We start from the raw sequence: 144,179 nt of genomic DNA, 5'->3' as shown, positions 1-144,179 counted from the left end.
TCAATTCCACTTTCCCCAGGTCTATAGGAAAGTCTATTGATTCTTTGCCTAAGGTGTTTTTTGCAATGCCCAGGAATCAACCCCAGCATGCACAGGGACCCAGCAGAACTTAACTTCTCCTCCCACCTTCTCAATCCTAAATAAAACAAGCAACATTTAATAAATCAGGTCTGACCAAGCTCTTGATTTCCCTACTTGTAACGCTTTTAAAGCAGCTGCTGAGTCAGAACAGATGAAGACCTTGTCTGGTTTCACATCTTCTACCCACAACAGAGCCCAGAGAATCACCAATAATTCTGTTGAAAAAACAGAGCTCCCATCCGTGATAAGCAGACCAGAGCGAAGATCCAGCTGCCATGTACACGCCACACCTGCTCTCCTACTGTCCTCTAGATCCAGCTGCACCACGTACACGCCACACCCTGCTCTCCTACTGTCCTCTAGATCCAGCTGCCATGTACACGCCACACCCTGCTCTCCTACTGTCCTCTAGATCCAGCTGCACCACGTACACGCCACACCCTGCTCTCCTACTGTCCTCTAGATCCAGCTGCACCACGTACACGCCACACCCTGCTCTCCTACTGTCCTCTAGATCCAGCTGCACCACGTACACACCACACCCTGCTCTCCTACTGTCCTCTATATAGCATTCATTATTAGGGATGCACAGAATGGGAAATTCTTGGCCGAAACCGATACCGAAAATAGGAAACGGCTGGCCGAAAACCGAATGCCGAAAGGCAGAAAATGATTAATATAAATATATATATAATATACTTCTTCTTTTTTCAGCTACCTGATTATGGCAAAAGACATGATTATGGCTAAACTTAACTTAAATAATATTAATAATCACTATTATGGGCCCATAAAACATTTATTCAGGTGGTAAGAGCAGGCAACTGCACCTCCTCATCCATTACGCTCAACATAGGGGCCCCCCAGGGCTGTGTTCTGAGCCCCCTCCTCTACTCCCTGTACACACATGACTGCGTAGCACAGCGGAACAACAACACCATCATCAAATTTGCTGATGACACAGTAGTGGTGGGCCTGATCTCTGCCAACGACGAAAGGGCCTACCTGGAAGAGGTAGAGAACCTGTCACAGTGGTGTCAGGAGAACTGCCTCTCCCTGAACGTCAGCAAAACAAAAGAGATGATTGTGGACTTCAGGAGGTCGGGGGTCAAGGACTACAGCCCCCTCAGCATCGACGGGGCACCGGTTGAGAGAGTGAACAGTTTCAAGTACCTCGGAGCCCACATAACCGAGGATTTGACATGGACCACACACATTGACAGTGTTGTGAAGAAGGCACGACAACGCCTCTACTTCCTCAGGCGCCTAAGGAAGTTCCAAGTCAGTCAGAAGATCCTTAGGAACTTCTACTCATGTACAATAGAGAGCATCCTGACTGGCAACATCACCTCCTGGTTTGGGAATAGCACTGCACAAGACCGTAGCAGACTACAAAGAGTGACACGTTCAGCCGAACGCACAATTGGAGGGGGGCTTCCCACCCTCCAGAACATTTACAACAAGCGGTGCAAGGGGAAGGCTAAGAGAATTATTAAGGACTCAAGCCACCCGAACAACTGCCTCTTTGAACTGCTGCGGTCAGGCAAGCAATACCGGAGTCTTAAGGCGAGCACAGAAAGACTCAGAAGAAGCTTCTATCCCCAGGCCATCAGGCTGCTAAACGAACAATAAACACTATGCAACAACCATCAAATGCACACAGCACACACACCCACACGCACACACTCACTTAAACAAACAACACACTGCAGCACCCACTCTCCACACTTTAGATCACACAAACACACTTTATATTTATTGATAAAGGATTTGCACTACAACTCGTACACCTACTGTAAATTGTACCTAAATTGCACCTCATCCTATTTCTGCCTTGCACTATATAGTATTGTATATTAGTACACTACACAGTATTGTATATTATATGGTAACTCAGTTACGTCTACTCTGCATCGAACATTGTACATATGTCTATACTGAACACTGTGACCTCATTTTTTTACTTCTAATTTACATGCTATACTATGTTATTTTATTTCATACTTATCTTGTCTTGCACAGTCTCTGGAGCGTAACAGTAAGAAGCATTTTGTATAGTATTCTGTACTTCTGTATGACAACTATTAAAGAAACTTGAACTTTTGAATGCATACATTAATTCCAGACTGACTGCTGAAAGATTGTACAATTTAAACATTTACTCTTTGCATACAACAAAATGTGCATTAAAGTCAAGTGCATTTTATTTTCTCTGTAGGATAACTACAACAAAGTGCATTCAGAAGGACTGTTGTATTTACTACATCTCCCGTGACTCTTAGCGGGGGATGACGTAGCTTACGAGAGACGGGCCAAAGAGGAATAGACGCGTTATTTTTTTTTCTAGACGCATTTCTGGCAGACGCTCTCTGATTGGCCACTGACTGACGCTCTCTGATTGGCCACTGACATGTTTGCCCAATCGCGTGACGAGCTGTGTCTTTGCCCATTTCCGCGTCGAACAGCCTGCAAACTACCTGGCGTTCTATCGCCCTGCTCTAAGACAAACTCTAACCTTAACCAACTTCGAAAGAGTGCCTAAACTTAACCAGTGTAGAAACAGGCGTCGGCCAATCAGAGAGCGTCTTGCCAGAAATGCGGCTAGGAAAAAAAATAACACGGAAAGTATTCACGCTTCCGGGATTCAGATCTCTCCTCACACGATTGGCCAAACATTGGCCAATCAGAGAGCGTCAGTCAGTGGCCAATCAGAGAGCGTCTGCCAGAAATGCGGCTAGGAAACAAAATAACGCATACTTTCCCCAAGGTGGTTGTCCTTCCACGTTAGGTTTGCGCGGCCTGATTGGCCACTGACGCTTCTCTCAGCGCCCAATCGCGTTGCGCCTAGCTTTCAGTTCCACAGCCCAAGCGCTACCGGAGTCTCATGGCCAGTACAGAGAGACTCAAAAGGAGCTTCTATCCCCAGGCCATCAGGATGCTCAATGAATCTGTGCAACACTAACCCATCCATCTACATTCATTGCACACACATCCACATGCACACACTCACTTTAAACAAACTAACAAACACTCACCTTTAACATTCACTTTAGACACTTTAAACACTTTTTAACACTACACCATATTCTTTTATCTATTTATTACAAAAATATTTGCACTACATCCCTACCTATTTTTTTCTTTTTGCATTTTTGCATTTTGTACTTCATAGCTTGCATGTTGTACTACTTATAGGTTGTACTTTAATTTGTATATTGTATACTTTGTATAGTGTTTGGACTTTATCCTTTTTACTTTTTTACTATATGAAGCACATTCTCAGGGGCCTGATTGATTGATTGATTGATTGATTGATTGATTGATTGATTGATTGATTGATTGATTGATTGATTGATTGATTGATTGATTGATTGATAACTTTATTAACAGATTGCAGAATGGGTACAATACAGTACGGCTCAATACAGAAAAAATATTTGGGTGGGTAGGAGGGCTCATACAGAACCAGGCATTTCACTGTAATAATGTACTTTATATGTGACAAATAAAACAAAACTTGAACATGAACAAAGGTTTGCGGTGAACACAAATCTAACGTTTGAAATAGTTTGCAAACGTTTGCCTTGGTCGTTAAACGTCTACGCACCTCGGAATGGTTGTTAACGTTAAACAAATAAAACTTCAAATTCACATTCAAGGGACTCAAACACTCTGATTGTCATCCAATACGGTAGGTGGCGCTCTCACGTAAAAACGATGGCCTCCGGGGTGCGTGTATGCTTTTACCAACGCAGTTGTGTTTCCGGGTTCCCGTTTTGCGCTCTGATTGGCCACTGACCTACATGCGTACACCCCCCTCGCTATCGCATTTGGGGCATGAGATATGAAGACAGATTTAACTGGGTATAGGAAGGCAGTACCATACGAGCCACAAATTGAACATGCAGTGAGTCTGCGACCACAACCCAATAATAAACACTCGAAACAGCTATTACCAGACAATTACAACAGCAGTGGTGCCTGCTTCAAATGTCACGTATTATAGGCTATAAGCCCGTGTAGATCTATTCGGAATAATAAACATATACACCCTCTAGCAAAACATGACACAATGTGATCCGATCTCCGATAGAGCGGCTGGTCGCAGAGACGCGAGTTGAACGAACACATCAAATTGAACATGCAGTGAGTCTGCGACAACAACCCAATAATAAACACTTGAAACAGCTATTACCAAACAATTACAACCAGTGTTGCGTTGTTATTATGGGCTGAGCCGCCACGCAGGATAATGACGCCGCGCGCGCGCGCGCGCACACGCACGCGCGGCCCCGCGCGCATGCGCATATGTTCCCTCGCGCACAATAATACACTTTGTTTGTATAGCCTTTCATACAGAAACTGCAGCTCAAAGTGCTTCACAACAGAATTAAGACAGGCATAAAATGAGCACATAAAGTGCAGACATATAAAATCAGTTTTTCACATTAGGATCTAACATCCCAACAGGCAACCTTGTTTATGGTTTGATTCAGTTTTAATATAAATAATAAAAATAAAGAGAAGATTAATTAATTATCTACTCAGTCCCGAAGTTTGTGATGTAGATATGGAATGTCCCGGGTTGCTGCTGTTTGCAGAGTGTGTTGTTGTCCGGGGGTGAGTGGTGGTGGGTGGGGGGTTGAATCAAAACAGTTGGACGGCGGTGCACTCTGTGGGCAACTTGGGACGTTCCATATTTACATCACAAAGAGTCCCAGACTGGTTGAAGACACCAGCCTATAGCGGCTATTGTTATGATAATGCGAGGTAGCGCCGGGGCCCGGGACTCGGCAGGTAAACACGAGCCGAGCCGAGCGCAGCGCGTTCTCGCGAGCGCGTGCATGTGCGTGCACGCGCTTCTGCTCAAATCTTTAATACTCAGTGAGGTACCACTGAGTGGTACCCCGTGCCATGAACAACGCATGCCTGATTACAACAGCAGTGGTGCCTGCTTCAAATGTCACGTATTATAGGCTATAAGCCCGTGTAGATCTATTCCTGCTGGCGGGGAGTATAACTGCAACTGCAAGGTTGTTTTGGCTTTTATTCCAAATTTGTAACCGAGGCTACTCATGTCACAGAGCGGAGCGGCACTGCAGATTTACCCTACTCTTGGAATTCATTGCCAGATCGTCATAGGGGAGCTGTCTTGATAATGCAGTGTTATTAACAGGGGTGCAGTGCTGGGCATACGCGGTCAAACGACGTTTGGGCTTCGTCACTGAGGCAGAAGTACGCGCATCCTATTATTATGCAAAGTCTAGGTGATAAGTGCCGGCCGGCCACACAAAAATGTCTCGTCGCGCCGTATACCCCGGCCGCCGGCACTTATCACCTAGACTTTGCATAATAATAGGATACCGACAACCAAATACAAGCCCTGTAGGTGAGGGGTTGCTTGATCTCCCGACTGGAAGGATGAGACAAGTTGTATCATCTGTTCTGTGCGCAACCGAGGGAACATGTATGCGCGTGCGCGTGCACGCGCGTGCGTGCACGTGGCGTTTGCCGTTTGGCCTTGGCCCATATTACGACTGCACCACTGGTTATTAAAAGCGTGTAGCCGACGCATGAACCGGTTGGGATTCGAATAGACGCGGCCTGGAAGCGTCAACGCGGAACTGGAAATCCGTTGGTAAAAAAAATAGACGCAGCGGCTGCGCCCTGGAATAGTTTTGGGACGCTGAATTCGCAGTAAAGGAATATATGAACAAGCCAGCAGAACTATCCGAGCCCCCGGGAGGGTGGTCGAAGACCTTTTGCATGTCGGCGATCATGTATGCAGGGAACGAATTGCAGAGGGAGGGCGCAACAGGTGGGGTAAGCTGGGCTATGATGTGTGCATCAAAACATTACATTGTTTGTCTCGCACGCTCAGAGCGCGGAGTTGGGCAGCGGTCTCCTCTAGTGAACAAGAGTGTTGGTTATGACGTTATTATTATATCACTTATCTCAGCACCCCCTCATAACACGTTTCAGACCCTGTTGAACTATCGCTCTGACTCAATAGTATCCATCTGCAGAACGTCAGCACCAGCACTAGGCCCCACCCACGCTGAATGTGATTTGACCAAAGCAGAGTATACACACAGACAGTGGAGCTGTTTGCAGATAGCGAGCATTTTGACGTGTTGCGTGGTGGCGATGTCTCGCAGACAATACAACTACAAGTATAATTATATAATATATATATTTTATAAAAAAAAAAATTATTATATAATTATTATTATTTTTTTTATCAAAAACGATCGATATCTCAGCACCCCCACTTCCCGCGGACTTCCCGCGTCCCTGAAGATAGGATCACATTGTGTCATGTTTTGCTAGAGGGTGGCGATGTTTATTATTCCGAATAGATCTACACAGGCTTATAGCCTATAATACGTGATATTTGAAGCAGGCACCACTGCTGTCAGGATCCTAGGCCCGGTCCTGGCTGGACTGGGCAGGATGGTAACATTGGGCAGTACTCTCCACCTAACTTTGGGCAATGCCCTCTATCTGACATTGGCCCTCGGCCTGACATTGGCGCCCTACCACCCTCTAGTGGTGACAAACAATCGGTGTGCTCCAGTACACTGGACATCCTGACTACTGTGATAACAATAATTAATAGTATGATTAATGTGGTGTCATGGTGTGTACTGTTGTTGTCTTTCCCTTCCCTGGTGTGATGTCATGCACTGTTTGGGTTGTTAGGAGTTGCTTTTGTGTTTAGTTGTGTTTAGTTGTTCTTTGCTTATTGTCTAGGTGTTGTTTGTGATTCTGTGTTGGCCAGGTGTTCTTAATTGTTAATTAGTCAGGGTATTTAGGTGTCTGTCTGTCTCCCCTTCATTGTGGCGACATTCCTCCTGTCTCCTTCCCCGTTTCCTGTCCACGCCGTATTGTGCTGTCATCCTATAGTAAGTGTTAGTGTTTGTTGTTTTGTTCCTATAGTAAGTGTTACTGTTTGTTGATTTGTTGAGTAGGTGGTTAAGTAGTTTCTGTTGTTCTTGTATTGCACTGGATTCTACAGTAAACTCTCTCTCCAAACTTCAAACCTCGTCTCTGCCTCCTCCATACCTTTCCCTCTCTGCAAAACTGTATTCTACCTACCTCCATCGTAACAGAATGTCGCCACCAGTAATGAATACAGCAAAGAGGGCAAGCGATACCATTCGGGTCGTCCAGAGCCTGATGGCCGGTGACATGGAGCACTACTCACTGGCCAAGTGGGGGTTCCTGCTCCGGAAGATCGACCAGGTCGCCACGGAGATTCCGACACTGCAGCCAGCGATGTGGGAGTTGGCAGAACATGTTGCGGTCCTCATGGATAAGCATAGGTCGGAGGCTAGGGTAGCTAGCCTGCCGACTGTTCTCAGGCTTACGGTCAGCCTAGAGCCCCCCACAGCCGTTGAGGCTGTTCTGACGTCTCCAGTTAGCACAGCTCCGCCTGTTAGCTCCGCCACTATAGATGGCCAGACGTCCCCAGTTGGTACAGCTCCACCCGTTAGCTCCACTCATACAGCTAACCAGACGTTCCCAGCTAACATAGCTCCGCCCGTTAGCTTCGTGCCGATAGCTAACCGGCCGTCCCCAGCTAACACAGAACCGCCCGTTAGCTTCGTGCCAATAGCTAACCGGTCGTCCCCAGTTATCACAGCTCCGCCTGTTAACTCCGCCACCATAGATGGCCAGACGTCTCCAGTTGGTACAGCTCCACCCGTTAGCTCCGCTCATACAGCTAACCAGACGTCCACAGCTAACATAGCTCTGCCCGTTAGCTTCGTGCCAATAGCTAACAGGCCGTCCCCAGCTAACATAGCTCCGCCCGTTAGCTCCGTCCCAATAGCTAACCGGCCGTCCCCAGTTAGCACAGCTCCGCCTGTTAGCCCCGCTACCGTAGCTAACCAGACGCCCACTGTTAACCTAGGTACCAGGTTTAAGGTGAGTCTGGTACCGGAGACGGACCAGATGTCCCCAGCTAGCACAGTCTCCAGTGCTAGAATAGGCGCCAGGTTCAGGGTGAGCCTAGTAACTGAGACGGACCAGATGTCCCAAGATAGTCAGGTCTCTGCAGCTAGCAGGCCTAGGAGGGCTATCAGGACAGGAGCTGCTAGGCTCTCCCCGACTGTTAGCTTAGCCTCAGCAGCTAGCCAGGCATTCCCAGCTAGCACAGTTCCCACAGTGAGTCCAGGGCCCACAGTTAGCCTACCCCCCGAGGCTAGTATGGCTGGCAAGGCCTCCACAGCTGGTCCAGCTTCCACGCCCAGTCCAGCCTCTGCTCTGGGTCCTGGCTCATCATCCCCGGATCCTACACCATGCCTCGCCGCCGAGACCGGTCCAGTCTCCACGCCCTGCCCAGCCTCTCCACCTGGTCCGGCTGCCGTGCCGACTCCCGGCTCCTCGACGGATCCTGGCTCCTCATCCACGGGTCCTACACCACGCCTCGCCGCCGAGACCGGCCCGGTCTCCACATCCTGCCCGGCCTCTACCCCTGGCCCGGCTGCGGTGCCGCCGCCCTGCTCCTCGACGGATCCTGGCTCCCCGTCTGGTCCAACTCTGCGCCGTGATCGGCGTCCTGGTCCTCGCCGGGGTCTTCGCCGTGGGCTTCGCCGTGGTCTTCGCCGGGGCCTGCGTGGGATCCTGCTCCAGGGGTCGTCGCCGCCGCACCTCCGTTCCGGCTCTCCCGAACCGGTCCCTAGTCCGGCGGCTGGAGGGCCCCTCGTCCGGGATCCTGCTCTGGGGTCCAGCTCCCCTTCCCGGGCTCCTACACCTGTTCCCGGGTCCAGCTCCTCTTCCCGGGCTCCTACACCTGTTCCCAGGTCCAGTCTCCCTCCCCGGGCTCCTACACTTGTCCCCACCCCCCCTCGTCGGACCTCGGTTCTCAGGTTCTGTCCCCCTCCCCGGGTCTCGGTGCCCATCCCCACCCCCCCTCGTCGGACCTCTGTTCCCAGGTCCAGTCCTCCTCCCCGGGCCTCTGTTCCCGTCCCCACCCCTCCTCTCCGGGCATCTGCGCCCGTTTTCTACCCCCCTGGCTGCTATGCCCCTCCTGGGTTTTTCGTTCAGCCTCCTGGTCCCTCGTCTTCGGGTCCTCTCCCTGGGTCCTCTCCGGGGTTCCGGCTTCCTCCCTCACCTGCTTATGGACGTTGTTTTCGGGTGTCTGGAAGCCACCCGTTGAGGGGGGGGTACTGTCAGGATCCTAGGCCCGGTCCTGGCTGGACTGGGCAGGATGGTAACATTGGGCAGTACTCTCCACCTAACTTTGGGCAATGCCCTCTATCTGACATTGGCCCTCGGCCTGACATTGGCGCCCTACCACCCTCTAGTGGTGACAAACAATCGGTGCGCTCCAGTACACTGGACATCCTGACTACTGTGATAACAATAATTAATAGTATGATTAATGTGGTGTCATGGTGTGTACTGTTGTTGTCTTTCCCTTCCCTGGTGTGATGTCATGCACTGTTTGGGTTGTTAGGAGTTGCTTTTGTGTTTAGTTGTGTTTAGTTGTTCTTTGCTTATTGTCTAGGTGTTGTTTGTGATTCTGTGTTGGCCAGGTGTTCTTAATTGTTAATTAGTCAGGGTATTTAGGTGTCTGTCTGTCTCCCCTTCATTGTGGCGACATTCCTCCTGTCTCCTTCCCCGTTTCCTGTCCACGCCGTATTGTGCTGTCATCCTATAGTAAGTGTTAGTGTTTGTTGTTTTGTTCCTATAGTAAGTGTTACTGTTTGTTGATTTGTTGAGTAGGTGGTTAAGTAGTTTCTGTTGTTCTTGTATTGCACTGGATTCTACAGTAAACTCTCTCTCCAAACTTCAAACCTCGTCTCTGCCTCCTCCATACCTTTCCCTCTCTGCAAAACTGTATTCTACCTACCTCCATCGTAACACACTGCTGTTGTAATTGTCTGGTAATAGCTGTTTCGAGTGTTTATTATTGGGTTGTTGTCGCAGACTCACTGCATGTTCAATTTGCGGCTCGTATGGTACTGCCTTCCTATACCCAGTTAAATCTGTCTTCATATCTCACGCCCCAAAGGCGATAGCGAAGGGGGCGTACGCGTGTAGGTCAGTGGCCAATCAGAGCTCGAAACGGGAACCCGGAAACACAACTGCGTTGGTAAAAACATACACGCGTGATTACCAAACCAAGCCGCATTTCTCGGAGACGCTCTCTGATTGGCACTGACTGACGCTCTCTGATTGGCCACTGACGCATTTGCCCAATCCGTGACGAGCTGTGTCTTTGCCCATTTCCACGTCAAACAGCCTGCAAACTACCTGATTGATTAATTGATCGATTGAAAACTTTATTAACAGATTGCAGAATGGGTACAACACAGTACAGCTCAATACACACAATTGTTAAGGGGATGCAGACCAGAGAAAGTCTTTCGTCTTGTTTACATCAGGGTCCCCCATTTTCAATTCATCAGGACATATATGACATACATGACATACAGATAGACAGTACTGCTACATCTATCCATTTATGACATACCAGATTTGCAAATACAGTACTGTTTGTGATACAAAAAGAGTCCAGAAAAGGGAGTATATACATTTGACGTGAAAACTGTACATTGGAGGAGGTTGGGTGGGGTTGTGTGGGGGGGGGGGGGGGGGGGGTTGGGTAGGGAGGGGTTGAGGGGGGAAACACTGTACAACTGTACAAGCAAAACTGTACATTGGGATATTGACAACCATACTAGGTAATTTACATTGGAGGGGGTTGGGGGGGGGGAAACACTGTACAAACAAGCAAAACTGTACATTGGAATATTGACAAAACCATACTAGGTACATTTCTGTACATTGGAGGGGGTTGGGTTAGGACATTTACAGGGGCCAGTTTCGAATTGCAGTCTCCCGTAGGTGTTCCTTGAGAGTGGTTTTGAAAGTGGGTAGTGATTCACATTCCTTTACAGCTTTGGGTAGGGCGTTCCACATTGATGTGGCATAATTGCGAAACGTGTTTAGTCCCTTGTTTGAGCCGAATCTGGGTTTAACATGATTTGTGGAGCTCCCTCTGGTGTTGTGATCGTGGTATACACTGACCTTTCGGAAGTATTTTGACATGTACATGGGTACCTTGGTCGTGTAGTGTATCTTGTAGACCAGGCCCATTGCAAGTTGCTGTACTCTGTCATCTACTCTAAGCCATCCTAGGTTGTCAAAGTGGGCAGGGGTGAGGTGGGTTCTAGGAGTAAGGTCAAGCAGTAGTCTGACCAGTTTGTTTTGAGATGTTTGTAATTTTGTTTTTAGCGCCTTTGAGGTGCTTTGGTACCATGAGGTGCAAGCATAGTCCTAGTACCCTTGAATGAGTGCTCCTGCCAGAGTCTTCAGGGTATTCTTGTTTACCAGAGAGGAGATCCGGTACAAGAATCGAGTTCGTTGGTTGACTTTTTTTTATTACATTGGATGCCATTTTGTCACAGGAGAGATTTGCCTCTAGGATGGAACCCAGGTAGGTAATTTCATCTTTCCTTGTGACAATATTGTCACCCACTGTAACTGAGAAGCCGTCGGTCTTGCTGAGTTTGTTATTTGAACCGAAGAGAATGGACTCTGTTTTGCCCATTGTGTAATGATAGTTTGTTATCAGCGAGCCATATGCAGATTTTGCCTAGTTCCGAGCTGAGGGTTTTTTCAACCTGTAACTTGTTCTTGTCGTTCTATCGCCATGCTCTAAGACAAACTCTAACCTTAACCAACTTTGAAAGAGTGCCTAAGCTTAACCGTCGAAAGAACTTGCCGTCACGCTCTAAGACAAACTCTAACCTTAACCAACTTCGAAGAGTGCCTAAGCTTAACCAGTGTAGAAACAGGCATCGGCCAATCAGAGAGCGTCTCCGAGAAATGCGGCTTGGTTTGGTAATCACGCAGCATACACGCCTCCGGGGCGCGTGAATACTTTGGGCAGCCGAAGAGTGCTTCCGCGTTCGAGTTTTGCGCTCTGATTGGCCAGGTCATGTGACATGTGCGCCAATCGTGGGACAGCAAGTTCTGCGCCTATTTCCGGGTCTAACAGCCTGCAAACTACCTGGCGTTCTATCGCCATGCTCTAAGACAAACTCTAACCTTAACCAACTTCGAAAGAGTGCCTAAGCTTAACCGTCGGAATCAGGGCAGGCGTTCTATCGCCATGCTCTAAGACAAACTCTAACCGTAACCGACTTCGAACGAGCGCCTAAGCCTAACCAGTGTAGAAACTTGCGGTCCCACGATTGGGCGTACATGTCACATGACCAGAAATTACCTGGCCAATCAGAGACGCGGAAACACTCTTCGGCTGCCCAAAGTATTCAGGCCTCCGGGGCGCGTCTATGCTTTCTACAACGCAGTTGCGTTTCCGGGTTCCCGTGATTGGCCACTGACGCACACGCGTCGCACACGTACGCCCCCCTCGCTATAGTGACGCCCCTCGCTATGAGTGAACAGCGGAACCACTGCCGTCTTGTTGACAGAGCTCTCATATTTGCGAATGCATAAACTATATCTTAAATTATGGCTATGTGTCTAATATCATTATGGCCGTCGCTCATCAATGACTTGTTTGCAGTCAACATTGTCGAAACGGATTGTTTTTTAATCGGTTCATTTTTACGGATTGTTTTTTATGAATCACAGGACAATAACAGAAATAGTAATAACAATAATGACAGTCCAGTAATTAAATCAGAATGAAAGTAGACTAAATGACACAAAAATTATAAATACAATACATGGGCTCACGCTCGTTCTTCCCCCCCAACCCCATGTCAGAGACGAAGCCTCTCGACGTCTCCATTATCATAAAATAATTTGTGAAACCTGTGGTGCTCAAGTGGAACATCTAATGGGACTCCGTGAGCCTTCAAAGCTGCTCTTATTTGTAAATAGAAGAAAAAAGTGGAACTGGTGAGGTCAAATTTGTTGGATATATCTCGAAGACTGCGGAGACCATAGTCATCGAAGATATCCCCCAATGTGTGTATGCCTTTCAAATGTTAAATGTTAAATGATAAATGATTAAATGATACACACTGAAATCTACGCTCTCTGATCCTGCTTTCCGCAACTCCTATACTTCCTGAGTAACTTGCCCAACACGGCTTAATGGTTGTTGACTGCAAACAAGTCATTGATAAGCAACGGCCATATTAGACACATAGCCATAATTTAAGATATAGTTTATGCATTCACAAATATGAGAGCTCTGTCAACAAGACGGCAGTCGTTCCGCTGTTCACTCATAGCGAGGGGCGTCACTCATAGCGAGGGGGGCGTATGTGTGCGACGCGTGTGCGTCAGTGGCCAATCACGGGAACCCGGAAACCCAACTGCGTTGTAGAAAGCATCGACGCCTCCGGGGCGCGTGAACACTTTGGGCAACGCACATGTACTTCCGCGTTTCTCTGATTGGCCAGCGATCGGCCAGCCCTCTTTCCCCCTTCCCCCTATGCATGCCCATTTTCTTTTTGACGGCACTCAAACGCCAAGCAAGGTTAATCGCGGAAATGTAATGTTATGTTCGGCTCCGTAGAATACATATTTATCAAAACAACATATTTATCAAAACAACTACCAGATTCACTCATAACGTTATTTCGCGTGACAACACAGCCCAGTGACAACACAGCCCAGCTGTCAGAAACTGTACATTGTAACGTTATATAATGTTATTTCGCGTTTTATTCATAACGTTATTTCACGTGACAACACAGCCCAGCTGTCAGAAGCTGTACATTGAGGGGGTTTGAATCACTGTACATTGAGGGGGTGCGAATCACTGTTTACACTCCCCACAACTGTACATTGTAACGTTATATAATGTTATTTCGCGTTTTATTGATAACGTTATTTCGTGTGACAACACAGCCCATGTAGGTGCCTAAATGCCTAGTCTGGTAATTAAGAGTAATTTCAGTTAATAGCAGTTAATAGAAAAGCATTTTTGCCTTGTATTTCATAGGATAAATAGATGGATATTATTATTATAGAAGTTAAAATGTTTTCTTTGTTGTTAGTTTGTTTCTTACAGGATATTTGGCTGATAGGCCGAGGGACTTTTAGTTTGACAGGATAACGGTGATGTCATTGATTACTGTCAGCTGCGGCAAGGTGACAGCTTTTGGTTTAGAAAGAAAACAACACAGATTTTACCGGTGTTCAGGCCAAGTGATGAGAGAGTGGAGCCAGACAGTTTTTAGACCTCTCTCTCTGGATAAACTTTGTTAATCTCGCTGCTCTATATATAATTAGGAAACAAGAACGTGTAAACCCGAGTTGGACATTAAATAGTTGATACTACTTCGTGGTCGGTGTCTTTCTTGTGCGTGGATATGGAACGGGAGGATTCAAAGACTGAGAGCGTCTGAAGCTTACGGCATCAACAAGTTTCGGATACTACAGCCCAGCTGTCAGAAACTTTACATTGAGGGGGTTTGAATCACTGTACATTGAGGGGGTGCAAATCACTGTTTACACTGTCTATATGAATTGAAAATGGGGGACCCTGATGTAAACAAGACAAACGTCTTTCTCAGGTCTGCATCCCCTTAACAATTGTGTATATTGAGCCGTACTGTATTGTACGCATTCTGCAATCTATTAAATAAAGTTTTTCATTCATTCATTCATTCATTCACACTCCCGCCTTACTGTACCATATAGAACCTCATCTCATGCACCGGTTTGAATCAAAGCCCTATCGAACGTACGCAAGCTCTACTGCAGGGGTGGCCAACCAGTCAGAGACTAAGAGCCACAAAAATTACTGTGGTACCACAAAGAGCCACACCATATACCAGCGTTTCTCAACCTTTTTTTTCAGTCACGGCACCCTTCATGTGTTTATAGGTCTCACCCTCTGGCCTCTGAAGTTGCTAATGTCTTTTTTATTTGGGCCTCACAGGGTTAAAAGTACCCTGTGAGACCCACGGTTGCAAAATTACAAAATCACTTTTAGCCATTTAAAAAATTTATGTTTATTTAAAAAATGTTAAAGGGGAACTATTTTACCATTTCTTTCACTATTTGGGCACTTTTACACAATTCCTGTGAGTCTATGGAACACCTAGGTTTTTTTCAAAAAAAATAATGCATTGTTTTGTATTTCTAATCAAGTACTCAAAAACCGCATTTTTCTACCTCAAGATCTTAAGCAGTTTTGAGGCTGGGCTCCAACCACTGTGTGGCCTGGTGCCAACTGCCACATCAACTGCCACATTATTATGCAGCTGAGAAATCTCTGACATCACAGATATGCACATTTTCAGATGACTCAGTTCAGTGAGGGTGAATATTGTGAGAGAAGAATTGGAAGAATGCGCCAATATGAGAATTAGAGACATAGATCCTATTAATATAAGTCCACATAGCTAAGAAACAATGGTAAACACTGAAAAAGGCCATTTATAAGATAGTTCCCCTTTAAGCACATGTATAATCAATTGGTCCTGTTGTTCAGCCTCACAATGCTATATTGATAGTAAATGTGTTTATATGTCCCACCCTCTGAAGTTGTTAATGTCTTTTTAATTTGGGCCTCACAGATATACAGTAAAAGTGTATATTTTCAGCATTACGTTTGTTTACCAATTATTTTAACTGTTATTAGTGAAATATAAGATTATAGAAATCTCAGGGCATTGAGTCGGAAACCGGCGCATATTGACAGGAGGAAGTGGCACATCCAAAAGTGAGTGTAGTCTTTTGAAGGAAGAGACTCAGGGCTTTCAAATTTCGAAAAACTACCCTACCCAGCTCACACCAGCCCCTGTCAATCATCTGACTTCTGGATTAACTTTTTTATTTCTCTTATTTTTTGGGATTATCTCCCACAAACCTGAACGTTATTGCCATAAAACAGAACGCAGTTAGTTTCTCTACCTTTCTGTGAACGTCTTGCAAAAAACGGTGTTGCAATATGATGAAAAATGGTGGAGAAATTTACATTATAAAAAAGATGGCAGAATTCAGTATACTGTATCTACAAAACCTTCTGTTTAATCATCTTCCTTTTATTCATTTGCTTAGATTTTTCAGGTCTGATCAATTTTAGCATGGTGTTATTCACTGTCAAAGATATATATATTTTTTTTAAATAGAATTGATATTCTCCTTTGGTTCATTACAATTTACTCAAGCCTAGTAACATACACACTATTTCTGACACTGATCCATATATGTCCCTAGATTCAGATACCAAGAACATGCAAATGGACCATTTAAAAAAAAATTGTAAATGTTTATTCTACGTCCTTATGGAATGAGTGACAAAAAAAAGGTAAAAAAAAAAAATGTATGAATGAATGAATGAAAACTTTATTTAACAGATTGCAGAATGGGTACAATACAGTACGGCTCAATACATACAATTGTTAAGGGGATGCAGACCTGAGAAAGACGTTTGTCTTGTTTCCATCAGGGTCCCCCATTTTCAATTCATATAGACATATATGACATACATGACATACAGATAGTCAGTACTGCTACATCTATACATTTATGACATACCAGATTTGCAAATACAGTACTGTTTGTGATACAGAAGGAGTCAAGAAAAGGGAGTATATACATTTGACGTAGAAACTGTACATTGGAGGAGGTTGGGTGGGGGGGGTTGGGTACATTGGGATATTGACAACCATACTGGGTAATTTACATTGGAGGTGGTTGGGGGGGGGGGGGGGGCGGGGGCACACTGTATAAACAAGTAACACTGTACATTGAGGGAGGGGGGGGAGGAGACACTGTACAAACAAACACAATTGTACATTGAACTATTGACAAAACCATACTAGGTAAATGACTGTACATTGGAGGGGGTTGGGTTAGGATATTTACAGGGGCCAGTGTTGAATTGCAGTCTCCCGTAGGTGTCCCTTGAGAGAGGTTTTGAAAGTGGGTAGTGATCCACATTCCTTTACAGCTTTGGGTAGGGCGTTCCACATTGATGTGGCATAATTGCGAAACGTGTTTAGTCCCTTATTTGAGCCGAATCTGGGTTTAACATGATTTGTGGAGCTCCCTCTGGTGTTGTGATCGTGGTATTCACTGACCTTTGGGAAGTATTTTGACATGTACATGGGTACCTTGGTCGTGTAGTGTATCTTGTAGACCAGGCCCATTGCAAGTTGTTGTACTCTGTCGTCTACTCTAAGCCATCCTAGGTTGTCAAAGTGGGCAGGGGTGAGGTGGGTTCTAGGAGTAAGGTCAAGCAGTAGTCTGACCAGTTTGTTTTGAGATGTTTGTAATTTTGTTTTTAGCGCCTTTGAGGTGCTTTGGTACCATGAGGTGCAAGCATAGTCGTAGTACCCCTGAATGAGTGCTCCTGCCAGAGTCTTCAGGGTGTTCTTGTTTACCAGAGAGGAGATCCGGTACAAGAATCGAGTTCGTTGGTTGACTTTTTTTATTACATTGGATGCCATTTTGTCACAGGAGAGATTAGCCTCTAGGATGGAACCCAGGTAGGTAATTTCATCTTTCCTTGTGACAATATTGTCACCCACTGTAACTGAGAAGCCGTCGGTCTTGCTGAGTTTGTTATTTGAACCGAAGAGAATGGACTCTGTTTTGCCCATGTGTAATGATAGTTTGTTATCAGCGAGCCATATGCAGATTCTGCCTAGTTCCGAGCTGAGGGTTTTTTCAACCTGTAACTTGTTCTTGTCAGAGACCAGCAGGGCTGAGTCGTCCGCAAACAGGAACAAGTTGCAGTCACAAGCTGACGACATGTCATTTGCATAAATTAGGAACAGTAGCGGTCCTAGTATGCTTCCTTGTGGAACACCACAGCTCACTGTGAGGGGGGGGGATAGGGTACCGTTTACCTCCACCATCTGTTCCCTCCCCTCAAGGTAGGATTGCATCCAGCTCACTGATAGACTATCAAAACCAATTGCTTTTAGCTTGTCAATCAGAATGGAGTGATTGACCGTGTCAAAGGCCTTTTGTAGGTCCAGCATGACCATGCCGCAGTATTTGCCTGCGTCCACCTCTTGTTTGATGTGGTCATTCAAATAGAGAAGGCATGTGTCAGTGGAGTGGGATGTTCTGAAGCCAGATTGGAATTCGTAGATTAGATTTTTTTCCGCTAGGTACTTTTCGACCTGTTCGTAGACTATTTTTTCCATGACTTTCGAGATGGAGGTGAGAATAGAAACAGGGCGGTAGTTGCCTGGGTCTAATTTGCTGCCCTTTTTGTGCAGAGGGGTCACCCTCGCAATTTTGAAGTCCTTGGGGACGTGTCCCTGTTTTATGGAGAGGTTTATTATGTGTGTGATGATTGGTGTGATGGCGGCTGCTGAGTCTCTGAGGAATTTGGAGGGGATGTTGTCATGGCCAGTGGCCTTGTTAGGTTGGAGGGCGCTCAGTTTATTGAGTACCTCATCTGTTGTTACCATTTCCAGCTTGAAGTCGTCCTTGCGGACCCCTAGGTTTTTGTAGTAAGCTACTATGTGTTCTACCCCATAAAACCCTGAGTGGGAGGGTAGTTTGTTTACCAGTGTTGTGGCTATGTTTGTGAAGAAAATGTTTAAGTAATTGGCTACATCCAGCTTGTCTGTGATGAGCGTGTTGTCCGTTTTTATGTTTATGTTTGAGAATCTGGTTTTAAGTTTTTTACTGCATCCTAGTTGATTATTGAGTAATTTCCAAAGTTCACGTGGTTTGTTTTTGTTTTCCTCAGTTTTGTCATTGATGAAATTCTTTTTTGCAGTTTTGATCATGGAGTTTACGTCGTTTCTTAGTCTGTTTCTTTCTAGTTTGAGTTCAGTCACGTGGGCTTGGAGTTCACTGCTCGTGCTTTTAGTAAGCTTTGACTGACTTTTACGAAACTCAGAGCATTTTTTGTCTCTGGTTTTCATAGCGGCCAGTATTTCGGAGTGCATCCACGGCTCAGCGCGATTTTTTACCCTGGTGGTTCTTAGGGGGGCCATGTCGTTTAGTATTGCTGAGAATTTGGTTTTGAAACCAAGCCATGTTTCGTCAACCAGTGTACCATTGAGTTCATCTGACCAGTCCAGACTCTCCAGTTCAAGGTTGAAGGCCTCGCTAGAGTAGGTTTTGAGGTCTCTAGATGTGACTGTTTTGTGGCAGCCAGCCTTTTGTTTTAGTTTTTTTCGGGTACAGAATATCATATAATGATCACTTAACCCACATGCTATATCCCCTTTATTTGAGATCTTGGACTTGTCGGAGGTCAGAATGAGGTCAATGGTAGTCTGAGTTGATTCACATACACGTGTGGGTTGGGTGATTAGCTGGCTGAGGCCATGCAGATCACAAAACCTACTGAAGGCCTTGAAGACGGGTGCATCTTTTCGTTGCATATCCGTGTTCCAGTCTCCAATAAGAATTTTGTCTACATCCTCAACTCCAGCTAAACACCCATCCAGTGTATCATAAAAGCCACTATGATCTGGCGGCCTGTAGACTGTGCCAACCAGTAGGGATTTCGCCCTTTCGAATAGGATTTCCACCCATACAGTTTCAATTGATTTATGATTCAGGTCATTTCTGTTGATGAATTTGGTGTCCTTGTGTATGTACATACAGACACCACCTCCATGTTTGTTCCTATCATTCCTGATTATTGAGTAGTTCTCTATCTCTATCTCTGGATCTTTTACAGAATCGTCGAGCTTAGTTTCTGAGAAGCACAGTATGTTTGCCTTACCATTTATGAATATTTGTTTGATTTCATCCAATTTGTTATTTAAGCTGTTAATGTTAATGTGAAAAATGTTCAGTATGTATGGATGGAAGAGCCGCGGGTTGGCCACCCCTGCTTTGATTGATTGATTGAAAAGTTTATTAACAGATTGCAGAATGGGTACAGTACAGTACAGCTCAATACATACAATTGTTAAGGGGATGCAGACCAGAGAAAGACTTTCGACTTGTTTACATCAGGGTCCCCCATTTTCAATTCATCATAACATATATGACATACATGACATACAGATAGACAGTACTGCTACATCTATACATTTATGACATATCAGATTTGCAAATACAGTACTGTTTGTGATACAAAAGTGTCCAGAAAAGGAGTGTATATACATTTGGCATAGAAACTGTACATTGGAGGAGGTTGGTTGGGTGGGGTGGGGTTGGGTGGGTTGGGTGAGGGCTGTACATTGGAGGTGGGGGGGGGGGGGGGGGGTTGGGAAGGGGACACACACACATTTTACACTGTACATTGGAATATTGACAAAGCCTTACTTGGTCATTTACTGTACAACTAGGTTAGGACATTTGTAGGGGCCAGTTTCGAATTGCAGTCTCACGTAGGTGTTTTTTGAGAGTGTTTTTGAAGGTGGGTAGTGATTCACATTCCTTTACAGCTTTAGGCAGGGCGTTCCACATTGATGTGGCATAATTGCGAAACGTGTTTAGTCCCTTGTTTGATCCGAATCTGGGTTTTACATGATTTGTGGAGCTCCCTCTGGTGTTGTGATCGTGGTATTCACTGACCTTTGGGAAGTATTTTGACATGTACATGGGTACCTTGGTCGCGTAGTGTATCTTGTAGACCAGGCCCATTGCAAGTTGCTGTACTCTGTCATCTACTCTAAGCCATCCTAGGTTGTCAAAGTGGGCAGGGGTGAGGTGGGTTCTAGGAGTCAGGTCAAGTAGTAGTCTGACTAGCTTGTTTTGAGATGTTTGTAATTTGTTTTTTAGTGCCTTTGAGGTGCTTTGGTACCATGAGGTGCAAGCATAGTCGTAGTACCCTTGAATGAGTGCTCCTGCTAGAGTCTTCAGGGTATTCTTGTTTACCAGAGAGGAGATCCGGTACAAGAATCGCGTTCGTTGGTTGACTTTTTTTATTACATTGGATGCCATTTTGTCACAGGAAAGATTAGCCTCTAGGATGGAACCCAGGTAGGTAATTTCATCTTTCCTTGTGATAATATTGTCACCCACTGTAACCGAGAAGCCGTCGGTCTTGCTGAGTTTGTTATTTGAACCGAAGAGAATGGACTCTGTTTTGCCCATGTGTAATGATAGTTTGGACTGGAACACGGATATGCTGCGTAAATCAGCACCCGTCTTCAAGGCCTTCAGTAGATTTTCTGACCTGCACGGTTTCAGCCAGCTAATCACACAACCCACAAGGGTATGCGATTCGACACAAACCACCATTGACCTCATTTTGACCTCTGACAAGTCCATGATCTCCAGTAAAGGGGTGATAGCATGCGGGTTAAGTGATCATTATATGATTTTCTGTACCCGCAAAAAGCTAAAACAGAAGGCCGGCTGTCACAAAACAGTCACATCTAGAGACCTCAAAACTTACTCTAGAGAGGCCTTTAACCTAGAACTGGGGAGCTTGGACTGGTCAGATGAGCTCAGTGGTACACAGGTTGAAGAAACATGGCTTGGATTCAAAACCAAATTCACAGCAATACTCAACAACATGGCACCGATAAGAACCACCAGGGTTAAAAATCGCGCTGAGGCATGGATGCACACTGAAATACTGGCCGCTATGAAAACCAGAGACAAAAAATGCTCTGAACTTCATAAAAGTCAGACAAAGCTTTCCAAAAGCTCAAACAGTGAACTCCAAGCCCACGTGGTTGAACTAAAAATCCAAAGAAACAGACTAAGAAATGACGTAAACACCATGATCAGAACCGCAAAAAGAAATTTCATCAACGACAAAACTGAGGAAAACAAAAACAAACCCCGCGAACTTTGGAAATTACTCAATAATCAACTAGGCTGCAGTAAAAAACTTAAAACCAGATTCTCAAACATAAACATAAAGACGGACAACACGCTCATCACAGACAAGCTGGATGTAGCCAATTACTTAAACATCTTCTTCACAAACATAGCCACAACACTGGTAAACAAACTACCCTCCCACTCAGGGCATTATGGGGTAGAACACATAGTAGCATACTACAAAAACCTAGGGGTCCACAAAGACGACTTCAAACTTGAAATGGTAACAACCGATGAGGTACTCAAAAAATTGAGCGCCCTCCAACCTAACAAGGCCACTGGCCATGACAACATCCCCTCCAAATTCCTCAGAGACGCAGCAGCCGCCATCACCCCAGTCATCACACACATAATAAACCTCTCTATAAAACAGGGGCACGTCCCCAAGGACTTCAAAATTGCGAGAGTGACCCCTCTACACAAAAAGGGCAGCAAATTAGACCCAGGCAACTACCGCCCTGTTTCTATTCTTACCTCCATCTCGAAAGTCATGGAGAAAATAGTCTACGAACAGGTCGAAAAGTACCTGGCGGAAAAAAACCTAATCTACGAATTCCAATCTGGCTTCAGAACGTCCCACTCCACTGACACATGCCTCCTCTATTTGAACGACCACATCAAACAAGAGGTGGACGCTGGCAAATACTGCGGCATGGTCATGCTGGACCTACAAAAGGCCTTCGACACTGTCAATCACTCCATTCTAATGGACAAGCTAAAAGCAATTGGTTTTGATAGCCTATCAGTGAGCTGGATGCAATCCTACCTGGAGGGGAGAGAACAGATGGTAGAGGTAAACGGTACTCTATCCCCCCCCCCTCACAGTGAGCTGTGGTGTTCCACAAGGAAGCATACTAGGACCGCTACTCTTCCTAATTTATGCAAATGACATGTCGTCAGCCTGTGACTGCAACTTGTTCCTGTTTGCGGACGACTCAGCCCTGCTGGTCTCTGACAAGAACAAATTGCAGGTTGAAAAAACCCTCAGCACGGAACTAGGCAAAATCTGCATATGGCTCGCTGATAACAAACTATCATTACACATGGGCAAAACAGAGTCCATTCTCTTCGGTTCAAATAACAAACTCAGCAAGACCGACGGCTTCTCAGTTACAGTGGGTGACAATATTGTCACAAGGAAAGACGAAATTACCTACCTGGGTTCCATCCTAGAGGCAAATCTTTCCTGTGACAAAATGGCATCCAATGTAATAAAAAAAGTCAACCAACGAACTAGATTCTTGTACCGGATCTCCTCTCTGGTAAACAAGAATACCCTGAGGACTCTGGCAGGAGCACTCATTCAAGGGTACTATGACTATGCGTGCACCTCATGGTACCAAAGCACCTCAAAGGCGCTTAAAACAAAATTACAAACATCACAAAACAAACTGGTCAGACTACTACTTGACCTGAACCCCAGAACCCACCTCACCCCTGCCCACTTTGCCAACCTAGGATGGCTTAGAGTAGACGACAGAGTACAGCAACTTGCAATGGGCCTGGTCTACAAGATACACTATACGACCGGGGTGCCCATGTACATGTCAAAATACTTCCCAAAGGTCAGTGAATACCACAACCACTACACCAGAGGAAGCTCAACAAATCATGTTAAACCCAGATTCGGCTCAAACAAGGGACTAAACACGTTTCGCAATTATGCCACAACAATGTGGAACGCCCTACCCAAAGCTGTAAAGGAATGTGAATCCCTGCCCACATTCAAAACCGCCCTTAAAGAGCACCTACGGGAGGCTGCAATTCGAAACTGGCCACCGTAAATGCCCAAAACCCCCACCACCTCCTAATAGACAGTCTCCTCCCCACCGCATGTATATATTCCCTCCCCGCCGTATGTATATTCCCCTCCCACCCACCCACCCCCTCCTAATGTACAGTCCCCTCCCCATCATATGTATATACTCTGTCAGGATCTAGGGGTAACAGTACTGTATATTTGAATACCGCCTATGTCACAAATGTATCAGTACTAAATACCTATATGTCCCTATGCCATAAATGTCATGTATGTTATGTATGTCATAAATGTCTATATGAATTGAAAATGGGGGACCCTGATGGAAACAAGACAAACGTCTTTCTCAGGTCTGCATCCCCTTAACAATTGTATGTATTGAGCCGTACTGTATTGTACCCATTCTGCAATCTGTTAAATAAAGTTTTCATTCATTCATTCATTCATTCATTCATTCATTCATTCATTGTTGTCGGCGAGCCATATGCAGATTTTGCCTAGTTCCGAGCTGAGGGCTTTTTCAACCTGTAACTTGTTCTTGTCAGAGACCAGCAGGGCTGAGTCGTCCGCAAACAGGAACAAGTTGCAGTCACAAGCTGACGACATGTCATTTGCATAAATTAGGAATAGTAGCGGTCCTAGTATGCTTCCTTGTGGAACACCACAGCTCACTGTGAGGGGGGGGGATAGTGTACCGTTTACTTCCACCATCTGTTCCCTCCCCTCCAGGTAGGATTGTATCCAGCTCACTGATAAACTATCAAAACCAATTGCTTTTAGCTTGTCAATCAGAATGGTGTGATTGACAGTGTCGAAGGCCTTTTGTAGGTCCAGCATGACCATGCCGCAGTATTTGCCCGCGTCCACCTCTTGTTTGATGTGGTCGTTCAAGTAGAGAAGGCATGTGTCAGTGGAGTGGGATGTTCTGAAGCCAGATTGGAATTCGTAGATTAGATTTTTTTCCGCGAGGTACTTTTCGATCTGTTCGTATACTATTTTTTCCATGACTTTCGAGATGGATGTAAGGATAGAAACAGGGCGGTAGTTACCCGGGTCTAATTTGCTGCCCTTTTTGTGCAGGGGTGTTACTCTCGCAATTTTGAAGTCCTTGGGGACGTGTCCCTGTTTTATGGAGAGGTTTATTATGTGTGTGATGACTGGGGTGATGGCTGCTGCTGAGTCTCTGAGGAATTTGGAGGGGATGTTGTCATGGCCAGTGGCCTTGTTTGGTTGGAGGGCGCTCAGTTTTTTGAGTACCTCATCTGTAGTTACTATTTCCAGTTTGAAGTCGTCTTTGTGGACGCCTAGGTTCTTGTAGTATGCTACTATGTGTTCTACCCCATACTGCCCTGAGTGGGAGGGTAGTTTGTTTACCAGTGTTGTGGCTATGTTTGTGAAGAAAGTGTTTAAGTAATTGGCTACATCCAGCTTGTCTGTGATGAGCGTGTTGTCCGTCTTTATGTTTATGTTTGAGAACCTGGTTTTGAGTTTTTTACTGCAGCCTAGTTGATTGTTGAGTAATTTCCAAAGTTCACGTGGTTTATTTTTGTTTTCCTCGGTTTTGTCATTGATGAAATTTTTTTTAGCAGTTTTGATCATGGAGTTTACGTCATTTCTTAGTCTGTTTCTTTCTAGTTTGAGTTCAGTCACATGGTCTTGGAGTTCACTGCTCGTGCTTTTGGTAAGCTTTGACTGACTTTTACGAAACTCAGAGCATTTTTTGTCTCTGGCTTTCATAGCGGTCAGTATTTCAGTGTGCATCCATGCTCTACTGTATACGCGTTACTGTCTTTAACTATAAGCGTTTACACTCCCCACTTACTGTAGAACATGGTACATGAGTATATAGTATATAGGGATGTTGCACTTGAGCACCACAGGTTTAAGCAATTATTGTTATTATTATTTACAAGACTGGGCATTTATTTAAAAAAAACATACATACCCTAACCACATAACAGATATTAAAAAGGTAATTAACAGTCATGTTCTGCAACATATATCCATCCACTCTTGAACAATGAAAACTCCTTTTTCTTCTATTTACAAATAAGCGCAGCTCTGAAGGCGCGTCACTTGGAGGCTCTCCACAAAAATGTCTCCGGCGTAGGGACCGAGCGTAGAGCGGCTGGTATTCACGAAGGAGAGCGCTGGCCAATCACAGCAACGCGGAAGTACATGTGCGTTGCCCAAAGTGTTCACGCCTCCGGGGCTGCAGCCACTAGTGATGTGCCAAACGGATCATTTCAGTGAGTGAGCGATTCGATACACGCTCACCGCAATGAACTGATTCACGTAAGCGACTCACGGCTCACGGATCATTGACACTTCCGGACGAAGTTCTGTAAGCCAAAATATGAAGCGTGAGCGCGCGGCGCGAGCGCGAAAAAAATTTGGCCGATGTTATACAATTACATACAATTATACATACAATTGTTAAGGGGATGCAGACCAGAAAAAGACTTTCGTCTTGTTTACATCAGGATCCCCCTGTTTACATCAGTAATCATCGGTAACATTTAGAATTGATTTCAAGGTCCTCCTCCTTATATACAAAGGATAAACATTGCGATCATCTACAATGTTAGATGAAAATCAGGGATGCAGCCTTTGCTAACTATGCACCAAAGTTATGGAACACACTACCTATGGACATTAGGGAAGCTAGATATCTTAATATTTTCAGAAATAAGCTAAAAACGTACCTCTTCACCATAGCCTTCTAATACACCCCGCTGACTGTTGATTGTACTGTAGCACTATTTTACTCTGGCCATTCTATTGCATAATTTTACTATCTATTCTACTATTCTATTATTGCACTGTATTATTGGTGTGCAAACCAGTCAACTTACAAAAAAGAGCCTGTTGGAGGATTATATAATAAAAAATAATAAAAAAATAAAATACAAAAAAAAGGAGTTCTAGGACGAGGGTGATCAATTGCATATTTGCATCATGTAACGTTAGCATAGCCTATTCATAGACTACTGTTGTTTGACAAAAGACACTCATTAGCGCCACTCGACTCCTATACAACCAAATAAGTAGTATGCTATTCATTCAGTTGTCTGTGTCAATGTCTGTCTATTCATTCAGTTTATCATAGAAACGTGTCAGACTCTAGTTGAGCCCCCGATCGACGATATCCGTTGAGTTCATTGTGTGTGTCTGTTGTGCATGCCGGGGGGGGGGGGGGGGGGGGCGCGTGAACCGACTCATTGCCAGACGTGAGCGATTCGACTCACGCTCACGGCGATGACTCGGCTCTTATGAACGAGTCGCTCATGACCGACCCATCACTAGCAGCCACATTCTACGTTCACAGCAGACATCAGTAATATCCTGCTGCTGCTGCTGCTCCTCTGTCCCGATCGTGTCTCTAGTGGGACTGACATCTGAGCCCCGTCCTCCTGCTGATGGAGGCTCGTCAGGTAGTGACTGAAATGTGTTTTCTAGCTGTATGTCTTCAGTGTTTGAGGGGAGTTCTCCTCTTACTGTGTTGTTAGCAGCGTCCACAGCTGCTTCTTATCACTCGTGGTGGTTGATGTTGGCCTAGTTAGCATAGCCAGCCATTAGCTCTCTCTGTCTCTCTCCCTCTCGTTTTTTTCGGTCTTGCTCCACGTTCATTACAATAGTTATTTTCGTTACTGTTATCTGGTATATTTCTGTAGTTTTCCTTCTGTAGCTGGAGCTAGTGTTAGCTTAGCTGGGGCTAGTGTTAGCTTAGCTGGAGCTAGCTAGCGTTACCTTAGTTGGGCTACTGTTAGCTTAGCTTGTTTTAGAGTCGACTAGACTGCCTCTATTGTCTCTAGGGCTGTCTTAAATGCTTCGAATCTTCGAACGTTCGATTCGATGGCACAAGCTTCGAACATTAAAAAAAAATCGAAGTTGTGTGTGTGTGTGTGAACTACCCATCCCAGTTAGGACAGCCGAATCCCGTCCAATCTTTCGCCGTCGACTAAAGACTCACTTAGTCCATTATCTGAAATGATATAAAAATAAAAATCTAACCGTGACTAACCTTACTGTCATGCACTTGTCCTAATAAACTAACCTACACTGTAACACGCAACACTTTGATGAACATTGTTACTCAGCTGATAGAGTTGTACCCTTCTTGCTGTCTTGTCGTACAGAACTTGTAAGTCGCTTTGGATAAAAGCGTCAGCTAAATGACTAAATGTAAGTGTGTGTGTGTGTGTGTAGGTGTGTGTGTGTGTGTGTGTGTGTGTGTGTGCGCGCACCTTGTAGAATTCCACACATAAGAAAGAAAGATACTGGGATGAATAAACAAAATAGGAAATAAAATGTAGAAATGCATGCAATACATAAATAAATATGAATCTCCATATATGAAATATAACATTTAGATAAGGTGCTACTGAGATGTTTTGGTGAGTTCTTTGTTTTTTTGTGGAAGTTGCCCTTCTTAAAAATGCATGAACATTCACTGATAATTGGTCTGTAGTGGAGTCTACAAGGTCTACATTGCCGGACCATGTAGAATCCGGACCTTGTAGACTGACATAATTCTGTGCATAGTTTAGTCTACACAGGCCATATTTCAAATAATCAAAATCTTACTTCATTCATCTTAAACATTCTTGATTTGGGGGATTGGTAGTTCCCATGAAATCTGAAGTTGTTCAACCGACAACAGCGATCCACCTTGAATTAAATCACACAGCCGAGTGAAACCTTGTTGGATGCGTCAGTCACGAAAGGGGCTACTTAATTAATTAATCCAACCCACTTTATTTATAGAGCACATTTAAAAACAACAACGTTTACGAAAGTGCTGTACAAGTCCCACAACATAAGATACATTTTTTTTTTCTTTCTCTCGAAGCTTCGAATTAAAATCGAAGCTCGGCCCCGAAGCTTCGATTGCCAAAAAAAGCTTCGAAGGTCAGCCCTAATTGTCTCCATGGTATTGTCGTCTTTCTCTTAGTTTTGTTCAGGTTATGACTGATATAATAAACACTCTAGACGACCTGCTTTAACTCCAGAGGTTGTTGTGTTTATTTGGCTTCTCGTAGACACACACACAGCGTTGTTTCCGTAGCATACATGGGATTAACTACTTCCGGCCGCGGCGCATGAGCGCCTAATAATATGGTCTGGTCTTAGAGACACACAAACAATTGTACTTCAAGTTCCAGTACATTCAGGGACCGAAACTAAAGCCCGCCGCCCGCCAGGGGCGGTCTGTTTTTACCTTTGGCGCATGACACTTAGAGGGCTGCCCGCCGTGTGGCGTGTAGACGTGGTTCATAAGCAGGCCCCTAAAAATATTTGTATGCGAACGGTAAAAATCAATTACGCGCACGCTGTGCGAATACAGATTATAGCCTCTCTCGTCTTTTTTTTCCTCCGCTGCGAGATCGTTAAAAAACTACAAGTCCCACATTGCACTCAAGCCAACGGTCCAATCACAGTAGAGTGAAGTGACTGGTTTCATGGGAAATAAAGCAAATGACCAATCGGAAGCTCTCATTTTTCTTGTTTACTTCCTGAAACTCCGCGATCAGGGCTCTCGTTTTCCGAGACACCAACTTATTATAGTCTCTTACCAATAGCAATAGATTTTAGAACACCTAGATTTATCGATAGCAATAGTAATATAACGTTAATGCAACAAAACGAATGCCTTGCTTTGTTAATCATAACGTTGATGCAGTAGCGTATGTCGGTGTGTTGGCTGTAACGGACATGACAATAACATAACGTGTACATACACATTAAAATTGCGATAATCTATTCTAACATTTTCAAATCGATGCAGTTGAATTTCCCCCTTAGGATCGATGCATTGTTACACCCCTACACCAAAGTCACTGGCCCACTGTGTATCTGTGTGTATAATAACTTGGCTAGCGTTATCAACAGCAGAGGTGGGCAATGGGTCCAGCTGCAGCTAGAGCTGCCGCGGTATTGATTATTTCCTTACCGCACAAATTTGCAAAATATTTCCTACCGCCGCGGTTTTTACCGCACGCACACAAAAAATTAAAAAGTTTGAATGCATTTTTTTTTTAGTAGTAGTCTACTCTTTATAGCATATAGCCTGCCTCTAGTCTAAATGTCTATCTTTAGAGGATGACTTTGCAGCATGAATATTGTTTGGGATTCGGCAAGCACGCATTCGTTATTAAAAGTGAAACACGGATTCGAAGTCTCCCCTCTGGTCGTGCGCCGTTCACTAGGTGTCGCGGGCAGGAGTGGTAGCGGCGCGCCCGCCGGTTACCCCCCCGACCCTTTCTTCTTATTATTATTATAACGTTACTACTTATGATTACAAAGGCATTCGATTTGTGGCATTAACGTTAGTATAGTTACACGTTCGTATTTACCGGACCATAGCAAGGCAAGCGTTACTAAATTAATATCTAAGTTCCTTTCTTTGCTCAGAGCGTGCCGAGTTGTACCCATTCTGCGGTCTGTTAATAAAGTTTTCAATCAGACAAGTGTATAGAACGAAGGGCTTTTATTATAACATTTCGTTGCAGTAAAATCATTATGCCTCGTTCCCTGAGGAGCGACGGCAATCCACTCCGGTCTCCGGTGGGAGCTAACGTACTATTAGCCGTGTTGTGACTGAGCTCTGATCAATGGCTCATGGCTGAGATTCAGGAAGTAAAAGCACTTCGCGTATCTCTTCTGACCAATCTGTGGTCTGCAGTGTTTCATGTGACTTTTCTGGTACCCAATAGGGTCGCTTGGAATCTCGACAGAGAAGTAGGGTATATCTGCAGAGCCGCAAGCCCAACGAGAGCGTAATAATAATAATAATATAATAAAAAAACAGCGGTGATGCCGGTATTCAGCCCAATGCTGCGGTGGGCATGATGTAACAGTGATACCGCGGTAATACCGATACCGCGGCAGCTCTAGCTGCAGCACCGGAGTGCAAGCGATGTGATGTAATTGGCAGACTCGACTGTCAATCAATGGTCTACCTGACACGCAAACTCAAACAATGTTTCTGTACTGGAGGTGTGATTGATTGATTGATTGAAAACTTTATTAACAGATTGCAGAATGGGTACAATACAGTACAGCTCAATACACACAATTGTTAAGGGGATGCAGACCAGAGAAAGACTTTCGTCTTGTTTACATCAGGGTCCCCCATTTCAATTAATCAGGAAAGTGTACAGTAGGAAAGTGTACAGTATTTCAATAGGCAACCCTGAAAGGATTATTTTTCTAGAAGAGCAACACAGCCAAAACAGACAGTGGAGCTGTTTGCAGATAGCAAGCATTTTGACTTATTGCGTGGTGGCGATGTCTCGCAGATAATACAACTACAAGTATGATTATATAATATATATTTTATTTAAAAAAAAATTGTATATATAAAATATATATTGGCAGGTAAGAAATATGCTTGGCGGGTAGACTCTTCCCATCTACCCGCCACTGGCCGGTGAGTCAAAAAGTTAATTTCGCTCCCTGAGTACATTCATTCACATGACATACAACACTAGTCTTTACAGCGGGACATATCGTCTGTAGATGTCCACACTAGTCTTTACAGGGGGACATATCGTCTGTAGATGTCCACAGTAGTCTTTACAGGAGGACATATCGTCTGTAGATGTCCACAGTAGTCTTTACAGGAGGACATATCGTCTGTAGATGTCCACAGTAGTCTTTACAGCGGGACATATCTGTAGATGTCCACAGTAGTCTTTACAGGAGGACATATTGTCTGTAGATGTCCACAGTAGTCTTTACAGCGGGACATATCGTCTGTAGATGTCCACAGCAGTACATATCCGCGGGGTAATGTCCACTTATGGGGCTAGGTGGCTAAGCTAGTGGGTTAAGTTCCAGAGAGGTGTCTGGGAACTATAATCTACCGTAGTGTGTCTTAAACTTTAAAGAGCAAAGCAGCAGTTGAGCAGCGTTGGTGTAGCATTTATGTAAAAAAAAAAAAGCAGCTGTAGTGAAAATTGTGAAATTAATATTAGATACTGTTTTGATTGATTGAACATTTTATTAACAGATTGCAGAATGGGTACAAATACAGTACAGCTCAATACATACAATTGTTAAGGGGATGCAGACCAGAGAAAGACTTTCGTCTTGTTTACATCAGGGTCCCCCATTTTCTATTCATCATAACATATATGACATACAGATAGACAGTACTGCCACATCTATACATTTATGACATACCAGATTTACAAATACAGTACTGTTTGTGATACAAAAAGAGTTTAAAAAAAAGAGTATATACATTTGACGAAGAAACTGTACATTGGATGAGGTGGGGTGGGGGGTAACTACATAGGAGGTGGTTGGGGGGGGTAACTGTACATTGGATGAGGTGTGGGTGGGGGTTGGGTAGGTGGGGGGGGGGGGGTAACTGTACATTGGATTATCGATGAAACCTTACTTGGTTCCAAGAAGAGGGTCTTGTGTAGAGCTGCCGCGGTATTGATTATTTCCTTACCGCACAAATTTGCAAAATATTTCCTACCGCCGCGGTTATTACCGCATGCAAAAAAAAAAAAAAAAAAAAGTTTGAATGCATTTTTTTTTTTAGTAGTAGTCTACTCTTTATAGCATATAGCCTGCCTCTAGTCTAAATGTCTATTTTTAGAGGATGACTTTGCAGCATGAATATTGTTTGGGATTCGGCAAGCACGCATTAGTTATTGAAAGTGAAACACGGATTCGAAGTTTACCCTCTGGTCGTGCGCCGTTCACTCGGTGTCGCGGGCAGGGGTGGTACTGGTTACCCCTAACCCCCCCGACCCTTTCTTATTATTATTACTATAAAGTTACTACTTTATAATAAAGGCATTCGTTTTGTGGCATTAACATTATATAGTTATACGTTCAATAACATCAGCGTATTTACCGGACAATAGCAAGGCAAGCAATACTCTATTCATATCTCAGTTCCTTTCTTTGCTCAGAGCGTGCTGAGTTGTCCCATTCTGCGGTCTGTTAATAAAGTTTTCAATCAGACAAGTGTATAGAACGAAGGGCTTTTATTATAACATTCGTTGCAGACAGTAAAATCATTGTCTCGTTTAGTACTCCTTAGGAGCGATCGTAGTCCACTCCGGCGGAGAGTTAAAGCTAACGTTATTAGCCGTGTTGTGATGATCTGACATTCAGGAAGTAAAAACCTAATACGCGCTTGCCGATTGGTGGTAACACACTGCATGACGCTACAACGTGTGACGCGTCTCTCTTTTGACCAATCAGTGGTCTGCAATGTTTCACGTGACTTTTCTGGTACCCAATAGGGTCGCTTGGAACCTCAATAGATGAGTAGGGTATATCTGCAGAGCCGCAAGCCCAACGAGAGGAGGATAATTTATTATTATTATTATAAAAAACAGCGGTGACGCGGTATTCAGCCTACTCTGCGGTGGCCGTGATGTAACAGCGATACCGCGGTAATGCGGTAATCGCGGCAGCTCTAGTCTTGTGTATTATTGGGTTAGGACATTTACTGTACATTGGAGGGGGTTGGGTTAGGACATTTACAGGGGCCAGTTTCGAATTGCAATCTGTAGGTGCTCCTTGAGAGTGGTTTTAAAAGTGGGTAGTGATTCACATTCCTTTACAGCTGTGGGTAGGGCGTTCCACATAATTGCGAAACGTGTTTAGTCCCTTGTTTGAGCCGAATCTGGGTTTAACATGATTTGTGGAGCTCCCTCTGGTGTTGTGGTTGTGGTATTCACTGACCTTTGGGAAGTATTTTGACATGTACCTTAGTCTTGTAGTGTATCTTGTAGACCAGGCCCATCGCAAGTTGCTGTACTCTGTCATCAGAATGGAGTGATTGACAGTGTCGAAGGCCTTTTGTAGGTCCAGCATGACCATGCCGCAGTGTAACCGAGAGATTTAGAATGGAATAGAAATACTTTTATTCATCACGATGGAAATTTGGCACTACAAAATTAAATCGCTCACAGTAAACATTTAGGTAAACAAAAACAAGTCATGAATAAAAATAAGCCTACGAATAAAATACGGTCCGGGATATACATTTCCTATGTTACATTTACATTCTAATATAAAATATACAGTAAGTGTAAAATTGTACTATGTTGGTTTAAAAGTAAAAGTCCAGGAAGATAGTACTGTCACCCTGTGCTCAGTGATGCAGTGAGGCTCAGTGATTCATTATAAAGTCTGATGGCTGTTGCCTGTTGGAATGAAGGACTTCCTGTGCCGTTCAGTGCTACATCTTGGTAGTCTTAGTCTAGCACTGAACGTGCTCCTTCTGTCTGCCAAGTCTGTGTATTGGGTATTTGAACCCGTGACTAGGGATGCACCGATATGAGAATTTGCCACAGATACCGATTGTTCAACTAACACAATCGGCCGATACCGATATTTGTGGCAAACATTTTTTTTTAACTTTTTTTTGTAATTTTTTTTTTTTTTTTATGAAACTACTGTATATTTGTGTTACAAATTGTGCTCACCGATATGAACATAGGCCTCTTTACTTACTTAAAAAAAGGAAACATCAAGAAATAGCACTATCTCTCTCCCAGTATGTTCTGCAGGGCTGCAGCTAGGTACTAGTTCTCCCAGTATGGTCTACCGGCTGGGCTGCAGCTGGATACTATTGTCTCAACCAATGAAATTTTGATTCAGTCGATTCTGCCAATTACGTCACACACCGCTTGCACCCGCCTCTGCTGTTACCACCAATCGGCAAGCGCGTATACATTTTTTACTTCCGCTTTTGTCCGCCATGAGAGGTATTCTACAACAACAACAAAGGCGGCGCGGCCGACGTTTAGCTTTTAGCTCCGCAGGATGACTTAAACAAGGCATAATGATTTTACTGCAACGAATGTTATAATAAAACAAAGCCTTTCTATACATGTGTCTGATTGAAAACTTTATTAACAGATTGCAGAATGGGTAAAACTCAGGGCTCTATGAGCAACGGAAGGAACTGAGCTAGTATGAACGCCTAATGCTTGCCAGGTTCGGGTAAATAATATGCTGATGTTATTGAACGTGTGAAATCCGCGTTCACGGAATCGCGGACGGAATCGCGGAATTGGACAATAAAAATGGAATCGAGTGCCCAAACGTGGAATATTGCAGAAGTTGGCCTAATCTGGACTGAAATTCCTTTTTTGGGTGGAACATTATGTGCAAACATACACGCGACCGGGGAGGCGGGGACTCCCGGGGACGCTAGAGCGGGTTACACATGACACACAGCAGTGTCCAAGCGTCTGGCTGCTTTGATGTTAACATCGTCAAGAAGCTAAGAAATTCCGCAATAAGCCCTCAATTCAGAGCAGAACAGTATCCTAATTACTTTTATGCCTGCGGCGATAAGGTGTTTTGCAAATTCTGTCAACGTTCCGTGGACTGGACCCGCAAAAACACGTGCAACACTATTGTGATTAAATAGCTATGTAACGTTAGGACTAGGGCTGAGCTTTTTAATCTGAAGCTTCGAGGACATTTTTTTTTAATTTATTATTATTTTTTTTATCTTATGTTGTGGGACTTGTACAGCACTTTGGTAAACTTTGTTGTTTTTAAATGTGCTCTATAAATAAAGTGGATTGGATTAATTAATTAAGTAGCTCCTTTCGTGACTGTGACGCAGCCAACAAGGTTTCACTCTGCTGCCCTGCCTGGGTGCAGTGGGGCTGCTCTCACAGCCAACGACATGACATTACATAATTATGTTGCAACCTTCGTCTATCAAGCAAACAATTATATAAATATTTATATGTAGTTGATGGAGACAAAGGCAGAATTCGACTTAATTAAGCACGTTTTATTAAGACATATTTTTATATGGGTCGGGACACTTTAAAAAAGCAGCACAATGAACACATCTGTCTGACATAGTCTTAAATAACAAACGGCATTGCTTCGCTTCTTCGTTGACATGTCTGCTCAGGGCTGTACGTTAACTTTTTTTGCACATAGCACTGGTGCTACAGAGGTTGATAGTTTTGTAGCACAGGCCAAAATCTTGTAGCACAAGTATAAAACGTGTTATATTTGTAACAGTCACAAATGTGCCTATTGTATTTGTGTTATTTAGTTGCAGTGCCATGTTTGGCTGTCATTTAGTATATCGCCATGTGTTATTATTACTATGATACTCTCATATGCTATTTTAAATTAATATCATAAACAACATAAGGAATATTAGCATAATTTTGAGTGGACTGAAGGAATGAGTCAGTGTTAATAGTTTTAAATGCAAATAATTTATTGAAACATAGAAGTGGGGTCGGTTGGGACACACACACACACACACAATGGGGGACCCTGATGTAAACAAGACAAACGTCTTTCTCTGGTCTGCATCCCCTTAACAATTGTGTGTATTGAGCCGTACTGTACCCATTCTGCAATCTGTTAAATAAAGTTTTCATTCATTCACACACACTGTTTCAACTCACCACCCCTGCATCATATTGTAGTCTAGTCTGTCTTCAAACTTCCACTCCTCTCGAAACTTGTATTTGAATATCATCATTATCTGTCCATCCTCAGTTTACTATAATATACTCCTGTCCTGAGTCTTGACTAGTGACTTCATCGTCTTTCCAAACGCACGCACGCACACACACACAGGGAAGGGGAGAGAGTGCCCCCCCATTTCCCTTTCCACACTGTCTGCTGGCTCTGCCTGTGATCAGGATTAGCTTGTTAGCTTGCTAACGTTGTAGTGATTGTAATGGTACATAAACGTTAATTTCGGGCGATGTGCGCATAAAGGAATGGCGACGGTGCAAAGCATGTAGATGCATTTGACCCGTTGCGAGAAAGAAAAAACACCACAGACTTATTTCGGGACGTGTAGGCGCACTGCTGTGTTAACGTGCACCAACCGACCAACGCGCTGCTCTGCTTGCAGAAGCAGTGGCACGGATAGGGCGGATACGACTCGTCGAGTTGTCACAAGAGTTTTTTCAAAATAAGAGTATCATATGCACCTGAACGTTGCTAGCTTTCGGAGCCTAGCTGGAGCTGCGCGTGGGCAGAAATGAGACCCGCTACAGGATTTTCAAAATAAGAGTATCTATATGAACCGAATCCCTATCGCACCAGTGCTACTGAAGTAAATCCATCCATCGCACAGACAGCTGTTGCTGTAGCACGTGCGAGATATATGTCGCACTGTACACCCCTGCTGCTGCACATGTCCTTGTTGTTTTCAACACGGATAATCTCCACATGCTTGTTGTAGAGAGGTGGAGTCGAGGCGCAGCTTACTTTCGTTAAATTGGAATGGAGGCGGGAAGGCGCCGCTTACTTTCGTTTCATTGGAATGGAGGCGCAAGATTTGAGGCAAAAAAAATTATTAAAAAAATAAACATTTAAACTTCGGTTTTTTTTATGTTCGAAGCTTGTGCCATCGAACGAAGCTTCGACGTATTTAAGACAGCTCTAGTTAGGACATAGGAGATTATAGCTTCTAGCTAAATCTAGTGCACCCATCCATTTGTTTAACACTTTCAGTGCCCAGCAGGGGGCGCACATTTAGTGCTTGAATGCCCACCATCCACTTCAATGTTAACGTTAATATCGCCTAATCTATGTTATAAATTATGGTTATGTGTCTAATCTGCCCGTCGCTTATCAATGACTAATTTTCCAGTCAACATTGTCGAAGCGGATTGTTTTTTTATCGGTTCATTTCCGTTTTATAGCATTTTGAAAAGCCCTCGTTTTCAAGGGAAAAAAAAATTCTGTGATAAACGCCCTGTACTGGAATATTCTAGAACGTTGTAATTTTTCGGCCTATTTATGAATCGTTTTCAAATAAACGCTAGATTATCGATAGTATATGTGTACGTATGCACGCTGGTGCGTATCGATTCTCTTAGTTCCTGATCGCTCGCACAGTCAAACAGCCATATCACACATAGGGGAAAAGCTTATATCTCCATGAAAACAGGTCTGATTATCCTAAGACTGGTAAAATAGATTCCTTACCTGAGATCAGATGGTATCCAAAAAGATTATTCCAATTCCTGATCGCCATTCCAAAAATCGATCCTTTTATTGATCCAATGCTACGTACTGTAAAGACATATTACACGCTGTTCTGAGGGTCTACAATGAATCTGATCGGCTCCGGTTACATGCGTGAGAAGTAAAATGTGGATTCCGGATTTTCTTTTTTCATCCATTTTCATTGAGTCCATTCCAAAAGGGTGCATTACCATCTGGGAGACGATAGGGGGCGCTTTTTCACATCTGAGCGCCTGGTGGGGCTGGTTTACCAACGGTAGACTCGGTTGATGAAATATGAATTCAGATCGCTAATAAAAAAAATGTCACACTAATTGTCGTGATGGGCATTCAGGGGGCGGACTGTTAACACGTGGCATCCAAAGTGTTAATGCAAACGATTGTCATTACACACTGTCCTTTATAAACTAAATAAACTTAAATAGCTATGTAACGTTACAGTACACCGGACTATAGATGGAAATGATAGCTTCTAGCAAAATCTAGTGCACCCTGCATTTGTTTAATGCAAACGATTGTCATTATACACTGTCCTTTATAAACTAAAGGTGCCTAAATTATGCATTACTATTAGGGCTGACCTTCAAAGCTTTTTTTGGCAATCGAAGCTTCGATTTTTTTTTTTTTTTTTTTATCTTATGTTGTGGGACTTGTACAGCACTTTCATAAACTTTGTTGTTTTTAAATGTGCTCTATAAATAAAGTGGGTTGGATTAATTAATTAAGTAGCCCCTTTCGTGACTGAGCCAACAAGGTTTCACTCGGCTGTGTGATTTAATTCAAGGTGGATCGCTGTTGTCGTTTGAACAACTTCAGATTTCATGGGAACTACCAATCCCCCAAATCAAGAATGTTTAAGATGAATGAAGTAAGATTTTGATTATTTGAAATATGGCCTGTGTAGACTAAACTATGCACAGAATTATGTCAGTCTACAAGGTCCGGATTCTACATGGTCCGGCAATGTAGACCTTGTAGACTCCACTACAGACCAATTATCAGTCAGGGGAGGAAATTAGGACACTTTACTCGCCAAATGCGAGTATTTTTTACGTTTGGCGAGTGATTCATGAAGAGCACTCGCCAGTCTGGCGAGTACTAGTAATTACAAAACAAAACAAAAAAATCATTCTGCAATCTGCTGATTCGCTCACTGGCACAAGCCGAAATCTGACTCCCCCCTTGATTCCTCCCATTTGCGCATCATAATAATCCGACCATAACCAATGAACATTATCGTTGTACAGATGCGCTCTAAGCTCCTCCAATGAACACTCGTTTTCTAGAAGATGTCGCGCATCTAGGGGAAGTGGACAGACCACTGCGCGCAGACCTACAAACTCCTGTCACCGGCTTGACAACGTAGACACACTTAGACAAAAACACATTGTGGATGAAAATAATTGCATGTAGAGTCGTCGCTTTCGGATATCAGTGCGGTCTGACATGGGGACGAACAACAGCACACGACGTTCTCCTTCGAGTCGGATGAGAATGACAAGTGGACGTGAGGCTAACCAGCATTAGCCGGCTAGCTACCTAGCATCAAGCTACCATAACGCGCATTCAACATAGTGGACTATACTGAGCGGCTTTGCTTAAATGCAGCCAAGTGACATTTTATTATTACCGGGTTTCCCCCCATATCACCACTCGCCCATATGCCCTTCACAACGGTGATGTTGTCATACACTTGGCATTCAGAATACACCTGCTGAACCCCTAGCGTTGTCAACTTGTCATGAGATTCGGTTCCAATGTATTGTCATCATACAGCACAAGTACAGTACAACCAGAATACGTTTGGTATCAACCAGTGCAAATGTAACAAGTCAAGTTCAAGTTGTTTTATTTAGCTATTACATTACAGTGAAATGCTTGGTTCTTTCACTGCCCACTGCCCAGTCCAACCTAGACCAGCCCAAACCAGTCCAACGGTCCCAACCCAGCCCAACCCAGTCCAACCCAACCCAGTCCAACCTAGACCAACCCAACCCAGTCCAACCTAGACCAGTCCAACCTAGACCAGCCCAACCCAGTCCAACCTAGACCAGCCCAACCCAGTCCAACCCAACCTAGACCAGCCCAACCCAGCCCAGTCCAGCCCAGCATCTTTCACTGCCTAGTTCAGCCCAACCCAGCCCAGCATCTTTCACTGCCTAGTTCAGCCCAACCCAGCCCAGCATCTTTCACTGCCTAGTTCAGCCCAACCCAGTCCAGCCCAGCATCTTTCACAGCCCAGTTCAGCCCAACCCAGTCCAGCCCAGCATCTTTCACTGCCTAGTTCAGCCCAACCCAGTCCAGCCCAGCATCTTTCACGGCCCAGTTCAGCCCAACCCAGTCCAGAATAGTTCCCTCTTTCATGTTAATATGTGATATCCTAATATTTTGAAGAGTAGAGACAGTGTGATTAATACATGTTGTATGCTAATATTGTGGAGAGTAGAGACACTTATTAATGTTTTATGCTAATAAATATTTTAAAGAGTAGAGACACGGTGTGATTATTATTACTATGATTGAAAATCAATTTAGACGAAGACATACAAAGAAGTAATTATCACAATTAGCGATTTATTTTTGGCTGGTAAAAAAATCAGTTTGGCTGGTAAAAAAAATCATCTACTCGCCAGTTGGCTGGTAAGCCAAAAAGTTAGTTTCCTCCCCTGATTATCAGTGAATGTTCATGCATTTTTAAGAAGGGCAACTTCCACAAAAAAACAAAGAACTCACCAAAACATCTCAGTAGCACCTTATCTAAATTTTATTTTCTATTTTGTTTATTCATCCCAGTATCTTTCTTTCTTATGTGTGGAATTCTACAAGGCATGTAGGTGTATATGTATTTGAGGATGATATCCTTCAAACAGGCAATAGTGATGATATAATTTGGGCAGTGCTGAGCTGGGTTACTTTCCTCCAGTGTATTTGTCCCCCGGCCCCACCCAATGGCTCCATGCGCGCGCACGCACGCACACACACACACACACACACACACACACACACACACACACACACACACACACACACACACACACACACACACACACACACACACACACATTTACATTTAGTCATTTAGCTGACGCTTTTATCCAAAGCGACTTACAAGTTCTGTACGACAAGACAGCAAGAAGGGTACAACTCTATCAGCTGAGTAACAATGTTTATCAAAGTGTTGCGTGTTACAGTGTAGGTTAGTTTATTAGGAAAAGTGCATGACAGTAAGGTTAGTCACGGTTAGATTATTATTATTATTATTTTTTTTAATCATTTCAGATAATGGTTTTTTTTTTTTTACTTCGATTTTTTTTTAATGTTCGAAGCTTGTGCCATCGAACGAAGCTTCGAAGTATTTAAGACAGCCCTAATTACTATATTGCATCACACAGGGTTCGAAATTAACGGGGGCTTGGGGCAAAATGCCCTCGAAAATTGACCAAATGCCCTCGAAAATCAGTTAAGGGGGGCAAAAAAAGCCCCCGACAGTTTACTAATTATATATATAATTATATATATGCTCTACAGTGCGAGCATTTCCCTCGTATTTGCCCCTAATAATATGTGTGTGCAAACCGGAAAAATCATTTACTTGCAGTGTGCGAGACAGACGAGTGATTGTGAAGATTACAAAACAGCTCCGCTGTTAATAGTTCAGATTGAAACTGGACTGAAATTCAGTTTTTGGGTGGAATGTTTGTTCCAAGGAGGAGGGAGGCGGGGCCCGCTGCGTGTTACAGGCACTTGAGAGGATGCGAACACAGACAGAGCACTCTGCTCTCATCAAGCATTACACTGCTATCTTAACGTTAGCAAGCTAAGCATCTGCATAGCGCGACCTGTGTAACGTTAAGTAACTTGTGTTCGGCGGGGAAAGACCGTTCCATTTGTAACACAACTCCAAAGAATAACATCCAAATCCGATCCCGATGCGCATTTCCTTCATTCCATAGCGCTGAGCGCGCAACGTATTTCATTGATCGATCTGGCCAGAGCCTATACTCACAAACGTTGCATATGTGGGGTTTTTCATCAATTTGAAACAAGCCTCTTGACTGTTGGAATTAGGGATGTTAAAAATAAAATATCTAATAATATTATTCAATATTAGACATTCATTGATCCAGAGGCAACCGGTTATTCGTCTGCTATTTGTAGATATATCAAGACAACAACACAACTTGCCTTCAGGGACAATAATATTTAATCTATTTAGATAGAGTATGTATGTATTATTTACAGATAATTGAAGGTACCTCAAAACATGAAACCAAGCCATGATGTCACACAGTACGTAAGAGGACGCGACCCTGGTCAGACGCCTCTGGTTTTAGCTCCGCAACGATGTAGTCACTTTTAGCTATTATGTTTGTTTTTGCTACTTTTTTATTTAAAGCAACACTGGCGGGTACGTCATACGACCGTCAGACACTTATGGACCTGAACCCCGGGCTCAAAGAGGAGTTTGGAGACACTTTTGACCTAGAATGTCCAGCAGAAATCAGACGGGAGAATGGCGGCAAAGAAAAGAACAAAGGCGACGGCAGGAGAAGACACAGAGGGAGACGAGGAGGTATCCGATTGAGACTAAAAAGAGCTGCTTACCGCCCAGCAATTCCATCCATCTTTCTGGCGAATGCCCGTTCGTTGGAGGGTAGGATGGATGATCTGAGAGCGAGGGTCCGGTTCCAACGGGAGATGAGAGACATCAACATTATATGTCTCACAGAGACATGGCTCACGTCGACGACCCCAGACAAAAGCGTCTCTCCCTCGGATGCCTTCACAGTCTTACGTGCAGATCGCAACGCTGGCTCAGGAAAGACCATCGGCGGCGGAGTCTGCCTCATCACGAACAATTCCTGGGTTAATCCCGAGGGGGTGCAGGTCCTCTCAAACTCGTGTTCGCCGGACTTGGAACATCTTTCTATCCTATGTCGTCCGTTTCACCTCCCGAGGGAGTTCACAGCAGTCGTCATGACTGCCGTGTATTAGGGGTGGACGGTATGGTCTAAAATTTATATCACGGTATAATTTGAAGCATAGACGGTAACGGTATATATCACGGTATCATCGTTTTTGATAAATTTTTTATTTTATTTTATATAATTTTTTTTTTTTTTATAAAATATATATATTATATAATTAGACTTGTACTTGTATTATCTGCGAGACATCGCCACCACGCAACAAGCTCCACTGTCTGTGTGTACTCTAGTAGCCTCCAGCTACGGCCAGGATTCTCCAGAGCTGCACCTGGACCTATACTCTAGTAGCCTCGAGCAGAGCTACGGCCAGGATTCTCCGGCGCTGCACCTGGACCCTATTGTATTGGTACTATAACGTTAGCAAGCCCTCAGCTCGAATACGCATCGAATCAGTGTTATAAGACATTGATATCAGGAGCTATCTGTAGCTACTGCTAGCCGGATATATAACGTTAATACAACGCCTCAGTGAATTATTTAGTTCAATGGGACATTTCGTTTTGAACGGTGAACTAATTTGCGTTAACGTGAGCTAACGGCTAACGGAGCTATCATACACGTCTACTCTACTAGACTTGATGGAGCGTTTGTTGATGTCAGGAGCTATCGGTAGCTGGCCGACTAGATACCGTTCGGTTAGACAATGCCTCATCATGTATTAAACTAAAAGTGAATAGTTGACTGGGTCATTTTGTAACGGTAGCTAAGCTAACGTTAGCTCAGGGAGACGTCCCGTCCCACTAGACTACTAGTAGACCCGTGTTTACATGCGTGCGGGAGGGGCTGGCACGCCCACTGCGCGAAGCCTCCTAAATAACTTTTTCTAGTTCGCACATATCTATTATCTATGACTAATTCTATCTATTTTTAGGGGCAAATGCGAGTGAAATAGTCGCGCTGTGGTTACATGACGTCATTGCTATTTTAGAGCTGCACTACCGGTTATACGGTATAGTCAAAATCCATACCGTAGAGCAAATTCATACCGTTTATACCGTATACCGTTTATACCGTCCACCCCTACAGTGTATATTCCCCCACACGCGAATACGGGCAAAGCGCTGGGCGAACTACACGATCATCTCAACAGACACCAGATCAAACACCCAGACGCAGCGATGGTAGTGGCCGGCGATTTCAACCAGGCCAACCTGAAGAAAGTGATGCCGTCCTTTTTTCAGCACATCGCTTGCTCCACCAGAGGGAAGAACACACTCGACCACTGCTATTCCCCGTTCAAAGCGGGTTACAAGGCAGTAGCCGCTCCGCCATTAACGGGGTCCACAAGCTCGAGCGATCATGACTCCATCTTGCTATTTCCGGCATATCAACAGAGATCACGTGCCGCCGTCGTGTCACGTGAGACAAAGAAGTGGACCGACGAATCAGAGGCCACGCTCAAGGACGTGCTTGCAGACACGGATTGGGATATGTTCATAGGAAGCGCCAGTGACTTCAGTGAACTAGCAGACATAGTGGTGTGCTACATAACAACAATAGCTGATGGTATTGTCCTCAGGAAAACGGTGCGGATTTTCCCAAACCAGAAACTGTGGGTGGATAGCACTATTAGAGCAGCTCTGAACTCTCGTACCACCGCCTACAACCTGGGTAGAGAGTCAGGAAACATGGAGGAGTATAAGGCTTCAGTCTATACTCTACGCCAGTGGTGCCCAACCAGTCGATCGCGATCGACAGGTAGATCGCGGGCTGATTTCAAGTAGATCTTGATTAATAAAATTTGATTAAAAAAAAAAAAAAAAAATTTTTTTTTTTTTTTTTTGCTAAATCAACTCTTCCTCTCCTTGTTAACTACAACAAGCAATGCTGTTTGTTATTTAAGATGAGGTCGGACTCGGCACTGACAGATTTGTGTTCATTATGCTGCTTTTATAAAGCCTCAAATGACGGCTTACAATATACAATTTTGGCTGGTAGCTCTCGGGCTAGGTGGTAAATAAAAAAGTAGATCTTGGTTCAAAAAAGGTTGGCCACCCCTGCTCTACGCAAAGCTGTCAAACTTGCTAAGAGGACATATGCTGACAAACTGGAGACACAAATGGCACAAAACGACACAAGAGGATTATGGCAGGGACTGAAGTCAATAACTGACTATAAAGTCAGCGCCCCCTCAATGGGGAGCGACGACGCCTCCCTCGCGGACAAGCTCAACACCTTCTACGCTCGGTTTGGTGTAGACAGTGGCGCTGCTGGCTCTCCGGCTAGTGACGTCACTGGCGCGCCGGCTGTTGTGGAGGGGGGGGGGCAACCGCGAGGGGGGGGACACGCTCTCTCGTTGTCGGAACACAGTGTGAGAAGAGCATTTATGCAGGTGAACACCAGGAAGGCTGCTGGCCCAGATGGCATAACAGGACGTATACTCAAGACCTGTGCCAACCAGCTGGCCCCTGTGTTCACCGCCATATTTAATCAATCACTGGCGGAGTCAGTGGTCCCTGCCTGCTTCAAGAGGTCTACCATCATCCCTGTGCCGAAGAAACCCTCCCCAGCATGTCCAAATGACTACAGACCGGTGGCACTCACCTCTGTGGTCATGAAATGTTTCGAGAGGCTGGTCAAGGACCACATTTGTGCCTCCCTCCCCAGTCATATGGACCCTATGCAATTTGCATACAGGACAAACAGGTCCACCGACGACGCGGTCTCCCAGGTACTGCACAGCACCCTCTCGCACCTTGACCGTCAGAAGGGGGGCTATGTGAGACTGTTGTTCATTGACTACAGCTCAGCGTTCAACACCATAGTCCCCACCAGACTGGTGGACAAGCTGATCGAGCTAGGTCTGAGCTCCGCCCTGAGCGCCTGGGTACTGGACTTTCTGAGCGAAAGACCCCAGGCGGTCAGGGTGGGGGGTCAGTAGGGTTGGGCATCGTTTGGATTTGAACGATTCCGGTTCCAATTCCGATACTCCATATCGATTCCTGTTCTAAACGATTCTCGATTCCGATTCTTTGAGGTGCAGGTCAAAACAGGTCACAGCTTATTTCGAAGGAGATTTTTTATTTATTTTTTATTTCAAAAAGAAAATCATACTATTCACATTTTCAGTTGACTTGATACAGTTTAATTTGGTTGCTGTACTGTAACTAGGGTATTAAAGTAAAAAAAAAAAAGAAGTAAAAAAAAAAAAAAAAAAAAAAATCGAAATTTAGAATCGAAATTCAAATATTTTACTTCCGGTTCCGGAACCGGAAGTTAGGAACCGGTTCCTATTAGAACCGGTTTTCGGTGCCCAACCCTAGGGGTCAGACCTCCAACACCATCACCCTGAGCATCGGGTCCCCACAGGGCTGTGTTCTGAGCCCCCTGCTGTACTCACTCTACACACACGACTGCGTGGCCAAGTTCAGCTCCAACTCCATAGTGAAGTTCGCAGATGACACGGTGGTGGTGGGGCTGATCTCGGACAACGACGAGAAGGCCTACCGGGAGGAGGTTGAGGTACTGGAACGCTGGTGCCAGGACAACAGCCTGCTCCTGAACATTGGCAAAACCAAGGAACTGATCGTGGATTATAGGAGAGGACAGCAGGAGACACACACACCACTGATGATAAACGGGGCTACCGTGGACAGGGTGAGCAGCTTCAATTACCTGGGGGTCCACATCTCAGAGGACCTGACATGGTCAACACACATAGGCACAGTAGTAAAGAAGGCGAAACAGCGTCTCTACCACCTGAGACAGTTAAGGAAGTTCAGAGTATCGGGGAAGATACTCCAGTCCTTCTACTCAGGAGCTGTAGAGAGCATCCTGACCGGAAACATCACTGCCTGGTATGGAAACAGCACGGCACAGGACAAGAAGGCCCTACAGAAAGTGGTGCGCTCAGCCGAGCGTACCACGGGTATTGCACTACCCCCCCTGCAGGTTCTATACAACAAGAGGTGCAAATCCAGAGCCTGCAGGATAATGAAAGACCCTCACCACCCCAATAACAGCCTGTTTCAGCTGCTGAGGTCAGGCAGACGCCTGCAAATCCCAGCTACTAGGACAGAGCGGCTTAGGCTCAGCTTCTTCCCCCAGGCCATCAGAGCCATGAACAATGTACATTGAGTGCTCAGAACATTGAACTGTCCACACACAAGCACACATGAACACACACACGACACGCACACTGTGCACGCTCACACACGAGCAGCCACTTAACACTTTAACATGAGCGGGCACACACTCATGTCGCACACACGCACACTTATGGCCAAAGGAAAGGACACTTTAAATTAGAATAACAGGAACAGTGTATTGCACTACCAAAGCTAACTAGCATGTCACACATGCGCTGTAAATAACTATGTACAGATACCGAGATGTCACTCCATGTTACCTGCTACCTGTTACTGCACAATGTTGTTTCTTCTTTTGATTCTATTATATGTACCACTGTATTGCACATCGTTGCGGGCAAGACCACCCGCATTTCATTGTATACCTGTATGCCGTGACAATTAAAACTCTTGACTTGACTTGACTTGTGTGTGTGTTACTTGAACAATTGTCACTGTGCTCCTAAATTTCTGTGTGCTCCTAAATTTGTATTTAGATTTTATTTATTAACATTTTATTTAGGAGAGCACATGTGCTCCTTGGGAAAAAGGTTAGCGTAGAGCCCTATATATGGAGACATTAACATTACGTTATCAAACATAGGGACGAATACTGTAAAAAAAAGTGTCAACAATGTTTTATAATCTTTATGTTAATTTTCATTATAAAAATGTTGTGCCCCCGAAATAAAAATAAAAAAGCCCCTGAAAATCAATTAAGGGGGGCAAAAAAAGCCATTGAAATTTTTTTTTAATTTCTAACCCTGGCATCACAATATAATATATAGCTAGGCTACTGATATTGTCATTGTGATAATGTCAGTAGTAGCTAGCTGTATCTATTGTTTACACTTGAAATGTGTGTTTTTATTTTGTCACAATATTATTTGAAAAATATTGTGTAAAATTGAACTGTATTTCTGAGTTGCAGCACTTAAAAACATTAAATGGACTGTTATATCTTATTCAATTGTGGACATTTATTCATTCCCACTTATTAGACACTATTTCTGATGGTAAAATGAGCATAAAAAGCTAAATACAGAATTCTGAAATATAAAAACAGAAAAAACTGAATTTGGGAAAAAATTTAAATTGAATTTGGAAAATAATAAAACGGATTTCATATGGCTCTAGATGTTCCGATACCATTTTTTCCTTTCCGATACCTAAGCTAAGCTTTGGGTATCGGCCGATACCGATACTGATCCGATACCAGTGCATACATTTAAAAAGATTTATAATAATTGTTGTGAAGGGCCAGATTAAACCGAATATATATATTTATTTGTATATATATATTTAATTGTATTTGTATATTCTCTAATATTCCCTGATATCCCTTGTATATTCCTTGTACAATATGCATTGAATATCCATTCTAGCCTACTGAACATCCCATAATAGTCTCCATTCTACTATTGGTCGAGACCTTGGTGCCAGGCTGCCATACCCCCCAGACCCAGTTCAAACGTACCGCTCAACATGTACGAACAAGTCCTAGTTCCGCGTAGGAATCTGGCTACCGCACCACTAACGGTACTATTTGTTCATAGTGCGTATATATACTGCGCTACTAAAGTAGGACTTCCTTTTTAGTCCAGTTTCTTACCCTCCAATAGAGTGACAGACGTAAAGCCTCCCCGCGACGCCACGTGTGGGAGTAAGGCCAAGTTCGGCCTACCATCGGTATTGAGACATCGTGTATATTAATATTTGAATAGTCATATTTGGCACTATATCGTCGAGTTGGACGTAGTCTATTAAGCTAATAATAGTCTATTCATATGTAGTGCTTCGTGCGGTGAGAATACTATCGTAGTCAGTACCCCATCGTTTCGGGCAGAGAACTGGCTGCTTATCCAGGGTGGCCGACCCCATGTGAGGCTGCACCCGAGGAGCCCCAGAGCCGACGAGCGAGTGGACCTGCATACCGGATTATTCTACCGACGACAGCCCGCCTTCCCAGGCACGGATTATGCTTTGTGTACAGTGATTATTCCATGGATAAAGACCCCCGACACTGCCGTGTGTTGGAACCCCCCCCCCTGGAGAGGACGCAAGGTGAGGAGGCGCTCTGCAAGACGAGGTCGCTTCACGTCTCTCCTCCGTGGACCGGAGAGAGCCGGCCCACAGAGAGTCCAGCTGCTTTCATCTGTGGTCCAAGGATCGCTGGCGCATTGAACTGCACTACTGTGGGTTCACCCAGGATACCCTTAGCCGGACGAGGCAGCCAGACTCTACCCCCCCCCCCCTCCTACTCCTGTTGTCTTACAAGCGACCGGATTAACCCCCCTAGTGTATCCAGTCTTATAATCATTAAAGTATCATTGCTGTTATTCCTTAACTATTCCAGGTCGTATATTTACCACCTGCGCCATCAGAGATTGGACATTCTCTATTGATATACCGACGAATACTCTTTGCCATAAAAGTGCATACTATTTCAATTCATAAATGTAATTAAGTGATTAAGTGCTTGCTCTACACACCATTGCTGTGTAGGAATAAATACATACTTCGACTTCGTACATTTGTGTTGGATCCGTTTCATCTACGTGACAGTGTTCATCATAATATATTTATGCCGAGTACTGGGTGGCCGAATATTAAGTACAAAGGTAGTGGTAGTAAGTATCATATCTAGTAATACAGTCAGGGAATTGTACCCCTCAGTTACAATAATAATAATATAGCCAAATATAGCCAAAAATTCTAAATAGCTTTTTAGTATATCGCCATGTGTTATTATTACTATATAATACTCTCATATGCTATTTTCAATTAAGGCCTAACAAAATTAATAGTTGGTTTCCGGTTGCCGACCGACCCTGCCGATTTAGGTGCGACCCAATATATTTTATGAGTTTTAAAAAAAATATATATAATTAAAAAAAAAAAAAATTTTTTTTTTTTTTTTTTTTTTTTTTGGAATAAAGTTTCATAGAAATCTTAGTCAAACATTTAGTATTATGGATATTAAACATGCTGGCAGAGTACATGCATCCATGTTGTTGTGAACATTTTAATTAAATAAAGAAATTCCCTATCCATAGTCGCCGTGGGAAAGAATAAAATAAAAAAATAAAATAAAATAAATTCCCTACCTACCCGTGGCCAAACTGACAACCAACAGGAAACCAACAATATATTTTACTTTGCCTAATATCATAAACAACATAATATTAGCATAATTTTGAGTGGACTGAAGGAATGAGTCAGCGTTAATAGTTTTAAATGCAAATAATTTATTGAAACATAGAAGTGGGGTCGGGACACACACACACACACACTGTTTCAACTCACCACCCCCGCATCATATTGTAGTCTGTCTTCAAACTTCCACTCTCGAAACTTTTTTATATTTGAATATCAACATTATCTGTCCATCCTCAGTAATCCTCAGTTTACTATAATATACTCCTGTCCTGAGTCCTGACTAGTGACTTCGTCGTCTTTCCAAACGCACGCACGCAAACACACAGGGAAGGGGAGAGTGCCCCCCCCCCCATTCCCTTTCCCCAGTCCACACTGTGTCTGCTGTTCTCTATGGCTCTGCGCCTCTGCCTCTGATCAGGATTAGCTTGTTGGCTTATGCTAACGTTGTAGTCAGGGGGCGAAACTAAAGAGCGCCACCCGCCATTGGCGCTCAGTTTTTACGTTTGGCGCCTCCCACTGAGAGGTCTGCCCGCCACATGGCGGGCAATCAAATAGTCATGTGAAAACCGAAAATCATGATCCAATTCTTTAGCGGAGTTCTCACTCGCTGTCTCAGCACAGACACTCGGCGCACTGCTGCTCCTACCTCTCCCGCACCTGTTTCTGTATGCTGCATGTAAACAGAGGCTATTGCCTCAGACAGTCACCGTGACGTTAGTCTAGTCAGTGTGGGACCTTCGTGAGATAACGTTAGCTACCGTTACAAAATCAGTCAACTATTCACTTAGTTTAATACATGAGGCATTGTGTAACGTTATCCAGCCGGCTAGCTACTGATAGCTCCCGACATCAACAAATGCTCTAGCAATAGTCCAGTGCATAATACCTCTGTTGGCTAGGTAGCTCACTAGTCACTACGAAATGTCGCAGTAAACTAAATAGTTCACTGAGGCGTTGTCCCAACGCCATCCAGCAGTAGCTACAGATAGCTCCTGACATCAATGTCCTACAACAACATGCGTATTCGAGTCCCTGGCTTACATCGCATGAGGGCTGCTGAATAGGGTCCAGCTGTAGCTCAGGAGAATCATTTTGCATGCTGAAGAGTTTAGGGTCCAGCTGCAGCGCCGGAGAATCCTTGCTGGAGCTGGAGGCCACTCGAGTATACATACAGACAGTGGAGCTGTTTGCAGACAGCGAGGTGGCGATGTCTAGCAGATAACACAATCACAAGTATGATTATATAATATATATATTTTATTAAAAAAAAATTATATAAAATAATAAAAAAAAATTTTATCAAAAAAAAGTTGGCAGGTAAGAAATCTGCTTGGCGGGTAGATTCTTCCCATCTACCCGCCACTGGCCGGTGAGTCAAAAAGTTAATTTCGCTCCCTGGTTGTAGTGATTGTAATGGTACATAAACGTTAATTTCGGGCGATGTGGGCATAAAGGAATGGCGACGGTGCAAAGCATGTAGATGCATTTGACCCGTTGTGAGAAGAAAAAAAACACCACAGACTTATTTAGAGTCTGTAGGCGCACTGCTGTGTTAACGCTGCTCTGCTTTCAGAAACACGGACTGGGCGGATATCATATGACTCGCGGAGTTGCTACAGGTTTTTCAAAATAAGAGTATCATATGAACCTGAACGTTGCTAGCTGCCGGAGCCCAGATATTATGACTGGAGCTGCGCTTGGGGCAGAAATGAGACCCGCACAAGATTTTCAAAATAAGAGTATCGATATGAACTACACGCCAGATGGCGGGCAGACCTCTCATTGTTAGTTGCCAAACCTTAAATCTACAGGCCATTGACGCTTGGCGGGTGGTTATTTTGTTCCCTGGTTACTGGTGAAAAAGGAATTTACCTTGGAATACTCCTTTGCCAACTTGCTGTACTTTGCTTGCAGGTCTCCAGCCATTATTGATGGATTATGAATAGCTCCAACTTTAGTCAAGGTAACGTTAAGCTAAATAGCTTTTCAGGTAGCTCTTCAGCTAATGCTAATAACACCAGCAAGCAAATACATCAGAGCTCCCCGTCAACACCGCTCTGTCGGGACGATGGCATTTAAGAAAATATCTCCTGTTAAAATTACAAACAGCATTGACACTTTAATTCACGGTAGATTAAAACAGGACTGTACAGTGCAACATATATATCGCACGTGCTACAGCAACAGCGGTCTGTGCGATGAATGGATTTACTTCAGTAGCACTGGTGCGATAGGCATTCGGTTCATATCGATACTCTTATTTTGAAAATCCTGTCGCGGGTCTCATTTCTGCCTAAGCGCAGCTCCAGCTTTAATAACTATGGCTCCGGCAGCTAGCAACGTTCAGGTTCATATGATACTCTTATTTTGAAAAAACTTCGTGACAACTCGACGAGTCATATCCGGCCAGTCCGTGCTATTGTCTGCGGCGCAGGTCGGTCAAGCAGAGGAGCAGCGCTACACAGCAGTCCGGCTATTTTGCGATCCGAAATAAGTCTGTGGTGTTTTTTTTTCTCACAACGGGTCAAATGCATCTAACACGCTTTGCATCGTCGCCATTCCTTTATGCCCACATCGCCCGAAATGAACGTTACATTAGCATAAGCTAACAATAGGGATGCCCCGATCGATCGGCCACCGATCGTTATCGGCCGATATTCAGTATAAATATGCAATCGGTGAATTCCGATAATGAGTCATATTCGCCGATCGCGGAAACTGATCAAGTGGAGATCTCACTCGCTGTCTGTCTCAGACGCACAGGACCTGCAAACTGCCGCTGCTCCCTTGCTCCGCCCGCACCCGTGTAGAGTTTGTAAACACAGAGGAGGCGGCTCCTCTGCTCGAGTCTATAGTGCATTCGACCTGAGCTAACGTTAGCTACCTAGCTATCGTTACTGTTTAAACAAAATTACCCAGTCAACTATTCACTTTTAGTAGGCATTGTCTAACGGTATTTAGCCGGCTAGCTACTGATAGCTCCGGATATCAACAAATGCCCCAGCTAGTCTAGTAGTCCATGTTGATATCTCCGTTAGCTTGCGTTAGCTGACGTTAGTTCACAGTTCAAAACGAAATGTCCGATTGAACTAAATAGTTGTCTTAACGTCATCTAGCCGGCTAGCAGTAGCTACAGATGGCTCCTGATATCAATGTCTTATAACATTGATTCAATGTGTATTCGAGCTGAGGGCTTGCTGAATGTGACAGTAGTAACGTTATACCAATAGGGTCCAGCTGCAGCGCCGGAGAATCCTTTTTGGAGCTGGAGGCTACTAGAGTACACAGACAGTGGCGCTGTTTGCAGATAGCGAGCGTTTTGACTTGTTGTGTGGTGGCGATGTCTCGCAGATAATACAAGTACAAGTCTAATTATATAATATATATATTATATAAAAAAAAAATTATATAAAATAATTTTTAATTTCTTTTTAATCAAAAACGATCGGTATCGGTATCGGCCGATATGGCTCACGACGATCGGTGATCGGTATCGGTGGCAAAAAAACGTGATCGGGGCATCCCTAGCTAACAAGCTAATCCTGATCAGAGGCAGAGCCATAGAGAACAGCAGACAGTGTGGACTGGGGAAAGGGTGTGTGTGTGTGTGTGTCGAGAGGAGTGGAAGTTTGAAGAGAGGAGTGGAAGTTTGAAGACAGACTAGACTACAATATGATGCGGGGGTGGTGAGTTGAAACAGTGTGAATGAATGAAAACTTTATTTAACAGATTGCAGAATGGGTACAATACAGTACGGCTCAATACACACAATTGTTAAGGGGATGCAGACCAGAGAAAGACTTTCGTCTTGTTTACATCAGGGTCCCCCATTGTGTGTGTGTGTCCCAACCGACCCCACTTCTGTTTCAATAAATTATTTGCATTTAAAACTATTAACGCTGACTCATTCCTTCAGTCCACTCAAAATTATGCTAATATTCCTTATGTTGTTTATGATATTAATTGAAAATAGCATATGAGAGTATAACACATGGCGATATACTAAAAAGCAATAAAAAAAATTTGGCTGGTAAAAAATCTGCCTTTTTTAAATCTACCAGCCAAATGGCTGGTAAGTCAAAAAGTTTAGTTTGTTCCCTGACTGCAACTAAATAAAACAAATACAATAGGCACATTTGTGACTGTTACAAATATAACACGTTTTATACTTGTGCTACAAGATTTGGCCAGTGCTACAAAACTATCAACCTCTGTAGCACCAGTGCTATGTGCAAAAAAAGTTAACGTACAGCCCTGGATTAAAAACATGTTTGTTTTATAATGCTCACTCTCAGCAGGAGGATACCGCGTGTTGTTGATAAATTACGTCATATGGTATCAGTAACTGAGGGGTACAATTCCCTGACTGTATTAATCAAGTATGGTATCATTAAACCACTACCGTCTTATGTACATTATACTGGCCATACCGTACACGAGTATATGATGAGAACACTTCCCCACAATGAATCGGTTCTACACAAAGTTGTCTTTAAGTATTTATTAGCAGCAAGAATACATAATATACTTTACTTGAATGCGCTTATAAGGCAAAGGAATGTGCGTAGGCAAATCAATAACGAATGTCCATTCTCATATTACGCATGAGATAAGAATACAACCTGAATACTAGGAATTATATCTAGGGGATACTGGTAGGGGGGTTCCTACCGGTTGTAAGCCAGCAGGGGGAGCAAATGCTCTAATGCAAAGTCTGGTTCCACGGGGACTCAATAAGCTCCTGCTCGGGGAGGCGGTATTACTCCCTGGATCAGCGGACGAAAGGCAGCCGCTGTAATCCCAGTATGCGTGCAGCACAGGTGGAAGCCGGTCAGCCTCTCCAATAGAGACGGGCTCGAATGATGTTCCTCGCGGTAGATCCCACAGCAGTGGGTGTAGACGACTCTTATCCGATCCAACAGCCTGGTTCAAAGCAATAAGAATAATAATCCAGCCGGAGAGGGGCTCTGCATTCACCGGTGTAGATCCTCCGGTGCGCGGTACTTCACATTAACTAAGTTGAACTTGACGTTATTCAACCAAGCTCTGATACTTTCCTATCCTATTCGCACGCGGCTATAAGTGCTCTATTTAGACGCACAGTTGCTCACTTCACTTGGTCGTTGACTCGTGATGAAGGCTTACTAGTAAGGAGCGAACGATACGTTGAACAAACGTATTAGGATAAAACAAGACTCTATTTTGGGGCAATACGGGCCCACTTCACAGCACGTTGTATCGTAGTGTGAGGCTTCAACTTGTTACTAAGACTCGAACTGAACTGAACTGAACTACTTCTGTATTCACCTGCGCCATATTTATATGTACGGGGAATAAACTAGTGCCAGCCTCATTTCTGTCTCGTAGTCCTGGGCAGAGCCGGGCATGTACAGACATGTCTTGACGGTGGCTTTGAACTCGACTCTAGGGGCAAGACACTGGCGCTGGTGGCACGCCATCCAATAAGAGAACGAAATATTATGGTCTGTACCAGGCTAAAGGGATATTCCGTGTATATGTACAAAGAATACACAAGGGATATCAAACGATATACAAATATTATGCAATATATATCAATCAATAAATACATATATTCGGTTTAATCTGACCCTTTGTAACAGTATCGGAGCATAGCATTTACGTGTAATCGCCGATACCGATATCAGCATTTTAGGCTATATCGGAGGCATTTCCGATACTGGTATCGGTATCGGAACAACTCTAGTTAGCAGGTGCTGGTTGACTGCTACCGACTCATCCGTAGTTTACAATAATATGAGTAGTGATGCACCCGGTAGGGCTGGGCGATATGACGATATTATATAAATATCGGGTACAGTTCATTAACGATACACTTTAACGTATCGTGGATATCGTGATGTTTTGCCCAAGAGGATTGTGTCGCGTCAATCTGGTCCACACGTTCAAACTTTTGAACAACGCCGCCCCCACACACACACTACTGCATCAAAGTTACTACTTATGATTAACAAAGGCATTCGTTTTGTGGCATTAACGTTATATAGTTACACGTTCAATAACATCAGCGTATTTACCCGAACATAGCAACGTCCGAGGATGACATAGATGGCAAGCATTACTCGTTCATATCTCAGCCCGTGCTGAGTTGTGCCCATTCTGCGGTCTGTTAATAAAGTTTCAATCAGACAGATGTATGGAAAGGCTTTTATTATAACATTCGTTGCAGTAAAATCATTATGCCTCGTTTAGTCATGCTGCGGTGCGCTGGTAATCTTATCGTCGGCCGCGGGGAGCTAACGTTGTTGTTGTTGTTGAGCTCTCATCAAAATCACTGGACTGGACTGGAGGATGAAGACCAGAAAAAGACTTTCGGCTTTTTTACATAAGGGTACTCTAGTTTCAATTCATCAAAACATTTAGAGACATACAAATATACAGTAGTTTCATTAAAATGCTATTGATTGATTGATTGATTGATTGATTTAAAACTTTATTAACATATTGCAGAATGGATACAGTACAGCTCAATACATACAATTGTTAAGGGGATGCAGACCAGAGAAAGACTTTCGTCTTGTTTACATCAGGGTCCCCCATTTTCAATTCATCATATTTCATATCTAAATCATATAATATCTCATTGCTAAATATATGCAATATATAATCTAATAATCCAATAATCTAAATCTAATATATAATATAAAAATGCTAAATGCATGGGTATTTTATTTTGTCTTTAATGTTAGCTTGCAAACTCAAATACTGTATTGGTAAGCCTCATAATGAATTGTTTGGGGAAAAAAAGAAAAACATTGTGATGTGTATCGTGTATCTCCGAAAGGTCAGAAAATATCGTGATATCATATTTAGGCCATATCGCCCAGCCCTAATGCACCGGTGTAAAAATTGTGGCAGATACCGATAACCGATATTAATATTGCTGTTCTGGGGGGGGGCAGGTGGCGTAGCGGAGATTACGTTCGTCACCAACACCGGGAGACACTGGATTCGCCTGTTCGAATCCAGCTCCCGGCGTTGCTATCAGCTTGGCTGGCCTCTCACACTGATACAATTGGCTGTATCAGAGGGTGGGAAAGCTGAAGGGTGGGTCCTGGGCGTTGTGGACAGCGACCCCTACAGTTCGGTCGGGGCGCCTGCTCAGCAAGGGTAGGAACTAAGGAGAGATAGTGTGGCCTCCCACACGCTACACTCTCCCCGGTGAGAACCTGCGCGGCCAGGTTGGCCTGCCCCAGGCTGCACATGCGTCGGAGGAAAGCATGTGACAGTCTCCGGTCTCCCGGACCAACAGTAGGGGAAAGTACGCAACAACCAGGAAGGGTGGGATGGGAGAAAAATCGGGAAAAAAAATTGCTGTTCTGGCCGATACCGATATTTACCGATGTCGATATCTCTGTATAGAAAACACTTTTTTATGATAATCAAATAAAGAGATATTTTTCAAAATGCATAATTATTTTACTTTATAACTTATTTTCAGAAATGACTGATATTTTGAAACTATTTAAGGCCAAAACATGTAAAAAAATATATATATAAATGTATTTTTTTTTTAAATATTGGCCAATATCGGCCCTATCTTGATATCGGAACGATACCGATGTGTAAAAAAACTGCCATATCGGACGATATTATATCGGCGGCCGATATATCGTGCATCACCAAGATTATGAGGCTATGCTAAATTACAGGTAATCTCTCTGGTGTGCGTGGGCTGAAAGAACAACATCCAACTTAGTTTGAGCAAGTTATATTTTGGGAAGGCGGGTGCACTTAGTTTTGAATTCCACATGCCAAAAAGAAGTTCCCCAGGTGTGTTTCTTTAGTGGTTAGTTAGTGGATAAAGTAACGTTGCATTCATTCTTTAGTTTTACAACTGAAATAACATTTTGACATTGTAGATAAATGTTTCATCCAATTTACAGACATTTTACTATATTGTGAATGATATATATATATATTAGGCTTGGGCGGTATAATTTTTTTCATACCGTCATATCATCCTGACATAATACCCCGGTATACGGTATATGACGGTATGACTTTCATTTTCATCAAGGGGGGGGGAGCTAACAATATACTCGTTATCACCATACATAACGATTAGGGATGCCCCGATCACGTTTTTTGCCACCGATACCTATCGTCGTGAGCCATATCGGCCGATACCGATCCGATACCGATCATTTTTGATAAAAAAAAATTATTTTATATAAATTTTTATTACATTTTTTTTTATAAAATATATATATTATATAATTAGACTTGTACTTGTATTATCTGCGAGACATCGCCACCACGCAACAAGTCAAAATGCTCGCTATCTGCAAACAGCTCCACTGTCTTGTGTGTACTAGTAGCCTCCAGCTACGGCCAGGATTCTCCGGCGCTGCAGCTGGACCCTCCGATTCTGCAGCTGGACCCTAGTATTGGTATAAATCACATTCAGCAAGCCCTCAGCTCGAATACGCATCGAATCAATGTTTTAAGACATTGATATCAGGAGCTATCTATATAACGTTAAGACGACGCCTCAGTGAACTATTTAGTTCAATGGGACATTTCGTTTTGAACAGTGAACTAACGCGAGCTAGCTAACGTGAGCTAACGGAGGTATCATCATGCACTACTAGACTTGCTGGAGCATTTGTTGATATCAAGAGCTATCAGTAGCTAGCCGGCTAGATACCGGTTAGACAATGCCTACTAAAAGTGAATAGTTGACTGGGTAATTTTGTTTAAAGGGGAACTATTTTACTATTTCTTCCACTATTTGGGCACTTTTACACAATTCCTGTAAGTCTATGTGTTACCTCTGTAATTTTTTTTCTTTTTTCATTGTTTTGTATTTCTAATCAAGTCCTCAAAAACAGCATTTTTCTACCTCAAGATCTCGAGCCGTTTTGAGCCTGGGCTCCAACCACAATGGTAAACCACTGCCTCGCCTGAACATTATCATGCAGCGGTGTCTCTCTGACATCACAAATCAGCACATTTTCAGATGACTCAGTTCAGTGAGGGTGAATATTGTGAGAGGAGAATTGGAAGAATGCGCCAATATGAGAATTAGAGACATAGATCATATTAATATAAGTTCACATAGCTAGGAAACAATGCTAAACACTCAAAAAGGCCATTTATAAGATAGTTCCCCTTTAAACAGTAACGATAGCTAGGTAGCTAACGTTAGCTCACGTCGAATGCACTATAGACTCGAGCAGAGCCTCCTCTCAGTCCTGTGTTTACAAACTGTACACGGGTGCGGGCAGGGCAAGGGAGGAGGAGCAGCGGCAGTTTGCAGGTCCTGTGTGTCTGAGACAGACAGCGAGTGAGATCTCCGCTTGATCGGTTTCCGCGATCGGCGAATATGACTCATTATCGGAATTCACCGATCGCATATTTATACTGATTATCGGCCGATAACGATCGGTGCCCGATCGATCGGGGCATCCCTAATAACGATTATATTGAAGCACGTTGAACCTAAATTCCTTAGCATTTAGCAACCCGTGTTACCAAGTAAACAAATCACGGAACGGTAGCTAGTTAGCACACACCATCCAGGTACTACTATAACGTTAGCTCCCAGTCCCAGAACGGTAGCTAGTTAGCACGCACCATCCAGGTACTACTATAATGTTAGCTACCAGTCCCAGAACGGTAGCTACTTAGCACGCACCATCCAGGTACTACTATAACGTTAGCTCCCAGTCCCAGAATGGTAGCTAGTTAGCACGCACCATCCAGGTACTACTATAACGTTAGCTCCCAGTCCCAGAACGGTAGCTAGTTAGCACGCACCATCCAGGTACTACTATAACGTTAGCTCCCAGTCCCAGAACGGTAGCTAGTTAGCCCGCACCATCCAGGTACTACTACAACGTTAGCTCCCAGTCCCAGAACGGTAGCTAGTTAGCACGCACCATCCAGGTACTACTATAACGTTAGCTCCCAGTCCCAGAACGGTAGCTAGTTAGCACGCACCATCCAGGTACTACTAACGTTAGCTCCCCAGTCCCAGAACGGTAGCCACGTAACCCCGCACCATCCAGGTACTACTAACGATAGCTCCCAGTCCCAGAACGTTAGCCACGTAACCCCGCACCATCCAGGTACTACTAACGATAGCTCCCAGTCCCAGAACGGTAGCCACGTAACCCTGCACCATCCAGGTACTACTAACGTTCGCTCCCAGTCCCAGAACGGTAGCCACGTAACCCCGCACCATCCAGGTACTACTAATGTTCGCTCCCAGTGCCAGAACGGTATCCACGTAACCCGCACCATCCAGGTACTACTAACGTTCGCTCCCAGTCCCAGAACGGTAGCCACGTAACCCTCTGCTGACGCGTGCTGTGCAGTGCACTACAATAAACTCTGTCAGTGTAATAGCAGTCTGTGACGTCACGGTATTGAGAATCATACCGGCGGGATCTCGAAATACCCTGGTATACCGTAATACCGTCATACCGCCCAAGCCTAATATATATATATATACAGGGAACAAAATTAACTTTAAAAAACTACCAGCCAGGCAGATTTTTTACCAGCCAAAAATTATAAATAGCTTTTTAGTATATCGCCATGTGTTGTTATTACTATATAATACTCTCATATAGGGATGTCCCGATCATGTTTTTTGCCACCGATACCGATCGTCTGAGCCATATCGGCCGATACTGATTTAGTTTACTATTTAGTTTACTGGGACATATAGAGCTAACGTTGGCTACCGAGCTAACGGAGGTATCATGCCCTCGACTATTGCTGGAGCATTTGTTGATATCGGCAGCTATCAGTAGCTAGCCAGCTAGATACCGTTAGACAATGCCTCATGTATTAAACTAAAAGTGAATAGTTGACTGGGTCATTGTTTAAACAGTAACGTTAGCTAGGTAGCTCACGTTAGCTCACGGAGGTCCGTACTAGACTAGAGCAGACTGCCCGAGGCAATAGGAGCCTCTGTGTTGATGCAAGCAGAAGCACGGACTGGGGCGGATATGACTCGTTGCCACGGGTTTTTTTTTCAAAATAAGAGTATCATATGAACCGAACGTTGCTAACTGCCGGAGCCATCGATATTATGACTGGAGCTGCGCTTGGGGCGGAAATGAGACCCGCACAGGATTTTCAAAATAAGAGTATCGATATGAACTACACGCCAGATTGCGGGCAGACCTCTCATTGTTAGTCGCCAAACCTTAAATCTGCCCGCCATTGGCGGTTGGCGGGTACTTATTTTGTTCCCTGTATATATATATCAGGGTTTCCGTTGTCCGGTAATTACCTGTTTTTGACCGGCAAAATCTGTTGAAGTCCGACATATTTAAATCTCTCCGGTCATAATGTCCGGTGAAAATAATTCCCTCCAAGCACAATTTGAATTGTATTAAAATAGTTACATTTGTTTCATTGTTGCTTCACCAAGCAGGTCTAATAATGACAACGATGTGTCAGCGGTTGATTGGTTTTCACATGACTATTTGATTGCCCGCCACATGGCGGACAGACCTCTCAGTCTCACTCGCCAAACGTAAAATCTAACCGCCAATGGCGCTTGGCGGGCTCTAGTTTCGTGCCCTGAACCCAGGTATGTAATTTCATCTTTCCTTGTGACAATATTGTCACCCACTGTAACTGAGAAACCGTTGGTCTTGCTGAGTTTGTTATTTGATCCGAAGAGAATGGACTCTGTTTTACCCAGGTGTAATGATAGTTTGTTATCAGCGAGCCAGGTGCAGATTCTGCCGAGTTCTGACCGGAGGGTTTGTTCAACCTGTAACTTGTTCTTGTCAGAGACCAGCAGGGCTGAGTCGTCCGCGAACAGGAACAAGTTGCAGTCACAAGCTGATGACATGTCATTTGCTTAAATGGTTGGTGACGTTCGACAGAATAAGACAAAATAAGTTAAAAGTTCCAGAGAGGTGTGGGAACTATAAGCTAGTGTAGCGAGTCGTAAACTTTAAAGTACATTAAAGCAGCAGTTGAGAAGCGTTTGTGTGTCGGGGGGGTATGAGTCTGTGGCTGAACTAGGGCTGGGCGATATGGCAAAAAATCATATTGCGATAACGATATGATAATGTTATCATATTTCTCGATATCGATAATTATCGCTTTTTTATTTTTTTTTTAATATAAACAACAGATGTATGTTTATTTTGCAGCAATTCTTTGTCGTTGCCGCCATCTTTAGTGTTACATCCCCTCACACTCCAGTTCTCAGGCTGCAGCTGGTTTAAAAGCTAAAGTAAACCGGCTTCTCTGCTGGCTGTGGGGAGTTGAACAGTTCTGGCTCTGCTAGTTTATTTTCGATCTTTTGGCGCTTTTTTGGTGGACAAACCACCGCACATGTGCACCGTGACTCGTGACTGGAGTCTAGCTCTGCTAGCACACATAGCCTACTGTGTACAGACGGTTTCAAACTATTTTAAATTAGGGGGGGGGCAGGGGGGGCCTTGAGATTTATTAAAAAAAAATATATATATATATTTTTAATTTTTTTGGATTACAGGTGCACTGTTCTCCATGAAAATACCATTTCTCAAAATCTGAAAACCATTATTTAATAAAACACAAAAGGATCACCAAGTTACTCTGGATAAAAAAAACCTTTACAGACAACATTGAGACAAAGCTTCCTGACACATCTCCATCCAAACTCTTGGAAGAACTCTTTGAAATCTCATCTGATACCACCTGGAGAGCTAGTTTCAGAGTGTGGTGCTGAGTACCAAGTATCTCATCTCATGGCCCACCAAGTATCTCATGATGCAGCAGGTGTTGATACCATTCAGCACCACATACAGTATCTGTGTGAAGCTGGCTTTTCATCCATGACAGCTCTGAAAACAAAATATAGGGCCAATTTGAAAGGTCACGATATTGGTGTTATTTCAATAAATTTAAACATGGCCCATTTCATGACTATTTTGTTGGGGCGTGGGGGGGGGCCCAAAATATTTTGGTCCGCCAAAGGGGGGCCTGACAGAAAAAGTTTGAGAAGCACTGTGTTAAGCTAAGAAGTCTGCTAAGAGCCCGGAAAAGGAGCCGCACCCACAGGAAGCAGAGATGGAGGGTGTGACAGAAATAATCATTAGATTAGTCGACTAATCGAAAAAATAATCAACAGAAATAATCGTTAGATTAGTCGACTAATCGAAAAAATTATCGACAGATTAGTCGACTACCAAAATAATTGTTAGGGCTGCAACTAATATTCTATAATAATATTTCAAATTGCATTGGTCCGAATGGGAGAATTCAGTACTGTATCTACAGAACCTTCTGTTTAATCATCTTCCCTTTATTAATTTCCTTAGATTTTTTTGTACACATGATCTCAAGAAGGTACTGAATGAGGGGCGGCCAAGTGGCGCAGTGGGCAAGGCGCTCGCCACTAACGCAGGAGATGCTGGGTTCGAGCCCAGCTCTCGGCGTCGCTACTAGGGGTGGGAATCACCAGTTTCATCACGATACGATATAGATTCTTTGGACAACGATACGATGTTTTCCGATATCACAAAGTCTGCCACGATACGATTCGATTCAGGTGCCTGCGATCGATATGAGACGATATTATGTGCCCATTTAACACAATCAGTCACATTTAGATCAACTAAAAAAAGGCTACGGAAATATCAATTGACGTTTTAATTTGAGCTCTTCCAGACATTTAAATGAAAAACAATCTATTGTTTTTAATACAAATAGACCTCCTGTTCACTGTAAAGTGCCATGTTTTTATATATTGAGCTTTAAAGTTTAAGTAAAATGTTTTGGAACTCACAACACGCAAGCTAAAACCCCTTCCTCTCCCAAACCGTTCCTACAATTGTTTTATGTTGCATGATGATCATGAATACATTTATTATGTATTCATGTTTAAATATCAACATTATCTGTCCATCCTCAGTAAATAATATCAATAATATAATAATACTCCTGACTTCATTTGGACACACACACACACACACAGAATGCCCCCGCCCCTCCTCCTTCCCCTCTCCTCTTCTCTCACGGTTAGCTTAGCTAGCTTAAGCAGCTAAACTAACGTTAATTTAGATCTGCCCACGCGGCGTGGGCATAAAGGAATGGCGACGATGCAAACCATGTTGGATGCATTTGACCTGTTGCAGGGGGAAAACTGCACAGACTTCGGGTCGCAAAATAGACGCTCTGAAGCCCTGCTCTCGCTCTGCTGTACAGAGCTACACGGAGTTTCACAATACTGGGCGCGGGGCGGATATGACGTCGCCGGATTTTCAAAATAAGAGTATCGCAATATGAATCGATCTTTTTACGTTGAATTGATCCTATTTGATTATTGATAATAGATCGATATATCGATCTGGATTGATGTATCGTCCCACCCCTAGTCGCTACCAGCTTGGCTGGTCGTTCATACTAACACAATTAGCAGTGTTGGGGGTGGGAAAAGCTGGTGGGTGGGGATTGGACGTTGTGGACAGCGACTCCTACAGGTCGGTTGGTGCGCCTGTACAGCAGAATCAGGAAGCAACGGGGGCAGTGTGAGCCTCCCACGCGTTACTCCTCGCCGCTGAAAGATCGCGCTGTACAGGTGAAAAGATGCGACAGCTGCCTCCTCGTGTACCGGAGGGGACACGTGATGCAAGGCTTGGTCCTCACTGCAGCCGACCAGTGGGAGGCATAGTCTAGCAACGTTCGAGACAGGGGAGGGGAGAATTAAAGGGAGAATTGGCGAGGCGAAATTGGGATGGGAGAAAAATTGAAAAATAAGGAGAAAAAGTGAAAAGAAGAAGGTACTGAACGAGATCAGTGGCAATTTTTTATGTTTGGTCATTATTAGCATGGTGTTATTCACTGTCAAAGATGCAAAGAAAAATCATTCATATTCTCCTTTGTTTCATCACAATTTAAGCAAGCCTAGTAATAAACACAAGAATATGCAAATGGACCTTGTAGAAGTGGAGCAATATTCCATTTACCTAGGTATATATTTTAGGCAGATTTTCAGAAAATATTCCACGGGTGGAACAGGTTAAGGTGACTCATCATAAAGTACCAGTGACAAGACATGTCTAACATAAAAAAAACAACACTCAGCCAAACCTGTCAATCTACAATTACTCTGGGGAGAGTGAACGTTGTACTTTGCAAGACTCTTATTGTTACTGTTTTTTATCTGGTATTTTTAGGCCACAGCCCCACTGATATCCAGTACAGTGGAGGAGATGGCGTCTTGCAGTCACCGCTCTCTGTTGGGACTAAAGGAACTATCTGTCTACTTGGTGGACTGCATTAAAACACCAGGACTTAAAGGAACTGTGAATGAAGGAGGAGGTAAGGCTCTAAATGATCTCTTTATTAAAAAGAAAAATCACATTGAGATTTTTATTTTATTTAATTTTTATATACAAGAGCGTCCTAGCCAAGACAGGCAACAGCACAATTAACAGGGTTGCAGATATTTCATTTCAACCTTTATTTAAAGGGGACATGCATTATAAATAGCCTTTTCCAGTGATTAGCATGTTTTCCTAGCAATTGGGGATTATATCAATGTGGTCTGTGTCGTTAATTATCATATTGACTCATCAGTCTAGTTTCGAGTTCACGAGATCCTCCCTCACTCAACTAAGCTGTTCTGATTTGACAGTTTTGCTGACGTGACTATAGCACTGATTTGCATAACTATGGTTGACAGCGACAGCAGAGCGAGTGGAAATATCTTAACTTCCTCAAACAGTGAGGCAGAGAGCGCATAGTGTAACCCGACACTTCCTCAAACGGGTTTTGACTGCGAGGCACATAACCTGTGTAAAAGCGTGTGTGTTTTAGAGAAGACGGGTCCCTCTCTCTCCATCTCTCCCTCCCTCTCTCTCGCTTGTCCACGGATGAGCGTAAGCGAGCGAGCGAGAGATAGGCCGTATGGTGAAGGCTGAGAAGTGGCTAGAAAACGATTCTCGTTCCCACCTTGGCGAATTACACAATTTTCACTCTGGGTGAAAGGTCGATTGGTGTAGATTTAGGAACAAAAAGTTCTCCATTGACAAAATGGCACATTTTGCGCAATCATAATTTTTAAGTCGGGACTAGATCTTTCCTCGCGAACGGATATTTTGTCACCACAGAGGTTTTATTTGACGCAATTGGTGCGAGTTTGGTCACGTATCTGGCACTCGACCAATAGCAGCTCTCCTTGTTGCGAGGTCATCGCAACAACGAGAGCTGCTATTGGTTGATCCGGTGTCAACAAAGAAATTGCATCCACACTCTAACGTTACGGACTAAAATGGACAGAAAACTCCTAAAGTTTGCAAAAAGGTTTCTAAACAATGTTATATGCATCTCACGTCCGTTCAGAAAGAACATGTACAAGATTTGACACGGACACGGTGGGATAGATATAGAAACTGCGTAGAACGGTGGCTTAACCTACCAGGCCAGAATCATACCATTGTGGAGACATAAGCATTGTTTAGAGATCGATTTGTGTCATAAATGTCATGATATCTGTATGTTGTGTATGTCATAAATGTCATGATGAATTGAAAATGGGGGACCCTGATGTAAACAAGACGAAAGTCTTTCTCTGGTCTGCATCCCCTTAACAATTGTGTGTATTGAGCTGTACTGTATTGTACCCATTCTGCAATCTGTTAATAAAGTTTTCAATCAATCAAGATAAGATATTCCTTTATTGATCCTATTGGGGAAATTCAGGCATCATAGCAGCATGGGGGAGGTGAGGTACAGGTAGTAAAAACAAGCAGTGTAAACAATATAACATTTCAATATAATTAACACTTTGATTGCCATGGTTAAAATTCATAATTTACCATCCCTCCCCATCTCTATTTGTCTATGGAGAAGTTCCCCTTCTTTGCAGGGCTATAACTTTTTAAATTGTATTGCTAAATTGACATTATCATGGCCCATTCAAGGTCCTATATGTATTGTTCAGGGTGTATCAATGTTATACTTTTTCATTCACATATTCATACTAAAATACGGTCTAAAGTATAAGTGTTTTTATCGTTTTCTGCAACTTTCTTCAGAACGTGATTTATAGCCCTAAATGCATTATATTGATGATCAAATACAGTTTGGTAGGAATCTGTGCGAGATAAAAAATGTCAACTGGATGTGCTTCTAGGAGTTACTACGTATCATCTGATGTTGACCGGATGGGCGGGGGATCGTTTATAATTCCGTGGGCAGCGTTAGATGATTCATCCAGTGTGGGTCATATGTTCATCATAGCAGTTTATATGGAACACGTTGGAATATAACGCTGCAACTCACCGTGGCTTCCTCGCGCCGCTGGCAGATGAGCGTGGAACAGAATTTTTTCTATTATGGGATGGAGAAATGCCCGATCCACTTCCAGGTTGTATAATAGTATATACGTCCAAATCATGTTGTTTTTCCGAGTTATTTGCACCAATCGATGTTCACTGTGTCAAGACGGAGTCTCTCTAACGATAGCGAGTGCCCGGACGACATATGGATGAGCACTTCCGGTTCAAAGGGTCATTTCCGGTTGGCGATCTGCCGATCGGCCACCAAATGGCGCTCTTGAACCGCTAGAGAGTTGAGTGGAGCTTTGCAGTGTATCTCAGGGCTCCGGAGGGGAAATATGATTTCGATCACAGATTTTTGAAATATTGATATCAAAGACGAGTTACGGCGTCTTCGGCAGAATGAGCATGGCTAGGAATGACGTCTAAACTCGTCATCGGTGATTAAAGTGTTGACTAACTAACTGAAATATACAGTATTCACATAAGGTGCAGTATGCATAAGGTAGTGTTATTGTCCTTTTTAGGTTCCTTGTAGTTGGATGTCTGGCAGCAGTCCCTGCCCATGTTGTGGAGCCTGGTGGCCACTGGTATGAAGGACTGACCGGATTCGTCACATACATACACAACTAACACAATTATTTTTTTAATTTCTTTATTACAGGAAAAAAATTATTGAACATTTCAATTGTAAACATTGTACATTTTCCATTTTTTTTTTTTTTTTTTTTCTTTCATTTCCCCTTCCCCTCCCTCATTCCCACCCCATCCCCCCCACACCGAGGTTGTTGACAAACGCATCTGCAAAACATACAAACACATAGCACTGGGCCCCGTTCCCCGTACCTGGCTAACTGAGTTAGCCGGATAATTTTCAGCATAGCTTGACTTAAGCCAGACCTTTCCGTTCCCCGAAGTCGGATTTTCTAAATCACCATGGTAACAGATCAGAAAGTTTGAACCTGCTCGGGAGCAGGGTTTAGTTCAGTTAGCTGGATGAACCATGGCCACGCCCTCGCAAAGAAATGCCAGCTCGCTTCCTGAAATATTTCTCAGTCTAGATCCCATTATACCATTCTGAATTATGTTTTTGTGCTTCGTTTTCCTAGATGGGGCTTTTGAAATGTATAATAATAGAACTAAATGCTGATAATAAATCATATTCAGCCTATAGATTTACTATGTCCTAAATAAAATAATGCACGTCATATACGGCGCTCGGAGTCGCGATACACGCTGCATGTGGTTATTTTAATAACGGCGCATTGCAAATGTGAATCCCGCGGGGATATTTTTAATGAATGAAACCTATCGGCCGTTTGGCTCTGATTAGTTTCATATATTCTCCGCTAGGGGTGGACGGTATAAACGGTATGAATTTGCTCTACGGTATGGATTTTGACTATACCGTGTAACTGGTAGAGCAGCTCTAAAATAGCAATGAAGTCATGTAACCACAGCGCGACTATTTCAATCGCATTTGCCCCTAAAAATAGATAGAACACATTATAAACACATATCACCGCGGCGCACAGCAAGTTTCAATTTCAGTTCCTGGCATTTTTAACCAGTGGAGAAAGGTAAGAGATTTCACTATCGTTTTTCTTATATGAATTATTCTACGTTAATAAAACATACCTGGTGATCAACTACAGTTTGCTGTAAACATTATGATATGTGTGTAGTGTTATGATAACGACGGCTGCAGCGGGAGGACGGCTGCAGCAGTGGATTTGCGAATAGCATGCAGCTGCAGAGCCGCAGAGCCAGGTGCGCTTTCAGGTCTGGTCACAGGCCCGCTCAACAGCGCCCCCCCACCCAATGGCTGAATTGCCAATGGCTGAATTGGAGTATTGCACAGTGCTATACTCCAATTCAGCCATTGGCAATTCAGCCGTTGGGTGGGGGGGCGCTGTTGAGCGGGCCTGTGACCAGACCTGAAAGCGCCCCTGGCTCTGCGGCTCTGCAGCTACATATGCTTCTAGCAAAATCCAGCATCCAGCCCCGCTGTTTGCAATGGGAGCAGCACGGAGTCTCGACTCGGGACTTATTTTATTTGGAATATAATGACTTTATACGCAAAAGTAGCCTAGTTTTAAGTTAAAATATTATAAATCTACATGCCTTGAGGATGTCATTCTTTATATAGCCTGCCTATCAGGCAAAAAAAATTATTCTAACGAAACACTGATACCGTGATATATACCGTTACCGTCTATGCTTCAAATTATACCGTGATATAAATTTTAGACCATACCGTCCACCCCTATTCTCCGCTGTAGATTTGCTTAATGGAGCGCCCGGATTGTGTTTCATTCAAGCATAAAATTGAAGTGTCTATGCGTGGATTGTGGATTATGAATTACGAGGAATCTGAGGATTGTTGAATTGTATCATCACTCACACGTTATTGTGATATTGTAACTGGGATTAAAATGTCTGATGAGATGCGCTGTTTGACGTATTTGAGCAATTGAATGAGCCGTTGACGTCACATTAATGCATTTGAGAATAAAGAGATAAAACTTCATTCAAAAGAAAAATATTAGAAACACGGGTCTCTTGTCCATTGATGGATATATAATGGATATATTTTGTCTGCTACAGTGGTGTAATGGTTAGTGCTCATTCCTGTCAAGCGGACGACCCCAGTTTGAAACCCCGCGTTTCTAATATAATTTTTTTTGGAATATAATATTAATGACTATACGCAAAAGTAGCCTAGTTTTAAGTTAAAATATTATAAATCTACATGCATTGAGGATGTCATTCTTTATATAGCCCTCAAAGTGCACCAAATTGAAGCATTTACATCGCAAAAAGAATTTAGAAAAAGGGGGGATTCGAACGCGGGTCGTCCGCGTGAGAGGTATAAGGAATAACCATTACACCACGGTGCCAGATAAATAAAATATCCATTATATATCCATTAATGGATAAGAGAGCCGTACGTCGGCCGTCTAATGAAGTTAGATTCACTGTTATCTGATGATGAACATGCGTCACTGGTATAAACCAAAGGTTAATCAATTCAATGCATATGGATTATGTCCGAAACAGATTCAAACCTGATTAATAGTGAAACTGTATAGCTGGATCCAGGCTCTGTTATTTCGGGGGTTGCGCCTTGAAAATTGTATTTATATATAAAGTACATGTTACCTAAGCCGAGCGCATACAGTGCAGATATCCTCATAAGCATCTATTAATTCTTATCAATTAGATACTCTTTGGGCTTGTTTTTATCCTTATTCTGAAAGAGTTGAACTAATTATTTTTGCTAGCAAGATCTCATTTGATTATTCATTCCATAATAAGCCTACTGCCAGCAGGCACGTTTAAAGAAATATAATCTGATTGATTGGGGTAATGAGGGACTTAAAATTAGCCTATAGATTATGCATTTAACTTGTCGGCGAGGCTATTGAGCCGTACTGCATTGTACCCATTCTGCAATCTGTTAATACAGTTTTAAATCAATCAATCAATCAATGCCGTTAGAAAATCAGGATTTCTGCGATCGACACCTGCTGTCTTTTCAGCTGAGGCGGCCGCGCGCAATTATCCTGAGTCTCAAGTCTGGTTCGAATGAACGAGACTGAATCAGCGTTCGAGGAACAGGAAAATCCCGGATTCAAACATCGGGTTAATTGAATCTGGATAATGGGACTCTTGATCGACTTAGTTGAACCAGGTACGGGGAATAGGGCCCAGATGTTGCTGGGAAAGAAAAACAACAACAATATCAATCCGACCCATCTGCATTATGCACAATTGTTTAGATAAAGAGATAAAGAAAAAACTAAAAACAAAAAAAAACTCACTAACACGGATGTGGCTGTGGAAGAAAGTCAAAAATGACATTATTTCACTCTTTCCCCCACCCCTACTTATAGTGTTGTGGTAATTCTTGAATAGTTTGATCTTCTACAGCTGTGTCTCTCGTTCCTCTCACCCTCCCCCAGTTACCCACCCATCCCCCCGGGGTCTCATTCATACCCATACATACCAGGACAGGGAAAGGGGGGGGGGGGGGGGGGGGGGGACAGTAGAAAATAGGAATAAAACAATAATAAAAGATATGGAAGTGCAGTTAGAGGTGTAAAGCTCTATCCTTTCTAAGTCTCTTCATTGATAGTCAGGGTATCGATGTGATGCAGAAATGGTTGCCAGGTCACATGGAATGTTTCAAGGGAGCCCTTTTTTTTTTTTTTTAAGATTTATTTTTTGGCGTTTTATCGCTTTATTGCTACTGGGCAGTCCAGTAGGGAGAGACAGAGGAGGAATGGGAGACAGAGTGGGGGGAAGACATTCGGCAAATAACGACGGGTTCGGGAGTCGAACCCGGGTCGGCCGTGTCGTGGCTAAGCGCGCTATGTGGTTCGCCACTGGGGCGCCCCTCAAGGGAGCCCTTTAGGGAGAATCTGATTCGTTCAAGCCTAATGCAATGTAGTATCTCATGTATCCATCTGTTGTGAGTGGGTGGGGAAGGGTGTATCCACTTAAAGAGAATAAGTCTCCTAGCGAGGTGGGTAGTGAACGCCACAACTCGTTTTGTGATCGTAGGGGTATTCGGGATTCCGAAAAAGGCAGTGAGTGGATCTGGGTCTAACGTCACACCCAGGACCCTACTCAGTGTATCAAATATTGCAGTCCAAAATTCTGTGAGTTTGGGGCACGTCCAAAACATGTGCATATAATCGGCTTGAGATTGTTTACATCTATTACACGCGTCCGTTCTATCCGGGTATATCTTTGCTAACCTCGCATTGGTGTAGGGCTGACCCCTATTAATCGATTAGTCGACTAATCGGTCGAAAGGGGCCGTAGTCGACTGGCCAACCTTAGTCGAATATAATTTTTTTTTTTTTATATATATATCGAATTTTTTTCAAAAGAAAAGAGGCATAGAAGCGTGGCTAACACTAATGGCACGCATACCAGAGGCTAACTGCCTACGAAAACAGGCACAGAGGCACTGAAAGAGGATTTCACCCATCTAATGAACACACTATACTAGACAAATATCAAGATGTATCCATCAGTGGACCAATTGCATGCTTTTGCAGAGGACAAGACGCCTTCAGTCGACTCCTTCAGACATTAAGCACCCCCACAGCCCAAATGGAATGATAAAAAAAAAAATTTGGCCAATCCTAGTCGACCATCCAAATCCTTAGTCGGGGACAGCCCTACATTGGTGTAATGAACCCTATTATACAGGATCCTACACTGCAGCAAACTGTTTCTTGCACATATAGAGGAGGTGTGTACAAGGTCTAATATATGATCCCATTGTTCATCTGTAATGGTAATTCCCAGATCTTCGTCCCATTTGGCTTTTAGGGAGTCTAAGCAAGTTGGGTTCATCCAAAATATTTTATCATATATAATTGAGACGAGCCCTTTCCGCCCAGTGCCGAGCGATAGGAGGGGGTCAGTCCTAGAGTCTGGAGGACGGCCAGGGAATTGTGGGAATTGGTTCTGAACAAAATGTCTGATCTGAAAAAACGGAAAAGGTGGGAGTTTGGAAGCCCAAATCTTTTCGATAATTCTGCAAACGAGGAGAACACACCTCCGGAGTAGAGGTCATTAATGGTTAGCAAACCTTTGTTTGCCCAGATTCTGAATACAGGATCAGAACAGGACGGTAGGAATAGGTGATTGCGAGAGATTGGAGCTAGCCCCGACGGAGCGTGTAGGCCAAATTGTTTCCTAAACTGATTCCAGATTTTCAAAGTATCCGTTACGATTTGGTTCCGAGCCACCTGTTTAATAGGGATTGAGATGGGCAGTTGGGATGTTGTCACAGACCAGAGTGAGTATTTTGAAGAGGAGATTTCCATCCGAGCCCATTGGGGTCGGTCTTCTTCCTCCCTCCTGGTCCTCCAGTAAAGGAGTTTGTTTATATTACATGCCCAGTAGTAATAGCGAAGATTAGGCAAAGCCAAACCCCCTTCTGATTTGGGAAGTTGCATGATCGTCCTCTTAATACGTGCTCTTTTGTTACCCCACAGGAATGAACCTATAAGTTGATCAACCGAGGTGAAAAAGGCTTTATTAATAAATATTGGTATATGCTGAAAATCGTATAAAAATCGGGGTAAGACCACAATCAGGTTAATCCTTCCCAGAAGTGAGAGGGGGAGAGAGGACCACCTCGTCAGATCTAACTTAAAGCGATCCAGCAGAGGACGAAAAAATGTTGCGAAGAGCTCCGTCTGTGATTTGGCCATGAAAATCCCTAGATATGTGAATCCTTCCGTGGCCCTTTTAAATGGGAAAAGCGATTGAGGAAGCCGTTCCGCAGATGCATTAACAGGTAAATATTCACTTTTCTGGAGATTAAGTTTGTACCCAGAGAGCTGCCTATGCTGTTCTAGAATGTCCAGGATAACAGGGATGGACGATGACGGATTGGAGACATAAAGTAGGAGATCATCGGCATACAATGAGAGTTTATGAACCAGGCCGAACCTCTCAATCCCCTCAAATCTGTCCTCACTGCGAAGCCATATGGCTAACGGTTCTGCGGGGAGCGCATAGAGCAAGGGAGAAAGCGGGCATCCTTGACGGGTGCCACGATAAAGCGCAAACTGGCCCGACTTGATACCATTTACGTTAACCGAGGCCACCGGGGACGAGTATAGGAGTTTTATCCATGAAATAAAACCCGGGCCCAAACCGAATTTCTCAAGTGTATGGAACAGGTATCTCCATTCCACTCTGTCAAACGCTTTCTCAGCATCTAGGGAGAGTACCATTTCTGGTGCGCCAGTCGTGGTTGTGAAAAGGATATTTAACAGTCTTCTGGTGTTAAAGAAGGACTGCCTGTCCATGATGAAACCCGTCTGATCCGGGTCTATCAGGAATGGGACCACCTTCTGAAGACGGCATGACAGGACCTTAGCCAATATTTTACAATCCACATTAACGAGGGAGATTGGTCTGTAACTGCTACAAAGGAGAGGGTCTTTACCTTTTTTTGAGCAGCAGGGACAATGACGCCTCTGATAGCGTGGGTGGCATTTGGCCCTTTAGGAGGGAGTCGTTATATATTCTCAGTAGGAAAGGGGCAACCAACACGGAGTGAGTTTTATAAAATTCTGTAGTATAGCCATCTGGCCCGGGTGATTTACCACTTTGTAAAGATTTGATTGCCTCAGTCACTTCAGAGATGGTTATAGGTGTGCCCAACTCTTCAGCTTCCGCTTTATTCGCTTGAGGGTACTTGAGAGACTTGAGGGGGTTTGGGCGATCCCAGTCCTGTTGGGAAGACTCCGACGTGTAAAGTTTGGAATAATAGTCAGAGAAAATTTCCGAAATTTCCGTAGGGTCTGTTGTAGTGACACCTAATTGGGATTTTATCCTGGGAATCAGTCTAGAGGCACTAGCCACTCGTGCTTGGTACGCAAGCAATTTTCCTGCCTTGTCCCCCTGCTCGAAAAAACGTTGCTTGGTGTGCAGGAGTAGTCTCTCGATCTTACTAGTTGAGCGCAAATCATATTGTGATTGAAGCTGGAGTCGTTTTTTATATAGAGCAGGGGTGGGTTTAGACGAATACTGGATGTCTAATCGTTTAATCTCATCTGATATACCCGTTAATTTGGATTGTTCCTGCTTTCCAAAATGAGAGGTAAAGGAGATAGCCTGTCAGCGGAGATACGCCTTAAAGGCCTCCCAGAGTATGTCACTGCTAATTTCAGGCGTGTCGTTTATCTCAAAGAAGATTTTTATTTGTGTATGAATAAAATCCTTAAATTCAGGTTCCGATAGTAAGTGGGAGTTGAATCTCCAAAATTTAGAGGGTGTTCTACCCTGGGGGAAGTTAATTTCAACAGATGTCGAGGCATGATCGGAAATGATTATACTATGGTACTTAGTAGAGATTACATTATGTAGTAGTTTTTCATCTAGTAAAAAGAAGTCTATCCTCGAATATGTGTGGTGGACATGGGAAAAGAAGGAGAAAAGTTTATCTGTAGGAAATATTGTTCTCCAAGGGTCTATAAGGCCAAGCTGTTCCATGTGAAATTTTAGGATGTTCGCCGCTTTGGAGATGGTAGTACGTCTATCCGAAGACCTGTCAAGTTCTATGTTTTGGACCTGGTTAAAGTCTCCTCCGATAATTATGTTATGATCATTAAGGTTAGGTATCGAGGACAATAAATTGGATACAAATTTATCATTGTCCCATTTTGGTGCATATATTGAGGCCAAAACTACCGGAATGTTCTGCAGTCTGCCCGACACCAGGCCACGTGAGCGGATCGGCGCGGCCGAGAAATCCGCTCTTCGCTCTTTAAAGCTTGGTCCGCTCCGCTAATCGATCATGTTGACCCCGCCCCCAAGTCGCTCTCCGCTCGCTCCCCGCTCACCTTGAATCGAGCCCCGCGCCAGATCGCTCGGCAGATTTTTTTTTTTTTTTTTTTTGGAGCATGGTGTAAATTAGCTCAAACTACAACAGTCTACACCCCCTGGGCCCCTTAACAATTGTTTGTATTGAGCCGCATTGTAATTGTACCCATTCTGCAATGTTAAATAACGTTGTTTATCCATTCACTAGCTATATTAAGCGATGATAGGCTAGCCGAGCCACAATGCTATGGTCGCTGCCATTAACGTTAGCATGTAAGCTAACGTCAACAACAATGGCGTCGATACTTTTTCTAACAGGAGTGAGTGTGGGCGTCTCTACAGTGACAAAGCCTGAACCGGATATCACAGGTTCACCCTTCTCATTGGTTGAAAATGGCCTTCATGTTTGTACATCGCCATCTGTTGCTTTGGCATTGTACTGCATGTATATTACATCAACAGTGTTAAACCACTGTGAGCGACCTGGAGTGGATTGGAGCGGAGGAGAACTCTCGCTCCGGACGTCGCGCCGACCCATTTTAAAACCCACTCCTCGCTCACGTCAAAACCGCCCGCTCCGCGCCCCGCGCCGCTCACGCTCCGATCCGCTCACATGGCCTGCCCGACACTATAACTTCTTCCGTCAGGGTCAGTTAAAATGGTGGAAGGCTCGAAGGGTACATCCCTATGTATAATAATTGCAGCTCCCCTGGCTTTTGCAGAGAATTTAGAATGAAAAATGTGTCCCATCCATGCTCTTAATACGGGGGATATCTGAAGTGCAGATGTGTGTCTCTTGTAAAAAACAGAGGTCCCCCTTGAGATGCCGTAGGTGGTTAAGTACCTTGTTCGCCTTGATAGAGTTATTCATCCCTTTGACATTCCATGAGACGAAGCGGATGTTCCTGCCCGTCACTGCCATGTTCCGTTAAGTATATACATACCTGAGTTGAAAAGGTGAAACATTGGAAGAGAGGAGAAAGGTAGAGGGGGATAAAGAAAAGGGGGGGGGGGGTTGACGCACACACAAGCACCCACACAACCATACACAAATACTCACCCGGGGGTACATCCCTTGGTCCCTAAGGGAACAGTAACAGCCTTTTTATCTCTCAGGATACTCTCCTTCCGGTGGAGACTTCATCCTCACTCCTCTTTTCCCCTCTCTCCCGTTCATTTCCAACAGTCTCCAATATAGTTATGGATAAACTTTTAAACTGTGTTTAAAGAACATTCGAACAGCCAAAAAAAACAAGAAAAGAAAAAAGGATGAATAAATTCAAAAATTTAAATCAGAATAACAATGAAAGATATTTGCAACACGACTCGGGGCTCATCCATTAGAGCAGGGGTGGCCAACCCGCGGCTCGTGAGCCGCATGCGGCTCTTTGCCCGTCAATGTGCGGCTCTCCCATCCATAAAAAAAAAATAATAATTTACTTTTACTTTTACTTTTTTTTTTTTGTATGTCACTCATTCCATAAGGATGTAGAATAAACATTTTTTTTTTTTTTTAAATGGTCCATTTGCATGTTCTTGGTATCAGAATCTAGGGACATATATGGATCAGTGTCAGAAATAGTGTGTCTGTTACTAGGCTTGAGTAAATTGTAATGAACCAAAGGAGAATATCAATTCTATTTAAAAATAATTGTTATCTTTGACTGTGAATAACACCATGCTAAAATTGACCAGACCTGAAAAATCTAAGCAAATGAATAATAATGAATTCTGCCATCTTTTTTATAATGTCAATTTCTCCACCATTTTTCATCATATTGCAACACCGTTTTTTGCAAGACGTTCACAGAAAGGTAGAGAAACTAACTGCGTTCTGTTTTATGGCAATAACGTTCAGGTTTGTGGGAGATAATCCCAAAAAATAAGGGAAATAAAAAAGTAAATCCAGAAATCAGATGATTGACAGGGGCTGGTGTGGCTGGGTAGGGTAGTTTTTCTAAATTTGAAAGCCCTGAGTCTCTTCCTTCAAAAGACTACACTCACTTTTGGATGTGCCACTTCCTCCTGTCAATATGCGCCGGTTTCCGACTCAATGCCCTGATATTTCTACAATCTTATATTTCACTAATGACAGTTAAAATAATTGGTAAACAAACGTAATGCTGAAAATATACACTTTTACTGTATATCTCGGGCTTAAGAGGTTATAAACACATTTACTATCAAATAGCATTGTGAGGCTGAACAACAGGACCAATTGACTATACATGTGCTTAAAGGGGAACTATCTTATAAATGGCCTTTTTCAGTGTTTACCATTGTTTCTTAGCTATGTGGACTTATATTAATAGGATCTATGTCTCTAATTCTCATATTTGCGCATTCTTCCAATTCTCCTCTCACAATATTCACCCTCACTGAACTGAGTCATCTGAAAATGTGCATATCTGTGATGTCAGAGATTTCTTAGCTGCATAATAATGTGGCAGTTGATGTGGCAGTTGGCACCAGGCCACACAGTGGTTGGAGCCCAGCCTCAAAACGGCTTAAGATCTTGAGGTAGAAAAATGCGGTTTTTGAGTACTTGATTAGAAATACAAAACAATGCATTAAAAAAAAAAAAAAAAAACCTAGGTGTTCCATAGACTCACAGGAATTGTGTAAAAGTGCCCAAATAGTGAAAGAAATGGTAAAATAGTTCCCCTTTAAATTTTTTTAAATAAACATAATTTTTTTAAATGGCTAAAAGTGATTTTGTAATTTTGCAACCATGGGTCTCGCAGGGTACTTTTAACCCTGTGAGGCCCAAATAAAAAAGACATTAGCAACTTCAGAGGCCAGAGGGAGGGTGAGACCTATAAACACATGAAGGGTGCCGTGACTGAAAAAAAAGGTTGAGAAACGCTGGTATATGGTGTGGCTTCTTGTGGTACCACAGTAATTTTTGTGGCTCTTAGTCTCTGACTGGTTGGCCACCCCTGCATTAGAGCATGGACGTAAAAGCGCTACTGATGACTCCCACTAAGGAGTGTGACCCATAAAAAGTTGAGAGTAAACGAGTATACCGAGGCGCTTCAGTGTGCCTAGGTTAACTTATAATTCAGTGGACATAGGCAAAGCCCGCTTCCAACCTATAACAGCTCGAAGAGAATGTCTTTAGCCCCTGCTATCATGCCAACTAGGGATATAAAAAATTGCCAAACCTTGATAGAGTTGAAAAAGAGGCACCACTTTCTTCTTTTTTTGTCTTTAAAAAAAGTATATATATATTTAAAGAATAAAATAATAATAATCAAGAGGTCTACGCAGTTACAGGGGTTACACGAATCAGGGGCATCAATATATACCTAAAATATGTATAGAAAGGTAGTGTGGTTAGCTACATTCGGCAGTGTTAGAGACCTGTACCTTCAGACAGTAAAAAGAAGCATGTACAAATTGAATTGGTTCAGTCAGTACCTTGAGTACTTTCTGAAACATGCATACAAAACCCCCACTACCCAGTAGATACTATCCGGCTTGTTTGTATTGAGACCCTCAGATAGTAAGAGGAGCATGTGCACCCTGAGTATGCTCACCCTGCATAGAGAGTCATATGTATATAAATTAGAGGTGGGCATAGATCATTTTTTTTAATCTAGATTAATCCATCTGCAATCCTGGATTTAATCTAGATTAAAATGGCTCAATTTTTATTATTTTTTATCTGCCGAAGGCATTCAAAATATTTGTGTTCTACCCAAATAATGACCAGAAGTAAGTCCTTACTTTTTCTTTCCTCCTTATGTTTCTCAGGCCAGATGGCCCATTACACCATGAGCCCATCTCCCGTTTCCAAAATGCATTACAGACTGTTTGAAAAAGCTGTTTTGCTATGATAATTGGTAATGAAATATCAAAATAATGTTCAATAAGATGTACTTGTGTTTAATAAGTTGTTTTATTCAGAAGTTACCACAAATAAATAATATTACCAGTACAGTACAGTATCTAGCACACTCTCAGGAGCAAAACAGAAAGAAGCATTTCAAACTTGAACTATGTGACATGGCTTGACTCAATCAGTCCAATCTCTATTTCTCCTTCTTCCACCAGTCACTCAGGCAGACCAGCTTGTTTTATGTAGCGGTGTCTACTTATAGTGCCTATAATAATTTTCCCGTTGGGTGCCAGACAGGGCCAAACCCTGCCAATGCAAATCAACTGCTCCAGTGGAGTTGCTCAGTGGCCAATGGTGTCAACTGTGGTTGTACTGGGCAGCTCCCAGGTATGAATGGAACTGTGTGAATGTGAAGCAGGGCGTTCCTGAAAAAGAGCATCTGTGCTCAGCGAACCTACCCTGGGTAAATAAAGGTAAAAAAAAAATGAGAGAGAAAACGCAGCACGTTAACACTTTAATCGCCGATGACGTGTTTAGACGTCATTCCTAGCCATGCTCATTCTGCCGAAGACGCTGTACCTCGTCTTTGATATCAATATTTCAAAAATCTGTGATCGAAATCATATTTCCCCTCCGGGGCCCTGAGATATACTGCAAAGCTCCACTCAACTCTCTAGCGGTTCAAGAGCGCCATCTGGTGGCCGATCGGCAGATCGCCAACAGGAAATAACTCGTCGAACCGGAAGTGCTCATCCATATGTCGTCCGGGCACTCGCTATCGTTAGAGAGACTCCGTCTTGACACAGTGAACATCGATCGGTGCAAATAACTCGAAAAAACAACATGATTTGGACGTATATACTATTATACAACCTGGAAATGGATGGGGCATTTCTCCATCCCATAATAGAAAAAATTCTGTTCCACGCTCATCTGCCAGCGGCGCGAGGAAGCCACGGTGAGTTGCAGCGTTATATTCTAACGTGTTCCATATAAACTGCTATGATCATCATATGACTCACACTGGATGAATCATCTAACGCTGCCCACGGAATTATAAACGACCCCCCGCCCATCTGGTCATCATCAGATGATACGTAGTAACTTCTAGAAGTACCTCCAGTTGAAATTTATTATCTGGCACAGATCGCTATCAAACTGTATTTCATCATGCATATAATGCATTTGGGGCTATAAATCACGTTCTGAAGAAAGCTGCAGAAAACGATAAAAACATACTTATACTTTAGACCATATTTTAGTATGAATATGTGAATGAAAAAGTATATCGTTGCTACACCCTGAACAATGGATATAGGACATTGAATGGGCCATAATAATGGCAATTTAGCAATAGAATTTAAAAAGTTATAGCCCTGCAAAGAAGGGGAACTTCTCCATAGACAAATAGAGCTGGCTAGGGATGGTAAATTATGAATTTGAACCATGGCGATCAAAGTGTTAACGCCGTTAACGGCCCAGCTCTAATATAAATCCATACAAAAAGAAAGGGCAAATTAAGTTAAGAAAAAAAAAATATATATATATATATATAAAATAAAAAGGCAATAGCAAAAATTACGAAATAGGGAGCAGAAGAAAACGGCCTGCAAATAGTCACAAGGTCATGGCTATAGCAAACTGAGTGGCATGGGGTTCCCTTTGAAGGCATCACTCTGATTGACATAATAATATTACCCTTCTGAGGCATAGGTGGCCACACTATTGTGACTGGGCAATGTAATCCAACCAAAGTCTACAAGTTCAGCCGCACATTTAATATGTCGTAATTATGTCTATTGCTGTTGGTGTTGGTTTCACCTGGCCCAGAGGTGTCTGTTAGACCTAGGTAAATGGTCTAATAAATTCAGGCCCAGTCTCTGTACATTTCAATCCGCGCATTGAGTACTCCTGAAGCATATACATAGGACCTTCATTATCCAGTCAAACTGGTCCAGTCTATTTATCTTGCGGCCTCTAAACAGAGGGAACGTCTACAATTTGAATGAGAGAGAGACACATGTAAAAGAAGGGCTAATAAAGAATAATAAAAAAAATTATAATTTAGAAATAAGTGTAAATAGTGTCCGTGTCGGTTATTTGGGAAGCATAAAGTTCTGTTTCAGAAGCCAGTCCGATTAATGTCAATAGCATCTCCCCATGAAGTGTAAGTGTTAGGTCTAACGCGGTTGACCAGTTTAGCCCAACCAATGTCTATAATTTCAGTCTCGCATTCTACATTCATTGTTCGTTGCTGCCGGCGTCAGGTTAGCTTACCCCTAGGTAATCGTTAGGTAGCCGTCCACGCTAGGCTAGCTTGGCCTTGAGGTACATTTCAGCATCGCCAACAGTCATCAAGCGTAATCTGTCCCCGCTCTCCTCCATAATCATCCGTTTGGCTGGGTAATGAAGACTAGGCCTCAGCCCTCGTTTGTAAAGTTGTGCCATCACCTCGCGGTACGGTGCTCACTGTTCCAACACAGCCGGGGTATAATCCTCGTAGAAAGCAATTTGTTGACCGTTGTACTGCATCTCTGCCCTTCTCTTTCTGGCCTCCCGGATCACCCGTTCTTTGGTTTGATAATTATGGAACCTGACGATAACAGGCCTTTCACCCTGCTTCGACTTAGCTGCTAGCGACCTGTGTGCGCGGTCCAATTCTGGAGGGGTAGGGAGGGTTTCTGCCCCAAAAACCTGGGATAAAAGGGTGGCGAAGAAGGATGTTGGTCTTGGGCCCTCAATTTGTTCTGGTAGTCCAATGATTTGGAGGTTGTTCCGCCGCCCTCGAACCTCGAGGTCCTCAGCTTTAGCCTTTAGCATAGCATGGCTAGCCCTCAGATCGGCACATGTAGCCTCTAGCGACGCCATTCTTTCGCTTACAGATTCCGCATTCTCCTCCAGGGACTTGACCCGCTGTCCGTTGTCTGCCACGTCCGATTTCATTTGGTCAAGTTTATTTTCCAGAGTGGTAATGGCTTTCCTGAACTCGGTGGTGATAGCCTCTTTGTGGTTTTCAAGCAGGGTAGCTAACCAGACCTTGCTAACAGCGTCATCCGCCTCCTCTTCTTTCTGAACATCGCCCCGTTTTGGTTTTGGAGTCTTGGATGTCATCTTTGTGAAGCCAAATATTTAGTTGGCTGTATCGATACTTGTTTATAAAAAAGAACTATGAAGGTTTGGAGTCTTAAAACGTGGAATTTAAAAAAAACATGAGAGAGAGGGAAAGCACGTCTTACACCCTGCTCACCATACCGGAAGTCTCTCAACTAACACAAGTTTAAAGTTTCAAGTTTGTTTATTATTTATCACAATAAAATACAGGTACTTTACGATGAAATGCTTGTTTCTGTATGAGCCCCTGAGAGTGCTTCATACAGTAAAAGAAAGTAAGTAAGTAAAGAAGAATATTCAATATACAATATAGAGTAAAATGAGTAAACGGTGAGGTGTGTGGAGAGATCAGTGTCAAACTGATCTCAACAAATACAAACAATGTTGTTGCGATGACCTCGCAACAAGGAGAGCTGCTATTGGTCGAGCGCCAGATACGTGACCGAACTCGCACCAATTGCGTCAAATAAAACTCTGCGGTGCCCAAATATCCGTTCGCGAGAAAAGATCTAGTCCTGACTTTCAAATTATGATTGCGCAAAATGTGCTATTTTGTCAATGGAGAACTTTTTGTTCCTAAATCTACACCAATCGAACTTTCACCCAGAGTGAAAATTGTGTAATTCGCCGAGGTGGGAATGGGATGAAATTATACAGCCTTCACCATATGGCCTAAGAGGGAGGGAGAGAGAGATGGAGAGAGAGAGAGAGAGAGAGAGAGAGGGACCCGACCCGTCTTCTCTCAAACACACACACGGAGCGTTTACACAGGTTGTGTGTAAGTCCTCCGTGTGTCCCTCTGTCTCTCTCTCTCTTTCTCCCTCGCAGTCGGGAGCACCAGTATATCACTGTAATATATTTGCGCATGCTTCCACGTGCACACCCGTATTCCGATCCGTACAATAATATTCACAGGGGTATATATTGCCATTTGAAACAAGTTACCAATGCATTGTCCCGTGGGATTATGCCCCCCTGCGGCGAAATTAATTAGTATCCCCCTCAGTCTCTCTCTATCTCTCTGTGCCAGTCGCAGACTGTGTGGATGACTGTCACTCAAAGTGCTTATGGGCGGAGCCAGGCCAACACAGCCTGAAATCCAAAGTGAGACAAATTTGGCTATTGAATACTTGATTAGAAATATAAAACAATGAATTTTCTTGAATAAAACCTTACAGATGTGTTCAATAGACTCACAGGAATTGTGTAAAGTTGCCCAAATAGTGCTAGGAATAGCAATGCATGTCCCCTTTAAAAATCTTAAGCTTCTGAAGTTTCCCTCATTTACAGAAACGACGATTGTACAAATGTAAACGGTACATAATAAAAGCAATATTCACAGAAAATGAAACACAAGAGTAATAATAAAAAAATTAAAATAAAATAATGTTCTAAAATAATTTAAAAAATCTAAATAAATCCCAGTGTTTTTTGCGCCATTCTGCAAGAGAAGGCCAACCCACCCTGTCATACAGGACACAATGGTGAGTATCGTATCTGTCACCATTAATAACAGCGTGTAGTCTGCACGGAGCCGTTGTTGCGGTGACAACAGTGTGTGTGTTTGGGACATAGCTCCGTGTCCCAAATAGCTTCAGCTACCATGTGTTGTCAAGTTATTGTTATAAGGACCCCAGTCCAAGCTACAACAGTCTGCATTCCCTTAACAATTGTTTGTATTGAGCCGTATTGTATTGTACCCATATGCAATATGTTAAATAAAGTTTACATCCATTCATTCTGCTAGCATTACCGATTGCATGAGCAGCTGGCTAACGTGAGCTATCAGGATTCAGACCCTGTTAGCTCAGAGCTCCTTTTCAAAATCCAGCTCCAAGGGTTTTTGGACCATGAGTTGAACTTGAGTTGCGCTTTCTGCAACGGTAAACACAGGAACTACGGCGAACACATCCTTGACGTCTCCAGCCAGGGTTAGCTTGATTTGTCCTCCCTGCACAATAAACATAATGATTCATACTTAATCACAAGTAACCACTCAGGTCTTGTTATGTGTCATACAGTTGGACAGTACAACAGGACAACATGGTCTCTGCTTTTTTCATTGAAGTGTTTTGAAACAGTGATAATAATTATATTATACAGTATATACTGTATATATATGTATCTATAATTGTTGGATATGTCTGCATATATCCCTCCCTATTCACATACCTGTATAATAAAATTTAATAATATGTACAGTATATATTATATCTATATCTGTATATATCCCATACCTACTCTCAATAGTTATACCACTGGCCAGCATGGCTTACCACCATATTCTTATATTCAGAGTTAATTATATTGTTTACACTGCTTATTTGTATCATTACAATAGTTGTATTGCCTATATTAATGTATTATACTATTACCATGCCCCTCTCCCATGTACCCCCCCCCCCCCCCCCCCCCCATGCTACTACTGTATGATGCCCGCATTTCCCCAAGCGGATCAATAAAGGAATATCTTATCTTATCTTAGTACATTACCTGTATCACTTTATATAATTATACTGTAAATACATGTTGCATATATTACCAGTAGCTTGTTATATATATCACATTTAATTACTTGTACATTGTATATTATTATTGCACTTAACTGTTACAGTCTGGTACTCTGGTTAGATGCCAAACTTCTTTTTGTTGTACTGTACTTGTGCTGTATAATGACAATACATTTTAATCTAATCTAATCTAATAAACATCAAATTAGACTGTTTTTTTCTTTTCAATATCTCTGTTTTTGTTTATCTTTTTAAAGAATTAAAAAAATCCTGTGACCTGGTCCGCATCTCTGACAGTGATGTCGAGGGGGATGGATCCTGATGAGTGCTCAATAATCTCTCCTGTGAAGGTGTCCTGCGGGACACATGTATCTTCGCACCTGTAGAATTCGGGTTTGTTGTCGTTTATGTCGAGAATTCTGATCTGTACCTCTGCAGTGGTGAAGGCATACACCCCATGGATGTTCAGATTAGCCTCAGTAGCCTAGAAGAGAAGAGAAGAGAAGAGAGGAGAGGAGAGGAGAGGAGAGGAGAGGAGAGGAGAGGAGAGGAGAGGAGAGGAGAGGAGAGGAGAGGAGAGGAGAGGAGAAGAGAGGAGAGGAGATAATTGATAACTTTACTGCTAGGCTCATATTTAATACTAGTACTACTATTACTACTACTACAACTGCTACACTACTACTACTACTACTACTACTACTACTACTACTACTACTACTATGACAACTGCTACTGCTAAGACTAGTAGTAGTAATTTAAATCATTATTATTGGAAATAAATAAATAAAAGAGACATGTACCGTAACAATCACAACAACCTCAACAAAACTTCCGTTGCCAATGGTTTCACGGTCGATTTCGGACTTGACTGATATTTCTCCATTATCTTGGTTGATTTAAAAAAGGCATGTATTGTGTTCAATTACACTTGCTTGACTTGCTCACAATATAAACACACAGTAATACAGTAGATGCTTTGTTTTATCCTATCCAAGGGATTCGTTTTGTGACATTAATTCACATTACCTGGCATTAGCAATAGAATGACAAACAGCAAGATGCATGTCATGATGTCAGCATGTATTGTGTTCAATTACACTTGCTTGACTTGCTCACAATATAAACACACAGTAATACAGTATGCTTTGTTTTATCAAGCGCGCACACAGTGTTATATTAACAAACGCATTAATCAATAGTAACATATATCGCGCACGCACGCACACACACGACGCACACACGGTGTTATAACCAAATAACGCTCTGATTAACAAATAGTAATATATAGGTTTCTTTAGACTAGAATAAGTTAAATTAACTTACCGTCTCTGGAACGTTTAACGCTGGTCTGTAACGCTGTGACTGAGCTATAATCCAAATGTTGAAAGAGTGCCAACAAAGATCCAAAAACAGTTTAACCTATTGGTAAACAAACGTATTGTTGAAAATATACACTGACTGCTGACATTGTTTAAGATAGTATTGACTAGTTTACATTTGAAAAATAAACGCGACTCCAGTTGCAAAACAAAAGTCTTCTTCTTCTTCTTCTTCTTCTTCTTCTTCTTCTTCTTCTTCTTCTTCTTCTTCTTCTTCTTCTTCTTCTTCTTCTCCTAAATGTGGATACAGCATTGCAGCATCCACAAACTCACAACAGCGCCACTATATGGCCAAAATAATACATGGTTTAACTTAATGGTGGTTTAAATGCATTAACAAAAAGCCGGCGCGTCGGGGAGATGTCACCAGCTGTGTGAGAGCGCCCCCGCTGGTCATTGTTACCATTAACCATGCAAACGGCGTCAAACCGGCCGGCAAACAGCTGTTCCATGACTAATTCTGGCTGGATCTGTACCACCTTGTTGCCTCCAGTTTCCTCCGGAGCAAAGGCAGTATCAAAGCATGTGGCCAAGCCAGAACTGGGGACCAGCGTCTTTATTCTGGGCAACAACCAGCTCACCACGAGTCACGGGTAACTGCGTCGCCTCAGAGGCAAGCGTACTCAGCCGAAGTGTCATTTGGTCACCCGTCTCAACAGTAGGCCGAGTAGACACTGGTGGGGAAGCAGGTGTGTTAGACAACTTGATCATGGTCTCTGACAGGTGCCCTACTTCACCCAAACTACGTGCTTGAGCACGGGAGACTGCACAAATATGTAACACCTCAGGGAGCATTGGAGCCAACACACTACGTTGAAAAACTGCCGGGCGTTCACTAACCTCAAAACATGGCACAACTAAAGAGCAACCAGCGCAACCATACCTAAACAAATCAACACTAATACTAGCCTATCCAACCTGCCCACCGCACACCAACACCAAATGTCTGTCGCCCACTAACGAGCCCCCATTTATGTTACGTACCCCCGTAGGGAGACTCAACACAAGGCCACAGACAGGGTAGGTGAGGGTGCAGTGACACAAAACTCAGAGACAATTTGCAAAATAATAATATTTATTTTACAAAAACACAAATCAGCAACACAGAGAGCAAGGAGGACTTACCAGTGAGCACCAAATGAAATGTCAAAAGCAAATTAAAGCCCACCCCCCCTTACAGGTGCGGACGCCCAAAAGTACAGGTGGTGGTGCTCACTTCTAAGGCTGGTGTCTTTAACAGTAGGTCACCTACGTGATGCAAAATGTAGACCCAGGGTATCTTCCTGTCCTCAATGTCCCTGTGTGCGAAACAAAAGATTAATACAAAGAAAAACAATCACCATAGGCTGGGTGACACAAGGGAAACAAATATACAAAGGGTTACTACAGAAATGTACAACAAACTAAAGAACACCAACACACTGAAGTGAACCAGAGCTTTCGCCAGCTCTACCAAATGTACCGTTTATATAAAGAAACACCACTCTAACCATGTAGCTCATAGTGTAGGATGAACACCACTTTAACTCCAAAGCTTAGAGTGTAGGATGAATCACCACTCTAACTATAGCTCACAGTGTAGGATGAATCTAAAATGGCCAACAATATACATACCCCACATACAGTGGCAAATGGCAAAACAGGGCCAACAGTATATATACCCCACACAGGGTTTGGTCCACGCAGGCACACACAGAATTATCACCAAAGACAGAGAGACACCCACCACCACACTGAGCCAAAAGAGCTAACCAACACTGCACACAAAATGGGTATATGAAGGGAGAGTGGATGTTGATTGCAGAATCAGCTTCACCTGCCGTTGCACTGGGGTGAGTTTCTGATTGACCAGCTGGCTGCTGGTGCTGCAACTGGGAGACACCTGCGAATGGGATATGTTACACAGGAGGGAGACAAAAACAAAACAACCAAAACATGCCTATATACCCACACACAACAGATAACATACATTACTCCCTCTATATACATACATAAGGACACTGTTCGTAACAAAGACCTCTGGTGTTAATCTATTTGGTACTTGATTATGTCTCAAAACAGTATTTATACTCGTCAGTGATTCGATTTGTGCTTGTTGATTTCTCAATCGTTCATCTCGCTCCTCTTGTCCACCTTCCATTGGGGGAGCCTGCTCCACAGGCCGGCACTCCTCATCTGGAGTAAGAGGGGAGGAGAGAGGGGTGATTGATAAGGAGAGAGGGGTGATGGATAAGGGGAGAGGGATGAGGGGGAGAGGTGAATGAGGGGAGAGGTGAATGAGGAGAGGTGAATGAGGAGAGAGGGATGAGGGGGAGAGGTGAATGAGGGGAGAAAGAAATGAGAGGAGAGAGGGATAAGAGGAGACAAATTACTCGATGTTTCAAAATTGTTCTCTCGCTGCAGCTCCCACTTTTGCAAGAATTTGGCAAGATACTAAAGAGAGAAAATTTCAGATGCCTTCATACAGTCCACATATTACCCCAAGCCCTTCACTGCTACTGCAACAACCTATGGCTCTGCCAATGAGTCAAAGGCCAAGCAGCTGTACCAGGAGACATTTCCAGATAGGCATGTTCATAGCTCTGGCCTCCTCCTGCAACCAGATCTCCCCTTCCTTAGGGCAACACCAGATGCTATAATATGTGACAATGGTCAAACAGGCTTGCTTGAGGTGAAATGTCCCTTTGCAGCAAACTGCTGTTGCCAAAATGTGTGTGCATCTTTGTGATGATGTTGATGACAAAAATGTCTATCTATTGCAATTGAATTCCTTCAACTACTAAACATTATTATAATATTAATTAATGAGTAATTAACATAAATGTATCCAACCAATCCTTGGAAATCCTTGAAGTAGGCCTAACTATAGGCTATGTGTTTAGTTGTACACAGAGATGAAAGACTTCCGCCGATCCACAATGGGGCACATCATTTCTATTTCAATCTTTAATCTCGAAATAACATTTACAATGATGTCGAGAGGTACAATACATAATACAAAAATTATATAGAAACATAAAAGTAAATCATTCAAACAATTTAAATTAATTAAAACAAATGGTCGGCTATTATGTATATGTTTGTTTATTAAAGGATCCCCATTAGAGACGCATAAAAGAGCCTCTAGTCTTCCTGGGGTCCTAGACAAAAAAATACAATACAAATGTACAACAAAAAATACAAATAAAAATTTAAACAAAACACAAATAAAAAAATGTATACAAATATACAAATTCACATTATAAAATCTAACATTCCAGTCAAATAAAAAAAAATATAAAATACACAGAACAGTTACATACTTGACAAAACACAAATTAAAAATTAATACAAATATACAAATTCACATTATAAAATCTAACATTCCTGTCAAAAAAAAAAATATATATATATATATATAATACACAGATAACAGTTACATACTTGACATGTTTGCAAGATATCTCTTAATATTTGTTTTGAAAGTAATTTTATTATGTATTGTGGATGAGATGTTTTTCGGCAGAGCATTCCAGAGTGCTATTGACCTATATATGCCAGTGAGTTTGAGAAAATTTGATTTTGGTGCTGATTTTGTTCTGATGTTACCAGAAGCGGCGCCTCTATTATAGATTTAAACTGACCAATGGATACTCAAGTGTTGAGTTTAAACCATCCTTCTGCTAAGCATAGGAAAATAGGAAGTATTTATATTCTTTAACTCTCAATAATACTCATTCACAGTAGATACAGTATATGCAAATGTTCACAGACAGTACCTTTAGAGAAGAGCATGAACTTTGTTTGGTTTGAGTACCAGTTTAAGATTAACAAGTATTAAATGAGAGTTGTACATTTTTAATGGGTAGTTGTACAGAGTCAACAACACAATAGACGATAGTGTCATCCGCATAGAGATGATCCTGACAATATCGGAGACAATATCATTCATATAAATAGTAGGCATTAGGGATGCCCCGATCACGTTTTTTGCCACCGATTGTCTATGAGCCATATCGGCCGATACCGATCGTTTTTGGTTTTGTTATAGCAGCTGGCAGTATTATACTGTAGGTCTAACACAGGCATTCTCAAAGTCCGGACTCCGGACAAAATTATCCAATCTAATCTTAGAAATTAAGTAAATTGAATAGTACTGGGTGTTAAGCATAACAGCATCTACGTTAATTTACTTCTGAATATTGGGGAGTATCGCCGTGCTTGTAGCCGCGTTTTGATTACGTCATCACAACACGTTCTTTGCCGAAAGCCGAAAGGGCCTTTTTTAACTACTTTCGGATGATATGTTTCGGTGGCCGAATATTCGGTGCATCCCTACTCAATTAGTATCGACGTGGCACCTGTTAGACCCACGTTTGATATTCTGGAAACTTGTGAACGCTTTCTGTTAATCTGGTAAACTGTTGGTTGTATTGCAGAGCTATATGCTAATGTGGCTAACTAACAGTAAACTTTTGTACATGAAATACAGCCCAAAAACCTTAAAAGACCCCGCTGAGAAATGTTTGCTTATTAAATCATTTTTAAGAGTAATTTAAAAAGAAAAAATGACGATAAAGTTGTTTAATTGACGGGAGAAAAGTTGCTGAAGTCTATGTATTGTGATGGGACCGGAAGAAGCCTACACGCTCAAGATTCAAGAGGTTTATTTGTCACATGCATACCAGGGCATACAGTGACGTAACCGGATATGCCACCTCCACATTGTGCAAGTGGAGAATTGGCCCTGTCCGCAGTTAAACAGCAACTTTTCATTCAGATTTCTAGCTTCAGAGTTCCAGCTATTATGAATAATTTTCAATAATAAAATGTCTGCATAGCTGCATACATGATGTCAACTTTGCCGTCAAACTCTCGCCTTGCAGCTTTTAAAATGTCTTATGTGTTTTCATGTTTTTCTGTGTCCATGTGAGCTTTGAGATCTCTGGCACCTTTATTAGACACGGAAACATATGGTCAAGCTTTGCACACCGCTTCTTGTCCCGACCGGGGTGGTACATTGGGAATTCCCTCTGCAGTTCATCTGTAAATGTACACTTGCGCTTTGGCTTCGTGAGCAGAATCAAATCTGTCCGTTTCCTCTGTTTGCGCGTGATGGACATTTTCATGAATTTAGAAACCCCACCGGACGCCCCGGACAGGGCGTGAAAAGTGGACATGTCCGGGCAAAAGAGGACGTTTTGGTCACCTGATTAGCAATTCTAGGTTAAACTGGTCCTGGTGGTTAATATTTTGATAAAAAGTAATTTACTGTATTTCTATGGCATTTATACTTAACGCAAATTGTTTTACAGTGTAGGCTGATGAATGAACAATAATCCACTTGATAAAGTAAAATTGGATGAAAACGAATAACCACGACTTGGGTCGAGTGAAAACAGACGACTGACTGACTGATTTTATTCAACAAAAACACGATGCCGGTGCAGACAACGCTCAGCGTTTGCTTAAAGCCCAACTTGCAGGTTAAACCCTACTCTTCAATTATGGGTAGTTTACATCATTGGTATCTAATTTAATTATTTATTTATTTCCATTTGACGCCGGAAATGCCACTCCGAAAGGGGTAAAAAGGTCCATGCACGAATAACATGCACGCGCGAATCAAAAAAGCTTATCAGAGCTATCAGGGCCATTGGGTATCTTTCCCCTACTTCTGATCCACTACAAGGAGTTTTGACGAGTGCAGAAAGCTATTTCCTTGATCCAAATGGATGCCTTACAAGACTCAAATGGGTTTAATCGTCGGGAGACTTTGATGGACCAGCTACAACTGGTTGAAACAAGGTAGTTATAATGATTTTAATGTCGTAAAAAAAGAACTACATTTACCACTAGGCAGCCTGTTGTTCAGTACAGCAGCGCTACTGGTCTGTGGGCTGTCGCCTTATCCCCGGGTCATAGTACCAAGCTGGCTATATGGCTCTGGCTAACGTTACCCCCTAACGTTAGCATTATGGCTACTGTCGTGCATGTAAAAGAGTTTTGGGAACGAGTAAAATGTGTAGGTCCTCTTCTCAGACCTGTGAGGCAAAGCACTGCTGCACACACATCCTGCCGGCTAGCAAGCTATGCGGCATGTTGATACGATAGTAGCCCCTTTAGCTGCACTCGATGCATCAGTGACGATAGCTATGAGCTAACTAACGCTACTAGCTCAAACACCTTATAACTACTACTATTGTCGTGTCCATAAGTTCCTTGGCAGAATACTTGTGATGACAAAGGTATACAAAGAGGAGAGAACCATTTTAAATCGGGTGATGTTATGAGTTTCGGCTACCAAGCTAAGCTACGTTAGCTAACTTAGCTAGCTTCTAACGGTGTATACACAATATGTACAACGACACAATGATTTTCATTAGTACAAATATGGTAACATGGTTGTGGCTTTTACAAATAGTGGTTAGCTTTAGAGATGGATGGCTATGATCACGGAGCAATAGTGTTGTTAGGTGAAACGGATACATTTTTATTCATTACTCCTCGGCTAGTAGTAGCAAGGCTCTCTGCCTGTCACTAGCTGTGTGTGACTCTCAGACTCTCTCTGTGTGTGTGACTCTCAGGTGCCCTGCACCTGCCGTGACGACATCATTTAGATTACACGTGCACGTTATGAACCATTGATTAAAATATCCACGTGCGTGGTGATTGTGTTGGGCAGACAAAATGTTTGATAAAAACGCTAAAACTGTCAATTTCAATATTTTTTTTCTTCTTCATGAAAGTCACCGTTGGCCTAGTCCACATTGTTTATTGAACAAAAATACAACCTGCAAGTTGGCCTTTAAAGTCGGGACATTTGCACGAGGTGCGCTTGATTTCCATCACAGGCCAGTTGAATTGCTCCTGGGTGAGGCAGCAGGCCGGATGAAAATGCCAGGCGGGCCGGCATAAGGATACTAGTAAAAAAAAATTTAATATTAAATAGCAAATAGAATCAATTGTTGTTTTTCTGGTAAATTAATAGTTTAGATGAATCGATAACAGAATAATGGTTAGTTGCAGCCCTAGTGTTGGTGCGGCACGGTGGTGTAGTGGAGCGGCACGGTGCTGTAGTGGTTAACACTGTCGCCTCACAGCAAGAAGGTCCAGGGTTCGATTCCCGCTTGGGGACCAGGTTTCCATGATGCCAGGTACCCAGGTGGGGTATCTCCCAGGCCTTTTTGTGTGGAGTTTGCATGTTCTCCCCGTGCTTGCAAGGGTTTCCCCCCCGATAAGATAAACCCAATGGAAAAACATGCACAACAACAGATCGCTAACGCTGTGGCGTCCTTGATGAAGACGGACAGGAGCACTTGGATTGGTCCCCTGGCGCGGCTCACGTTGACGCCTGTCTGCTCCCGGCTGCCCTTGGGGGGGAAGGACGACGGGATGGGTTAATCGCAGAGACAAATCGCATCGGCGATCCTAAAGAGACAATGCATGCGTGTGTGTTCCGGTGTGTGTGCTAAACTAACCGCTGTGTGTACCGCTAAAACATTGAGTGTCGTTGCATGCCGAATAAAGACCTCTGCAACAGGTCCTGCATTATTATTATTATTTATTATTATTATTATGTACAGGAGTTCAGTCGTAGGTGAAGAGGCATTCAGTACATTGTTCTGGGTCTGTAGTAGGGGTGTAACGGTACACGGAAGCCACGGTTCGGTACGTACCTCGGTATTGGGGTCACGGTTCGGTACGAGTTCGGTACAACAGAAAATAAATATTTATAATAATTATTATTAATATAAATTTTCTTTTAATTGAAAAATTAAAAACTATTTATATATTATGATAATTATTATAATTATTATTATAGAATACTTTTCTATAGGCTTGCCGTGGTAGTCAGTGATACTGGTGTCATTCTGTGTTCAGGCATCCACTTGCCTACTGCCCCTTTAACAATCCTTGATAAGTTTCAGTTTCACTTCTAGAAAGAATTTTACTTTTGCCGCTCAGTCTGAACTGAAGTCGGGGACTCTGTGTGCCGCACGCTGTTCTCGCACGGAACCTGCGAGTGCCTGCATGTGGGACTTGTGTGTTTGCACTGTGGGGCGTATTCGCCGTATGTGCCGGGCCGGCCATACTGTAGTAAGAAACATGAGCATCACGTTCTGTTCAACGTTGCTTCCAAATAAAAATAGAAAATGCCTTTCATTTGTATTTAGTTTAAACTCAGGATTATTCAAAAGTAGTCATGGATTATGTGGTTATTTTGTAGACAAATTTTTCATCCAATTTACAGAAAACATACTATATCGTGATATATATTGTTACGGATATCGGTATATGAAATTTCCCATAGTGTGATGTAAGATTTTATCCATAAAATGACACTTAAATCTGTCATAACCTGAGACTAAAGGACTAAATTAAACTGACCTTCCATCACTATCTCCATCCAGATAGCTGTCCTGTCAGGCCTGGGAAGAAACCAAGAGGCTTGGATGGAAGAAAAGGTCTCTGCTGTGATCAGTGTGGAAAGAGCTTTAGTCATCGAAATAGTCTTAAAACACACCAGAGAATTCACACAGGAGAGAAGCCCTACTCCTGTGACCAGTGTGGACATGGCTTTACTCAGCAAGAGCATCTGAAAACACACCAGAGAATTCACACAGGAGAGAAGCCCTACTCCTGTGACCAGTGTGGACAGGGCTTTACTCAGCAACAGCATCTGAAAACGCACCAGAGAATTCACACAGGAGAGAAGCCCTACTCCTGTGACCAGTGTGGACAGGGCTTTACTCAGCAACAGCATCTGAAAATACACCAGAGAATTCACACAGGAGAGAAGCCCTACTCCTGTGGCCAGTGTTGGAAGAGCTTTAGTCATGAGAGTAATCTGAAAACACACCAGAGAATTCACACAGGATGGAAGCCCTACTTTTGCGACCAGTGTGGAACGAGCTTTCGTCATCTGATTACTCTGCAAATACACCAGAGAATTCACACAGGTTTGAGGCCCTACTCTTGCGACCAGTGTGGAAAGAGCTTTAGTCATCGAAGTAGTCTGAAAACACACCAGAGAATTCACACAGGAGAGAAGCCCTACTCCTGTGACCAGTGTGGACAGGGCTTTACTCAGCAAGAGCATCTGAACAAACACCAGAGAATTCACACAGGAGAGAAGCCCTACTCCTGTGACCAGTGTGGACGGGGCTTTACTCAGCAACATAATCTCAAATCACACCAGAGAATTCACACAGGAGAGAAGCCCTACTCCTGTGACCAGTGTGGGAGGAGCTTTAGTCATCTGATTAGTCTGCAATCACACCAGATAATTCACACAGGAGAGAAGCCCTACTCCTGTGACCAGTGTGGGAGGAGCTTTAGTAATCCGAGTAATCTGAAAAGACATCAGAGAATTCACACAGGAGAGAAGCCCTATTCCTGTGACTAGTGTGTGAAGAGCTTTAGTCATCTGAGTAATCTGAAATACACCAGAGAATTCACACAGGATGGAAGCCTCCTTCTGTGACCAGTGTGGGAAGAACTTTAGGACAAGTACACATCTTCTGATTCATCAGCAAATCCATACAGCAGAGAAGCCACATCATGGCTGTGTGAGAAGAGATTCAGTAAATTAGAATATTCGAGAAAACATGCGAAAATCCACTTGGAGAAAAGATTCAGTGAAATGTCAAACTTGTCAATTAATCTGCACATTCTTAGAGTAGAGAAACCTGCTGTAGCCAGTGTTGGAAGAGTTCCACTCATAAAATGATATCTATAAAGATAATCTCTTTATAGATCTGTCAAAAGAGTTTGATACAAGTGCTTCACGGCAGTACACATAGATATAAAATGAGCATAACATAGACGCAAAGCAATGCAGAGAATATGAAGAAGGGTAAAAGCAATGCAGATAATAACAATATAAATAGTAACTCAATATTCTTCCCCATTAGATGGTTATGAAACACTTTGAAGTTACTTCATCTGTCGGTTTTGATTGATTATCCTGTGTTACGGACGGTGTCCTTATGTATATATGTAACGGTTGTGACAACGTCACCTCAAACTTCGATGCCCCGAGTGGGAGTCGAACCCCGGTCTCCCACACCGCAGGCAGCAACACAGACCGCTATACCAAGAGGTGAATCCACTTCGAAGTAATGGGTCTATGCGTCTTTTGAGGATGTGAGAGTGAGTTTAACCCATAGCACCGCTACTCACCCCAGCCCTTCTTGACTGCGCTTCACGATACCATCCATTACATATATATATAGAGGGAGTAATGTATAATAATAATATGTTGTATATATAGGCATGTGTTGGTTGTTGTGTTCTTTTGTCTCCCTCTTGTGTCTACATATCCCCATTCTCAGGTGTCTCAGTTACAGCAGCAGCAGCTGAGGCTTGTCAGGCAATCAAGCTCCACACTCCTTCATATACCCATTGTGTGCAGTGTTAGTTTAGCTCCCTGGTCCGTTTGGTTGTGGTAACAATTTTTTTTTCTTTTTTTTGCACAGTTCTGAAAACATTAAATGTTTAATATAGGCATGTAAGTAAAAAAGGCTACACAACTGGGACACTTTTCTTTACACAGTTCAGTGACATGTCTTGTTTATTTTTGCTATAAGATGATGTGATGTCTTTAGAAAGCTAAGAAAATCCTTGTTTCAATAGTATATGAAACTCAAAATGCCCTTTGTTATTAATGTTTCACATTTTGTTTATCATTTTGGAAATAAATTCTATTTGAATAAATGATATTTTTGAAAGCTAACCTCACCTTTTAATTGCCAAATAATAACATACACTCTTACCAGGAGTCAAAACAATGCCATTTACTGCTTTTTATATAGAAATAAAATGTATATTATGCATAATTGAGTTTGGAATTTTGGCCCGGCCCCCCAACATATTTTCAGTTGCTCATTCGGCCCCCTGGGAAAAATAATTGCCCACCCCTGCACTGGTTTAAGTTTATTTGGATCCCCATTAGCCACAGCAGTGCTGGGGCTATTCTTCCTGTACTTACACCACCACCTGTACTTTTGGGCGTCCGCGCCTGTAAGGGGGGGGTGGGCTTTAATTTCCTTTTGATATTTCATTTGGTGCCACTGGTAGGTCCTCCTTGCTCTCTGTGTTGCTGAGTTTTGTGTTTTGTGAAATAAATATTATTATTTTGCAAATTGTCTCTTGGGTTTTGTGTCACTGCACCCTCACCTACCCTGTCTGTGCCCTTGTGTTGCGTCTCCCTACTGGGGTACATAACATCCTGTCATTAATTTAGTTCCATTGTATATCACCCTGTTTGTTTGTTTTTGCATTTCTTATATTGTGTTAATCCTGTTCTACAGTCATCCACAGTATTTTGTTAATCCTGTTTTACAGTCATCCATAGTATTTAGTTAATCCTGGCTACAGTCATCCATAGTATTTAGTTAATCCTGTTCTACAGTCATCCATAGTATTTTGTTAATCCTGGCTACAGTCATCCATAGTATTTAGTTAATCCTGTTCTACAGTCATCCATAGTATTTAGTTAATCCTGGCTACAGTCATCCACAGTATTTTGTTAATCCTGTTCTACAGTCATCCACAGTATTTTGTTAATCCTGGCTACAGTCATCCACAGTATTCTGTTAATCCTGTTCTACAGTCATCCATAGTATTTAGTTAATCCTGGCTACAGTCATCCACAGTATTTTGTTAATCCTGTTCTACAGTCATCCACAGTATTTTGTTAATCCTGGCTACAGTCATCCACAGTATTCTGTTAATCCTGGCTACAGTCATCTAGAGCAGTGGTTCTCAACTGGTCTAGCCTCGGGACCCAAAATGTTCCTTAGTCATTAAGTCGCGACCAACGTTTTTGATTTATTTCAAAAAGATTTTTTTGCAGTAATACACAATCTTTCATGCACTGTTGAAAACATGAAATAAACACAAAAAAGTGCAACAAAAGTGCAACTAGGACTAAAAACCCAATGAAATAAAATAATAATAATAAATAATGATGCTACTTAGCAGACTTCTTAGATTAACATAACAGACCTACAGTAAGTTTGGGGGAACTAATGGGATAACTGGGGTTGCAACAAAAGTGCCAACTAGGTCTAAAAACACAATGAAATAATGATAAATAATATATCCTTCTTAGCAGACTTCTTAGCTTAACATCCCAGGGAACTAATGGGATAACTGGGGATGTTGTTTGCTCCTGACAAGAGTCTCAAAGTCTGGGGTGATGGTAGACAAAGCAACTCTGAGGTCATGCGCATTTTGCGCTGCACTTGTGTCGTTATGAATCTTTGTTCAACAGACTATAACTTTTAAATATACTCTTGAGTCGTCAGTATAAATGCAGTGGCGAAGGTTTCTCTAATTTCCTTTTTTTCACAAATATGTTTTTGTAGATTTTAATTTTAATTTAAATGTTTATTGGTTTGTACTATACCGGGCAGTCCGGTAGAGAGAGGGGGAGAGGAGGAAATGGGACACAGAGCAGGGGAAGACATTCGGCAAAGGACGCCGGGTCCGGAAGTTGAACCCGGGTCGGCCGTTTCGCGATGCAGCGTGTTACATGGTGCGCTACTAGAGCGCCAGGGTTTCTCAAATTCTAATGCTAATTATACCACTAGTTCAGACGTCTCGTTACATTCCAACAAGTGCCAACATGTCCTGATAATGCTATGAATCGTAAGCTAGCGACACTGTTACACCTGTCCATCTTACAGAGAAGAAGGCATCAAATAGGTTTTTTTGTGGTTGAACTATGGTATAATAGCAATAACATGCTCGAGGTTGTGTATCACAGTACTGTACTACCTCATTGCTGTGCATTCAAATGTCGTTTTAAAGATGTCGTACATGTTTGAGTTATTCTATTGTTTGCAACATTTTGGATAAAATGGTCAATTCTGTTAGTTTTTTGGTTTTTAATCTTTTTTTTTTTTTTTTTTGAACAGACAAAAAAAGTAACACCTACAGATTACAGTAGTTATTTTTTTCCCCCACAAAAGAAATCACCCCCTTCCCCTCAATTACCCTGCTCGGATCAAAATAAAAATAGAAATAAAGAAATCTGTCTGTTCAGATGTCAGTTCTGTTCTTACTTCATTTCTTAATTAATTTCACTTCAAGTTGCTTTTTGGAGATGATGATGATGATGTTAAATGAGACCATAAATACATTTTTTTGTACTTAAAAAAAAATTATAATAAAAGTTTGATACAGTCGATCACATGCTTTTAAAAAGGTTATCTAGTATTAGCCTGGTGGATGGTGGTGCATGTTATTGGTTATCTTCTGCTGTGTCAAATCGGGCCCTGTTCAATCTGAATTCTTTGCCGCAAAGTTCAGCTGGGTCCTGTCCTTTTTACTATTTATTTATTTACTGTCTTTTTTTTCTCTCTCTCTCTCTCTCTCTCTCTCCCACCCCCTCCCTCTCTCTCTCTCTCTCTCTCTCTCTGCCGCACGCGGACTCATCACCGAGAGGGAGAGAAAGGAAGAGAGAGGGAGAGAGAGATGGAGAGAGAGGGGGCACTTGGGGGGGGGGGGGGTACCTGCCGGCCGCGCGCCACAGACCCGCAAACGGGAGATTGAAAGAAAGAAAAAAAAAACACAAGCTGCCGCGAACTCTCATGAGCCGAGAGGGAGAGAAAGGAAGAGAGAGGAATGGAGGGAGAGAGGGGGGCTGTCTTCCAACGTGCTTATGGGCGGAGCCAGGCCATAACAGCCTGATTTCTTGAGACAGAAAAATTATGGTTTTGAGTACTTGATTAGAAATATAAAACAATGCATTTTTTTTTTTTTTAAACCTTACAAATGTCTTCAATAGACTAACAGGAATTGTGTAAAGTTGCCCAAATAGTGCTAGGAATAGCAATACATAGCCCCTTTAATGATATTGTTTCATCTTTGAATGACTGACTGACAACGTTTTGGATAAGATGTGATTTATAGACATGCTGCAGCTTTAACTCTTAAACCGCTGGACATCATTCTGCCCTCCGATTTATTATTGGTGACCGATATGATGCCACCACTGTGTCCTTTATGATATATATGATACCCACCACTGTGTCCTTTATGATATATATGATACCCACCACTGTGTCCTTTATGATATATATGATACCCACCACTGTGTCCTTTATGATATGATGCCCACCACTGTGTCCTTTATGATATATATGATACCCACCACTGTGTCCTTTATATATATGATACCCACCACTGTGTCCTTTATGATATATATGATACCCACCACTGTGATGCTTTCCTTCATTTGATCTTCTAGCCCATTCCACACAGTTACTCCATAGGATGATATGCACCTGCTCCTGAGATTGGTGCGAGCATAACGTTTATCAAAGTTGCAGTTACCTCTCAAATTATATTTGTTACCTGGGAGTATATATGTTACCTGGGAGTTCTTGAGTCTTTGCTCGATACATTATCTCTGCCAGTTTGAATTTTAATAAGTCCATTAGCTTTAAGGCATTTGACGAGCAAGTTATTTGTGTGATCCCGAAATCTGACCTTGTGTAAAATTCTCATAGCTTTTTTCTGTAGTATAATTAATGGTTTTAAAGTGCTTATGTATGCATTCCCCCATATCTCCACACAGTAACTCAAATATGGTAAGATAGTATATTTAGGTATTTCTCTTCATCAAAGTTGATATTTGCTACAGTAGAATAATAGATCATTAGCGTCGTTGGCTCAGTGGTCTGCTGTTGTGGCCCCCTGTCCTGTGCACTTCAGCCCCAGCCTCGTATGTTATCCAGAGTGATGGAGGTTACGGCTCTTTGAACGGAGCCGGATGTTTATTGTTCTTTCTTCAGGGGGTTTGATTGATTGATTGATTGATTGAAAACTTTATTTAACGGATTGCAGAAAGGGTACAATACAGTACAGCTCAATACTAACAACTGCTAAGAGGATGAAGACCAGAAAAAGACTTTCGTCTTGTTTACATAAGGGTCCTCCATTTTCAATTAATCAAGACATTTATGACATACAAATATACGGTACTGTGTAAGAAAAATAGATCATAAAAAAATATACATCCGAAGGGGAAGGAACTACAGTGGGGGGGGGGGGGGGGGGATTTTAACATTTACCGGGGCCAGTTTCTAATTGCAGCCACCCGTAGGTGGGCAGGAGTAAGGCCAAGCAGTAGGGTATAGGGTATGTGTGGAAGTAACGTTATCAGCAGGCTGACTGATGATGATGGTGATTTGTGCGTCGCCCTCCCTGCCACAGGACATTTTATTAAAAGAAAATGACAAAATAATGATGTATGATAAATATAATAATAATTTAAAGTATAAAACATCTCTTAAAATCTAAAAACCAGTAGTGCAGTTCATCACTTAAATAGGTATGTGACTGGCAAAGGACATTAATCTTGCATACAGGGCACACAAAATCCAAACCTTAACAAGAAATGTCTTCAGACAAACATTTTTCTTTATTTGCCCATAATGGTAAATTGCAGAGACATAACTGTATATAAGACATCAATATGTTACACTTCAAATTAGCAGTGCAAATCTGTTTAAATTTGTCATACAATATTTTTTTATTGAGAACGTGTGTAAATCACTAATAGAACAAAAACAACAAACTGTGTGTGTGTGCGTGCATGCACACGTGTCACAGATCTAGCATGTCTGCTGGCCATTTGGCTGCTACATGGCTCGGGTTGACTTGCTCCAGCCTTCCTGATATGGATCAAGTCTTCAGCAGTGGAGGCTGCTGCTGTTCTTAATACCATTCTGGGCTGAAAATCCACGCTCTCACTGAGCGGAGGAGATCGGCATCACAAGCAGTATTTCAGCCAAGTGCAGGAAGTTCTGAAATAAAAGTAACTAGGAGTAAAACTCAATTAATTTATTCTGTAGAGTACACATGACTTTGTAAATTCTGAAGAATATTAAATATTCCCCACAAACCTCTGAGCGATATGGCTCCTTGGTGACCACTGTCTGCCACAGCCCTAGGTATGACTTGTCTGCGAAAGTGGTCCTGATGAGGGTCTTCAGCTGCTGCCATTCCTGAAGGACCTGCTCCGACTGGCATCCACCACTAGATGTCAATAGAGATACAGGGAGAGAATAAGGTATGGGAACATTTAGACGTAAGAAATGTGTGAAACTTAAAACATTGAACATGTTATATATTCATTAAAATACATAACATCTAATCTTGGTCATACCTCTATACTAAAATGAGAATTTGCAATATTGCCCTATCTACTCACTTTCTGAGAAGTTCTCAAATGTTGGAGAAGAGACTGAACCTCTGACCTGCCATAGTCCAGTAGTGCAGCAGCCTGACTCTCTGGCCATGCCTCATGGTTGTAGTGCAGCTTGACTCTCTGGCCATGCGTCATGGTTGTAGTGCAGCAGCTTGACTCTCTGGCCATGCGTCATGGTTGTAGTGCAGCCTGACTCTCTGGCCATGCGTCATGGTTGTAGTGCAGCCTGACTCTCTGGCCATGCGTCATGGTTGTAGTGCAGCCTGACTCTCTGGCCATGCGTCATGGTTGTAGTGCAGCAGCTTGACTCTCTGGCCATGCGTCATGGTTGTAGTGCAGCTTGACTCTCTGGCCATGCGTCATGGTTGTAGTGCAGCAGCTTGACTCTCTGGCCATGCGTCATGGTTGTAGTGCAGAAGCTTGACTCTCTGGCCATGCGTCATGGTTGTAGTGCAGCTTGACTCTCTGGCCATGCGTCATGGTTGTAGTGCAGCAGCTTGACTCTCTGGCCATGCGTCATGGTTGTAGTGCAGCCTGACTCTCTGGCCATGCGTCATGGTTGTAGTGCAGCCTGACTCTCTGGCCATGCGTCATGGTTGTACAGCTTGACTCTCTGGCCATGCGTCATGGTTGTAGTGCAGCCTGACTCTCTGGCCATGCGTCATGGTTGTAGTGCAGCCTGACTCTCTGGCCATGCGTCATGGTTGTAGTGCAGCTTGACTCTGGCCATGCGTCTTGGTTGAATATTCTGAAGCTGTCGACTACACCTTCCCCTGAATGACTCATCAAGCAGCTGAAGCGTGATCTCATCTCTTCTACTGCAACAGCTGTTGCCACATGCAGATTACTGAAACAGCATCAGTCAAGGAAACACATGCAGATTACTGAAACACCATCAGTCAAGGAAACACATGCAGATTACTGAAACACCATCAGTCAAGGAAACACATGCAGATTACTGAAACACCATCAGTCAAGGAAACACATGCAGATGACTGAAACACCATCAGTCAAGGAAACACATGCAGATTACTGAAACACCATCAGTCAAGGGAACACATGCAGATCATTGAAACACCATCAGTCAAGGAAACACATGCAGATCACTGAAACACCATCAGTCAAGGAAACACATGCAGATTACTGAAACACCATCAGTCAAGGGAACTTGCCCTTTCATGCACTGAAAAGCATGTTAACACCCAGATTTAAATACCAATAACTGAAACATTTATTTTCACGTGATTCAAATGTGGTGTAATGTAGAGAGGTCTTGTGCTGTGAACCTCAACTCTCCAATTTTTCATAACCAGCAACTACTTGTTGGGCACAAACCTGTTAATATTCCTCAATGGGAGAGGAGGGGAGTTCATACTTTGGAAGATATATATGATAAAAACGGTCTTCGAGCGCTTCAGGACCTAAAAGAGTTTTATGATCTACCCGGCTAATCATTCTTCCTCTACCTGCAACTAAGGTCGGCACTCAGGGCTCACGGTGTGCCATGGGCTCAAGCGTTGCACCCACACCCTTTGTCTGGCTTATCAGAGACAGGACAACCACAAGAGGGTTTGTCTCAGATTTGTATACACTTTTAATCAAATCCACATATAAAAAATGTATATTAGCCTCCCGCAACCCTAATCACCAGCAAATTCATTTAAATTATATTCATAGGACGTATCTCACACCTAGAAGCTGTTTGCTATGGGACTGGGGGAGGAAATGTCTAATGTCTTTTGTGGTGTTTTATTTTTTTGCTCTGTATTTTGTATTCTGTATTTATTATTTCTAATTGTCTTGTCATTATTATGATTATTATTGTTGAAGTACTGTCCTGTGATGTCCTGTGTATTATTGTTGTCACTGTATTATGTTGTGTTCTGTTTAATTGAAAATTGAAAATAAAAATATGCGATCATAAAAATGTTTAAACTAACCTTACTATTTTCTATCATGCACTCTTCCTACTATACTAATATGTCTTTACGACTATGCACTCAACACTGCAGCACCCATGTTTCAGCACTGTTTGATGAACATTGTTACTCAGCTGAAAGAGTTGTACCCTTACTGTTGTCGTACAGAACTTGTAAGTTGTCGATTATATCACATATGTGATATATATGTAAATGTAAATTATATCACATTTCTACCAAAGCAGGTCCAAAAGGCTATAGATAATGTTGTTGCATGGGGAGATAAGTGCATGGTTTTAAGATCTCAGGGGCAAAGTCCAAGTGTAGGATTTTTGGCTTTAAAAGAAAGTTGCAGACCCTTGGGCTGGACATGTATGGGTCTCCTTTGGAGAAGGTGAATGTTTTTAAATGTCTTGGTGTCTGGTTCGACGAGCGGCTGACTTGGGCCGTTCATATAGCAAAGACTCCCGATTATTATAATAAGTATAAATTACATTTTAATTCAGAATTGATCTGGTAATTTTTGTCCATGTTTCTAAAATATCTATCTTGAATTGGTCTCATTACAGATACCAAGAGAAGAAACTGACAGGGCAATTACAAACATTCTGAGTAAATTCTCTACCACCATCAAGAACAGAAAGACTTGGGGAATTGTGGAGAAATGTGCAGTTAAAATACAGGACAAATAATATTTTGAACTTAGCCCTGTCATCTACAGAAGCCTCATTTAACCATGAGATGGAAGTCCAGCCTGACTCAGTGCTATACAATGTATTTTGTGACACACTGTTTTAAACTGTTTTAAAAATCGAAGTGATTATACTATATATTTGATATCAATTGTATGTCTTTGAACTATTTTTGGTTGTTTATTAAATGGATTAAATACACGTTCCTGCATTACGGATTGTTGTGTGGTGTGATTCATCATATGTGACGGCATATCATTTGGTGTGACTTTCACAATTATGACATTATGACAGCTTTTTGGTAAGAAATGTTAAAATCATCAATGGGACAGATGAATAACAGTGTCACCAAATGTTTCTAGCATTTTCGTGTTTTTATAAGAAGGTTTGCCAAAATGAATTAGAACTACACATTTTGTGCAATCGTCTTACCATGAGTTTTGATTACGAAAGAGAATGCAAAATGTAACTAATTTGCACAAGGAAGAGCTATAAATGTGTATAGTAGTGATGAGGAATGCTTATAAATTGACATACATAATTAAAATACACCACTTTTACATTTTGTACAGAATAACCTTCATGTCACGCCATATGACAATTTGACTCACTAGCACATGAAAACAATTATTATTACTCGAATAAATCTACAATCCCACAAATATCTTTAGAAAGATAGAGTCCGGAAAACAGAACTGAATGATTTCCATTACTCATATCTGATATATTAAAAAAAAAAAAAAAAAAAAAAAATATATATATATATATATATGTGTGTATATATATATATATATCCTGTAGGGATGTAACAAATCAGCTTAAATTTTTTTACTGATAGGCTGCTTATGACCGCAAGTGGGCGTTTCTTTATAATGAAAAAAAAATACGTAAGTAGTGACAAAAATGTTGTTGCATTTTCAAACTTTATTTAATTTTAACTTTATCTTAAATAGTTCCATTTAAATTTCAATATTGTAAGTCAGAAATGTAAGGAAAATGCAGTATGTGCATTTAGGAGATGTTATAATGCAGTTTCGGTAAATCCTGTAAGTTTTCAGGAGTTTCTTGATGTAGGGGAGCCCCAGTGTTTTCTATTTATTATAATTTTCTGTCATTGCTAGGATCAACTTGAGATGTTTGATTTGAATTTGTGAGAAAAAAAGATATACGTTTTTTTCATGGATCTAGCCCCTTTTCCTCCTAAAGTGCACCAGATTGATGCATTTAAATGTTAAATGCATGCCCACCTTAAAGGGTTTGGAATCCCCCCACCATAGTTTCACAAAATAGGGGCCCCCAAACAACATTTCGCATAGGGCCCCCAAAAAGCTAGAAACGGCCCTTCTCTGACAATTACACAGCAATAACAACTAAATATACCCAGGCTGACTGTTTCAGGCTTAGGTGTAACATTTTATACCAGCAGGGAGGATGAAACCTCTGACCTAGATGGTCATTCATCCTATTCATTGTGTGTGTTTTAGCTAAGCTGCTGCAGCACAGATAACTGATCACTAGAGGGACACCAGAATGAGAGCAGACAGTTGCCTGGCGATCTCACTGAGATATTATACAGAGTGGAGGCCCCCTTTTTTTATTTTATTTTTTTTACACAGAAATACGCCATTTTAGAGTAATTAGAGACGAATACTGAAGAACTAGATTCGAGGTTCTCAAAGTGAGGTCCAGGTCCATGAGAGGGATCTGGGCAATCCCCATAGAAAATGCAAAGTTAACAGGACCAAATCATCAATTTCTTATTTATTTATTTAACCTTTATTTAGCCAGATAAAACATTGATCTGGTCCAAGAGGCCCCAACAGGAGTACAAATATGCATATATACACATATACATACATACATACATATATACATATATATATAATATATATATATACATATACATACATACACACACCAATAACAAAATAAAAACACAGTTAAGAATCATACACATAAGCAAATAAACAAACAAACATATGCACAGCCTATGTACAAAAGAAATAAACAGTTAATCTCTAGTCTTTACAGTTTTCTTCGATTGCATAAACACTCACCCCTATAAGCACAATGTCAGCCTCACACTTTTTGCAAAACAATACACAGTGATTTGCAAAACACTAAACACACTTGCATTACATTAGACACAGAATGTCAAATTACCACACATATGATGAGCCAATTGGTTAAACAGCCATCAGATGCACAAACACACCATTGCTTAATTGTAGATACACCAATCAGGTTTAAGCACTATAAAAATGCAGCAGGTGAGTTCACCTGTCTTCAACCAAAATGGAAGGATGGACACAGATAATGTGAAAATATACAATACATTCACCACTACACAAGACAACCAATGATGCAGACTGATGAAAATATAAATTGTTTCTCCATATCCCCAAATCAGTCAACATGTCAACATGGAGAATCACAACAAAAAAGTATCATGCCAGATCCAGAGATAATGTCTAGTATTTTCTGTACTCTATTTAAGCATTTTCTATTTTTGTTTTTGTTTCACTGTAATTTTAACCCTTACTGGATACAGTATTTTATGTTTGTCTGATATTTGCTGAGCTTACAGTGTTATGCACACTGTAGTAGCATGAAAACTGTGACATGTTTTGTTGTGATTCTCCATGTTGAAATGTTGACTGATTTGGTTATATGGAGAGAAAATGTATATTTTCATCAGTCTGCATCGTTGATTTTGGTATATGGAGAGAAAATGTTTTTTTTCATCAGTCTGCATCATTGATTTGGGTATATGGAGATAAATAAATTATATTTTCATCAGTCTACAGCATTGGTCTTGTGTAGTGTTTGGTGAATTTATTGTATATTTGCACATTCTCTGTGTACTTCACTTAGGGTGTGTTCACATCTGAAAGTCCAGGGATAGTCCGGACTTTCTGGTGGACCAAATGTGAAAATGATACATTGTTTGATTTTGGTCTGCGTTCACACTACCCTGTTTGGTGCGGATCTAATTTGTAAACAAAGGACATGCTGTCGCCAAGTCGTTCATCTATTCTGGACTAGCACTCACAAACGTAAACAGTTGCCGAGAGAGAGAGAGAGAGAGAGAGAGAGAGAGAGAGAGAGAGAGAGAGATAGATAGACTGTCCGTCCGCGGCGCCAGTCTAGAGAGACAGAGAGAGGAAGAGAGAGACTGTCCGCGCGCAGCGCCAGTCTAGAGAGACAGAGAGAGGAAGAGAGAGACTGTCCGCGCGCAGCGCCAGTCTAGAGAGACAGAGAGGCAGAGAGAGAGAGAGGAAGAGGGAGACTGTCCGCGCGCCTGTCATTCATTTGAGTTGGGTCGCGCGCAAGTTGTCAAGTTGGGTCACGCGACCGCCGCCACTAGGCACCTGTCACTCATTTGCTCTAGATTAGATACTATATAAAGTTCGTTTTGCGTTCACACCAACAGCAAACGAACCATGGTCCACTTTGAAACGAACCGAGTCCCAACTTTTCAAGAGGACCATGGTTCGGTTGTTTGGTCCTCATTATAGTTCGGTTTGCGTTCAGACCTGTACAAACCAAACGGACTATTGATCTAAAGGGACCATGGTCCACTTAAAGTGGACCAAACAGGGTAGGTGTGAACGCGCCCTAACAGTACTCTAATCACTGAGAAGTAGAATTGCTAAATGTGTTTTAGGTTAAGCACAGCAGTGTGTAACTGGTTCAAACAGAATTAAGTCATATGAAACGTGTGTTTCATATGGTAACAAAATGTAGTTTTTATAAATTAGTGTATAGTTTTGACAAGAGTGTTTAATTTAGCAAAGGATCTGAGGTGGTCTGATAATTGTGTGTGTGGTTGTGCTAATTGTGTGCAGTGTTTTGAAACACCGGGCCCTGTTTTCAAAATCGTGCTTAAGCAATCGAAAAAAAACTATTGTGTGTTTCATTATATACATATGTTTCAGTCTTCTCATTAAAAAAAAGATTTGATTTTTGGGTCTTTTCCTGTCTTTGGTCCGCTTTGCATTCACATCTCAAATGAACCGCAGCAGGGTTCACTTGCAAGAGTGAATGAGCTTTCACACCACCCCAAACCAACCGGACTATCCGAGGAAATGAACCAGGGTTCGATTAAAACGTATTATAGTTTATCACAGTATCATGAGCATGTCTTTGTCAGTGGACACTGGACATGGGTATGGATGGCTCTAGGTGCTGCTGCGTTAAAGTGCACATCTTCAATACCTATCTGTACTATTTAAAAGCACAGTGCAGGACACACTCAAAGGTTATCGCACCTCAGAGATGGCAGTGGACATGTATGACAGGACAAAGGCCATATGTAATGGCCTTGGGATTGAGGAACATACTACCAGCCAAAGGAGGAAGCAGAAAAGGATGGACGAGTATGTAGTTGAGTCATCTTGTGGCACAAGCTCAGACCTCAGCTCAGGAGATCAGCTGAGACAGAGACTGTTCTATCCAGTCCTCGACAGAATGCTGCGAGAGCTTGAGAGCAGGTTCTCATGAGTTGGAGAATAACTTATGAGAGGCATACAGGCATGTTATCCAGCCTCAGACCAGTTTCTCTCAGTGGAATTGCTGCAACCCCTCGCCACACATTACAATATCCAACTACTGCCAGAGGAGATCACAGTTGCAAAGTGTTTCCTGGCCAGAACATAGCAGTCCCTACTATCCAAAGTGTCTTTTCCTTCCTGGATGATAATAATAATAATAATGCATTTTATTTATAAGGACACAAAAAAAGTCCACAAATCGGTGAATGAAAAAATTATAGGATCAAATGAAAACTACTAGAAATGGATGTTTAAAAGTACTAAAAACCAACAGAAAATACCAAACACTAACAAACATTCAGCACAGACAATGGGGATGCTGCCATCTTAGAAAAAAATATTTAAAAAGAATGTAAAGCCCCGGATGTAAAGCCCCGGAAGCCCAGGGCTAACAACGCCACTGAACCTCACATTCCAATAGGCTTCTGTAATGTTACAAAACATGATAAAGGTTATAGTATGCACTAGGGCTGTCCCCGACTAAGGATTTGGATGGTCGACTATGATTGGCCAAAATTTGCCGTTAGTCGACTATTGGTAAAAAAAATAAAAAAAAATTAGAATATTTGTAATTTATATATATATATATTTTTTTTAACATTTTTTATCATTCCATTTGTTAGCTGTGGGGGGTGCTTAATGTCTGAAGGAGTCGACTGAAGGCTTCTTGTCCTCTGCAAAAGCATGCAATTGGTCCACTGAAGAATAGCTGCTGATGATCTTACAAACAAACAAACACACACACACACACACACACACACACACACACACACACACACACACACACACACACACACACACACACACACACACACACACACACACACACACACACACACACACACACACACACACACACACACACACACACACACACACACACACTCACACACACACATAGGAACACACGCACACATAGAAACACACACACATAGAAACACACACACATAGACACACAAACACACCTCACTGTCATGACTATATCACGCACACACACATAGAAACACAAACACACCTCACTGTCATGACTATCACACACACACACACACATACACATACACACACACACACACACACACACCTCACTGTCATGACTATATCACACACACATATAGACACACAGACACACATATATAGACACACAGACACACACACATAAACATAGACACACATATACACACCTCACTGTCATGACTACATCACGGTGAGATACACCTCTGATTGGCAGATGTTTATATCAGGGTGTTTGGCATCACCAGCCAGTCCTATATCGAGGTATGGGTAGAGTTTCTCAGTGAAGGTGTGTTTATGAGTGTAGATGTGAGTCATGTCTTCAGGGTTGTAGAAGGACAGCTTTCCCCCGTCATAGTCCAGCTGTACTCTGACCCTCTGGAGGCTCCTCCTCACTGTGAGGAACACCAGACCATCCCTGTACTTACCACTCCTATAACTTATAGCCCAGATACCATGTTGTGGTGATGCCTTTAGCCCCTTACTCTTGTTGTCAAATGACTCTTTAACTACACCTATAATCCAGTTAGGATGGTCTCCCACCTCCACCTCCCAGCTGTGTTGTCCTGAGCTGAAGCTCTCAGAACCCAGAACAATGGGATACATCATGTTCCTCTCTGGGTTGTCAGGGAGCTGCTGCTGTGTGCCTCTGCGTCTCACACTGGTCAGATCATCAGATATAGAGAGCCGGGGTCCTGCAGTGTTTGGGTCCAGAGTGACAGGAGTGAACTTGACCCTCTCCTTCATCTTCTCCACGACAGAGAAGGTCAGGTTGCCCAGGTGTTTGGCCTCGTCTATCAGCGCTCCTGAGACCAGCTGTGGACGAGGCAGGTTGCACTGAGCTCTGGAAGAACATTCAAGACTCAAGAGTCAGTCCATCTTTTCTCCATCATGTTTATAATATTTCCACCCAATCAACAAATACACATACATACATACACACACACACACACACACACACACACACACACACACACACACACACACACACACACACACACACACACACACACACACACACACACACACACACACACACACACACACACACACACACACACACACACACACACACACACACACACACACACACACACACACACACACACACACACACACACACACACACACACACACACACACACACACACACACACACACACACACACACACACATACATACATACATACATACATACATACATACATACATACATACATACATACATACATACATACATACATACTATTGTACATTCCACTACCCTCTCAACTTCAGTCACATCATCCAGATCATCCAATTACAACAGTACCTTTAATCTGAGATGCGGATTTAAAAGAGAGAGAGAGAGAGAGAGAGAGAGAGAGAGAGAGAGAGAGAGAGAGAGAGAGAGAGAGAGAGAGAGAGAGAGAGAGAGAGAGAGAGAGAGAGAGAGAGAGAGAGAGAGAGAGAGAGAGAGAGAGAGAGAGAGAAGAGAGAAAGAGAGAAAGAGAGAGACACACACGCCGGGAACACACCAGGGGTGCACGTGGGTTTCGTGAGAGAACAGCTCGCATGGCCGTCCACACCAAGTCCGACTTCAGAGCCGGCGGTAACGCGCGGATTTACATTGGAACAGCTGTAAATGCCTATTCTATATGCAAAGTCAGTCCCCGTTTGAAGATTTTGTTCTATTCTGTAATTGTCCATTTTGCATGTATAACCCGTTATTATCTCATTAATTAGGATGTTAGAATGAATTTTAGAATGATGAAATCAGTGTGATGTCCTCCTGAAAAAGTATAGTATGGTTTATTTGTATTGGGAAAGATACAGACACATTAGCTGGTTGAATGAGTGTATTTCTGTGAAAATGCGTGTGGCCCACGCCTCAGATTCCAACCAAAGCGGATAAGAACTTCGCTTCCCGCCCGCGAGTCGCCCGCCCACCCGCGGCCGGTGTGAACAGCGACGCCCGTTAACGTGGGAGCGAAAGTGAAGTGCTGATCGCTCGCCCGCCTCACGCCTGAGTCAGAGAGAGAGAGAGAGATAGAGCAAAAGAGTCAGGGAGAGAGAGAGAGCTAGAGCAAAAGAGAGTTAGAGAGAGAGAAAGAGAGAGAGGGAGCAAAAGAGAGTCAGAGAGATAGAGAGAGAGAGAGAGCTAGAGCAAAAGAGAGTCAGAGAGAGAGAGAGAGAGGGAGCAAAAGAGAGTCAGAGAGATAGAGAGAGAGAGAGAGAGAGAGAGAGAGAGAGAGAGAGAGAGAGAGAGCTAGAGCAAAAGAGAGTCAGAGAGAGAGAAAGAGAGAGAGAGAGCAAACGAGAGAGTCAGAGAGAGAGAAAGAGAGAGAGAGCAAAAGAGTCAGAGTGAGAGAAAGTGGGAGACAGAGAGGGAGAGACAGAGCAAAATAGAGTCTGAGAGAGAGAGCAAAAGACAGTCAGAGAAAAGAGCAAAAGTGAGAGTCAGAGAGAAAAGAGAAATAGAGCAAAAGAGAGTCAGAGAAAGAGAGCAAAATACAGTCTTGGAAAGAGAGTCAGAGAGAAAAGAGAGAGAGAAAGGAGAGAATGATAGAAAGAGAGAGAGAAATTGAGAAAAAGTGAGATAGAAAGAGATAGAGATGAGAGAGAGAAAGAGAGCAACAAGAAGAGAGATAAATCACTTACCTTTTCAGTGTGGTCTTGTAGTTCTATGGAGGTAAAGACAGATCAAGTTAAACACTACTAAACATCCTCAGCATCATTCCCTATGAACGGAAGAGAGACCAGTCCTGACCTGCAGGAAGGAGACGTGTTCAGCGTTCAGCTCCTGCTCTATGGCTCTGATTGTGTCTGAAAGGGTTGACATCTCTCTGTCCAGCACCGCAATCTTCTCCTTTATCGTCTGGCTCTTCTGCTCCTCTTCCTCCTTCAGTGCAGCTACCCTGGCCCCCTCTTCCTCGTGGAGAAACTGGTGAAGCTTCTTAAACTCCTTCTCAATCTGCTTCTCTGTGTGCCGGAACTGGACCTAGAGATTATGGGGTTAAAAATCATGTCTCTCCCACAATGGACTACAAATGTACAATAGGTCACTTATTTTTACTGTGTGCAGGTTGAGTGCAGCTACAACCTTACAGTAAATCATTTATCATTAATACAGAATATTTGTACCTTTACATGTTCTGCTGTGTGGTCGCATGTTTGTTTGATTTCTTTAAAGACCTGTAGCTTGTCATGTAAGATCTTCAGTGGAGCCTGGAGCTGCTTCTGCAATGGAATTCATTCATTCATTATGCATTTCACTTGAAAGATGCAAGTCTCCCCCTGAGGACTGAGCTGCAGCACTGATTTCAACACACGGACTGGAGTACGTTTGCCACCCATGCTGACATTGACTCCCACACTGACATTGACTCCCATGCTGACATTGACTCCCACACTGACATTGACTCCCATGCTGACATTGACTCCCACACTGACATTGACTCCCACACTGACATTGACTCCCACACAGACATTGACTCCCACACTGACATTGACTCCCATACTGACATTGACTCCCACACTGACATTGACTCCCACGCTGACATTGACTCCCACACTGACATTGACTCCCACGCTGACATTGACTCCCACACTGACATTGACTCCCATGCTGACATTGACTCCCACACTGACATTGACTCCCACACTGACATTGACTCCCACACTGACATTGACTCCCACACTGACATTGACTCCCACACTGACATTGACTCCCACACTGACGTTGACTCCCATGCTGACATTGACTCCCATACTGACATTGACTCCCACGCTGACATTGACTCCCATACTGACATTGGGCCTCATTCACCAATACTCTCTTATTATTTTGTCTGTTAGGAGAAAAATAAGAAAAGCCACCGCCATTCATCAACTCGTTCTTAACGTCCAAATCTGTTCTTACCCAGGTGTGTTGAATGATGAATCCCACTCCTTCTTAAACTCAAATGCGCGTTCACGCTCAAATACAGACACGCCCTGCGAGCACATTATAATACAAAAACATGGGTCTACTCTGCATGAGCGGATCCCTGTATTTAACAGGTAGTGCTGGAGCGCTTTGCGACGGATCAAAATTAGATCAGATTAAAATGTATTGTCATCATATAGCACCTATAGCTCTATAGGCTATAGTGGAATAGACTATTAATATTACATATTTATACCGTCTAGTTGCACGCTCCTGGCCACCTGCCACAGCGCGCGCGCACACACACACACACACACACACACACACACACACACACACACACACACACACACACACACCACACACACACACACACACACACACACACACACACACACACACACACACACACACACACACACACACACACACACACACACACACACACACACACACACACACACACACACACACACACACACACACACACACACACACACACACACACACACACACACACACACACACACACACACACACACACACACACACACACACACACACACACACACACACACACACACACACACACACACACACACACACACACACACACACACACACACACACACACACACACACACACACACACACACACACACACACACACACACACACACACACACACACACACACACACACACACACACACACACACACACACACACACACACACACACACACACACACACACACACACACACACACACACACACACACACACACACACACACACACACACACACACACACACACACACACACACACACACACACACACACACACACACACACACACACACACACACACACACACACACACACACACACACACACACACACACACACACACACACACACACACACACACACACACACACACACACACACACACACACACACACACACACACACACACACACACACACACACACACACACACACACACACACACACACACACACACACACACACACACACACACACACACACACACACACACACACACACACACACACACACACACACACACACACACACACACACACACACACACACACACACACACACACACACACACACACACACACACACACACACACACACACACACACACACACACACACACACACACACACACACACACACACACACACACACACACACACACACACACACACACACACACACACACACACACACACACACACACACACACACACACACACACACACACACACACACACACACACACACACACACACACACACACACACACACACACACACACACACACACACACACACACACACACACACACACACACACACACACACACACACACACACACACACACACACACACACACACACACACACACACACACACACACACACACACACACACACACACACACACACACACACACACACACACACACACACACACACACACACACACACACACACACACACACACACACACACACACACACACACACACACACACACACACACACACACACACACACACACACACACACACACACACACACACACACACACACACACACACACACACACACACACACACACACACACACACACACACACACACACACACACACACACACACACACACACACACACACACACACACACACACACACACACACACACACACACACACACACACACACACACACACACACACACACACACACACACACACACACACACACACACACACACACACACACACACACACACACACACACACACACACACACACACACACATGGCCGCCTAGTTATAGTTGAAAGTGGGGGTGCAATTTTTTTTTTTTTTTTTTTTTTCTTGCAAGGGGTGGTTTGGAGGGGGTCCGGCACGACCCCCTCCACGGCAGATTTTTTTACATTTAATGAACACCTGTATGTGCAATTTCCTGCAATATAGAGCCTTCAATCTTGACCAAAATAAAGCTGCTCTTTTCACTATAAAACTCAGTTTATATTGCAGTATGATAGCTATAATAATAATAACTTCACTGCGAGGGCTCTTTTAGCTAACGCTAGCTAGGCACGTATGATAGCCAATTACTATTATAATAATAATAACTTTCCCATCCTCCCAAAGCCCCTCCAGCCCCGTTCACATCCGCAGCACCAACAACAACAACAACAACTAATTGACGCTATCAATAGCCCCAGTGAGCGCGGCGGCTGAATGAATGAAAACTTTATTTAACAGATTGCAGAATGGGTACAATACAGTACGGCTCAATACACACAATTGTTAAGGGGATGCAGACCAGAGAAAGACGTTTGTCTTGTTTACATCAGGGTCCCCTTTCGTGACTGTGCTGCACCGAGTGAATCCACAGTCACTTGCTCCTCAATGGGAAACCAACCTAGATTTACCATGAAGGACTGGTTCTGGCCGAACCGTTCGTTATACAAGTATCACAGAGACATTACAAAGGTGCTCACAGTTGCACGAGGGGTTCGCACAGAGATACGGGATGGTTTGAAAGTTCGGCGTTGCTAATAAATATTTTTAATGTTTTTTTTATAAACTGCTCAAAGCGGCATTATTTCCGCCGTTGGGTGATCACAGCGCCTGCGCACCATCCTGTATCTCTGGATTCACTCGGTGCAGCAGCGCCGAGGCTCACCATACGAGAAATATTCAGTTTCAATCTGTTTGCGCATTTAGTATACAGTCACAGTGTTCGACTTACGTGATGATTTGCTCCATTTTGATGTAAACGCCGAAGAATAATCCTCACGAGTCACAATGTTATCCAATATCCAGCCTGAATTTTTCAAACGCTTTCGAAAAAGCCGCCTCCCCCAACATGTCGTATACGTCATGCCGACGAACCGTGGCCCGTGGGCACTGGATCAAACCATTAAAGTGGGGGGGTCACACAATCTTTGGAAACTTAAAAACTTGCTATTAAGTGTCATTGCGTATTATTAATTTGATTGAAATTACGTAGTTATGGTTCGATAAGATTTATATATTGGGGGGGATATTTATATCATATGATATGATCAAAAAGTGAGGGAGCAAAGAGACAAGCTTGCTCCCCCAAGTTCAATAGTCCTGGAGCCCGTGCATCGTCTGCTCCGTTAAGTGGGCGCCTATGCACACACACACACACACACACCTTCGTGGGACCTGTCAAAGTGCGGACCTGTGTGTAAAAGCCTCACAGAAAATACGACAACAGTTGTCACTTGCAAGAAGATGCAAGGAAAATGAAAATACTGAAGCAGAAGATGAAATGCCTTCACAAAGTGCATCGCTGCGTAAGCTGTCACTTGGAAAGCAGGGGCTTCATTTATCAACAATGCTTAGAACGTGTTCTATTTTCGTTCTTAAGCACAGAATTTAGAATGTGTGTACGTACAGAAAAAACGGGATTTATCACATGTGCGTACACGCACACTCCGTGTTGATAAATACCATTTGTTCTACGCTCCGCGCTCGTGCACGGTTTTAAGTATTTCCATATAGAACCGCCCGTAATTAACCATATACGGTCATGAAACACCCCCATGAAATGTGGAAAAGTGGACTAAGCCGAGCGAAGCGTGACATGGGAGAAATACGTGACAGGCTGACAGACATGTATACGTACGGTGATGTCGGATATGATATCTATTAGCTTCCTAAAGACCATTGCTGCCTGGGCAGCGCAAACACTAATAAAGACCGTTAACCACTGTTTGCCATGGTGTCATTAATAACCATGCTGGAATATGATCCGCAACGGATTTCCCATCAATTTTCGACCTGCATATGATTTGTAGAGGCATACAATCTATTTTGATGTCGGTATTAGGTAGCCTATATAAACAATAATACGAGAGCATATACATGAACAATGAATCTCACTGCCATAGCCTATGCCATGTGTAGCCTGCCTATATGTGATCAATACAAACTTGAACTTGAATTCCATCATGTCTGTGTGCGGGAGCTCACAAGGCTGTTGTCACAATGTAAATAAAAACGTGCACTGAAAGGTTACAGTATGTAGTTAGTTGATTATTTGTATGACAGTCAGTAAACCCATGCAAAAAGTATCCGTTTTATTTAATGAATTGAAAACATGCAGCATTGCTTCCTCCCGGCATGCAGCAATGACATGTATCAGGCAAATGTGCATCACTGAATGGAATCCCTTTCTATTCACATAACTGCATTTGTGATGGAGCTTTGACAGCTACATGGGTGGTACAGTAACAGTCTATTGCTCGATCCATCTCCAATATCACGATGGACCGTGCCGGTGGCCAAAGCCCCTTGAATGGAGACTGACTTGAATGTGCATGGGGATGGCATTTGTGCGTTTTGTTCCACGCTCCAATTTCGGTCTCAAATTGCGGTACAAATGAAGGAGGTTTCTCGGGTATAGCGGACTCTAGTTAATATTATGTTCTCTCTGCAATTAGACTGCCCCTCATTCATTCATTCATTCATTCCTATCTGCTATCTCTGAAAACAGTTCCCCGCGGAGCTCAGTCAGTGCACCCCATAGTATTCCGATAACCCTATATATAAACCATGCTGCATTCATTCGGAAAGAAAGACCTATTCCAAATGCTATATTTATAGGGTTTGACAATAATTACACTACTGTCGCTATTTTACAATGAACTATAATGAATTACGGGTCATACAACAGAACACGGCAGTGTTGAAACTAATGCACGGAAGCTTATTTCCGCGTTGCAGTATTCATATTCTACCACCGGCCGCCAGGTGCGCACGGTCGGAGCTGTGCGTAAATATACGCACAAAGTCAAGCACACGTTCAAATTGATAAGTCCCACACTTTGCTTAGAAATGATCGTACGCATGGGTTACGCACATATCTGTGCGTACGCACCATTGATAAATGAGGGCCCAGGAGTGTTTGGACAGCAGGGCAGTGGCTGCTAGTGGCTGATAGTTCATGTAGCGAGTTTTGAATGAACTGATTGGTGGGTTGATATGTCCTAATTGTGCAGGGACAGGGCTTCAAATTACAATTGATCCGCAGAGGGGCGGTCAGGTGGCGTAGCGGAGATTGCATTTGTCACCAACCCCGGAGACGCTCGATTCGCCTGTTCGAGTCCAGCTCACAGCTCCGGGGTTGTCACCAGCTTGGCTGGCCGTTCACACTAATACAATTGGCAGTATTAGAGGGTGGGAGAAGCTGGTGGGGTGGGTCCGGGTCGTTGTAAACAGCGACTCCTACAGTTCGGTGGGGGCGCCTGCTAAGCGTGGATAGGATCTAAGGGCGGTAGTGTGATCCTTCCACACGTTACACGCTCTCAGTGAGAGTCTACGCTCCCAGGTGAAAAGAAGCGGTTGATTGGCTAGACGTGTGTCGGAGGAAGCACGTGATAGCCTCCACTCTCCCAGACCGACTGTGGGGGGTAAGTGCGCAGCGACCAGGAAGGGGATTGGGAATTGGCATAACGACTAACATTGGGATGGGAGAAAATCTGAGGAAAAAGGAGGGGGAAAAAGATCAATAAAAAAAAATAAAAAGATTGATCCGCAGAATTAGGGGTTTTATGTAGAGATGTTCCGATACCATTTTTTCCTTCCCGATCCGATTCCGATACCTAAGCTTTGGGTATCAGGCCATGTGAGCGGCACGGCGCGTGAGCGGCGCGGGGCGCGGAGCGGGCGGTTTTGACGTGAGCGAGGAGTGGGTTTTAAAATGAGTCGGCGCGATGTCCGGAGCGAGAGTTCTCCTCCGCTCCAATCCACTCCAGGCCGCTCACAGTGGTTTAACATGTACAAACATGAAGGCCATTTTCAACCAATGAGAAGTGTTGTGAAGGGCCAGATTAAACCGAATATATATATTTATTTATATATATATATTTAATTGTATTTGTATATTCTCTAATATTCCCTGATATCCCTTGTATATTCCTTGTACAATATGCATTGAATATCCATTCTAGCCTACTGAACATCCCATAATAGTCTCCATTCTACTATTGGTCGAGACCTTGGTGCCAGGCTGCCATACCCCCAGACCCAGTTCAAACGTACCGCTCAACATGTACGAACAAGTCCTAGTTCCGCGTAGGAATCTGGCTACCGCACCACTAATGGGACTATTTGTTCATAGTGCGTATATATACTGCGCTACTAAAGTAGGACTTCCTTTTCAGTCCAGTTTCTTACCCTCCAATAGAGTCACAGACGTAAAGCCTCCCCGCGACGCCACGTGTGGGAGTAAGGCCAAGTTCGCCTACCATCGGTATTGAGACATCGTGTATATTAATATTTGAATAGTCATATTTGGCACTATATCGTCGAGTTGGACGTAGTCTATTAAGCTAATAATAGTCTGTTAATATATAGTGCTTCGTGCGGTGAGAATACTACCGTAGTCAGTACCCCATCGTTTCGGGCAGAGAACTGGCTGCTTATCCAGGGTGGTTGACCCCACGTGAAGCTGCACCCGAGGAGCCCCAGAGCCGACTAGCGAGTGGACCTGTATACCGGATTATTCTACCGACGACAGCCCGCCTTCCCAGGCACGGATTATGCTTTGTATACGTTGATTATTCCATGGATAAAGACCCCCGACACTGCCGTGTGTCGGAACCCCCCCCCCCTGGAGAGGACGCAAGGTGAGGAGACGCTCTGCAAGACGAGGTCGCTTCACGTCTCTCCTCCGTGGACCGGAGGACGCCGGCCCACAAAGAGTCCGCCTGCTTTCATCTGTGGTCCAAGGATCGCCGGCGCATTGAACGGCACTACAGTGGGTTCACCTGGGATACCCTTGGCCGGATGAGGCAGCCGGATTCTACCCCCCCCCCCTTCCTACTCCTGTCGGCTTACAAGCGACCGGATTAACCCCCCCTAGTGTATCCAGTATATAATCATTGGAGTATCATTGCTGTTATTCCTTAAACTATTCCAGGTCGTATGTGTACCACCTGCGCCTTCAGAGATTGGACATTCTCTATTGATATACCGACGAATACTCTTGCCATAAAAGTGCATACTAATTCCCATTCATAAATGTGATTGATTTGATTAAGTGCTTGCTCTACACACCATCGCTGTGTAGAAATAAAGACCTATTTCTAATTCGTACATTTGTGTTGGATCCGTTTCATCTACGTGACAGTGTTCATCATAATATATGTATGCCGAGTACTGGGTGGCCGAATATTAAGTACAAAGGTAGTGGTAGTAAGTATCATATCTAGTAATACAGTCAGGGAATTGTACCCCTCAGTTACAAGAAGGGTGAACCTGTGATATCCTGTTCAGGCTTTGTCACTCACATCCTGTCAAAAAAAGTATCGACGCCATTGTTGTTGTCGTTAGCTTACATGCTAACGTTAATGGCAGCAACCATAGCATTGTGGCTAGGCTAGCTATCATCGCTTAATAGAGCTAGTGAATGGATAAACAACGTTATTTAACATTGCAGAATGGGTACAATTACAATGCGGCTCAATACAAACAATTGTTAAGGGGCCCAGGGGTTGTAGACTGTTGTAGTTTGAGCTAATTTACACCATGCTCCAAAAGAAAAAATCTGCCGAGCGATGTGGCGCGGGGAGCGGGGAGCGCTCGGTTCAAGGTGAGCGGTGAACGAGCGGAGAGCGACTTGGGGGCGGGGTCAACATGAGCGATTAGCGGAGCGGACCAAGCTTTAAAGAGCGAAGAGTGGATTTCTCGCCCGCGCCAATCCGCTCACGTGGCCTGACCGATACTGATCCGATACCAGTGCATACATAAAAAATATATATATATATATATTATATAAATGATTTTTTATTTTTTTTTTACAGATACTGTTTTATATATACTGTTTTTTAGTAATAACTAGAAAGTAATGGTATTTATTCAACAACAGGTGATTGTATAGATTAGTATTAGTATCATTAATCAATGAGTATGGGGCTGCGGCACTGCAGATATACCCTACTCCAATGATCCACACGGACGTTAGACGGTGTTGCACTCGCTACCCAGTTAGTAGCAGTATTAACGTTTATGTTGTGATTTTCGATGCAAAATAAATATTCAACATTCTCTTTTGACACTCCGCCTCAGACTCTTATCCTTTGGCACTTGGAACTTGCTGTGCTTTGCTTGCAGGTCTGCAGCCATTATTGCTGGACTATGAATAGCACCAACTTTAGCCATGGTAACGTTATCAAGCTAAGCTAGCTGACCTAACTTAGCTCGTCTTCCCCGCATTGACATTTGATAACGTTAGTCAGCTAACGCTAGTCAGTAGCTACTTGACTTAAATGCGATTTACTGTTGATAGACGGACAGTGTCAGGTCCCTGAGAAAGGACAGGCGATCATCTGATTTGATGTAACGTTAAAGCGGATGTTGTTCCAACTAGCTAGCTTTTCAGCTAATGCTATCATAACACCAGCAAGCAAAACACATCCTGTCCGAGCTCCCCGTCACACGCTCTGTCGGGGACAATGGAATTTAAGAAAGTGTATCTGCTGTTAAAATGACAAACAGCATCACACTTTAAAACACGTTCATTTTATAATCCTCCGCAGGAGGTAAATGGCGTCATGGTATCGGAGGCTAGAATTTATGTGTACTCGCCGATACCGATACCAGCATTTTAGGCAGTATCGGCGGCATTTCCGATACTGGTATCGGTATCGTGTTACGATTCTGGTTCTTGACTACTGTCGGGAACCTCCCACCTTCTCTGTCATCTGTCACTTGATTACTGTCACTTGTTTTCCCTGTCATTTAGTGCTGTCAATTAGGGGTTGGCTTCTGATTGGCTGTCACGGTGGTGTGTGTGGAATGTTGGTATTTGGTGGCTATATAACATTCCTTTCCTCTGCTTGTCATTTGTCAGGTCTTCACTATAGGCGTTCTGAGATAACGCGGGCGGTTCCAGTTCTGGACCACCACTAAGCTCCATTACCTAATTCTCTCGTTCCCTTGCCTTGGCATAGTATCCTAGTATTACTCTTTGTGTTCTTTACTATTAAAGTCGAACCTGTTCAAGAGTATACCTTCTCCGTCTCTGTGATTGCCTACAACAATTGGAACTCACCTGCCTCCATCCTGACAGAAGACCTGACCATCAGAGTTCCATGGAGGCAATCATGGAGATGCTCCGGGCACAGAAGAGTACACAGGAGCGCATGGAGGAACACCAACATCTGGTCAGCGCCGAGTTGGTTCGGCTGGGCGGGATCGTCAGCGCGTCGCAGGAGACGTCGCAGGAGACGGCGCAGTCGGCGCTCATCACAGCCCAGCAGGCACAAGTCGAGGTGGCGGGGGTAAGGACGACGGTGGGTGAGACGACGGCAGGAGAGGCGGCGTTCAACACCACGTTCAACACCGAGGAGAGTCGGGGAGCTCTTGGGCACCAGGATCGGAACCAGGAGCCACGGCTACCCGCACCAGGCCGCTACGCGGGAGCACCGGAGGGATGCAGGGAGTTCATCACCCAGTGCTCACTCGTGTTCCAGCTGCAGCCACGCTCATTCCCCTCTTCCAGAGCACAAGTCGCATATATTATCACCCTCCTCACAGGTCAAGCACTCTCCTGGGCTACGGCCGAATTAGAGAGCGGTTCGCCTCTCTGTGACTGTGTGGACGACTTCACCAGGGAGTTGAGAAGGGTATTCGACACTTCCCGAGTACTCTCGGTCTTCGAGGCCGGTGGGCGGCTTCTCGCTTGCCGGCAGGGCTCCCGCACGGTCTCAGAATACGCCATCGAATTTCGGATCGTGGCTCGGGAGGCGGCTTGGCCGGAAATTCCTTGTGTGGTCCTATTTCTCAAGGGACTCTCCGCACGGATGCGAGACGAGTTCTCTGTGCGTGAGATCCCTGAGCAGCTGGAAACGCTCATCAACACCGCCATACGGATGGACAACCGACATCGGGAGAGAGAGAGGGAGCGTGAAGATACTACCCAGGTACGTGTCCTCAGGGTTCGAATTATCACCTGAGAGCTATGGGGGCCCCCTGAATTTTTTTTTTTACTATTTTTTTCCTGAAATTGTGGCTGTTTTTGAAGTCATATTTAGAGGAATATCTCATTAGGATTAGTCTACTAAGTAATAATGACATCACACAACAGTCTAATCATTAGACTATTGTGTGATGTCATTATTCAGTCTCATTCTTAACCATCAATATTTGTTCATTTTCTTACTCACCTCTGATATATAATGCCATATTTACTTATTTGCATTTTGCATCTGATAAAATACAACAATTTAATTTGAAAAATTAGACAACATTTATTAACTTGAATTAACATTTATTTGTCTCTGCACTTATAAATCAAAAACTAACAAAATAATCGAATGAAAAATAAATAGTTGTATGGCACAACAGCAGCATTTATCAGGATACAGTGTAACATTATCATCTGATAATAAAATTAACATAAAATAAATACTTGTATAAATCTAAATAAATTATGTTTTTTTTTCATCTCTGTGGCAATGTGCTCTATGATCTGTGCACAAGAATGATGGGATCGGTGAGCTGGCCCGACTGTCGCACCGTTCAACTCATTAAGTGTCATAAGGGGGTTCAGTTTGGTGAACGGCAACCTTTATTTAGCGACAGTATATGCTGCCCTGAATGAACTGGCTGTCTCCTTGAGCAAAGCAGATGTGATTTTGCTAACTTTTTTTGGAAGCACTTCCTTCTGGTTTTGACTTTCTATTTCTATAGCTTGCTTATGAGCAATGCTATCACTGCAAGTATATTTTCTTCCTCAACTTCTTGCTCTGAGAGCTAGTCACAGTCCCATTCATCCACTGCTCTGCCAAATGGGCTCCAAATGATTTATTTAACAATGTCTTGGCGTTTTTACATGGAAGGCAGCCAATGCATCCCTCCTTGGCAAATAACCAGCTATATTTATTTTTCCAAAAGTTCCACTGACTCGGACCCCAGCATTGTGGTGGTTGAGTAGCAGCACAGTCCAGGTCTAGTGGTGGAGACTCGGGTCTGGCAGTGGCAACCGGCGCGGTAACAATAACAGGTGCACTGCGCACAGGAGCAGCAGAGCTAACACTAGTACTAGCACTAGCAGTGTCAACTTCAGTGACAGTATAGCGCTGCTAGCTGCTGCACTAACAGCGTCAGTCTTTGGCCTTTTTATAAAACCAAAGCTGTACAGCCTTGCGGCGGGTTGAGCCTTTTTTTTGGCGGTATGTGGCGTACTGTTTAGTGTTTATGTTTTCAGTTGCAGGACACGGACCGGCAGCTTTCTGTTTACAGCAGCTGCTTGCTGCTTCTTCTTCACTAGGTTGGAGTAGCGTTAAACTTATGGGCGACACTCATGGGCGACGCATAGCGGCTTGGAGGTGAAATGCAGCCTATTCCACAACATTAATTACTCGGTTATTTTAAAAACTGAAAAGAAAAATATGATCTATTAACAATTTATTTAGGTAACATAAATAATACTAATTTGTGCATTAAAAAAAAAAGATTATATAATTTTTTTGAGAGACCCCCACAGGGGGTCTTGACTATGGGGGCTCAGACTCTAGCTATGGGGGCTGAGCCCCCATTGGCCCCCTCATAATTCGAACACTGCGTGTCCTTTCTCCTCCCGTTGTTGACATCTTCCCGCATTACACGAGTGGGCCACTGGGTGATGAATCCATGCAGCTTGGGGCGCTGTCGCTCTCAGACGACGAGCGGCGGCGCTTCATCGAGGAGCGACGCTGCTTCCGGTGCGGCCGCACCGGTCATCGTTTCGGCAGCTGTCGGGAACAGGCTGGCTCAACTCGGCGCCAGTTGGGAAGGGGAGGTGCTCCGCCGGGCCTCGAGAGGGCGCCAGCAGGTGGGCTCACCCCAGCACTACCATCTGACTCACGTACATTTCTGGAGGTGGCGGTTAACTGTGGGGGTAACGTTAGGGGAACGAAGGCTCTCATTGACTCAGGGGCGGCGGGCAATTTCATTCACTTGGGGTTGGTGAGAGAATGGGGAATCCCGGTAGAAGAGTTGGGGGTTCCCATTCCTGTCTACGCCCTGGACGGTCAGCCCCTGGGCAGTGGGAGCGTCACACAACGTACTGTTCCTATGCACATCCGGGTGGCGGGTGGGGGGTGGGAGTGGGTTCAATTATTTGTTATTGTCTCCCCCTATTCTGTTATGGTGTTGGGTCATCCCTGGTTGTCTTCATGTGTACGGAATATTAATTGGAGCACGGGCAAGCTCTCAACGGAGGTCGACGTGAAGTCGGTCGTCGGCGAGAGTTTGTCCACTCCCTTGTCTCCCTTCCCCTCTTCTCTTTTTTCTCCTTCTTCTCTCTCCAGGGTGGTGGGGAGCGTCGCAGATTCTGTTCCACCCTCTAATCCCGATTTGATAGGGGTTCCTGAGATCTATTGGGACCTGGCGGACGTTTTTAGCAAGACGCATGCTAAAGCACTACCGCCTCATAGATCATACAACTGTCCCATTAATCTTCTACCCGGTACCTCCCCGCCTCGCGGGCGAATGTTCTCTCTCTCACGCCCCGAGACCTTGGCCATGAACACCTACATTGAGGAAGCATTGCTTGCGGGGCACATACGTCCTTCCACATCCCCGGCCGGCGCTGGTTTCTTCTTTGTTGACAAAAAAGATGGGGATCAGCGCCTGTGCATTGATTATAGGGGATTGAATGACGTTTCCATCAAGAACCGATATCCTTTACCTCTCATGGACACGGCCTTTGAGTGCTTACAGGGTGCACAGGTCTTTTCTAAACTTGACTTACGTAATGCATACAATCTGGTCAGGATTAGAGAAGGAGACGAGTGAAAGACTGCATTTAATACACCCAATGGTCACTATGAGTATTTGGTCATGCCCTTTGGTTTGGCTAATGCTCCGGCAGTCTTCCAAGCCCTGGTTAACGACGTGCTGCGAGACTTGATTGGGGTGTCTGTGTTTGTTTACCTAGATGATATCATAATTTTTTCTCGCGATATTGTGCAACACCAACTGCATGTTCGGGAGGTGCTAGACCGTCTCCTCAAGCATCAACTATTCGTTAAGGCTGAGAAGTGTGTGTTTCACACTGATACCGTTTCCTTCCTGGGCTTTGTGTTGACGAAGGGTGATCTACGCATGGATTCGGCCAAGGTGAGTGCAGTCTTGGACTGGCCACGGCCTTCGTCGCTCAAGGGGTTACAACGGTTTTTGGGCTTTGCAAATTTTTACAGGCGCTTTATTCGCAACTTTAGCGCCTTAGCCAATCCGTTAACAGCTCTCACTAAGGCCTCTCTCCCTGGCTTTGAATGGTCGCCTAGGGCAGAGTCGGCCTTCTGCGATCTCAAGCGTCGGTTTACATCCGCTCCTGTATTGATCCGCCACGATGCAGAGGTTCCGTTCATTGTGGAGGTGGATGCCTCTGACATCGCTGTGGGGGGGGTGCTCTCTCAGAGGTGCTTAAAGGATGGGAAAGTGCACCGTGTGCTTTTTTTTCTCGCCGTCTGTCATCAGCCGAGCGCAACTACGACGTGGGTAATCGGGAGTTGTTGGCTATCAAATTGGCACTGGAGGAATGGAGACATTGGTTGGAGGGGGCGGCACATCCTTTCATTGTTTGGACCGATCATAAGAACTTGGCTTACATCCAAGGGGCTAAAAGCCTTAACGCTCGCCAGGCCAGGTGGGCGTTATTCTTCACACGATTTCGATTTACCATCTCCTATAGACCCGGGTCCAAGAATATCAAACCCGACGCGTTATCGCGCCAGTTTGATCCTCCTGGCCGGGAGGAGCAGCCCCATCCCATTATTCCACCGACCTTGATTTTGGCACCCGTGTCTTGGGGCATAGATAAGGTGGTAAGGTCGGCGCTGACGCGGGAGCCCGATCCTGGCGGGGGCCCTCCGGGGCGGTCGTATGTGCCCAAGGCGGCACGCTCACGTTTGCTGCAGTGGGCACATGCCTCATCCCTCACCAGACACCCTGGGGCCACCAGGACCCTGGAATTTATCCGTAGGAGGTTCTGGTGGCCGACAGTGGAGGGGGATACGCGTTCCTTTGTGGCGGCCTGCCCGATGTGCGCGCGCAGTAAGATCTCTCGCCGTGCACCGGCAGGTCTCCTCCGGCCACTTCCTATTCCTAAACGGCCCTGGTCGCACATATCCCTGGACTTTATTTCTGGCCTCCCCCTTTCGGACGGGTTCACTGCCATTTTGGTGGTGGTGGACTGGTTCTCGAAGGCGGCTCATTTTGTTCCTCTCCCCAAGCTTCCATCGGCCCGAGAGACTGCTGATCTGGTGATACAGCATGTCTTTCGGGTCCACGGGCTTCCGGTGGATATCGTGTCGGACCGGGGTCCTCAGTTCGCTTCCAGGTTCTGGAAGGCGTTTGCCGCCGGTCTATGCGCCTCCGTCAGCCTTTCGTCTGGGTTTCATCCGCAGTCGAACGGGCAGACGGAGCGCGTCAACCAGGACCTGGAGGGGGTCTTGAGATGTTACGTTGCCGGTTGCCCGGCAACGTGGAGTAGGAGGTTGGCATGGGCTGAGTACGCGCATAATACCCTCCTCTCCTCCTCTACCGGTATGTCTCCCTTTCAGTGTCAGTATGGTTTTCAACTTCCTTTGTTTCTCGAGCAGGAGCAGGAGGCGGAGGTGCCCTCGGCCCAGGCACATGTGGCTCACTGCCGCAGGACGTGGAAGCGGGTCCGGGCGGCGCTGCAGAAGGTTTCGGTTAGTACCCAGCGGCAGGCTAACCGCAAGCGTCGTCCGGTTCCGGTTTACCGTCCTGGGCAGCGGGTTTGGCTTTCCAGCCAGGATCTCCCTCTCCGGGTGGAATCTAGGAAGCTGGCTCCTCGCTTTATAGGACCCTTTAAGGTGGTACGTCGGGTGAATCCTGTGGCTTACAGGCTACGGCTTCTGAGTTCTATGAGGGTTCATCCGACGTTTCATGTGTCCCTGTTGAAGCCGTTCCTCTCATCGCCCTTGGCCCCGCCACTGCCTACGGTTCCTCCGCCTCAGTTTATGGGTGGTCAGCCCATTTACACGGTGCAGAGGATACTGGGTTGTAGGCGGAGGGGTAGGGGGTTTCAGTTCTTGGTGGATTGGCAGGGGTACGGGATAGAAGAGCGTTCTTGGGTGCCTCAAAGGGATATTTTAGATCCCAGCCTGATCGATGATTTCCGGCGGCTGAATCCCGAGGCCCCCAGGTGAACGTCTGGTGCCGTTCGTCGGGGGAGGGTACTGTTACGATTCTGGTTCTTGACTACGGTCGGGAACCTCCCACCTTCTCTGTCATCTGTCACTTGATTACTGTCACTTGTTTTCCCTGTCATTTAGTGCTGTCAATTAGGGGTTGGCTTCTGATTGGCTGTCATGGGGGTGTGTGGGGAATGTTGGTATTTGGTGGCTATATAACATTCCTTTCCTCTGCTTGTCATTTGTCAGGTCTTCACTATAGGCGTTCGGAGATAACGCAGGCGGTTCCAGTTCTGGACCACCACTAAGCTCCATTACCTAATTATCTCGTTCCCTTGCCTTGGCATAGTATCCTAGTATTACTCTTTGTGTTATTTACTATTAAAGTCGAACCTGTTCAAGAGTATACCTTCTCCCTCTCTGTGATTGCCTACAACAATTGGAACTCACCTACCTCCATCCTGACAGTATCGGAACAACTCTAGTTTTATGCCTCGTTCACTTCAGATTAGGGCACACAATAGCATCTGCAAATGATTTATAGATGTTTTATGAATGTCTTAACAAATCATTTGTTAAACATGAAAAGACAAGTCTGGTAATGGCTTTGTGTGTATTCATAAAAGTCCACAAATAAACAAACTATTAGACATTTGTTAATGATGAATAGGCTTCACTTTAGATTAGTGCACACAATAGCATCTGCAAATGATTTATAGATGTTTTATGAATGTCTTAGTTGAACATGAACAAATAAATGGAGGTACAGTATAGTCGTTTTTTCATATCCATTTTTCAAAGCATCTACAAATGTGTTACTACACATTAAACAACATTATTTAATGATGAACAAATCAAGTACAAACAATGTTGATAATGAGTTATAAATAATGTAGGACTAATTTGTAAATGTTATACAAATATAGTTATAAATGATTTAATAATCATTTACGAATGTATATAAATGGTTTGTTCATGATTAGTTCATTATCTACAAATACCTTATAAAGGTCTTATAACTGAGTGTTATTATACAGTGTTACCGATTATTCTTTTTGCAGTACATCATAGACAAGGTAAGGGCTATATGTTATCAATCTTGCGTTGATCCAATAATTCTTTCCCCGCGATCGGAGCGTGTGTCTGCGGTGTGTGTGTGTGGCGTGTCCTGTTGGTTGCGATCAAAGCACGGAGGGGTGGCTTCCCCCCCCCTTTCATGCATCCATGATGAAACATAATACCGATAATCAACCGCGTTGATCTCAGATTGATTATTGATCCAGGCGAGGAATGGCACGATTTATAGTGAAATGCAGTAAAACGCTGTTTGGCGACATTTCCTGGGATTACACTCACTCTAAAACTATACTCATATTCACCACGGTATAAAACGGAAATGTATGGATGAAAAAATTATTTGTTTTTTTAATCGACCGGAAGAAACTCAATGACAATCTTCTATGTTATTAGATCCATAGCTATAATATTTAATATAGTTTTAGCACTGCAAACACCGGCATTTATCCCCATTGAACAAAGCGCTGGCACACACGGCCCACAGCGACCTCTGGTGACTGGCACTGGATGTGTTAATAGCTGTGGGAATACATTGAATAAATGTCAAAAAATTTACTGAAAACTTTGAAGGCTTTTTTCTCCACAATATGTTTTGGTGACATCCAATATGTAGTAGGGTATAACTCGCTTGATATTTGGAGGAGAAAGATGATATTTTTATCATTGAAAGCTAACATTCTCCTCTTTCAATTGGTGTATACATCTCAAAATGTCTTTCCGGGTCGAAGTGACTGTAAGAGCAAGTCACATCTGTTCTTATATCGCTTTGTGAATGAGGCCCATTGACTCCTACACCTACATTGTGGGGGGGGGAAATCAACTCTAACATCAGTGTCTAATGTTTCTGTATTCATTAACAACGTGACAACACTGTAAATTAGTATAATTACTCTGTGTATTTATTGAGTATAATTAAAGATTGAATACATTTATATAATAATGATTTTGCCATACCTTGTGATCCTCCGAAGCTTCCTCTATGGGGCAGAAGTTGTGGCTCTTGTGTTTTCTAGAGGACTGACACACCAAACAGATGGGCTGGAGGTCATCCAGACAGAAGAGCTTGAGTTTCTCACTGTGCAGATTGCAGAGCACCTCAGGACCTGCTGGAGCTTCCTGATTTCTCTCCCTGAAGGCGTCACACAGGTTCTTCAAAACCAAGTTACGAGGAGGATTTAACATTGAAGAGATTTCCCTACAAATTGGACAGTCCTTGTCTTCTCTGTCTCTCCAGTATTGTTGCAGACAGGCTTTACAGAAGCTGTGGCTACACGACAAGAAGACAGGATCTGTGTAGATGTCACGGCACACGATACAAGACAGATCCTCTTCACAATGAGACGAAGCCATTTTGTCACTCAGTACCACTCCCTCATCTGGAATGCTCCCTGGAGTTTACTTTAACTTTGGTTATAAACTTACTTAGATTCAGTCAGCAGCTGGTTGAAGTCACTGTTTGATCACGATTCCTTCCTGTGTTTGTCTGAAGCTAGTCCTACTCCTTCAGTACGAACTGTGGGTATTATCTGGAGTCTATTACAGCAGGTGTGTGAATCTCAGTCGGTCGATGAGGAGTGTAGAACTCGGATGTTTATTACCTGTATATCGAGTCAGACAAGAGGCGGAGCTTTGACAGAACAAGAAACTGTAGTGGGATTAGGAAAGATTAAAGGTGCTTGTGTGGTCTTTTTTTGTTTGTTAAAATAATAGCTCTACCTGTTCAAATAAGATGTCTACATGTTAAAAATAATAGCTCTATCACCATCACTGATATAGAGTGTTTGGTCAGTAACATGGGTCTCTCTCCCTCTGCTCTGCAGTAAACAGAAAATAAATTTCCTGGTATCCTGTTCCCTTTTCTTTATCCAATCAGGAGAGAAAACGCCACACTGCAGAAATGGTCTGATAAAAATAAGAAATAAAAACTAGTTTTAAGTAAATAATGCTTGAAACAATTAAAATAATTACCAGTGCAGTGAGCAAATTTGGCTTGGTAAGATTTCTTGAAATAAGTAAAAATATCTGATTGATTGATTGATTGATTGATTGATTGATTGAAAAGTTTATTAACAGATTGCAGAATGGGTACAGTACAGTACAGCTCAATACATACAATTGTTAAGAGGATGCAGACCTGAGAAAGACTTTCGTCTTGTTTCCATCAGGGTCCCCCATTTTCAATTCATCATATGACACACATGACATACAGATAGACAGTACTGCTACATCTATACATTTATGACATACCAGATTTTCAAATACAGTACTGTTTGTGATACTAAAAAAATCCAGAAGAAGAGTATATACATTTGACATAGAAACTGTGCATTGGGGGAGGTTGGGGAGGTGGGGTGGGGCTGTACATTGGAGGTGGGGGGGGGGGGGGGGGGGGGGTTGGGTAGGGGGGACACTGTACATTGGAATACTGACATACATTTGACATGGAAACTGTACATTGGAGGAGGTTGGGTAGGTGGGGTGGGGTTGGGTGGGGCTGTACATTGGAATACTGACAAAGCCATGCTTGGTCTTTATTGTACAACTGGGTTAGGACATTTGTTCTCTCTCCTGGTTGGAAAAATTGGGAACGAAGGTTATGCTATAACACTGGCAAAGCGTCTTGCTTCGCATATTGGACTATGGTCGCGCCTATGGCGCATGTTGAAAGATCTTTTTTTCATGCACCTTAAATCTACCTAGCCACCCCCACTTCCGTTAACCCGGTGAAGTGGCCATTTTCACCCTTTCGAGTTTCACACGAAATGTTGTTTTATTTGATGACGATACAAATGTCTTCAGTTCAGGAAAGGACCTTAAAAAATGTGCAGATGACATTGCGTGCTATTCTATCATTATATTTCTACACATAGTGAGAACATTATGAACAGGTACATGGTCCTATCACAATCTAGACGGGAGTTTTCAAAACAAGCCTATCAGAGTTGAGTATCTGAGTCGAGTATTAGAGTGACGGGGCGTATCGAGGCAGATTAAAAAGTGACGTTGACCATGAAAGAGGCGCGGATAAACCATCTCTTCATGAAGATTACAAGAAGTTGACTTTAAGCTAACGCAAACTCTGAAAAGAGGAAACGGACATCAAACGAACGGCTTACCGAAGTGTGTGTTCACATTGTTATCTTAACGTGCGTTTGCATCGTGGCTGTGTGAATATCATGCTAGCAGTAGTAATGGCGGAGTTCGTTTTTGATGCTGTGAGTTTCAAGAAGCCGAATGACATTGCTGAAGAAAGAAGCAGACGTATGTTCTGTGAGCGTTTTGATAAAGTTTTAATAAGCTAAAAGTTAGTAGCTACCACCGGGACATGCGGTCAATACGTGTAATGTTTCACGTCAAGTGAAAGGCACACGCGGTAAATCTCAGTGAAGAGTACAGAAGATGAAAGACAATCACAGCAAAGACGGAATTGTGCATTTGTTCTGGATTGAAGAAGAAGTTGATGCCTGTTGTCCGGACAGACACAGGAGTTGAAGAAGATAGGCTGTGCCGTGCCAATAGCCTAACACACACACACATACTGTACACACACACAAAAATAGACTGGAACACGCACACACAAACAGACTGGAACACACGCACACACACATACAGACTGGAACACACACACATACAGACTAGAACACACACACACACACACACACACACACATACAGACTGGAACACACACACACATACAGACTGGAACACAGGCACACACACACGCACACACATACAGACTGGAACACAGGCACACACACACGCACACACATACAGACTGGAACACAGGCACACACACACGCACACACATACAGACTGGAACACACACACACATACAGACTGGAACACACACACACACACACATACAGACTGGAACACACACACACACACATACAGACTGGAACACACACACACATACAGACTGGAACACACACACACATACAGACTAGAACACACACACACACACACACACACACACATACAGACTGGAACACACACATACAGACTGGAACACACACACACACACACATACAGACTGGAACACACACACACGCTCAGTGATTGAAGAAGTTGGCGCACTGTTGGACCTCTATAGAGGAAGAAGCGTTTCCCTGCCATCTGAAGACATCTCCCAGTGACTCACCGCATCTCGTTCTAATTCTACAGGAGTGGTAATTGTATCAAACCCTTTGTCAGTTGTAAGAGACTGAGGTAATGTGTTAACCCTTAAAGTGTGACTGATATCACATTTTATATTCAAAGTGAATATCCCCATGCACTGCGGAGTTATAAGAGAGCTTTATCTCAAAGTATATGGAGTGTTATAAGTGAACTGCCATATTGTGTGATATATTGAAGTATATTATGCATATTGTGAACCCATGTTAAACAGTAGAGTAACCGTTGAGTGTCAACTACTGTATATTGAGAATTGAAAGGAATATTATTACTGTGAAAGTGATACGTGCATTATTGTTGGTTGAGATTATTGATATCTTCAAAGGAAAGAGTTTCAACAGAAAATATACCGAAGAGAAAGACAATTTCTCTCAATGAAAATAAATATTTAATTTGATTGACAAACTGAATTAACTTCTCAGGTGTTTTTGAGTAATGGTTTACCTTGGAGTAGGGGCGTCTCACCTATCCTGTTAGACCTGGGGAGGGAGGGTTTATGCTTCATCTAATACTGTTATTGAGCATAATTGTACACTTCAGGTTGCACTGTGTCAGAGTTATTCATACTAACTGTAGAATTGAGCAGGATAGTCACAAACATACTTACACACGTATGGTACTGGGGCTAATTGTATTGGGGACGGGGACTCAGATCCTTTCGTTGCCTCAGTTGTCCAAGGTAAGAGAACACCATATTAACCCCTACAGGGCGGGCATACTCACAAACACCGCTACAATTGTAAATAAAATGTGTAAACTCAAGATATGGTTTGATAACAATAGGTTATCCATAAATTTGAAAGAAAACTAAATGTATGATATTTACTAATCGAAAGAAGGAGGACAATGTGGCATTATGTATAGACAGAGTTAATATTGAAAGAGTATCTGAATTAAAATGTTTGGGTGTTATGTTGGATGAGAAATGGACATGGAAGCCTCACATAATGTACATAAGAAAGAAGGTAGCCAAGAGTGTTTTTGTTTTGAACAAGGCAAAGAATGTGCTTGATTACAATTCTATGTGAATATTATATTGTTCACTCATCCTACCATATTTGAGTTACTGTGTGGAAGTGTGGGGTAACATGTATGAAAGTAACATAAAGCCATTATTTATATTACAGAAGAGAGCAGTAAGAATAGTTCACAAAGTAGATTCAAGAGAACATACCAATGAATTATTCATTAAATCCAGACTATTGAAACTTAAAGAGTTAGCAGACTTTATTAGTTTTGTTTAGAGCAAAATGCAGTATTACCAGCAAATATACAGAGGTTGTTCGTTCCCTGTCCAGATGACAGCAGAAGGAAATTCAATTTTAAGCACCAATTTGCACGAACTACCTTAAAACAAAGGTGCAGTTATAGGCATCAAACTATGGAACTCTTTGCAGAATGATGAAAAGAGTTTTACTAATATATTTCACTTCAAAAGGTTGTAAAAAGAAAAGATAAATAGACAGTATAGCACAGTTTAGTATAATATTGCAGTTTAGCATAACAGGATAATATAGCTTAGCATTACAGTATAGGCTAGTAGGAGTATAGTAATATAGTATATAGCAGCTTAACATAGAATAATAATATATTATTTATAATATTGTATAATACTGTATATCAAATTACCAATATAATATAGTGTAAGAGAACACCATATTAACCCCTACAGGGCGGGCATACTCACCCCGCTACAATTGAAAATGAAATGTGTAAACTCAAGATATGTGTGTCATGGAGAGGGACCCTGTCGGCCACACGCCCCCTGCGGACGGGTGTCCCCCAGGGCTCGGTCCTAGGACCCCTTCTCTTCTCCCTCTACACTAAGGGGCCTTTCTCACTCACCAATTGGGGTCGAATCAGCGTCCTCCGGGACGGGGGGGGAGTGTTCTCACTCAGACGGACACACCCCTTTTGGGAGCGAAGCGGCGCTGATTCGTTTTACCCCCCGCTGAACCTGGGACGGTTGGAATAGGTGGTTTCGGATGCGGGCCAGTGGGAGCGGGGGGCGTGACACACACAACGCTGTTACTGTAATGCTTTTCATGCTTGCTTGAATTTTGGGCAGATAAAACCACACAGCAACAACTGGACAATACCCACAAAAACGATTTATTTCTATTAGACCAGTGGTGCCCAACCAGTCGGCCGTGGTCGACCAGTAGATCAATGACATTCAATATAATCGATGCGAGCAATGTTACTAGTAAAAAGCTAAGCTAACTAGCGTTAGCCATTAGCTTAGCATTATCGTTAACCCTGCAAAACGCTCAAAAGCGGACTCTACAACAGAGTTCCATTCGTGAGAAAAGGGGGGTGGGTTATATTGACAAGGCTTGACAACAGAGGTTCAAATATAACTTCATATTTATTGGTTATTTGTTTTTTTTATATCAACATCCAGTCTCCAGTCTCCGTGTTAACACACTTCCTGTTTACATTTTTGAGCGTGACATCATCGCCTACGGCAAGCGTAAATGCTCAAAACGCAAACCGTAAACAGAACCCGGAGCGAACCAAGACTGAAGTGTGTACACAAACTAGAGGGGGGAGAGGGAGGGGGGAAGTTCGCATCCGATCCGGAATGAAGACGGTACGGAATGGAACGGAATCGAATGGGTGAGTGAGAAAGGCCCCTAAATCACTGGGTAACATTATCACGTCTCATGGCTTCTCGTATCATTGTTATGCCGATGATACTCAACTCTTCCTCTCCTTCCCTCCCTCAGATATCCACGTCTCTTACCGGATCTCGGCCTGTCTGTCCGACATCTCCGCCTGGATGACGACCAACCACCTCAAACTGAACCTAAGCAAAACAGAATTGCTCCACCTGCCAGCCAAATCCTCCCCCCTGACCGACCTTTCCATCACAGTCGAGAATGCAGCTGTGACCGCGTCCCCGACCGCCAAGAACATTGGTGTTGTCCTCGACGACCAGTTGAACTTCTCTGCTCACATCGCAGCGACAACCAGAACCTGCAGAATCCTCCTGAGCAACGTCAGAAGGATCCGCCCCTTCCTGACAAAAGAAGCCACCCAACTCCTCATCCAATCAACAGTCATCTCCCGCCTCGACTACTGCAACTCACTGCTCGCTGGCCTCCCGGCCACTGCCACCAAGCCTCTTCAACTCATTCAGAACGCAGTGGCCCGCCTGATCTCAAACCTACCGCAGTCGGCCCATGTCACCCCACTTCTTAGGGACCTGCACTGGCTCCCCATTGCTGCACAAATCCGCTTCAAGGCCCTCGACCTAGCATACCTTGCGGCAAAGGGAACCGCTCCCGCCTACCTCTGGTCAATGGTCTCTAACTACACACCCTCAAGACCCCTACGCTCTGCATCTTCTGGCCACCTCATACCTATTCCTATCCAAGCTCCGGGAGGGTCATCAAAGAGAAGTCGCCTATTCTCAGTCCTTGCCCCACAATGGTGGAATGAACTACCCATCCCAGTTAGGACAGCCGAAACCTGTCCAATCTTTCGCCGTCGACTAAAGACGCACTTCTTCAACCATTATCTGAAAAAAAGAAATATATAATAATAATAATAATAATAATAATAATAATAATAATAATAATAATAATAATAATAATAATAATAATAATAATAATAATAATAATAATAATAATAATAATAATAATAATAATAATAATAATAATAATAATAATAATAATAATAATAATAATAATAATAATAATCATAAAAAAACATCTAACCCTAACTAACCTTACTGTCGTGCACTAACCTACACTGTAGCACGCAACACTTTGATGAACATTGTTACTCAGCTGATAGAGTTGTACCCTTCCTGATGACTTGTTGTTCAGAACTTGTAAGTCGCTTTGGATAAAAGCGTCAGCTAAATGACTAAATGTAAATGTAAATGTATATGGTTTGATATGGTATAAATAGTATGATTTAGTTATATTATAATAATAAAAAAAAAATTATATAGTATAGTATATAGAAGTATAATATAGAATAGTACATTATATAAATATATAGATAAATGTATCACGGTTGTGTTTGGAACCCAATAGGCAGACAAAGAGAAACGGCAGACAGGTCTGGATAAAACCCAGGGTGCCAGAGTGGCGCACCACGTAACGCACTGCAGTGCTACGTGGCCGTCCAGCGTTCGACTCCCCGACCCGGCGACGTTTCCTGCATGTCTTCCCCCCACATCTTCTCCCATTCTTCCTCTCTGCCTGTAAAAATGCTAAAAAATTTATCTAAAAGAAAAAAAGGTCTGGATAAAACCCAATGTGGGTATATTTAATAGAAAGGTCAGTGTCCAGGCAGGGGTCGGTACACGGGGGTAATACTCATAATGTCCAGGGTGTGCACAGGGGCAAGAGAGTCAGACAGACGGGGTCAGAGCAGGGACAGGGATAGTCAGCCAGGCAGGTGTCAGAGCAGTTCCTTCTGAGAACAGGCCAGTGTCTCCAGGTCTTCACCGGGCAGGCTGAGGAGAGAGGACGAGAGCACAAGTTAGACAAGGTCAAAGAACAGGAGATCCAGGCGAACAACAAGAAGTGTCAGAATAGCAAATATGAGCAGAGTAACACGACTGACTGGTAACGAGAGTTTACGATCTGACAGCTTCTCCATGTCTGCAGTGGGGTTATATACCATGATGTACTCTGCCCACAGACCTCAGATCAGCTGCCTCGTTGACACCACACCTGCACCTACTTGACCATAATGAGAGCGGGAGAAGGGGGAAGAGAGACAGAGAGAGACAGAGAGAGAGGAAGAAGCACTGACAGGCGGGAACCATAACAGAGAGAGCAAAAGAGAGAGTCAGAGAGATGTCAACTCTGCTACCAAACTGAACCACAGAAGTCAGCACACTAATAAACAAATAAAGATAGAGATGGAAAAAACGAAGTTAGTTGGACTGTTGGACCCACTCACTTCATGCTTGCTCAACACTCACACATGAATAGAGTCAGAGAGAGAGAGAGAGAGAGAGAGAGAGAGAGAGACAAGATAGAGAGAGAGAGAAAGAAAGAGAACAAGAGAAAAATAGAGAGAGGAGAGATAGAAAGAGAGAATGATAAAGAGAGAGAAAGAGAGAGAGAAATTGAGAGAAAGAAAGAAAGATGGAGAGATAGAAAGAGATATAGATGAGAGCGTGAGAAATGGATAGAAAGAAAGAGATAAAGATAGAGACTAGAGAGATAAAGAGAGAGCGAGAAAGAGAGGCCTTGTGCCTTCTGATGCCTGAAAGAACCTCTTGAGGATACAAACGTACACGTTACATTACAGTGAAATGCAGAGAGAAATATTCAGGTTTCATTTGTATAGATGTAGATTTACAATGCACACAGTAAAAAGTGGGAAGAACTCTATAATGGTTTGTTTCTTTCAACTATAGTTTGGTGCGTTTTTCATTTCTACTGTACAATTTACTTGTCTGCGGAGTAGAAGTACAACAACACAGTGTACAGTAAGTAGTATGTTACTGAAGAAGAGCATACATGCTGCTCACTGAATACAGTGAATATCATTTAAAAACTCATGTTTACCTGGTGTCTAATGTTAGTCCTTGTATCAAGAGTTCGGCCGATCAACTACTATAGAATGAAAACACGTCTCCATTCCTATGTCTAGTGGTGGGGCTACCCATTTGTTTAAGCTTGGATCACTGATTTCATTTGGCCTTTAATACATTGAGGCTATATTCAGTAGGTTTGTGTTGGACTGGATGAGGCGTAGAAGTGAGCTGCTCAGTGGGAGGCTTCTCCTGAGGAATGAAGAATTACAGGCTACACTACAGAAACTCCCCGGCACCCCTCCCCCTCCCCCACGTCACCCTTTCTTCTCTCACTTCCTCACAGGGAAAATCCACCTTAAAACAGAATCTACAGTGTGCTATTATTGGGACAGTTAATTTGATGTCTATAAAATATAGACGACTGTCTGCGTAAGTTGGGAGATCAGAGCGTCAAGATTTGTGGCTTTTTTTGGAGTTGGTCCATTGACAGTGAATTGGTGATGGACGTTGCTGCGGGCCTCGTAAAGTTTGTGATTGCGTCCATTCTCAGACATCGGAATAAAATAATTATAATGATAATAAATACGACAATTACGTTTTTGCATTTATAGTCATGATTCAATGCGGAATCAGCATTACACACACACACACGCCCAGTATCTTCACTAATTCGCCTGCCTCACCAAATTGGGTGAAAGCCAGACTGGATTATTTCACAATTTATAAGTGAGGATTATTTCACAATTTGGATGGAATACCTTACAAAAACCACCATGCCGTGCTGACAGAGACACAGGGCTACAGTAGTGTCTCTCTGTGTGTGTGCATGTGTGTGTGTGTGTGTGTTTGTGTGTGTGTGTGTGTGTGTGTGTGTATTGATACTGTACGTGTATGTGCTTGTGTATGTGTGTGCATGTGTGTGTGTGTGAGAGAGAGACAGAGACAGAGAGGGAGAGACAGACAGAGAGAGACAGACAGAGGAGAGAGAGAGAGAGATAGACAGAGAGAGAGAGAGAGAGAGAGAGAGAGAGAGGGTGAGTCAGAGACAGACAGAGAGGGAGAGACAGACAGAGGAGAGAGAGAGAGAGAGAGAGAGAGAGAGAGAGAGAGAGAGAGAGAGAGAGAGAGAGAGAGAGAGAGAGAGAGAGAGAGAGAGAGAGAGAGAGAGAGAGAGAGAGAGAGAGAGAGAGGGAGAGACAGACAGAGAGAGACAGACATACAGAGGAGAGAGAGAGACAGAGAGAGAGAGATACAGAGAGAGAGAGAGAGAGAGAGAGACAGAGAGGGAGAGACAGACATAGAGAGACAGACAGAGGAGAGAGAGACAGAGAGAGAGAGAGAGTGAGAGAGACAGAGAGAGAGAGACAGAGAGACAGAGACAGAGAGAGACAGAGAGAGACAGACAGACAGAGAGAGAGAGAGAGAGAGAGACAGAGAGGGAGAGACAGACAGAGCGAGACAGACAGAGGAGAGAGAGACAGAGACAGAGAGAGAGATAGACAGAGAGAGAGGGAGAGACAGACAGACAGATAGAGAGAGAATGAGCTAGCTAAGCAGTTTCGTCCATATAGATATCCACGCTTATATCCACACTAATCGCTAGCATCTTTGTCATGAAGTTGAGCAACCAAAATAAAATGGTGAAAGTGGTCGGGACAGAACAAGGTGACTAGGCTGATTGTATCTCTGAGCGTGCCCTTTCACAAGCGGAGGGAAGGAAGGAACTCTTAAAATGATCACCAAATAGTTTACCTTCTGCAGTGTTGTTATATATAATATAATTATATGTTATATATATATAATTATATATTATATAATATCATAACATTAAATTCAATTCGAGAGAGTGTTTTTTAGCATGCACACAACGTTTTTTTCTACACGACAAATGTGAAATTTGCAGTTGAGCGTTCTCTCTTCCAAATAATCCAGCCACGTCTCTATCCATTCATGAAATTAAGTCACACACTTTAGGATCCTCCTTACCCCGGTAATATGATTTTTAAGAGTGACATTTAACAATGTAATGGGAAGCGCAACAAATAGGTCTAGTATCCTGGCCAGTTCAGCCACGGAACAGCACCTCGCCCATTGTAAATAGAACATATTCCAAAAATGTAATCCACTAAATCTAAGTTTCCAGATCTTGTTTCTTGCTATCAGGCAGAGGGCTACTGCTGGCTTTTCAACTCAAATTAAAGACACACATCACACACAGTCTTGCACATCTCTAAAGTTACCCTATTTTTACTAACGTTACAAAGCCAGAGTTGCTCATCACCACCGACTTGAGAGCCGAGGCGGGAGGGACTAGCAGGGGAAACAGAGACGGAGAGAGAGAACAGTTGAAACAACTGCACCACCATTCCCCCATATTAAAGTGCAACTTAAAGCATTCATGTTGATTTTAATAGATATTGAATACACACAAGTTCTTAATTTTCTTTTTATTGGCAGATTAATCATATTTGTCCTGCCCTAAACTATCGTTATTATATCGGCCCTTAAAAATCCAGCATTGACCTTGTTTAATATAAATGCATTTTTTATTCCAATCCCGATTTGTATTTGAGATTCCCAAATCCCATCGGACTTGACTTCTTCGTGTCCCTCAATGAGTGTAATACCAGCATTCAACTGTATGCGCCACAGCGGTTTCTATCATCATCATCATCACCACCCACGCTATGCATAAAATATATACGTCCGCGGAGAGGCACGCTGAGGAGGCCGTGCAAACTGCAATGGAATATGGGGCATCTCTCTCTCCTTACCTAATATTTTGATTCTATCCTGACATTTTTCAGTTGGAAAAAAATGCGTAACGATTTTATAATTTTTTTTTCAAAAAGGGCACTTTTTTGATGAGGCTCAAAAAGGCAGGTGCTCAACCACCCCTTGGCCTCTATGTGTGCACGTGCCTGACACACACACACACAGACTCTTGTCGTAAATTAATTGAATCAAAAAAGGATGGTACAAGTAAGGGTTTTAAGGAAACACAGGGTCATAGCTAAAAGAGGAAGGACCTCGAGTCAAAAGTAAACAGTAAGGAATGCATTTTTGTTAATGGTTGAGCTAACTGTCCCCACATCCCCCCTAGCGAGGTTAGTAACGCCATAAAAACCTACCCCTCCGACACCAGGAGGAGGGGTTGGTGTATTTTAGGGTAGGAACAGACCAAACCACGGTACTATTCTCCTCTAGGTGACAGTTTAAGTCTTCTGCCAGGAAGACAGATAGATGGTTACAGGGTCGCATTCCTTAGAACAGTTGGTGGTAGATGTGAGTAGGAGATATTAGAGCCGTAGCAGGAAATAGCGTGCAGCTGGTAAAAACACAGGTTAATGACTTACAAATGTAGAAAGTTAAAACTCTAAAAAAGCAAGTTATTAATCAACTGATAAGAATAAGGGGCAAATTAAGGAAAAGCAAGCACAAGGAGACTAAGAAATGGACTGATTGTCCACTGAGAAGTGGAATAATTTGACTCAGGCGTAAAAGGAAAAACAGCCATAATTAATACATATCACTGTCAAAAGAAAATAAGATTCTAGTTAAAGATAGTTAAAAAGCCATCACTAGAGAGAAACTAAATTAAATAAAACAGGATTTAGAACTTAAAATAAAGTAAAAACAACAGTAAGGGCCTGTTCTCATA

The 144,179-nt window shown here is 43.3% G+C and overlaps 2 protein-coding genes across 2 annotated transcripts; one reads left to right on the top strand and one right to left on the bottom strand.

The window, feature by feature from the left end:
• Positions 1–26,880: 26,880 nt before the first annotated feature.
• LOC311234559 (uncharacterized protein) lies at positions 26,881–96,588 on the top strand (the record flags this gene model as incomplete). The annotated part of the gene is made up of 4 exons (XM_084321808.1): positions 26,881–26,979; positions 64,940–65,084; positions 94,638–95,400; positions 96,570–96,588. The coding sequence occupies exons 1-4, from the start codon at positions 26,965–26,967 to the stop codon at positions 96,586–96,588; spliced, it is 942 nt and encodes a 313-aa protein (XP_084177934.1). The 5' UTR covers positions 26,881–26,964.
• Positions 96,589–106,816: 10,228 nt separating this feature from the next.
• Positions 106,817–132,385, bottom strand: LOC311234355 (zinc-binding protein A33-like). The gene is made up of 5 exons (XM_084321508.1): positions 131,791–132,385; positions 113,748–113,843; positions 113,374–113,604; positions 113,265–113,287; positions 106,817–111,467 (listed from the first exon to the last, which is right to left on the bottom strand). The coding sequence occupies exons 1-5, from the start codon at positions 132,184–132,186 to the stop codon at positions 110,807–110,809; spliced, it is 1,407 nt and encodes a 468-aa protein (XP_084177634.1). The 5' UTR covers positions 132,187–132,385; the 3' UTR covers positions 106,817–110,806.
• Between the last annotated feature and the right edge of the window lie 11,794 nt (positions 132,386–144,179).

Source organism: Notolepis coatsorum (genome assembly GCF_963971535.1).
Source record: "Notolepis coatsorum genome assembly, chromosome: 9".
Classification (NCBI taxonomy): Eukaryota; Metazoa; Chordata; class Actinopteri; order Aulopiformes; family Paralepididae; genus Notolepis; species Notolepis coatsorum.
Note: the sequence above shows the minus strand (reverse complement) of the source record. Positions and strands in the feature narration are given on the sequence as shown.

Excerpts from the sequence above, each read along its gene's own strand:
- LOC311234355 (XM_084321508.1), bottom strand. The coding sequence starts at position 132,186 with ATGGCTTCGTCTCATTGTGAAGAGGATCTGTCTTGTATCGTGTGCCGT. Across the intron at positions 113,288-113,373 it reads AACACGTCTCCTTCCTGCAG|AACTACAAGACCACACTGAA; the intron begins GTCAGGACTGGT and ends TTACCTCCATAG. Across the intron at positions 111,468-113,264 it reads TACAAGACCACACTGAAAAG|AGCTCAGTGCAACCTGCCTC; the intron begins GTAAGTGATTTA and ends ATGTTCTTCCAG.